This window comes from Suncus etruscus, chromosome 17 (genome assembly GCF_024139225.1).
Source record: "Suncus etruscus isolate mSunEtr1 chromosome 17, mSunEtr1.pri.cur, whole genome shotgun sequence".
NCBI lineage: Eukaryota > Metazoa > Chordata > Mammalia > Eulipotyphla > Soricidae > Suncus > Suncus etruscus.
Genome location: NC_064864.1, coordinates 62634085 through 62778263, shown reverse-complemented (window position 1 = coordinate 62778263; position 144179 = coordinate 62634085). Strand labels below are relative to the sequence as shown.

The following is a 144179-nucleotide window of genomic DNA, read 5'->3' as shown; positions in this document are numbered from 1 at the left end:
TGCCCACACCTGTCTGAGCAGGTGATCTCATTGTTTTCATTACAGGACTCTTCTCTCTTTAAAAAAATTCATTTTGCCATTAAACTCAAATCACCCTTCAATAAAATAACTTCTGTTTCACAATCTTCTGAAATTCTTTTCTCTGATAAAAGACAAGAATCTGGACTCCAAGTGAAGGCTGAGACTGTTTTCTATTTTCTGAGAAGAAAATAAACTCTTCTCACTTTGTATAACCACAGCTCTCTGTAAGTTCCCAGGTTAAGGAGATCAGGTGGGTCTCTGGAGCAGCTTAATGGATACTTGTCAGGGACAATAGTGAGCAAGACATGCAGTAACTAGTAACTAGTAACTTTAAATCAGTTCTGACCTTCTCAGGCATTCATCCCATTGACAACAAATATATCAAAGAATATATAATAAAATGTGAAAGAAAAATACTATTAGAAAAATGTCAGCCAAAAATTAAAATGTCGTGTTCCTATATTACATAATGCTATTTGTATTTTCAAACATTTTGAACCACGATTTTCCTGAGTTCTTTCATTTTTCCAAATATTCACTTTAACATGAGTATCTTTTTTTCATATTTGAAGTTCTATAATCTTCTTAAACAATTCCCACAGCATAGAAACTACACCAGTATTACCCTTTCTTATGGTATGTTGATGATATTGTAATTATCAGCTAATGAAGTACATCATTCATCACTGGTACATCTTAAACTCCTTGTCTATATTGCTGAACTGAACTGATAGTCTCTACCCACGTTCAGAGCTTAACTGACACCACCCAAAATACAGCCAAGGATTCTCTTCAAACCATTTTCTTCAGATAAAATATCTTGATTAAGTAGCTTAAGATTTGCAATGTCAGAGAAAGGGAAGTCAAATGTAAAAGGCAAAGCTAGTAAAGATGCCAAGTAAGCACCGACTTCTTCCATTTCCATTTATTTAGGCTCAAGATTCTCCTCCTCCAGCTACCTCTCCTTGCATATCCTCTTCCACAGCTCCTGCTTCTCTTAGATAATTTTAATTTTCATTGTCAATGTGTCACATGTTTATGATGAATGCATTTTTAAAATATGGAAACAAAAAAATCAATTTTTAGCATTTTTATCACTTTAATTATTTTTGGGTTTTCTTGGTCCACACCTGACAGTTTTTAGGTCTGACTCCTAGCTCTGAGCTCAGGGAACACTTCTGATGATTCTCAGGGGATCAGGATTAAACTCAGGTCAGCCACATGCAAGGGAAATATCCTACACACTGTACCATTACTCTGGCTTATAGCATGTGTAATTAAGTTGTAGTGAAAATTGTACTGATCTTTTCTGATCTTCTGCTCAAGACATTTAATCTCAGTCTACCCAAGAGAAAAATATCAGACATTTCCAAATTGAAGAACATTAAAAAACATCTAATCCAAGCTCCTCAAAACTACTAACTGAAAAAAATAGTACAGTGAATAAAATATTTGCCTTTGTGTGGCTAATCCAGGTTCAATTCTCAGTACCACATGTGTACACTGTTAAGAGCAACCCCAGGGCACAGAACCAAGAGTAAACCATAAACATTGTCAATAAAAAACAAAACATTCCTCACAAAAACTATTAAGGCCAGGGAGCTAGAGATATATTACATCAGGAAGGGCACTTACCTTACATCTGGCCAACCCATGTTCAATCATTATCACCAACATAGTCCCTCAGGCACCTCCAAGAGAGATCTTGAGCAAAGAGCTAGACATAAAGACGGAGCACAACTATATATATATATACACACTAGGCATATACACTGAGCTCAGAAACAAACAAACAAAATTAACTAATAAGAGCATCAAAAACTAGAAAAGTCTAAGAAATTGTCCCTGTTCTGAGTAGCCAAAGGAAGATATGGTTAAATGCAATGTGTAACCTTGCATCCTAGAACAGGATAAATATATAGGAACCACAAATACACAAATTGTTAGAGTCACTGTCAAAGATAAGACCACACAACTGGAATAAGGCTTAATACTTTTAATCTGTCTATCAAAAAGCTCCCACATTGGCCAGCCATTACCATCTCCAGAAGGAGATGAACCCCACTCAAGATCATCAAGAGGATTATCTAGGGAAGAAATATAGGAAGTTCCTAACTTTTTGATGATCTTTAAAATGCTTGGCTATTCTCTAGGGGTACCTTCCTACTGCTCCCTTGTGCCTTCCCTGACAGGCTACGTGCTTGGCCAGGTAGTTTGGGGCAGTGTTAATGAAAATAGGTTTGTAGAGACCTAGCATGCGGCTTTCACCATGCGGTCCTTACAAAATGTCCTCTCTCCTTGCTCAGGACCTGAGAAGCCTGCCATGTGGCCTTTACAAAATGGTGTCCCTCCTTGTTCAGAACCCAGGTCCCAATAGATCTGCACTCCTATGTCTACTGCAGCACTATTCACAATAGCCAGAATCTGGAAACAACCCAAGTACCCAAGAACAGATGAATGGGCAAAAAACAACTATGGTTTAGCTACAGAATGGATTACTATGTAGCTGTTAGGAATAATGAAGTCATGAAATTTGCTTTTACATGGATGGATATGGAGAGTATATATTATGCTGAGTAAAATGAATCAGAGGGAGAGGGATAGACACTGAATGATTGCACTCATTTTTGGGGTATATAAAAAGATATAGTACAGTAATAATATCCAAAGAGAATAAAGATGAAGGCCAGGAGGACTAGTCCATGGTAAGAATCTTGTCACAAAAGGAGGAAGTGCAGTTACGGAAGAGAAGGGAGAAGGGACCACTATGACACTATGACAATGATAGCTGAAAATGATCAATCTGGACAAGACATGGCTAATGAAAAGAGGTAAAGTGATATTTATCATACCCCTTCAGTAACAATACTGCATGATATAGTACCTAAAAGAAAAAAAGGGGAGAGAGAGAGAGAAAGAGAGAGAGAGAGAGAGAGAGAGAGAGAGAGAGAGAGAGAGAAGAAACATGTCTGCCATAAAGGCAGAAATTCAGGGAGGGAAACGACATTGGAGATGAGAAATGTGCACTGGTGTAGGGATGCATTGGACATTGTCTGACTGAAATTAAATTACTAAAAACTTTATATTTGTTATCTCATGGTGATTAAATTAAATTTTTGTTAAGTAAAAATAAAAACAAAAAAGGTATTAGGAAAAATTTATTATGGATAACTGGTAGTTTGGTTTATAATAACATATCAATATAGATTAATTTGCTGTGACAAATGCAACATAGTTGTAAGATGTTAACATCAAGAAACTGGTCTAGGTGTGTACTGGTATAGAGCATTCAGGGACTTTCTCTACTTCCTTTGCAAATCTTCTGCAAAACCCTAATTCATATAAAGTAGAAATTGGCTTTTAAAAAAACTACAAATATCTACACATGTATCCCATTTGGAAAACTAGATTCATTCTTCAGAGTGCTCCTTGTCAAAAGATGGGTGAAATAAATACATTGCATATACCCATTGCATATACCCAAAGGATCTATATTTTTCTTTTAAAACTAAAACACCTATATCAAAGAAAATATTTATATGGAATTCTGAAAGAACTGCAATATGGAAAATCTCTGTACTTTTTTGTTTTGTTTTACTCAAAACTCCAGAAGTAGGAATTAGGGTAAATTAACTAATTAGGAATTAGTCATCTTAATCCCAATATTTTTTCAAAATAATTATCTATGTGTAATTTTACAACTAAATTAATACCTTATATGACTTGATATTGCTTTAAATCAGTAAACGATGACATATATTTTTCATAGACATTTTAGTGGCTATATAATAGTTGCCTAATCTTTTCTTTATTGTCAGATACTTAGAATATTTCCTTCTCTTTTTTTTTCTTTCTGTATTATAAATAACCTGGCAGAGAATATCTTTTTATATAAAGCTGTTATGGATATTAAAGTTATTTCCTTCTGATTGATTCCCATAAGTGAAATTACTGGGTCAAGAACTTTTAATGCTCTTGATGAATTCACTGCTTGAAGTTTTATTGCAAAATTGGCAGAAGTCAGCATCCTGAAACAACTCTTTTCCCCCTGCTTTCAAGCCAGTTGGTGAGCTCCCAACACCAAAGGCACTCAGACTAGATTGTACTCATTTTCTCATTTCTTGTCATGCTGTGAGAAATGAATAACCAAAAGGCAGAGCATTGTTTTACATTTGAAAGGGAGCAGTTAATAGAATGACTGACAACGTGAGTTCATTCTGAGAACCACTGAATTAAACTACTGACTTAAGCAGAGTAGGTGATTGAAAATAAGACAGAACACAATAGAATTGTAGTATCTAACATGCACCAAACTCTTTCCATGTATCTCTCCTGAATTGAAAGATTAATGAAAATTATCTTTTTTTTTTCACTTCATACTAACCCCAGGAGAAAGTGTGGCAGAGGATGCTAATTGCCTTCCAGTGTCAATTCCCCTGATCCCTGATGGCAATACAAACCTGGTTTTAATTTTTCATGTTTCCTTAAGGAATAAAGATTCATTTACTAGGTTCCTTTGCAGCTACATGCAGTCATGGGACTAAGTGTTGGCTAATAAACGACAGGGGACATATTATATAAAAGTCTTTTGGAAAGATACTTATAAAGGACAGGGCCTTTTTTGTCTTTTACTTTCATTCTGTTGCATGAAACATGGATAAGGTAGCTGGATCTCATCTTAAAATATGGAAATGAGAAGGCCTAGAATGAATTTATTTTTCCCTTTATTTCCTTTTACCTCAATCCTTACCACTATAAAAAATGCTTGCCAACAGAAAATATAAGTCTCTTAGGAGCTACGCAGGAACTGATGCTATTATGGATAAACAATTTCTCATTCCATCTGATATACATGTATATGTATATATATTTACATAGAATATGCAGCATTGTTGAAAGAGCCTAGGCTTTAGTCTGGCCACATGACTTCATTATATCTTTAGACATTAATCTTCTTCACTTCCAAATAAGTGGGCTGAGCTAAATAATTGGTATTTAATGTTCCCCTAAACCCTGAACTAGATGTAGGGTTGCGAGGAATATATATTAGCTAAGGAGAAAAAATTAGCAGTTGGAGGTCAATTAGCACAAGCTTTCATTTACAAGGTAAATAATATCGGGAACCTGGGAGTTGATAAAGAGCTAGAGGTTTTGTCTATGTCAAGCTCTGGGTTCCATCCCAGGAACTGAAAGTCCTCTGCCTATCTCCCTACACTGGGCATGGCCCTAGAACATCACTGGTCCCAAGCAGAAAACCATCAAGTTTGCTCAAGGGTCAAAGTATAGCTGGGAGTAACTCAATTCCTCTCTTCTATGCTGCTCCTCCTAGCACTCACAGATCAGGAGTGGACTCTACAGGTTCTAATGTATAATACAGAGACTATACATAAAATACAGAAACATAGAGGAGTAGATCTTAAACTACACATCACAAGGGCTGTGTGAGATAATTAAATTGAGTAGGTTATCATTTCTTACTGTATAGGTACATGAAACCATTAGGTTGTACACATTAAATTATGTATGTTTGAAGCCATTCTAAGAAGTGGCTCCAGCCCCTCCCTTGCCACCTCTCATGTATATGATCTTAAGGTCAGATTCCTCCTATCCTATAGGTACCAAACATGACCCAGATGCTTACCTATTATCCCTGTGGCCACAAAAACAAACAAAACACACACAGTTTTGTCAACTATATGTTACCAAAGCTTAAAACAAAAAGAAATGAATCACTGGATAAGGGGGTAAAGTAAAATCTAATATTCAAATTAAAATTATTGCAAGTGAGATAATGGAACTCATTTCTTAATCAGTATGCAGAGGGATTGCTGGAACATCAAATCACATTTGATTGCCAGAGTCACCCAGGTAATCAGGTCTTGCCTAAGCCATGACTTGTGTGATGAGGCAATATGAATGATGGAACTGTGGGTCAACAGTAGAATGAAGGAGGAAAGGACACTGATGTTTCCCAACCGCCTTTTCTTTCCTGTGCTAGCTGTTACAGATACATGAGCTCATTCTGTTCTTGAAGTTGCTCCCCAAGGTCTTTATTTTATTTCCATTTTCATTTACATCCAGGAGGTGGCTCTTCGGAGATTAAAGATATAAAAGAACTAGGACTTGAACTCTGTAGAAACATGAACACAGAAATGTCACACAATGTTTGACACCTTCTCTTGTCTCTGTGTCTCCCTCCCCACAAATACTTGGGGTCTACCAGTGAACCACAAGCAACCCTGATTCATTCTCGTGTTTCTGGAATGAAATTATTCCAAGATTCTCTTTTCTCTGAACTTTGGAGAACCCTGGTTAATTCCTCCAGTAGCAAGATTGATCTTCTGTGTTTTCATCCTCTCTCCACACAGGAAATTTCCGAGGCCTACAGTGCAATGGTCTTGAGGTCTTTTGATTTTGGTGGAATCATAAAAAAATTATATTCTCGCTTGTGAGTTTTTATTAAGAGCTGTGCTCTTCAATCTTAGCAAAACATCCGCACTGTCTTTAATGATCTCTGAGAGGGAAATAAGGAAGGTGGAGGGAAGCAGGAAGCCAGAAAAGAAGAGGGCCTGAATGTTAATGAATTCATTCTGATTTGGCTACACATAACAAAGAGTTAAATTTTGTGTTTATGGCCCAAAATTCAATTATGACAATCTCCAGCAACTTATGGGAGAAGAATCAAAGTTACAAGTTTATCCATTAAATTCTAAGTTCTTTCTAGTATATCTAGGCATTTGGGGAAAACAATTCCAAGTCTGATTTTCTCTTTGAAATCAATGAATCACTATTATATATAGTTTTATTTAATATACTCAAATTAGCATATGTAACAAATGTATATATAACTTATGTTTATAGGCATATTAGGAAATATACATACATTTATACTTTTTATATCTAGAATATATATAAAATATATATATTTTCCCACAATAAAATTGCTAGGAATTTATCTTAGAAATGAATGATTACTCACTTCTTCTAATCAGGGTAGACACAGTAAAAATTTTAATTTTTTTTAACTAGGGGACACACTTGACTTCGCTTAGGATTCACTTCTGGTTTGATGTGTAACAATCACTCGGGACCAAATAGGATATCAGAGACTGAATCTGGTTAGCCAGCCATATGCAAGGCTAGTGCTTAACCTCTCTACTATCTCTCTGACTTCAACACAGGCATCTTTTATTATTTAGTTCAATATTATTTATTTGTGCTCTATATTTCTTTTTTTTTTTTTTTGGTTTTTCAGGCCACACCCATTTGATGCTCAGGGTTACTCCTGGCTAAGCGCTCAGAAATTGCCCCTGGCTTGGGGGGACCATATGGGATGCAGGGGGATTGAACCGCAGCCCTTCCTTGGTTAGCGCTTGCAAGGCAGACACCTCACCTCTCACGCCACCTCGCCGGCCCCAGTGCTCTATATTTCTAAGATGTCTGGCTGTCATATTAAGTTAATAAATGTACATTTTCTGAGACAATGATAACTTGAAGATAACTTGATTTTTTATTTTAACAAAAGTGACAGTATCTGGGTTGACAATGGCACTTTACTATTTGAAGTTGAATGGATATATATTCTTTTTTAAATTATTATTATTATAATAATTTTTATTTTGACCAAAGTAGATTACATATCTTTCACAGTAATATTTTAGGTACATATTAACATTGAATTCGGAGAATTCCCATAACCAAAGTCGTCCTCCCTCCACCCCAGTTTCCATCTTGCATCCATATCTCTCTCTCTCTTATCCCCGGGGCTGCTAGTATAAGTGGTTCCCCTCTGTGTCTAGCTTGTTGTAGATTGGGTATCAATTCTTTTGTCGTTTTGGCTTTGGATTTGGTGTTTAAATCCAATCATTTTTGTTACTATTTAGTGCTCATACAACTGTTTGGTCTCGGTACCCTCCATTATTTCCCCCTCAATTTGAGAGGAGGAACAAGTTATGTGGTTCTATTTGAAGAAAAGAAGAGCAATAAATGGGGTAAAAATCAAACAAGCAGAAAATGGGCGGAGTCCTTAGAGGCTCTCAACATCAGTTTGAGAGAAGAAAGGGAAAAAGGAAGAGAAACACAACAGTACAAAAAGAAAAATTAGAAAATCCAATGAGCACTACAGCAATAAAGACTAGCACCACACATAGCACCACAGTCCTGAAATAAAAACAAAACAGAGCACAAAAAAATGAAAACAAAAACAATAATAACAAACCCAAAAATAAATAAATAAAGATTATTTTGTGTTTCTTCTTTTTTTTTTCTGCATAGGCACAGTAAATATTGGGGGAAATTAGAAAGGGAATTCCCTTGGCCTAAGAAATACAGAGTTTCTCCATCCTTGAAGTATACTGTCATGGGAAAACCCTGAATACATATTCTTAAGCTTACTATATTATAAATCTCAGTAATGTAGTTCCCTCTGGAGAGTTTCATATTTAAATTTCATACAACATACATAATGACGCAATGCAGAAAATACAGTTTGATCTTCTGTGTGAAGAGAGTAGTGTGAGAAATGTTAATGCAAAACCAACTACAAACAACTTTGTAATTATATGTACCTTGATTCAATATAAATTTGATTATTTAAAAATAATAGAACGAAACAGTCTCAATCTCTACTCTGCCACAAGTCCAGTCAGGTCAGTCCTGACTAGCAACAATCTCCTTTATGAGTCTCCTCTTGCATAATAAAGAATTTACTCTTTGTGATTCAAGGTCCTTTGTGGATCTCAAGTAGTCTTGCTTTGAATCAAAGATCCTATCTAACTGAGTAAATGCTTCTGAGAAAGAAAAGAATCACATCAACTTCTTTTACCACAAGAAGCCACCTTGAAGTGCCATATGATTTCTTATCCTCTAGGCTGACTCAGTGTTCCTCACAGTTGGGTGGGACTTCAATCTCCATCCAGGAAAGAGGTCCTTTCCTGGGGAAGGATTTCAGTTCAGTAAATTTAAGCTTGGCAAGTTACCTGACTGCAAATGAAATAGCCAAAAGAAAGATAGTTTCTTGAGTCAAGGGACTGACTTAAGTTCACTTCAATGGGAAATGCTACAGGGACAAGAGTGAAATAAACACTAGGGGTATTTTTTTTTTTATAGAACAGGCACCAGTGTCCAATAACCAGGAAGTAGAAACAAAGAGCAAACCACCTTTTCTTTCCACCTCAGAGAAGAAAATTCAGAAAGACTCCTAAAGAAGGTAACAGGACCCTCTGCCCCAAGATGAAAGGCTTCTTGAAAGGCAACATCAAGCAGAAGGTCCCAAAACAAAGAGTTTATTCCAGAATTACTGGAATCAACTATGTAATCTTGTTAGTATAACACGTGTTAGTATAACCGTGTAACAAATAAGGTGCTAGGAATTTAAATATTCCAGCTGCCCTCAAAGAGAGTACATTCTAGCAAATGCCATGACACATGCATAAAGTACTTTAAAACTTGAGAGAAGTAAAATTTATGATCTGAGGAGAATGGTAGTAAATTCAATGGCACAGGCACTATGACTCAAGGAGAGATGGCATGACTATTTGGGGTGACGTAAGAGAGATTTATATATCTGATAGGAAGTTAAACTACATGACCTTCAGGGTCCTTTCCAATACAGGCTTTGTAGTTTTACAAAGACTCTCTCTACAAGAATATTTTTAAAAAGCAGGATGGTCTTGTTTTCTATTCTACTCCCAGTTCAGATGTTGTCTCTTGCAGAAATTAATTTGTATTTTTATTATCACTTCCCAATTGTAGTTCTTAGAATACTTTTAATTAATTAAAGTGCATATAAAATTTTGTTCATAAAAAGCCAATCAGCATATTTCAAACCATTTCTAAAGGCAGATGCCAACATATTTCTAATATAAGCAAGCGGGATTTTTTAAAGTGAAAACAATTATTTCATATACTACAAAATGGGGGGTATGTGTCTAATACAACTAATTTACAGCAATCTATAATCTCCATTTACTCTACTACTTAGTTTTAAGATTAATTGTTCAGAATCTTATTTCACAGCCACTCAACTTTTATTGACTTTGATATTGACAGACTTGGTCCAAGTTATAAAAACTTATGTGGCATGAGATATAATTAAAATACAGTTCCTCATAACTTACAATAATGGGTGCATGTCAGAGAATGTCTGTACACCTGAGTATAATGCGGACTCAAATTAAGTAATTTATTGTGGAAATGCCTTTCAGTGCCATTAGCCACTACTCCTTTGCTTGACATAGGCCATGTCCGGGAGCATACTCCTATCTTAGTGGGACTTTAGCCTACCCATTCTTTCATGGGACTTCTATTCATCACAGAAACATATTCAACTAGTCTGCTGGGGAAGTGGAAGATATAAGGTCCTTGGATTAGATTAAAATCATTGAAAACTAGCAGACCTAGTTTTTCCTTATAATTATCCATCAAGCACCCTCTAATTAACAATTTAATAATTGCACCATTTTTTTTTCTGGAAGCCAGAATCATTTCACGTGGTCTTTTCAAGAATAATTTTTATGTTTGTTTTGGGGCCACACCCAGAGGTGCTCAGGGCTCACTTCTGGCCCTAAGCTCAGGAATCATTCTTGCAGCACTCAGAAGATTATATGGTTGCCTGGAATTGAACTCAGGTTGACCATGTGCAAGGCAAATGCTCCAGCAGTTATACTATCGCTCCAGCCCCTCCAAGACTGACTTTATGGTAGCAAGGATGCCTCTCACTCTTGTTCCATCACACTCTCCTACACCAGCTCAGCTCAATAACTATTAATTGTATGGTCCCACCATTCTTGGAACACTGAGCTATAAATATTGAGATTTCACTGTATGCTGATTGGGCAAGATACTTGGTCTTTTTTCCACCAAAGGGTGATAAGGCTTCAGCCACTGTTATAACTACCCAAATTTCACTGTAAAGTGGAGAACAATTTTTTTATTATGTAAAGGAAACATTTCACTTCTGAAGAGAAAAGATATTCTGGCACCGGGTGATTGTGGGCTCTCCCCCAGACCATATCAATAACACTCCTGTTACTCGCTAGCAGCACATCTGATCAAGTGGAACGAGATGAATGATATGAGTGGCCACTGCTATCCATCGAGGTAAAGACCATACATCCATCTCCCCAGCAACAATATCCTTGAGGCCATTGGTTAGGTACATTTCTTCTTCTTGACAGAGCTGGAGACACACTGATAAATTCTTGCTCTGCAGAATCTCTAAAGAGAACCTCCAAACAACTTGTTCTTCTTAATGCACTCTTTGACCAAAGGAGCAGCATGCAGAGATGTGGAGCAAGACAGAGGCCCCTCAATCTGTCCTGAGCATTCAACTCAAACATGAAGTTAGTGAAGCAGAGGAAATGTGAAGAAACAAAGTGTCTAACAAATAACCAAATTTACTTTATGCTTCCTGAGCATAGTACCAAAGGGGATGCCTGATATTTTAGAGATATTGGAAATTTGAAATTAAAAACAACATTGGAAGCATAGAAACTAGTCTAAAGGGTGTTTTCTTCCACTGTTTGTTATTTTTGAATTGTCAAGGCACCTGTGAACCTTCATGAAGATCACATCAGCTCAGAAACATGGACCTAATCTATACAGCCTTTACCTGGTACAGGAAATTGATTTACTTGCCACCAGACACAAAATGGGTGTGGCTACCAACCACAGACTCTTGAGCCAGCACTCATTACCAGGGATTTACTCAGTTCTGGTAGCCCAACATCATTGCATTTATTTTTCTATTACTTATTGCCCAATCTTCAGCTCTTTTATTTTCTTATCATTATCAAGCAATCCAGGCTGTGACTTCCATTTCAGTTAAATGATCACCAGGTAGGATAAGAGCCAGATCTTCCTTGCCAAATTAGTCTTTTAAAGACACAACTTCATTTCAACTGAGCAAACTGAATTGCCTATTTGGGTTGCTTGTGAATCTTCTGCAGAAAATTACTCCAAGTTGACAGGTTCTAACTTTAATCCTCAAGGCCAAGCCTTTGCTTAACTTTATATTGTTAGAGATTAAGAGATTTATCTACAATGACATAAAAGTGTCCAAATGTATTTCTCAATAGTTATCCATGTAAGCCCGTGCATTACAACAGACCACCATAGTGTACATTAATTCATAAAATGAAGTCCCAGGTGACCTGGATTTAATGCTCTGAGATTCTACCTATTTTAGAATTAATTATTGCATGTTTTCAGTATACAACATATCTACTTCTTTGGCACAAAGCCATTCTTGGCAGATGATGTAATCAGGAAACCTGGAAAATGTTCTCTTCTTGAATTAATATTTTTCCTTTTGAGTCATGCAGCCTGTGCTCAAAGCTTATTCCTGCCGACCGTGAGAAATTGTGAGTGCTTCCTGTGTGCATCTGTCTCCTGTCCTGTCGCCTGAAACTCTTGGGAGTGGGCCAAAAAGAGGCTCCAGAAAACTCCCTTTCCCAAAGGCTCATTCAAGGGCGGGAACACTGCTTCATAACATGAAAACCGGCTATAAGCAGTACTTTGCAGAAGTCAGGTCCCCTGTTTGTGATGTCAGGCTGGAAAAGTCTATGAAACTACACCTGCCCAGTGGGGCCTGGCCATGAGAAATTGTGAGTGCTGCCTGTGTGTGTCTGTCTCCTGTCCTGTCACCTGAACCTTTTGTGACTGGGCTGAAAAGAGGCTCCAGCAGAGCACGACCGAGTAGCACTCTTTCTAAGGAAAGAACACCATTGAAACAAGGAGAAAAAATCACACTAAGAGCTGTGCTGGATTACTGAAGCCCAGCATTTCTCCCCAGACTATCTTATCTGCTGTATGCTCAGGCCTAAGATTTGATCCTGTGTGAGGCTTCATCCACGGAGGACACCCCTTCCTTGGAGGCAAGTCAACCCACCCATAAAGGGCGGAGCCAGAGAAGTGTGTCCGCGTATATCATTTAGCCAATGAATACCACCACAACACGTAGAAAAACCCACAATACAAGTGTGACAATGGGGAAACAACACAGGCCAGCATCAGACATAGAGAATGAAGATGACAGTTTTGATGACCAGAAAACGACCAACCAACTAACTAATCAATCTCTCAGATAAGAAGTTTAGACAAGCAATATGGAAGATGCTCAAAGAACTCAAAGAAACCATGGATTGAATTGAACAGAACACTAATAAGAATCAAGAAAATATGAAGACAGCAATCACAAAACTCCAAATGGAAATAACAGTTCAAATAACAGGCCTGAAAAAATCAGTAAACGAATTGAATGACAAAATGGATAAGCTCTACACCAGAAACTGAGAATAGAATTGGTGCTGTGGAAGATAAGATAAATAACAACTCCATACAGTGGGAGAGATTGCAAAAAAAATTAAAGCAAATGAACAGACAATGGAAAAATTAGTCAAAGAATGGGAACAGATGAAAATAGAAGTTTATGATAACAACAGAAACAACTTAAGAATCATTGGAGTTCCAGAAACCCAGGAAGAAAATTTCCAGGAAGAATCAACAGTCAAGAACATCATTAAAGAGAAACTTCCAGAGCTATATATGCAATCAAATCCTGCATGCCCGAAGAGTATCAACCAAAAGAGATCCCAGAAAAAATACCCCAAGACACATCCTAGTCACAATGACGAAACCAACAGATAGAGATAGAATTCTGAAAACAGCAAGATCAAAAAGGGAAATTACATTCAAGGGAGCATCCTTGAGATTTACAGCAGACCTGTCACCAGAAACACTCAAGGCCAGAAAGCAGTGGTGGGACATAGTGACAAAACTCAATGAAATAAATGCTTCACCTAGAATACTGTACCCAGCAAAACTCACTTTCCGGTTTGATAGAAAATACATGGTTTCACAGACAAAACAAAAGGTCAGAAACTTTACAGACTCAAAACCAATCTTAAGAGAAAAACTGAAAGACCTAATTTAAGACAAGACTGACCAAAAGACACACCAAATTTTGCTATAAAGATGGCATTAAATCCCAGGACAATTCTTTCAATGTCAATGGACTAAATGCACCAGTTAAAAGACACAGAGTGGCTAAATGGATCAAAAACTCAATCCAACTTTCTGCTGCCTACAAGAAACACACCGGAATAGTCAGAACAAACAAAGACTCAAAATAAAAGGCTGGAGAAAAATTATCCAACCAAACAACACCCATAAAAAAGCTGGAATGGCCATACTAGTATCAGATAATGCAAACTTTATACACAAGAAGGTTGTAAGGGACAAAGATGGGCATGATTAATCCCTTCAAGGTGTGCCTCGGCTGAGGCGTGTCCTTTCTGCTGGAGTTGTGGACAAGAGACTTTTGCTGGTTTCCTTAGCTTGTCAGACATTTGGGGGCTTCCCTGGGCACCCCCTGACGGCTTGCCTCGGCTGAGGTGAGTGTTTGGGGGCCGGAGCCACCACAACACGTAGAAAAACCCACAGTGTAAGTGTGACAATGGGGAGACTACGCAGACCAACTTTAACCATAGAGAATGAAGATGGAAACTCTGATGACCCAACAATGGCCAACTACCTAAGCAGTCTTTCAGAAATGGAGTTTAGAGAAGAAATATGGAGGTTGCTAACAGAAATCAAAGAAAGTATAAATCAGAACACTAATAAAAATCAAGAGAATATGAAGATAGAAATCAGAAAACTCCAAACTGAAATATCAGATCAGATAACAGGTCTGAAAAACTCAGTAGACGAATTGAAGAACATAATGGATGAGCTTTCCAACAGGTTAAAAGCAGCTGAGGATAGAATTAGTGCTTTAGAAGACGAGATGCATAACAACTTTACACAGCAGAAGAGATTGGAAAAAAGCCTTAAATCAAAGGATCAGACTATGGAAAATTTACTCAAAGAATATGAGCAGATGAAAATAGAAGTCTTTGATAAGCTCAACAGAAACAACTTTAGAATCATTGGAGTCCCAGAGAACCAAGAAGAAAATCTTCAGGAAGAATCCAATGGTCAAGAACATCATCACAGAGAAACTACCAGAGCTAAAGAAAACATGTGACCAAATCCTGCATGCCCGAAGATTACCAGCTAAAAAAGACCCCAGGAGAAACACCCGAAGACACATCCTAGTCACCATGGTGAAACCCACAGATAGAAATAAAATACTGCAAGCAGCAAGATCGAAAAGGGAAATTACATTCCATGGAGCATCCTTGAAATTTACAGCAGACCTGTCACCAGAAACACTCAAGGCCAGAAGGCAGTGGTGGGATATAGTGACAAAACTCAATGAAATAAGTGCTTCGCCAAGAGTACTGCACCCAGCAAAACTCACTTTCAGGTTTGAAGGATGTATACACGACTTCACAGATAAACAACAGCTCAAAAACTTTGCAGACTCAAAACCAGCCTTAAAAGAAAAACTGAAAGATCTACTCTAAAAACAAGACAGAACAAAAAACACACCAAACTTCTACACAAAGATGGCAATAAATCCTATGACAATTATTTCTCTCAATGTCAATGGACTAAATGCACCAGTTAAGAGGCACAGAGTGGCTAAATGGATCAAAAAACTGAAGCCAACCTTCTGCTGTCTACAAGAAACACACCTGAAGAGTCAGAATAAACATAGACTCAAAATCAAAGGCTGGAGGAAAATCATTCAAGCAAACAACACCCTTAAAAAAGCGGGGGTGGCCATACTAATATCAGATGACACAAACTTTATACTCAGAAAAGTTGTAAGGGACAAAGATGGATAATATGTACTAATCAAGGGATTTGTACAGCAAGAAGAAATCACTCTCCTAAACATATACGCACCGAATGAGGGTCCAGCAAAGTATTTAATACAATTGTTGACAAATCTGAAGAAGGATATCAATAATAACACAATAATTGTGGGAGACCTCAACACAGGCTTATCAACACTTGATAGGTCAAGCAAATGGAAACCAAACAAAAATATACTAGACCTGAAAAGAGAAATGGAAGAAAGAGGCCTAGTAGATATATATAGGGCACTCTATCCACAGAAACCTGGATACACATTCTTTTCCAATGTACATGGATCATTCTCCAGGATAGATCACATGCTGGCACATAAAACATACCTCCATAAAATAAAAAAGATAGACATTTTGCAGGCTGCTTTTGCTGACCACAAGGCTCTGAAGTTATATGTGAACTGCAAAGGGACACAGAAGAAAAAATTTAACACCTGGAAGTTAAACAGCCTCATACTCAATAGCCAGTGGGTCCGAGATGAAATCAAGGAGGAAATCAAAAGGTTCCTGGAAACAAATGACAATAAAGATACAAACTATCACAACTTATGGGACACAGCAAAAGCAGTACTGAGAGGAAAATTTATAGCTTTGCAAGCACACATCAGGAAGGAAGAAGGAGCTTACCTGAGTAGCTTAATGACACAGCTAATAGAACTAGAAAGTGCTCAACAAAAGGACCCAAAAATAGGGAGACAGAAGGAAATAACAAAGCTGAGAGCAGAAATCAATGAAGTGGAAACCCAAAAAACAATCCGAAAGATCAATGAAGCAGAAGTTGGTTCTTTGAAAAAATAAACAAGATTGATAGACCATTGGCAAAACTCACAAAGCAAAAGAGAGAGAGAAACTTGATAACACGTATTAGAAATGAAAAGGGGGAGATCACTACAGATACTGCAGAGATTCAAAGGGTATTCAGAGAATACTTTGAGAAACTCTATGCCACTAAATATGAGAACCTGGAAGAAATGGATAAATTTCTGAACTCATATAACCTTCCACGGTTGAATAAAGAAGAGGTAGCATATCTAAACACCCCCATCACTATTGAGGAAATTAAAACTGTAATCAAAAATTTACCCAAAAACAAAAGCCCAGGCCCTGATGGATTCACGAATGAATTCTTTCACACCTTTCAAGAGGAACTACTACCAATCCTGGCCAGGCTCTTTTATGAAATCGAAAAAACAGGAACACTTCCAAATAGCTTTTATGAAGCCAACATCACCTTAATACCAAAACCTGATAGAGATGCTGTCAAAAAAGAAAATTACAGACCAATATCCCTGATGAACACAGATGCAAAGATCCTCAACAAAGGCTGGTTTAACATCCGTAAATCTATCAATATAATACACAACATAAACAACAAAAAAAATAAAAATCACATGGTCATATCAATAGACGCAGAAAAAGCATTTGATAAGGTTCAACACCCATTCTTGATGAAAACTCTCAGCAAGATAGGAATAAAAAGAACTTTTCTCAATATAGTCAAAGCCATCTACCAGAAGCCAGTGACAAATATTATCCTCAATGGAGAAAAACTAAAATCCTTTCCTCTAAATTCTGGTACAAGATAAGGCTGTCCTCTCTCACCACTCCTATTCAACATAGTACTGGAAGTACTTGCTATAGCGATTAGGCAAGAAAAAGATATCAAGGGAATCCAGATAGAAAAGGAAGAAGTCAAGCTCTCACTGTTTGCAGATGGCATGATACTCTACTTAGAAAACCCTAAAGACTCTACCAAAAAGCTTCTAGAAATAATAGATTCATATAGCAAAGTGGCAGGCTACAAAATTAACACACAAAAATCAATGGCCTTTTTATACACTAATAATGATAGGGAAGAAATGGACATTAAGAGAACAATCCCATTCACATTAGTTCCACACAAACTCAAATATCTTGGAGTCAACCTAACTAAAGATGTGAAGGATCTATACAAAGAAAACTACAAAACACTGCTCCAAGAAATAAGAGAGGACATGCGGAAATGGAAACACAGACAATGCTCATGGATTGGCAGGATCAACATCATTAAAATGGCAATACTTCCAAAAGCATTGTACAGATTTAACGCGATTCCACTGAAGATACCCATGACATTCTTCAAAGAAGTGGATCAAATACTTCTGAAATTCATCTGGAACAACAAACAACCTCGAATAGCTAAAGCACTCCTTGGGAAAAGGAATATGGGAGGCATTACTTTCCCCAATTTTAAGTTGTATTACAAAGCAACAGTTATAAAAACAGCATGGTATTGGAATAAAGACAGACCCTCAGATCAGTGGAATAGGCTTGAGTACTCAGAGAAGGTTCCTCAGACATATAACCACCTTGTTTTTGATAAAGGAGCAAGAAATCCTAAATGGAGCAGGGAAAGCCTATTCAACAAGTGGTGTTGGCACAACTGGTTAGCCACTTGCAAAAAAGCGAACTCAGACCCACAGCTAACACCATGTACAAAGGTAAAATCCAAATGGATTAAAGACCTTGATATCAGAACTGAAACTATAAGGTATATAGAACAACATGTAGGTGAAACACTCCAGGACATTGAGACTAAAGGCATCTTTAAGGAGGAGACAGCACTTTCCAAGCAAGTGGAAGCAGAGATAAACAGATGGGACTATATTAAGCTGAGAATCAAAGGAAATAGTGCCCAGAATACAAAGGCCACCCACTGAGTGGGAGAAATTATTCACCCAATACTCATGAGATAAAGGGCTAATATCCAAAATGTACAAGGTACTGACAGAACCATACAAGAAAGAAACAATTAACCCCATCAAAAAATGGGGAGAAGAAATGAACAGACACTTTGAAAAAGAAGAAAGGCAAATGGCCAAAAGGCACATGAAAAGATGTTCAACATCACTAATCGTCAGGGAGATGCAAATCAAAACTACTATGAGGTACCACCTCACGCCACTGAGATTGGCACACATCACAAAAAAGGAAAACAAGCAGTGCTGGCGGGGATGTGGAGAGAAAGGAACTCTTTTTCACTGCTGGTGGGAATGCCGTCTAGTACAACCTTTATGGAAAGCGATATGAAGATTCCTTCACAAACTGGAAATTGAGCTTCCATACGATCCAGCTATACCACTCCTAGGAATATACCCAAGGAACACAAAAATACAATACAAAAATCCCTTCCTTACTCCTATATTCATTGCAGCGCTATTTACAATAGCCAGACTCTGGAAACAACCAAGATACCCTTCAACAGATGAGTGTCTGAAGAAACTGTGGTACATATACACAATGGAATACTATGCAGCCATCAGGAGAGATGAAGTCATGAAATTTTCCTATACATGGATGTACATGGAATCTATTATGCTGAGTGAAGTCAGAGGGAGAGAGAAAGATGCAGACTGGTTTCACTCATCTATGAGCTTTAAGAAAAATGAAGGACATTTTAACAGTATCTCAGAGACAAGAGAGATGAGGGCTGGTAGGTGCAGCTCAGGACATGCAGCTCATCACATAGGGTGATGAGTGCAGTTGCAGAGATGACTACACTGAAAACTATCATAACAATGTGAATGAATGAGGGAAGTAGAAAGCCTGTCTCGAGTACAGGTGTAGGGGGGTGGGGAGGAGGGAGATCTGGGAAATTGGTGGTGGGAATGTTGCACCGGTGAAGGGGGGTGTTCTTTACATGACTGTAATCATACAACTATAATCATGTTTGTAATCACGGTGTTTAAAGATAAAAAAATTTTAAAGATAAAAAAAAGATGGGCATTTTATATTAATCAAGGCATATGTAGAGTAGGAAGAAATCACTCTCCTAAACATATATGCACCAAATGAGGGTCTAGAAAAATATTTAATACAATTGTTGACAAATCTGAAAAATAATATTAATAAAAACAAAATAATTGTGGGGGATCTTAACATGGCTTTGTCAACACTGGATAGGTCAACTAGACTGAAATCCAACAAGAATATACTAAACCTGAGAAGAGAAATGGAAGAAAGAGGCCTAGTGGATATATATATAGGACACTCCATCCCCAAAAACCTGGATACACATTCTTCTCCAAAGTACATGGGACATTCTCCAGGATAGACTACATGCTGACACATAAAACATAGCTCCATAATATCAAGAGGATAGAAATCTTGCAGACTACCTTTGCTGACCACAAGGCTCTGAAATTATATGTGAATTCTAAAGGGACACAGAAGAAAAACTTTAACACCTGGAAGTTAAACAGCCTCATCAAAGAGGAAATCAATACTTTCCTGGAAACAAATGATTATAAAGACACAAACTATCAGAACTTATGGGACACAGCAAAAGCAGTACTGAGAGGAAAATTTATAGCTTTGCAAGCACACATAGGAAGGAAGAAGGGGCTTACGTGAGTAGCTTAATGACACAGTTCATAGAACTAGAAAGTGCTCAACAAAAGGACCCAAAAATAGGGAGACAAGGAAATAACAAGACTGAGAGCAGAAATCAACGAGGTAGAAACCCAAAATACAATCCGAAAGATCAAATAAAGCAGAGTTGGTTCTTTGAAAAAATAAACAAGAGTGATAGACCACTGGCAAAACAAAGAAAGAGAGACAGAAACTTGATAACTCGTATTAGGAATGAAAAAGGAGAGATCACTACTGATATGGCAGAGATCCAAAGGATAATCAGAAACTACTTTGAGAAACTCTATGCCACTAAAAATGAGAACCTGGAAGAAATGGATAAATTCTTGCACTCTTATAATCTTCCATGGTTGAATGAAGAGGATGTAACATATCTAAACACCCCCTTCACTATTGAGGAAATTAAAACGGTAATCAAATGTCTGCCCAAAAACAAAAGCCGAGGCCCAGATGGATTCACTAATGAATTCTTTCAAACTTTCCAAGAGGAACTACTACCAATCTTGGCAAGACTCTTTCATGAAACTGAACAAACGGAAACACTTCCAAATAGCTTTTATGAAGTCAACATCATCTTGATACCTAAACCAGACAGAGATGCTACGAAAAAAGAAAATTACAGACCAATATCGCTGATGAATGCAGATGCAAAGATCCTCAATAAAATCCTTGCAAATAGGATTCAATGCCTCATTAAGAAGATGCATCCCAGGAATGCAAGGATGGTTTAACATCCGTAAATCTATCAACATAATACACAACATCAACAACAAGAAAAATAAAAACCACATGATCATATCAATAGATGCAGAGAAAGCATTTGATAAGGTCCAACACCCATTCTTGATCAAAACTCTCAGCAATATGGGAATGAAAGGAACCTTTCTCAATATAGTTAGGGCCATCTACTTCAAGCCAGTGGCAAATATTATCCTCAATGGAGAAAAACTAAAAGCCTTTCCTCTAAATTCTGGCACAAGACAAGGCTGTCCTCTCTCAGCACTTCTATTCAACATAGCACTGGAATTACTCACTATAGCAATTAGGCAAGAAAAAGATATCAAGGGAATCCAGATAGGAAAGAAAGAAATCAAGCTCTTGCTGTTTGCAGATGACATGATACTCTACTTAGAAAACCCTAAAGACTCTACCAAAAAGCTTCTAGAAACAATAAACTCATATAGCAAGGTGGCAGGCTACAAAGTTAACACACAAAATTAATAACCTTTCTATATACCAATAGTAATAAGGAAGAAATGGACATTAAAAAATAACCCCATTCACAAGAGTGCCACACAAACTCAAATATCTTGGAATCAACTTGACTAAAAACGTGAAGGACCTATACAAAGAAAACTATAAAACTTTGCTCCAAGAAATAAGAGAGGACACACGAAAATGGAAACACATACCCTGCTTATGGATTGGCAGGATTAACATCATCAAAATGGCAATACTCCCCAAGGCATTGTACACATTTAATGTGATCCCTCTAAAGATACCTGTGACATTCTTCAAAGAAGTGGATCGGGCACTTTTGAAATTCACTTGAAACAATAAACACCCTAGAATAGCTAAAGCAATCATTCGGAAAAAGAATATGGGAGGAATTACTTTCCCCAACTTTAAACTTTACTACAAAGCAATAGTTATCAAAACAGCATGCTTTCATGTTATGAAAACATGGCCTCAGATCAGTGAAATAGGCTTGAATACTCAGAGAATGTTCCCCAGACATACAGTCACTTAATTTTTGATAAAGGAGGAAGAAATCCTAAATGGAGCAAAGAAATCCTCTTCAACAAGTGGTGTTGGCACAACTGGCTAGCCACTTGCAAAAAATTGAACTTAGACCCCCAGCTAACATCATGTACAAAAGTAAAATCCAAATGGATTAAAGACCTCGATATCAGACCCGAAACCATAAACTATATAGAACAACATGTAGGTAAAACACTCCAGGACATTGAGACTACAGGCATATTCAAGGAGGAAACTGCACTCTACAAGCAAGTGAAAGCAGAGATTAACAGATGGGAATATATTAAGCTGAGAAGCTTCTGCACCTCAAAGGAATTAGTGCCCAGGATACAAGAGCCACCCACTGAGTGGGAGAAACTATTCACTCAATACCCATCAGATAAGGGGCTAATCTCCAAAATATACAAGGCACTGACAGAACTTTACAAGAAAAAAAAAACATATAATCCCATCAAAAACTGGGGAGAAGAAATGAACAGACACTTTGACAAAGAAGAAATACAAATGGCCAAAAGACACATGAAAAAATGCTCCACATCACTAATCATCAGGGAGATGCAAATCAAAAGAACTATGAGGTACCAACTCACACCACAGAGATTGGCACACATCACAAAGAATGAGAACAAACAGTGTTGGTGGGGATGTGGAGAGTAAGGAACTCTTATCTACTGCTGGTGGGAATGCTGCCTAGTTCAACCATTATGGAAAGCGATATGAAGATTCCTTCAAAAACTGGAAATCGAGCTCCCATACAATCCAGCCATACCACTCCTAGGAATATACCCTAGGAACACAAAAATACAATACAAAAAATCCCTTCCTTACACCTATATTCATCGCAGCACTGTTTACCATAGCAAGACTCTGGAAACAACCAAGATGCCTTTCAACAGTCGAATGGCTAAAGAAACTGTGGTACATATACACAATGGAATATTATGCAACTGTCAGGAGAGATGAAGTCATGAAATTTTCCTATACATGGATGTATATGGAATCTATTATGCTGAGTGAAATAAGTCAGAGAGAGAAAGACGCAGAATGGTCTCACTCATCTACGGATTTTAAGAAAAATAAAAGACATTCTTGCAATAATAATTTTCAGACACCAAAGAGAAAAGAGCTGGACGTTCCAGCTCACCTCATGAAGCTTACCACAAAGAGTGTTGAGTTTAGTTAGAGAAATAACTACATTCTGAACTGTCCTAATAATGAGTATGTATGAGGGAAATGGAAAGCCTGTCTAGAGTACAGGCGTGGGGTGGTTGGGAGGAGGGAGATTTGGGACATGGTGATGGGAATGTTGCATTGGTGATGGGTGGTATTCTTTACATGACTGAAACCCAAACACAATCATATATGTAATCATGGTGTTTAAAGAAAATAACATATATTTTAAAAAAGCTTATTCCTGGTTCTGTGCTCAGGGTTCATTCCTGGTGAGCTTGGGAAGGAATCATGTGAGGTGCTAGGAATCAAACCTGGATTGGTCACATACAAGGCAATTGTCTTACTATACTATATCTCCAGCTAAATGCATGAGTTTTCAAAGAAAAAACAGATCTGAGCAATAGTATAGCAAGTAAGGGGCTTGCCTTGAATGTGACTGACTCATGTTCAATCTCAGCATCCAGTGTGGTCCCTAGAGCCCACCAGGAGTGATTTCTATGATCACATTGAACAAGAGCTGGATGTTTAAAGGAAGTAAAGTGATATACATGTTATCACTTCAGTAGCAATATTGTAAACCAGTGTTTAAGAAGTAAAAAAGGAAAAGAGAGAGAAAGAGAGAGAAGAAAAATGTCTGCCATAAATATAGGCAGGGGAGATGGCGGAGGTGGGGAGGGAACTGGGGATATTGGTGATGGGAAATGTGTGCTGGTGAGGGGATGGGGTGTATAAAATCAAAAATAAACAACTTTGTAACTGTAGATCACAGTGATTCAATTGAAAATATTATTTAACAATAAAAGAAAACATTGATTCCTAAGTGCAAGCCAGAAATTATCCCCTTAGCACTGCTTGGGTGTGCCCCCACGCAACAAACTAAACAAAACCCAAAAAATATCTAAAGGAGAAACTGAACATTTTGTTTAATTTTTTGATTCAATGAAACTCTTTAATTCAATAAATCAGGCAGAATTGGTCAGCAAGCTAGATTATGCCTTCCCCTCTCTGGCCAGCAGCATTAAAGCAATTTCTATGTTATAATATTAGGTATTTTCATAGGTCTGTACTTTCTGTGGTCATCGTAACCACATTGATTGGAATTCTTCTAATATCCCCTAGCACCAGCAAAGTAGCTCAAGACTGTAGTGAAAACTTATTTTTATTAGTCCTGCGATTTCTCCCTACTGATTGGATTCCAGCCCCAGGACCCACCTACCACTACCCTGCAGGAAGGTGCTAAGATCTGGGCCCAGTAACAATGTTGAGATTTGAGGGCGGGCACAGAGGCCAAAGTTGGTCATTCTAATTCCACCCTTCGTTTTGTTTTAAAAAGTTGGGTACTGTCTTTTTCGGGGGGTTCTCTGCCTCATAGACTTATGAACTTTGGTCATTTTTTCACCGTTTATAGAATCTTACTCGAACTAATATCAACTTGTAAAAAGATGTCAGAAGCAACTTTGCATAACTTCTTGCACATCTTGGGTGAAATAGTATTTAGGGTATATAATCTTTTTAAATTCTGAAAGAAATTTTAAACACAATGAATCAAGATTTCAGCAGTTTTCACAATGATCATGTAATTCTCTCTATTCAACAAGACAGACCAAGTTTACTTTGAAAGAGCAAACAGGGGAATAAAATTTCTCTTTCTCTTTCATTTTTATTGAGATTAGGATTACACTCAGCTGTGCTTGGGGCTTATTCCTGGCACATAGATCACTGGAGGCAGTGCTGAGGGATCATATATGGTACAGGGAATTGAGTCCAAATTGGTTGCATGCAAGGTATGTTTCCTCACCTATGCACTGTATTATCTCTCTGGCCCCCCAAATGTATAATTTTGAAGTAAAAATAAACTATCTTAAAGGCTTTCTTAGGAGTAAAATAATAACCAGGATACTTTTCATACTATATATTCTAAATTGATCATTTAAAATTGATAATTGATGGGCTAGAGCAATAGAACAGCAGTTAGGGTATTTGCCTTGCATGCAGCTACCTGATTTCAATCCCTGGCAATACATATGGTCCCCTGAATCTTCCAGGTGCAATTTCTGAACATAGGGCCAGAAGTAACCTCTAAGCACCACCTGTTGTAGAAAAATTAACAAATAAATAAATGATACCAACCTGGAGGAAGATATCAGAAGCAACTTTGGATAACTTCTTGCATATCTCACATAAAATAGTTTTAGGGTATATTAATAGAACTAAAGGTATAAATAAATACATAAAATAGATAAATTGGTAATGTATTTAATTTTAAATTATAAATGCCAAAAATAAAATAGAATGTCCTGTATATTTTAATTGTGTAAAAATAAATAAAAGATGTGGTATACATGAAACATTTGAAAGTACTTACCTTGAGAATACAGACCAGTGTTTATCAATCTTTTCCAACCTAGGCCTCCATTTAACCTAGTTTCTTTCCTGTGCCCACCTTTCCTATTGGTTGGTCCTTTAGTTTCATGACACGGCTTCTCATTTACATGATTTTCACCTGGAGACCCTTGAAATATCCTAGGATCCCAAGAAGGACAATATAGCCTCTAGTTGAGAAACAATGCTCTTGAGAAGTATGGATATTTTAGATTATTTCTTCTGTCTTTGTTCATTAAGTACTTAACATTTTCTTCCAATGCTTTACCTCTTATTTCCTTATTGGCTTCTTTGTCATTTTTGGTTTGTAGTTTTTCTTCAAGTTCTTCTATGCAATTCTCTAATTGTGGGATTCTGCTATTATGGCTTGCTAAGACATTTTTTTATTTCCCTTAATTCCATTTGTATGGATTCTCTCATCTTCTATAAAAGTTCTTCTTTGAGTTGGTTGGATTGTTCATCTATGTATTTCTTGATTTCTATTGCTATGGCATTCATTGCTACTTTTAGGTCCTCATCTATTAGGCTTGTGCATTTTGGTAGACTTGGAAACTTGCTAGAATTTCTCTTTATGTCCCCGACTGCTAGTGTCTTTCTTAGTTTCTCCATATTTCTTTGCATTTTGTGTTTGAACATTAGTTTATGCCCTCGGGTCTCAGCCCTCCTTTTTCACCTGTGATGTGGGGCTGGGTCCCTTCCTTGGAATGCAGCCCTAAGCGGGTATGATGGCAGCAGTCTCCTCCCTCTCGATACCTGTGAGAAGGTAAAGGGTGGCCCTCTGTGCTATGGTCCCCAAGCGCCAACCTAGTATGAATATTTTAAATGCAAATTATTCTAGCAAAATTTTTTCCCTTTTTATTAAGTAGGAAGATAACTTTAGAAAGTTAAAGTGCCAAATGAGAGAAAGAGAAATATATAATTAATAAATAGTCTTAAATAATGGTATTCTAAAATTTTAAGTCTTTATTCATGTAACAGAGAGCAGATTTCCTCAAAACCTATGTGTTCTTAAATGTGTTGCTTAGTTACTATTAATAAGTTTTTCTATTTTATTTTTCTCAGAGAAAATCTCATGTTATATGAGTAATTTTTTTTGCCTGCTTTAACTTTTGTTATATGCACCCAAAAGCCCCCCCCATGTAGATAGGTATATTTTTGCCTTACATAATTACATATAGATAAAAGGAATTTGAATTTATATTACTTTAAGCATTTGCATTACATTTCACACTACAATTCTTACAAATAAAAGGTTTGGCTTTATGTTCTACACCATTTAGGCCATGGATAGAGTTAAAATTAAAGTAACTAGGGACTAAACAAATATTTTGCTCATTGAGGACAATTTTGATTAATGGTTGAAATTTTTTATTTTGAATTCTTATGCTGGCAATATTTTAGAACAAGGTGACATTTAAAACAATCTTTTACTTATTAAAAAACCCAAATGTATAAACTGGTATACAAGAAAGAAAAAGAAATAAAACAACAAAACCCAGCTTATCTTTGTTAGTTTTTTAGAGATAAATGTGGGGTTCTACTGAAAAGAAAAGTGAATTTACAAGGTTATAAATAATGGTTCTCAATGTTGTTGATCTCCACCCTGATACTTGTGAACATTATTTTAAAATGAGAACTTTGAGACATAACTGATGTGTATGGTGTGGAAAGGAGTCCCAGGAGTTCCTTACTAACTTTGCTTTGCACCAAATAGACATCTTCTGAAATCTGCTCATGTATTTTAACAAGCTTTTATTATTACTGCTTCACTTAGAGAAATACTACTGATAATTAGAGTCATCCCAGAAACTGACCCTTCAAGAAATGGAACCAAGAATTAATGTTGGTTATGTAAATGCTGTTTCAATATTCTTTTCCACAGTTTTTAATTATACAGAACAAACAATAACGTGGTTACTAATAAAATCTTCCCAAGATACTTTCTTCATAAATAGTCTGAGTAAACTCTACGCCCAAGTCATCTCAGCTGTCTGCAAGGCCCTTCAAGAAGGTTGCAACTCAAAGATTTCAAGTAAATATATCACATTCAAGCAGAAAGGGCCAGGACTGAGCCCTATGTATTCCAATAGTTACTACAGTTCCAGGGTGTCAGTCCACAAAGGATACTTCCTCCCAGGGTCTGTTGTGTACCTAGGCACCATCTCTGACACCAGTAGGTACAATTCAAAGAAATGCAACTGGAACTCAGGAGGGGGAAGTTTAGAAAAATGTTCTGTCAAAGCAGGTATTTTCACCATTACAAATCCAGTCCCGATACACTATTACAATGGCCTCAATCATCATTGCTGAAGAAGTTTCTAAAACACGATCTTAGGAAGTAGGAACTTATAAATAGAAGCCCATCTAATTCCATATGGATTGCAGCATTACACCAATTTTCTTGAAAGTCAATATGTGTATGTTTTGTTCTAAGGGGGGAGAAAACTGGAAATCAATTTAGTCTTCAACACAAAAATAGTAAGAGGACTTCAGACCAGTGGGACAATTTCAGCTGGACTGCAAGTCCCTCCTGGAAGGTTCCAACACTAAAACTTCAGGAGCATTTTGGGAAACCACCAATGATCCACCTGGCAGATTAGAACCTAAGTTCTACAAGATGTTCAGCTTTTACCATGATTTTGTTCAATAAATGTGAACTACTGCCAAATTATTTTATGGCCCACTAGAAAAATTTTTCCCTAGCAGAATTTCTTTCTGGAATGTCAAACAGGTACTGACTCCTGACTTTGTGCCAGAACATTACAAATAAAACCACAATTTCTTCTTCCCATTAAGAAGTCCGATAGTGCTAAGGGAGAAAATGTTCTTTCGTTGTGCAATATGCAAAATGAAGCAGATAAAGAAAGCCCTGTGATTCCATCTGAGTCAAAATGTTCTAGAATAATACCTATGATGATATCTAATTCACCTGAATGACAAGAGACTCTCTGGGTTACTAGAAGGATCATCTGCTTTCCCCTTTCCCAGCAGAAAGGGGCTTCTGTGACTAGTCAGACTCCAAGGTTTCATGTGGGTCCTGTGAGCCTGCAGTGATGAAAAAACCTATGCGTCTTGGTGGTCACCTTCAATAACCTAGTCCTCTTGGCTCTCTCCATCAGCCTTTCCTCCTGCCACTTGCTAGAGGGAATCATGAGTTCACACCACCCCTTATATCACAGGCTACCTGATATCATTCATTCATTCATTCCCACACAGCATCACAAATTACCTCTCTAGTCAGTGTCAAGTACATGCAATACAGCTCTGGATGTTTTGGCTGTACTGTTAGGCTATAGTTTTGCTGGTGGCCAGGTGCCAAAGATAATTATTTTCTTTAGTCACACCCATAAGTTGCACTCTGCCTGCTCTTGTGGAAATCATGGAGGTTGGGCTTATGCTGATATATCTTGATTAGCTGGGACTTGTTTTCTTGGCATAAGTCTCTAGAGCTAGAGTCTCTCTTCTATTTGGGAAAAAAAAAACCCACAAATCTCTATATCTACCAGCTGTACATATTTTTAGATTAGGCTGCTGTGAAGGTCTTTAGATTCAAATTTGGGGGTGAGTGGGGTTGTATTATACCCAATAATGCTCAGGGTTTACTCCTGGCTAGTTGCTCAGGGGTCACTCTTGGCAGGGCTCAGGGAGCCATGTATAGAGCCTGGTTCCTACATGCAAAGCAAGCACCTTGCCTACCATACTAGCTCTCTGGTCCCTGCCCACATTTTTTTAATTGCTTCATTTAAGCACCATGATTATAAAATTGTTCATTGTTGGGTTTCAGTCATATAACATTCACCATCCTTCACCAGTGCACCCTTTCCATTCCCAATTCCCTTCTACCCACCTACCACCATCCCCAACACCTACCTTGCTTTAGGGCAAGAAATTTGTTTTTCTCTCTTCTTCTTTAGGCTATAATGCTATGATAATGCTAATGCTTTGATGCTATGGTTTACATTATTGTTGGAGGGGTGCCTTGCCTGTTAATTTCTTCCTTCACTACCTAGTTCTTGTCCAGAGTGATCAATGCCAACTATCGTTGTCCTAGTAGACACTTCTCTACTCTAGCTACACTCACCACTCTTTGTAATGAGCTTTCTACCGTGGGCTGGACCTCCTGCCCTTTGTCTCTATTTCTCTGGGTATTACACCATATTATCTCTTGTTCTCCTTATATTCCACAAAGGAGCGAGATTACTTATCTTTTCCCCTCTAGTCCAAGTTTTAATGGTTTCCTTGTTCTTAATTTTTGTCTTAATTTCTTATCTGAATTATATGTTTTCTAATTCTTATTTAATAGGTTTTCTTATTCAGTTCTAACTCCCTTTTTATTACCACTTCAGTTATATTGTAATAGTGGAAAAGTTTATTTTTATATAAAACTACTATGCCCTATCATCACCCAGTGACAAAGACTCCCCAACATCTCTGTCCCTCAGTCACCTCTAGTCTACCTCTTTCTAGTCTACCACTTCATCCCCCACTGCTTGCTCATCTGAGTTTTGAAATCTAAGACCAAGGATTTTTTTGTTCAAATTCCATTTATTCCCTTATTATGTTTCTATGCCACAGATAAACAAAATGACCCAGTATTTGCCCTTTTCTTTGACTTTACGTAACACGATGCCCTTCAATTCATGATTTCATCTTACAGATATACTATCCCACAATATATATATATGTATGTGTATACATACATATATACACATATTTACTATAGCTTTTTTAGGTGATAAAACTTTAATAGATGTTTCTCCTTTTTTCCTTTTCCTTTTTTTCTTTACATGGTGCTCAAGGGCAACTCCTGGTACCAAAGCTCAAAGCAAGGTTTTCTATGTGCAAAGCCTGCACTCCAGTTCTGAGTATTTCTCTCTGACCCAACCTGTCTTTGCATGTATTTTATCATGAATCTATGAATATGCTTACCAGTTTGTAGCAGGTTTTTTATTTTTAAATAACAACTTTTGATGGACAGAATTTTTATAATTCTTATATAGATACATTTGTTAATGTTTATTTTTAATGGTTTACTTTTTGTGTAATTTCTAAATAACTCTGAATTCCTTAAGATGTCTTCTTTTCCTCCTAAAATTTTTAGGTTACACTTAAGTGTGTAACATATCTCAAATTAAATTGTGTGTATAGAAAGAGAGGGGTTTAAGTGGACTTAGGTTTAGAGGGCTTTTTTATTTTTTCCAGAAATAGTTTCTAAAATGATTTCATTTTTTTTTCTGGGTTGCCTTAGTACTTAGGCCAAAAAAAAAGAGATTATGGTACATAAGACTATTTCTGAACTCCATTCTATACCATTTGATCTACATGTTTATCTTTAGCTAACTTAAGAATGTCTTGATTAATGTTCTACAAGCCAGTTTTGAAATCACATAGTGCAATTTTTTGTTTCTTTAGTAAATATTTGATTATACATCCATTTTCTTTTAATAGGGAACTAGATGTTCTATAATTTATTGCGCGCCTTTCAATCATTTACCTTTTAAAGAAATTGGGGTATTTTATTTGCTGCTAAATTACCATAAAATTGTTTGCAGTATTCATATTATCTTCATTATGTGTGCAGAACTTGCAGTATTACCCTTTTCATTTTAAATAGTGATCATTTGTGGTTTTTACTTGATCAGATGTTATCAATTTTATTAATCTTTCAGGGAACATCTTCAGACATTGATTTTTGTTTTGCTTTGTTTTCATTTTGGTACCACACCTGGTGGTGCTTGGGGCCCAAACCCAAGTTGTTGCTTGGAGATTGTTCCCCAGTGTGCTCATGAATTATGTGGTACAAACCACTTTGTTGATATTTGCCTACTTCATTGATTTCTACTTCGACTTTATTTTCTTTCTTCTTGAATTCATTTTATTCTTTAATATTTAGCTTTAGTTAAAGCTTAGAGTTATCTTTTTTTCCTAGCATAGGCATCTAAAGCTGTCATGTTCCTTCTCAACGCTGCTTCAATTGTGTGCTACCAATGTTCATATATTGTACTTTCCTTAGCATTCAAGCTTATTTCCATTTTGATTTTTTTGTGACCTGTGGCTCATTTATAAGTGCACTGTATAAATGTCTGATGGATTCTCTATTTTAAGGTTGATCATTTTTAAGCACCACTCCCTCCATTCTCTTTGTTATTGTTTCTGTAACAACTGATCCTCTTGTTTTTGGTGCTCACTGACTATAGGCTTGCACACACTTGTTTGTTAGGTCTGGTGATCACACTCCAATGTAATAATGATGTAGAGGACTGAATCCATGGTCTCAGCAACCTCATGTCTGCAAAGTACATGCTCTAATACTGAACTTTATCTCTGGGTATTATGCCTTATTTTTAATTTAACATCATTGTGATCAGAGGATAACATTCTACTGTGTAGGGGCTAGAGCAGTGGCACAGGCCATAGGGCTTCTGCCTTGCATGCACTAGCCTAGAACAGACCAAGGTAGGGTCCTCTGGTGTCCCATATGGTTCCCCAAGACAAAAGCGATTTCTGAGTGCATAGCCAGGAGTAACCCCTGAGTGTCACTGGGTGTGGCCCAAAAACGAAAAAAAAATTCTACTGTGTAGAATTTGACATTTATTAAGTTCTATTTATTTCTCATAGTAATGCCATTGGTGAATGATTTGTGCATATTTGAAAGTGTGTGCTGTGATGTGGAGTTGTCTCCAGTTTCAATAGGTCGTGGTGATTACAAGTGTTATACTAGTCATGTTTCCTCAATGATTTTTATCATATTTTTCTATTAGTTACTAAATGAAATGAAACTATTATTACAGAATTACCTGTAATTCTCTTCAGGGATACAGAGAATATAGGGATATACTTTTATATTTTTGGTTTTTAGGCCACACCAAGCAGTGCTCAGGGTTACACCAGTACTCAGATTTCTGCACTCAAGAATTACTCCTGGTGGTGTTTGGGGTGCTTGGGGACCATATGAGTTGCTGAGAATTGAACCTGGGTCAACCATGTGCAAGGCAATGCTCTATCTATTGTACTAGTACTCTAGCCCCCATACTCATTTTTAAATCTTTGGGAAGAACTCTTCAGTGGATTTGCTGCTGTCAAGGTTAGTTTTTTTATCATGGAATATTAACTTCACACTGAATATTAGAATTGATATTTTAAATATTGCATTTAACATTAAGGTAAAAGCAAATAAAATCTTTGGGAGTAAAGTACTATTTAGTGTCTGTAAGCTTTCTAGGGAGAATATTACTACAAATTTAGGCATTTGTCTGTGTGTGATGGATAATATTATGCCCCACTCTCAGACTGTCACATCCTAATCCTCAAAACCTATAAACAGGGGCCCGAGTGGTGGCGCTAGAGGTAAGGTTCTGCTTTGCAAGCGTTAGCCTAGAAAGGACTGTGGTTCGATCCCTCCATGTCCCATATGGTCCCCACAAGCCAGGAGTAACCGCTGAGTGTCAACGGGTGTGGCCCAAAATCAAAAACAAACAAACAAACAAAAACCAACTATAAATATACTGTGTTAGGTGGCAAGGAGATGTAGTGGCCTTAAAGTTGCTCAACACCTCATCTTTTGATGGGGAGATTATCCTATATACCATGAAGCCTAAGAGAATCACACGGGTCCTTTCTAAGTGGGAGAGAGAAGCTAAGAGGAAGAACCAGCCATCTACAGGCATGAGAAGAGTCCCACTGCCTTTGACAATAGAGAAATGGACAATGAAAAAATGGAACTGGAAGCCCCAAAACTGCAAATGGTGTCTTTCTTTGTACCTTTTGAAAATATACAGACCATCTAAGTACCATAAGGTACCTTGATTGTAGCTTAGCATGATTTGTTTCTGACCTCAACAGCTGTAAGATAAATGTATGCTGCTTCAGCCACTCTGCCTGTAATCACTTGTAACAGCAGCTATAGTAAATGAGTAAAATATATCATTTTCTATCTGTATATAATATCTACTAGCACAACTATAAACTCCAAATTGCATTAAAAGTTACTGTAAATTGCTTTTTATTCTGACTTACTATATCATGAACATTTAAAAATTTATCATATATATTTCTCATTGTCTAGTTACATATTTATATCCTTAAATGAATCTTTAGGTCATGAACAAAAATTTTAACTATCAGTGACATTGTATTATTACCTGGGAGTGCACAGGAATTACTCCTGGCTCTGTGCTCAGAAATCATTCCTGGCAGGCATGGAGACCATATGGGATGCCGGGATTTGTCCACTGTCCATCCTGGATCAGCTGTCTGCCTATCACTGTACTATGTCTCTGGCCCTGTATTATTTTTCTAATCACTCATATGAAGCAGGCTGTTATGGAATAGTACCACTCAGTTATAATTCATAGAAATTAAATGTTGATGGATTTTCCATAATATGACCATTAAAAATAGTTCCTTTTCCTCCCTCCTTTTGGCATGACTGGACATAATCTTTTGTGTTTAATTTTTGCCAGTTTACAAGAAAACTTGCATCTTGCTTTTATTTTCATTTCTTTAATTATAAATGAGTTTGAACATCTCTTCCAATATTACCCTTTGAGTCTTTCTGTTAATTATTGATATCCTTTGCACATTTTTATATCATTTCCTTTTATACTCCTGCAGTTCGCTATTCATGTTAACCCTTCATTTCTTACTTGCTACATTTTCCTTGTGTGTCTGTATGTTGGATGTCTTCAGTATAAGCATTAGATGTAGATGTACATGGAATCTATTATGCTGAGTGAAATAAGTCAGAGGGAGAAATAGACACAGATAGTTTCATTAATCTATGGACTTAAAAAATTAAGGATATTATTATAATAATGCTCAGAGACGATAAAAAGGGCCAGAAGGACTGGCTTACAAAATAAAGCTCACCACAAAGAGTGGTGAGTGCAGTTAGGGAAATAACTACACTAACAACTATCATGATTATCTTAATGAGTGAGAGAAATAAAATGCCTGCCTCGAATACAGGCAGGGGTTGGGAAGGAGAGAGGGGTCATTGGTGGTGGGAATGTTGCACTTCTGAAGGAGGGTGTTCTGTTTATGACTGAAACCCAACTAGAATCATGTTTGTAATTATGGTGCTTAAATAAAAATTTTATATAAAAAAGTGGCAATAATACACAATGGAATATTATTCAGCTCTGAGTGATGATGAAATCTTGACTTTGCTATATTCAATGGAAATAGAAAGTACATCTCAAGTAAAATAGGCCAGAGGGTATGAGGATAAATGACAGATTATCTCACATATATGTGGTTTATAAATAAAGCAATAAAATATGAGGTTGGGCTAAAACAAAACCTGAGTTTCTGACAATAGAGCTGAGGTTTACAAAAGTAGAAAGGAGAATGGGAAAGAAAGATAGAGAAAAATAGGGCAGGTAAAATTAACTTACTGTTAAAAAATATACTACATTTGTAAAATTTTTAAAGTAATATTAATTTTGATGTATTACATTTAACCTAATGGAGCCAAATATTTGTATCATATCAACATGCAATTAATGCAAAACAATAATAAAATATTTTACCCATATTCAAAATAAAAGAATTAGATGAATGTTTACAAAGTATTTGGCATAATGTCCACAGTATAGCCAGTATTGTTTCATAGAGCTATTACTATTAATACTGCACTGAAGCTGGGCCATACAATGAGTTAGTCTCACCTCCCGGTGAGACTCTTATAAGTCCTGGGAAATTTAAATGATGCATTTTCTATTTACTTCTGACTTATTTGAAACTTTAACTCTACAAACACCTTAACATGTTGTGAATAATTAGATTACTATTTTGTTATTTTCAATGCCAGGGATCAAACCCACGACCTATATGCAAGGCATGTGTTCTACCACTATACAACATCTCTGGCCCCTGAAATACTGGTGTCTTAATATCACATGCTATAAAAACCTCACTAAATTAAAATAATCTTTAGGGAATTATTTAATTTAGCCCACTCACATTAAAACCATTTATCCGGAAAAGTGTGATAAAATAATATAAAGGGCTGGAGAGCTAGTACAGCAAGTAGGCATTTGCTTTGCAGACAAGTGGGAACCCCATATGGGTTCTTAAGTTCTGCCAGAAGTGATCTTGGAGTGCAGAGCCAGGAGTAAACCCTGAGTACAGCCAGGTGTGTCCCAAAAACAAAAAGAAAAAGGAAGGAAGGAATAAAGGAAGGAAGGAAGGAGGGAGGGAGGGAGGGAGGGAGGAAGGGAGGGAGGGAGGGAGGGAGGGAGGGAAGAAGGGAGGAAAGAAGGGAGGAAGAAATGAAGGAAACGAGGGAGAGAGGGAAGAAAGGAGGGAGGGAGGGAAAAGGAAGGGAGGAAAGAAGGAAGGAAGGAAGGAAGGAAAAAAGGAAGGGAGAGAGGGAGAAAGAAAAGATGGGAAGAAGGAAGGGAAGAAAAGAGAAAAGGAAGGGAGGGAGAAAGGGAGAAAAAAGAAAGGAAGGGAGGGAGAGAGGGAGAAAGGAAGGAGGAAGGAAGGCAGAGAGGTAGAAAGGAAGGGAGGAAGGGAGGGAGAAAAAAGAAAAAAGGGATTGGATGGAGGAAGAAAGGAAGGAAGAGAGGAAGGGAGGGAGGGAGGAGTAAGGGTGGAAGGATGGGACGAAGGAAGGGAGGGAGAAAGGGAGGGAGGAAGGAAGTAAGGAAAGGAGGAGAAAGAAAGGAAGGAAGGAAGGATGGGAGGGAGGGAGAGAGGGAAGAAGGAAGGGAGGGAGGGAGAGAGGAAGAAAGGAAGGGAGGAAGGGAGGGAGGGAGGGAAGGAGGGAAGAGGAAGGAAGGAAGGGAGAAAAAAGGAAGGAGGGGAGGGAGGGAAAAAAGGAGGGAGGGAGAAAGAGAGAGAAAGAGGAAGGGAGGGAGGGAGAGAGGGAGGAAGAGAACAAGTAGGAAGGGATGGAGGGAGAGAGGAAGAAAGGAAGGAAGGAAGAGAGGAAGGGAGGAAGGAAGGAAGAGAGGAGGAAAGGGAGGGAAGGAGGGAAGAGGAAGGAAGGAAGGGAGAAAAAAGAAAGGAAGGAGGGGTGGGAGGGAAGAAGGGAGGAGGGAGGAAGGGAGAAAGAGAGGGAGAGAGGGAGGAAGGGAGGAAGGGAGGCAGGGAGAGCGGGAGGAAGAGAGGGATGGAAGAAGGGAGGGAGGAAGAGAGGGAGAGAGAAAGGAAGGGAGGGAGGGAGAGAGGGAGGAAGAGAAGAAGTAGGAAGAGAGGGAGGGTTGAAGGGAGGGGGGATGGGAGGAAGGAAGGAAGGAGGAAGGAAGGAAAGAAGAAAGGAAGGAAGGAAGGAAGGAAGGAAGGAAGGAAGGAAGGAAGGAAGGAAGGAAGGAAGGAAGGAAGGAAGGAAGGAAGGAAGGAAGAAAGGAAGGGAAAGGAAATAATTTAGGTGTTTTTGACTCATTATTGGGAACTGAGTATTCTCAGTAAATGTAGTAGGTATCAGGAAGCCTTGCAGTCGTTGTCTCAGTCTTCCCAGATGAAAAATAATGTTCCATGGATAAGGCATGAATTGTGATGTAATTTGTTGTACTTCTTGTACAGCTTCCTAGATTTCTTATACTCTTCCACAAAGAAAAGATTTGAGTGAACTTTCTTGTTCACTTTGATCCAATAGATGTCAGTGGTATAAGCAATTCTGCAGGTATTAGATATGAGCTTCCTGGGAACCTTTGTAAAAAAATAAGTGACATAACTCCCATGAGGAGTCCAGAGAGTCCACTTGCAATATGTCTCTAGAGTAAGACACTTATACACGAAGACGTCCTTTACCGATGACACCCCTGTTGGCCCAGATTAAACTTAAGCAATTTTCTGTCCCTGATATTGTGTCACCAGTGTGATAAGTAGAAAGATGAATGGAATTTAGCATTATCTTAACATCTATCCTTATATAGATTTAAATCCCATCTTCAAGCAACATCATCTATATTTTCAACAAAAATCTTCTATTTCCAAATTAATTTGTTCAACAACCACACACTAAGCTCTGACTATAAGTTTTGACCCACTTCTTCCATGTGGGAGGGTAGGTTACTAGGGAACAAGCAAGCAAGCCCCTGAGCATGGCCCAGTGACCCAAATGCCTCCAGGTACAGCCCCCAAAGACAAACAACAAAGGAATAATACAAACTGTAAATGTGCCCATGCCTATGTATCTATACAAGATTAACTAGGGGAATTTTTTGCCTTGCATGTGTGAGACCTGGGTTTGACCCCTGGCACTGAAAAAAATATGTTTCCATTGAGGAAAATCTTAGCACTCAGCACTGAATGAATAGAGACAATCAGGTGCTGATAGGAACGTATTCCAACTGTCTTAGCAGCCTTGCTCCCTTCTAAAAAGCTCTATTTACAGACCTCCTTCATGTCACACTCAACTGGCTTACTCGCTTTCTTCTTAGTCACAGGTCTTTGTTGGACACTCATGGAACTGACACTTACATTTTGGAAATACCTGCAGGGTCCATTAGAGGCTCCTTTGAAGTCTACTCATTCTCCCCAGGCCATTTCATCTAAGTCTTCAATTACTGTCAAGAAATTGATTATGAAGCTATGTTTTCTAATTTAGGTCTCCTAAGTGGCAAAGATCACAAATCTCACTATCTTTGGACTTCTCCACTTAGATATCATGCATTTATCTTATGGTCATGATAATCAAACTGGAATTCATCTTTCCCCTCCTCACCACTTTTCAATGAACCACAACCCCACAACAACTCTCTTCCCAAAGGGCACCCACTCTATGCAACCTACTGCTGAAGTTCAAACAGGAAACCATAGGGAGGCTTCAGTTTTCTTCAGTTGTTTGCTCCAATTTTTAAAATCCCTCCAATCATGAATCCTTTTATTTGCCCAAATCTGACTCCTTCTCCCAATACTTTCCACCATGACTTTGGTCCAAGGCTGAATTTTCACATTTCCTACAATAGTCTTTGCTCTCTCCTCATTCCTCTCTTAATTCCTTTCTCACTCTATAGTACGTTAATTTTTTGTTTGTTTTTTGTTTTTGACTCTTTGGGCCATACCCAGTGGTTATCAGGTTTACTCCTCAGAAATTATTACTCAGGAATCACTCCTGGTGGAGCTTTGGAGCCCATTGAGATGCCAGATACCAAAAATGGGTTGATCACATACAAGGCAAGTGCCTTAGCTACTCTTAGCTCTCTCCAGCTCCCAATCTGCAATCTGAATGAGATAATCCCCCCCAGCCCCAATTGAAACACTTTGACTACTGTCCCTCAGGAAAAATGAGAAAAACTGGAAGAAGGTGTCTGGGGATCATCCTGACCCCTGAAAGATTAAATTGTTCAAATAATGTCAATAGAAAATATTCCTATCCTACATCTATTTTACATATTTCTTTATTCACCCAGAAAATGGTCCATGTGGCAGAGAGCTAACTGGCAACTTTGGTTTACCCAGCCCTATGGAAAGCAAGCATTTTTCTATAGTCACACCAGCAAGTCTCTGCTCTGATTCTCCTTGATTTCCAGTGAACTGGATTCTGGGAACCTAAATTAAAATCAATGGTTCTGACTAGCTAGTAAAAGTACTACAAGGAATCAGATCAGCATCTTGAACTTCTCACAACTGAAAAGGAGAAGCATATTTCTCCAAGAAAAATGGAAGTGCTGTTACCAAAGGAATCACAATGGAAACCCTCTTTCAAGTATGCCAAATGTTTGGTTATTCATCAAGGTGTTGTTCCATTATTATTTTTTTTTATAAAATCCTTTTAGTGCCTTTCTCAATATAAACAAGATGATTCCATCCCAGTCTTAGAGACTTGGCACAGTATATGGTCCCTGTGTGTGCCAGTGTCACTCCCAGAATACAGTTAAGACTAGCTCGTGAGCTCTACCTGGTGAGACCCCAAAAACTCACTCCCCACAAAAAATCATATATCTAGAGCTGGAGCAATGGTGCAGCCATAGAGCATGTCTTGCACCAGCTGACGCAGGATGGACCGTGATTCAACCTCCCCGTGACCCATATGGTCCTCCAAGACAGGAGTTATTTCTGATTGCATAGTCAGGAGTAAACCCTTTGCATCACCAGGTGTGGCCCACTCCAAAAACACATATATCTACATTAAGAGTTGGCTATTTGCTCTTTTTTAAGTAAAGGATCTCAGATTACCCAGTGATTAATAACTATATATTAAGATATACATAAAGATAATAGAAAGTATCAAATATGATTCCAGTCAAACAGTAGAAATGAATGAGGAAATTTGGTTTTAAACAGTTTTATTTTCCAATCTTAAAAGTGGCATACTATTATTTTTAGATATAATATTCATTTGGTATGTACAGAGAACTCCAGTTCTTTGCAGATGAAAGATTTCTGAGGACAGGCACCGATCATGCCTTCATCTCTCAAGTATCTAATAATCATGAAACACTATAAAAATTATTTGCCCAGATTTGTCCAAGGGTATATATTTTGTTCATGATCTGAACAAAAATATTCAAGTCAAAACTAAAGAACTCATATATCTATATTAAGCTATTAAAGTCAATTCTTAAAGCAACCATTGGGATGTCATTCTTCATGACAAGCATCAGGAAACAATTCCTATTCTTAATTTATGACGCAGAAGATTTGCATAACCTGAGCTATATTCAAACAGCCGAAATGATGACTAGAACACTGCCAACTCATGATGACATGATTTCACTCTCTTCAGCACTATCAAATTACACATCTCTTGAATTAGTCTTCCCAACTTGGCTTGTGAAACTTTGATGTCTCAATTTTTCTATACACAAAACCTCATTTGTTTCTGAAGACAATCCAAATATAGCTGGCCTTTGTTTTATTCCCAGCACACCTTTTTATTGGCTATTCAAAGTTTATGTACTAAAGAATTTTTATAGCAAAAATATAAAAGAAACCAGATTTTTTTTGTAACTTTACAACCAAGGGTCTAAACAGCATTTGCTAAAATGCACTCGTTGACAAGGTTTACAGACTTAATTAATACTAAAGATTGAATTTTATTTGTACCTGATGATCCTGCTAAATTTATGTCTCCTATAATTTTATGATGATTATAAAATAAAAAGAAAAATGAGTATGCCTCACTTTAACAGTAGCTTTGCCTAAATTTCACGTATCACTGTACCCATTTCCCAAAAATATCTCATATTAGGTATAGGATGTTCTTAAAATAATGAATAATAAATGAAAGCTGCAGTAATATTTTGGCACTTATAAGTTGGCATGATAAAGAAGAACTCAAAAATTTCCAGTCAAAAAATTAATATGGCTTAAAACAAGATCTTCAGCAGCTGGGGAGATAGTACAATGGTTAGGGTGCTTGTCTTGTAAGCAGTTGATCTGGGTTCTACCTATGGCACCACATATGGTCCCCAAGCGTCCATCAGGAGTAATGTCTGAACCAGGAGTAGGCCCTGAGCACTGCTGGATGTGGTCCTCCCCCCACCCAAAGGCTGGGCTTTCAAGGATAAAAAGTTATTATGATCAAGTAATATTAATAAAGGATTGATCATACCATTTAATAGCCACATTTTGCCTGATCTTAAATCTGGAACAAAAACAAAGTGTATTTCATAGTATATTACTGCAATAATAATCTTGGAGGCCCATCCATTAAAGCCTCCTCTCTAACATCAAATGTCACTGAAACTACTGACTCTCTGTAGTCAATGATGACAAATACTTTTCTCTTCCAATTTGGTGAGCATGCTGTTTTTGGTGCCTATATTACTAGCCTCTCCGTTGCAGTTTGGTTCACTTACAACGGCTAGCCAGGTCATGAACTAGCTAGTCAATGCACCATCTTTCTAAGTTAGACCCTAACTAATTGCATCCACCTTACTCCAGTAGCACAGGTAGGAGATGACCTTCATGAGATCTTTCTTCAGAGGCATTCCTTTGATATAGTCAACTTACTTTAGTAGAAATCTTTTTAAAACTACTTTTTGGTTACTACAGAGGTCAAATTCTGGCCCAAATTGCAGAGCCACAGCTGGTTACTGCTGGGGCAACGAACACTTAGTTTATTTAATTCTCTCCTGCTGTAAGAAACACAATTAAGTTTTCATTCTGGTTTCTACCATATAGTGATCCTTATTAGTGATCTCATTAGTTACATTCTCATTTACTCCAGCTAAAATTAGGCACCTTTCTTTATTCAGCCTGTGGAGAGGAGATCAAAGAAATAATATTTCATGCTCAAACATTTTTCAAAGACTAAATGCAAGAAGAATTGGTCCCAAGCAAAGAAGTGTGAGAGAGGAGGTCTTACTGAACTAAAAAAGAAACCCAAATTCCAACTTACAATGTAGCTGTTTATGCAATAATTCATTCATTTATCACCTCACTCACATAATTTTTCATGGACAGTTAATCAGTGTTGGGTCTGTGACTAGTTCCTAGAAATCAAAGTGAATGAGGCTCCAAAACCCCTTTGAAGGTCTCAGTCCTCATAAGGCTCTTTCCCAAAGAAGAAAGAAAAAGAAATGCACTGATCGTTTCTTTAGTTTTTACTTTCATCCAAGCTATTACTTAAAGAATCAAATCATCTACATGCTTCAGCTTTGGATGTGCTCTGGACTTGCTTCACCCAGTGAAAACAAGAGTATGGCACAGTTATCTGAGACAACTTTTCAGGCACTAAGGGCAGATCAGGGGCAGGATCTGAGTTGGAAACCAGTGTAGCCGAGTCTGTTGTAATTTTGCCCAAACATAAAACAGGAAGTATCCAGTAAAGATAGGTAAGTTAAAAGGCCTCCCTGTATGTGCACAGATGCACATTCCAGAAGCAAAGGCCACTATCTCCAGCAGGCACCAGAGAAAAGGCTACTATCCAAACAGGTGGTCAGATGAGAATGAAGAACTTATAAGGACTTGATTTGGAGACAAGGATGAGTTTGACCTTCAGAAAAGCTACACCAAGGCTGGAGCAGTGGCGCAAGCAGTAAGGCATCTGCCCGGCCCACGCTAGCCTAGGACTGACAGGGGTTTGATTCCCCCAGTGTCCCATATGGTACCCCAAGCCAGAAGTGATTTCTGAGTGGATAGCCAGGAGTAATCCTGGGTGCAACCCAAAACCCAAAATCAAAACCAAAAGAAAAAGAAAGAAAAAGAAAGGCTATACCATTGCCCCAGAATAAAAACAGAACAACTCTAACAAAGAATAATACTAATAGAATCAAAATATTTCACAGTAATTAGTATGCCTGTCAGGCAAAATAAAATGCTCTTTAAAGAAGTTACAATGCAAACTTGTCCCAGTGTCCCACTCACAATATCAGCAAATGAAACACTTTACACATGGAATGTGTGAGTGCCTAGGAGATAAGAGCCTATGGGTGATTCTATGATGTCTATTGTAAAGTTCATTTGAAAACAAATTGTTTAAGTGTGGGCAAAGCTGAACAACTCTGAAATAGACTCTAGATAGTATTTATCTGAGATACCATAGTGGTGGAAGGTAAGGTAGATGTCAAGGAGAAACTTTCTGCGGGTGATGGGCTGTTCTCTCCCTTGGTAACTTGTATTACTGATCCTACCCTAATCAATAATTGTGCCCCACCCTAGGGTGTGATCTGGTGATAGTATATTGGATTATTCCTTACTTGATATTTGGCTCTCACCCTAGGGTGTTATCTTGTCTATAAAAGCAAGGGTCTGGGGAAGGCTGAGGCTTTTACTTCAGTTTTATCCACAGAATAATGATGATATCTCCTGAAGCCTGACTGCCGGTGAGTTTTCTACCCACCCCTATCCTGGACCTTCAGACCTGCTGGCTGAACAAGGTGGCAGACGTGTGGTTCAAGCTGGAGGAGAAAGACCTCATCCTCCATTCTACCATCATCCAGCCCCTTCTAGGACTGACTTGCAACAGTAACTTACCTGTCCAAAACTCATTAACCTGCCCACTTCAAATATCTGCATATTACTGCATATGAATGACCTGTCAACAAAACTAATTTAAATTAGAAACAAGACTAAGGGGAAGTACAGAACTGTGTTCACAACAAACACTGAACTTTTCTGGAAAATCAGAGAGAATTATTAAAAATAATTTGATTGATTTTTTCCTGATTTATACTGCCAAACAATTTTCTTGGTAAGTCAGCTCTTAAAATGTTAGTGTGAAGTTGGCCATGGTTGGAAGGTTTTGCACCCCATTACAAACCCAGACTCCCTACTGCCTTTCCCTTCCTTACCCACTCCCAGAGACAGGGTTCCTAGCACAACACTGGACAGACTGTTTAGATTCGAGTAAAAACTGCTGTGATACCCTGTGTAGAATCTGGGTTCACAAGAAAGGCAAACTTTCCAAAATAGAGTTCTACAAAAATTTTATGTATCCATGGAGACTACCAACATTTCTTTTCTGCTCTCCCCTCTACTACTCATAACTCCAGGTAATATTTTTCACTCTTTGGGTGCTTATTTTATTTTGGATTTTGGGCAACACCTGGTGATGTTCAGGGGTTACTCCTGGCGATAAGCTCAGAAATCTACTCCTGGCTTGGGAAACCATATGGGGCACCAGCGTCTGTTTGTCCTAGGCTAGCACACGCAAGACAGATGCTTTACCACTTGCGCCATTGCTCTGGCCCCGTGGCTGTTTATTTTTGAATATTTGCTTCCCTGTCACTAAATGACATGCGCAGACAATCACTTAGTTTTGGGGGGTTGGCACAATCCTCACCTTGCTCTGGATGACAGGAATTTAGCTTCCTTCCCAGAGAAGACCTGCCATGAAACCAGACAAGGCCCACCTGTCCTGTCCTTTCAATGTAGCCCAACATATTTAGTTAGATCAATATTTATGTTTGCCTTCTTCTGACTAGGAAAATACCACAGCTGAGCTGTCTGGAATGTAAGAAAGACACTTTTGTCCTTACACAACTTTTTGTTTTCTCTGGAGTTGGCGCTATTTTTTTGTCTGTCTTATTTAGTTTCTCTATGTATCTACCATGGGATAAATGGCACCAATTTTATCTAATTCTGTTAAATAGTCCAAGACAACAGGTATTCTGGCAACTTGGACTTCTTGGAAAATCTTTACTGGAGACTACTCTGATTCTAATGATGGGCTGCTCCAGAGACCTGGCAGAATTCTGATCTGGAGGACAATCTGCCTCATCACTAAGTGTTTCCTAAGCCAGTGGTCGGCAACCTTTTTTTTCAATGGAGCCAAATCTCGCCAAACCACGATTGAAATTTATTTTGAGAGCCACATTTTTTTTTTTTGGTTTTTGGAGTTTTTTGTTTGTTTTTGTTTTTGGTTTTTTTTGGCAGCACTCAGGGGTTACTCCTGGCTCTATGCTCAGAAATCACTCCTGGCAGGCTCAGGGGAACATATGGGATGCCGGGATTCGAACCACTGACCTTCTGCATGAGAGACTAACTCCAGGCTCAGGGGACCATATGGGATGCCGGGATTCGAACCACTGACCTTCTGCATGAGAGACTAACTCCAGGCTCAGGGGACCATATGGGATGTTGGGATTCGAACCACTGACCTTCTGCATGAGAGACTAACTCCTTACCTCCATGCTATCTCTCCGGCCCCGAGAGCCACATTTTTAAAACCAAAAATACATAGGATAGTACACTGTTTTTGAGTTTCAATAAGTTTTTATTGAGTATATTCTGCATGCAAGTATTCACATAGGTCAGGAGGATACAAATAACACAACTAATAAAACAAAAACTTTAGAACGATATTATTTATCAATAACATTAAATTCAATAAAATTTGCCTATAATGTAGAGAAAATTACATCCTGACAATGACAAATCACAAACACTAATGTGAACATTGGCCTTACATTTCCTTGGATAGTTTGAGTAAGTCAGGTTTGTATGTTCTTGTTTTTAATTTTAGGCACTATTCCAGGTTCTCATTGACGAGACGATTTCTCAATTTACTCTTGATAGGATTCATGCTTGAAAATGATTGTTCACATAAATATGTCAACCCAAAGAAGGAAAGGACAGCAAATGCTAGCTTTTTTAGTTGATTATATGAGTCAGGAATACTATTCCAAGTGTTAAAAATCAACATATCTTCCTTCTCCAGGTCTTTCAAAGCAGACCACTTGTGCTGTGAACTAAGTTCACATTTGTGTTTCTCCAATCTTTCTAAAGATGTTCAAATTTCGAGCTCCACAGTTCTTTGTTTTTTTACATCCATAAATTGCATTTCAAAGTTGCCAATGTCTATATTAAAGGGAGAAAAATTTAATTCCATTACAGTGGCATCCAGAGGTTTTTTAACAAAGGCCAACATTGCTTTGCTGTTTCTGAAATCCTGAAACCTCTTAGGAAAAACTTCTGTCATATTTAAAAGTGCTGTGTTAAAATAGGTAATGTCAATATCAGAATTATTTTCTTGGCTATGTTTCAACAGGCTTGGGAGGTGAATCAAAGTTTCTCTGTCAAAATCTTGAACAAAAACAGATAATTTGTTTTCAAAAGAAATAACTTCTTCTAACATCAAAAAAATGTGTTTCCTTTCCCCTGTATTTTATGATTAAGCTGATTTAGATGTGAAGTAACATCACCATGAAATACAGTTTTTGAATCCACTTATCATTTGTTACTTCTGGATATTGAACACCCTTCTCGAGGAAAAATGCTTTGATTTCTGATAATAAGTAAGCAAAACGTTTCAAAACCAAAATGTGCTGAAAATTTGAAACCCTACAATATGGGGATGAAACAGGTAAAAAAGAAAAAACCTTTTAACAATCTTTAAAAACAAGGACAGTGTTCAGAGAAAAGTAGTGATTTCACTGAAAGGAAAAAAATCTATTGACACTTCAGTGTGTGCTGCAAGAAACCAAACTAAAATACAAACAAAATAAAAAATGGCACTTTGTTAAAGGCATATGATATATCATAAAGGAATTATGATAGAGTACATGAAACATTTTAAATAAATAATTTTTTATTTAAGTATATTTGTTACAAAATGATTCATACTTGAGTTTCAATCATAGAATGTACACCGCCCTTTACCAGTGTACTTTCCCCACCACCAATGTCCCTTGTTTCCTTCCCCTTCACCCTCCTCTACCTATGTCAGAGGCAGGCATTTTTCTTTTTTCTCTCTATCTCTCTTTTCCTTTATGAAACTGAGGTTTGCAATATTTCCTTTATGACACCGTGGTTTACAATATTGTTAATTAAAGGGTACCACACATGTCACTTATCCATTTTCAGCATCCAGTTCTTGTCCAGAGTGATAAGTTCCAACTATCAATGTCATAATGTACGTTTATTCTAACTTAACTCACCACTTTTTATGGCAAGCTTCCTATCATGGACTAGTCCTCCTGTCCCTCATCCCTATTTTCTCTAGACATTATTACCATATTGCCATTTATTTTTCTTATATGCTACACATGATTATTCTGTGTCTACACCTCTCCTTCTGACTCATTTTACTCAGAATAATAATCTGATGTATTGATGATGTACAGATGATGCACTGTGCATGGCTCAGTGTTTTTGTGTAGTCGCAAGAAACAAAAGTTGCACACCCATACATTGTATCCACTCATTGTATAATAGACTGGATTCAAAAAATTCTCTGCTGAACTAAACTCTGTGACAGATGACACAGTAAAGATAATTTGTGAAATTCACAATTGTGATCAAATCCAGGCTATTCACCACCCTGGGTGAGAGTATGGATGCCCACTACTAGGATCTTGTCCATGAAGAAGTGAAGTGGCTGTTCAGGGGAAGGGTGCTCTCTCGCTTAGTTGGCAAGAGGGAAGAAGCAGTGCAGCTCCTGTGAGAGCAGAACTCTGACTTTGTACAGCCCCAGTTGGACAAGGAATGGGACAAGCTTGTGTATTTGGCAGACATTGTTCATTTTCTCTATGAATTTAATATTTCTCTGCAGGGGAGTTTTACAAGTAGTTTTTACAGTAAGGCATAAGATGGATGTGTTCAAAAAAGAATCTGATTCTGGAATAAATGTGTCTGAGAAGGTGATAATGAAATGTTTCCACTCTTGCAAAAATTTTCTGATTGGCACTTATATTATGCAGAAAGTCATAATCAATTTGAAAAACAGCATTTAAGGACATTGATTCACAATTTTAATCATGAGTACTCTGAACATGAGAATCCACGGAAAAGAAAACTCTGGGTTGAGAATCCCTTCATGAAAGATGCTCACTCTTGTGCAAAATAAAACATGTGTTTTAAGATCACTACAGGCACTGTATTTCTAAACCCCACCCAATCTGGTCTGAAGAAGCAGGGTAGCAGGAAAGAAACAATAAACCAAGCTTGCCAGGAAAGGATGATCATGGAGTCCATGGCCTTTTACCTTGTACTCTCTGCCTCCAGCCCAAAAAGCTAGAACACCTCTTTCTTTATTAAAACCAATTCCCAATACTAGGAGGTTTTAGGTGGAGAGAGAGAGAGAGAGAGAGAGAGAGAGAGAGAGAGAGAGAGAGAGAGAGAGAGAGAGAGAGAGAGAGAGAGAGAGAGAGAGAGAGAGAGAGAGAGAGAGAGAGAGAGAGAGAGAGAGAGAGACAAAAGTACATTCAGTGGGCTTTTACATATCAAAGGAAGAGGTTTAAGAAAGGGTGAAGTTGGGGGAACACCTTTGTTTAGGGTTGATACTGGGTATCATCTTACACTCTTGGAGCCAGCCGCTGGGGCTGCACACAAGGCTTGCACTGACAGAAGCTAGGAGCAGAGTCCTGACGCCTGGAGCGGCTGTCCAGCACACAGAAGAGCCAAATTAAAAGTGTAAAGAGCCACATGTGGCTCGCGAGCCGCAGGTTGCCGACCACTGTTCTAAGCTGTCAGATCAATTGATGAATATAGGGTGAACCCATTGCTGAGTAGGCCAACTTGAAAGGTCTGGGGTTACTCTAGCTTGGTATCTTTTAGCAGTGATCCCATTCTTCATCACAGAAACTTAGAGCACCTCTGTTCTTGGTACACTGCAATTTTATAATAATATCCTCTGGGCAGTAGATTAATACCACTGGACCATTAATGAGGCTTTAGAATCTAAAATTTCCTGTTCTTTAATTCCTGAGCATTTTCTTTATGCTTTTCTCCACTTTCTTTCTAAACTTTTATTTGAAACTTAAGCAAAGTAAACAAAATATCTTATTATTTTTGTTTTGTTTTGAGACCAGGCCCACACCAACTCTGTTGTTCTAGAACTGCTCCTGGCACAGTACTCAGGAAATCATGCAGTGCCAGAGATCAAATCTCTTACTACCCTCTTTGTGTGCATTTCCCAGCTTCTGAAACTCTGATCTTCAATTTTTCCTTTTTTGTTCATCTTCCTTCAGCTTTAATCCATCATAAAGTTTCTTCTGCCATATTTTTAATTTGTTTGTATCTTATAATGACAAATATCTTCTCTCATCTCTAGGAAGATATCAAGAACTTTTAAGTGATTTGAAAGAAGTGGGTGGGAAATTAAACCCAATGCACTAGAGATCTGATCTTATTCCTGCTTATTCCCTGGTTCAAGGGAACATGGATTCTGTGTATCAAAATGAGCTCATCCACATGCAAAGAAAGTGTTCCATCTCTATACTATCTCTTCATTCCCCTTAAAAACTTTTTATAAAATTTTCATGTCCCTGAACAATCTCTTTCCTTTAGGTTTGCTTTACTTTTGTCCATCCAGGTGGCTTTTCTCTCCGCTGAGAACTGTCTTGTGCATACTGCTTCTAGGGCTTCACAAGGGAAATTGAAAATTCTGGACACAAGGGTGAGACTTGTCAACTCTTTGCTTCACTCTGAAGTCATCTGGCTAGATTGTTCCATTAAAACATCTGAAGTCTCATCTTGATTTTGTGAAAAACAACTCAGAGAAGAATATTCTTGTCTTTTGCATGGAGCAATCAATGTGTTTCAATCAAGCAAGCATCAGACTGACTAAAAACAAAGACTACAAGCAGAAAAGGAGTGGAGGGGTTAAGGCACTAGCATTGCATACAGTGAACCCTGGTTTGATCCCCAGAATTGATATAGTTTCCTGAGCATTGCCAGGAGTTATCTTGAACATAAAGCCAGGAGGAAGCCCTGGGCTCTGTGGAATATGTCCCACCTACCCCCAAATAAAATAAAAAGATGAAATTGTATTTATAATTTCTAGTTAGTCCCCACTGATACTGTTTCTAATTCTGCATAATTAGGATTAGGCCCTAAAACTTATATTTCCAACAAGTTCCAAGATGACAGTGATTCTGCTATCCTAGGCTCTGGATTCTCCAGGACTGAAAGACACTGACCTAGATGATGTGCACTGGATTGTCCAAAGGAACATATGTTACTAAGGGGTCAGGTGTTGGGGCATTCAGAAAACAGGCTTCTCTGAGCCCCTTTGTAGTGATATACTTATCCTCAGCAGTGCTCAAGTGGCTCCTGAAGCCCTCAATTCCATATTCTCCAGAAAATACATGGACCCTTTGCCCAGAGTAGGAGGGCTTGTTATGAGCAAGAGACAGGACTAGGGTAGAGACTATAACTGATAACCAGCCCCACAACCTCCATCAAAACCTCTTAGCTGTGGAGGTGGCACACAGGCTCTCCTGGGGGATTCACTCTTCTTTAGCTCTCCAGGATTGCTGTGGCACTCACACTCCTGCTCACTGGGACCATACTCCTACTGGTCCTAAGTCACACTACTACTGGTGCTGCTAAGTCACACAGTTAGCTATAGGGCTCAAGTTTCACAAATAGTGGCCCAACAGAAATCACACACTCTGTCATAACCTGGGTCCTACACCAAAGCACTGCCTTGATTTCGGAGGTGCTGAGCAGACTCATGCTTACAAAGCTACCGAGTTGTCCCTTCTGTTACTGAGTCATTCCTGGTTCCCTCTCGGTGCTTCTGAAATGCATGTTCACCCAATCCCTTTGCATCGGGCCCACCTCAACCTCAGAAGCCCCCACGCCTCTGGTTTTAGAGTGTTGTGAATTCTGAAAGGGCAAATCATGATAGTTTTCATCTCTCTCTCTCTCTCTGCTGCACTGGAAAATTTTCTTAGGCTTGCTCAGTCATTTCCCACTCCCCCATCTCCTTCCCAGCTTCCTGAAAGCACATTACTAGCAACTCCTCTACATATTCTCTTTGCCCCTTAGATTGTAAGAGAAAATCATTTTACTCTTAGTAGGGATTCAGGGGAAAAGCTAAGGTAAAGGTCTGTGCTCAATCTGTAGCCTTCAAATAGAAGCAATTTCCTACCTTAAACCAATTTCCCCGACGCTGTCTATATCTCAAAATGAAAAACAAACATGATTTTCTTGAAAGCAAATCAAACCCTCTCCAAAGTTACACTCGGTGGTCAGGTCAGCTGGCAAAGATGTCAATGGAACACACTTTAAAAAAGTGGTTTCTCAGCTGCAAAATCCCCTCGTCTGTCCTGCAGCTAAGTGAGTCACAGTTCTGGGTGACAAACTGCACAGGGAATTCTGAGACTTAAAGCAAGAAATGAATTTCTGTACTAGCAAGGTTAGGTGTGTGTGTGAAGAACAATGCTGAAACATTACATCTGGTTATGGCAGCCACCTGTTCATGCTCTCTTCTGCCCAATTATCAAAAGGACAATTCCCTGAACATAAACAGAATGTAAGGCTTATGCTGATTACTTTATATGCTCTGTCTTAGACAATTTTCACAAAAACCTCCCACAATGACTTTTCTTTTATTCTCAACTAGGAAACTGAAACCCTGAAAACCCTAGTTAAGCAACTAGCCCAAGGCCACACAGGAAGGGCAGAACAGGACAGCAGGTCAACCACATGTTAAAATTGCCTGCCACAAGCCACTTTGAAATTAGCCAAGAAAAAAAAGTGTGTTTTTTGAGGTCACACTTCCAGTGTTTAGGGGCTACCACTAGCCTTGTGCTCCAGGATTTCTCTCTGTGGTGCTTGTAGGGCCTTGGGGTATGGTGGGATCAAACTGGACCTCTAGTATGCTAAAGTGTTCAGTCTATTGAGCTATGCATCTGGCTTAACATATATTTGTAGGGAATACTAAACAAGCCAATGTAATAATGTGCCATTATGTGCTTAGTTGTAAGGTTTGTAGAGATCAGGATAACTCAGTGTGTGTGTGTGTGTGTGTGTGTGTGTGTGAGAGAGAGAGAGAGAGAGAGAGAGAGAAACTTAATAAAACCTAGTCAGCATGAAGAAAATCATACTCTTAGAATCCTTAAATTGGAGGCATTTCTAAAACACTTAATTGCTCTCTAAATAACTGCACAAGAATAAATTCACTTAAGAATATAATGAATTTTACACCACCACCACAACACCACCACCAAAAAAGAAAAGAAAAAAAGAATATAATGAATTTATATATTTATTGTAAATAATTATATAAATTTCTATCAAAAGGAATAGAAAGCCCTTCAGATAAATGGCCAGACATGGCTACTTATCTTCTTTTTAATATATTCTTTTTAACAATATCTTCTCTTTAAAAATAAAAAACAGATTTTGAACATTTGAACCAACAAGGTAGTTCTCCCAATAGCTACTTTGAGGGTGAAAATTTTTGCTTTAGTTTATATATAGGTCACGACACTTTTACATTCCTTAGGGAGTTTTCCCAATGAAGACTTTCACCATAAAAAGGAGACTTATTCAGGGAGCAAATATCAAGTTTTCATATCTAAAATTGGGAAAGAAACATATTTTTAGTATCAAGGAGTAGAATTGTTTCAGCAAAATAGATTAAAAAAAAAAAGAAGTGTGAGTAACAACAGCAAAGGAGACCTTTACAGTGAGAAATCATCTTAAAAGTACGTTTGGGAAAAGTCAGAAAGAAAATTTTGAGAAGTTACCAATTAAGGAGAAAAAGTTTTCATTTAAAGCTACTTGTGGGATGTATTTGTTATGGGACTACAGGCCAGCAGAATTACTGAGTGGGAGATTATTCCAGAAGCTGAGGCTTATATTTCATTGCAGACCAGGAGAACCAGAGAAAGTAAAATGTCCTTTCCCAAGCCTAAATAAATCACCTAACTTAAATGAATTTGCTGGGGAAAAAAAGGAGAGGAAACAAATGGTGAATTTACACTGTTATAAAGAACACAAATATTTCATGCTCAGGGTAGATAGAACAATGGTCTCCTCCAAAGAAATGTACATCCCTGTCTCAAAAGCCTATCAACAAGGTCTATCAACCAGCAAAGAGGAATACCACTGCAGATGGAATGAGGTTAGCTTCACAGCTGACCCTGAGCTGAGAAAAGGCTCTGGATTCTCCAGAGAATCAACAAATACAGAGGCCCTGACAAAGTGAGGAGGAAGGAGGAGGAGGGAACTCTGGGGAGAAGTATCAAGAGCCAGCAGTGGGCAGGAGGAAAATGGAGGAAGGAGCCATGACTGAAGAGGCAAGCAGCTTCTCCGCACTGGGAAAGGCTCTGAGCCTACAGATTCCAGGAGTTTCTAGAAACTCAGATGCTCAGACACCACTTTGCCTTGTATCCAGGTAGATTCCTATCAGACTTCTGACCCCCAGAACTTACTTAGCAAACTGTGTGGTTTTGTTGTTACTGGTTGGTTATTCTTTTTATTTGAGGATATTAAGTTTGTTGTAGTTTGTCATAGTAGCAATGACTAACAAATACAAACTGACTTTAGTCAACACATGGAAACTTATGGTGAGTTTTCCTTCCTCTACAACAAGCCAACACACTCCTATACAAGAAAGGAGGAATGAATTCTTTCTAGAAGCTTCTTCCATTCCTTTTGAAATGTTCTTACAAGGGCTAGGAATGTGCTTAGCAGCAGAATACACATACCCTAGGACCTTGTGTTACTTCCCTTAGCACTTGTCCCAAAAAGGCCAATATTATGAGCCTAGAATGTGTCACAATGGAAATGCATCTTGCATACATGAGCCCAAGAGTTGGATCTCTAGAAACATATTACATCTCAGAGTGAGATTTCTGGCTTTCTGTTGTGAATCCTGGCACTACAACCAAGTAGTGCCAACTACAATGATCCACAGTGCTACTGTGAGTGGCAATTGGTGGTACTGAAGTATAAATCTGAGTCGCTTGGGGGATAAGAATCACCAAAACAAGTATTTGAGACAAAAATAAAAGTAAGACAATGGTCAGGTTACGTAAGTCTCAGGATGTTGGGGACTGAGTGAAGATGTTCACGGTCATGGACAACAAGATCCATGGGCTCCCGAGAGTGCCACCATTAGCCATTGACACCACAGAACTCATGCTCAATTTACCTATGACACTAAAGACACTCAGCAAAGGAAGGGCTGCTAAAAGCAAGTCTGAGAGGAAAATGCGGTCTAACTACTTCCAAATTTAATGGAGACCTCTTGGGGAACAAGCAGTTTCAACCTTCCATGTACCCAGATGCTCTCTGTATCAAGGGCAGAATTGCCTCTTCCCCCCTTTTTTTCTGCACCTCTAATTCCAGGCAGTAAAACACAAAAGAGAGTTTTGAGTTCAGGCAGCTACCATTCAAATCTGCACAGAACATGAGATTGAATGATGGGTTATTTGCCTGTCCACGCAACTCCTATTTCCTTGCTTTGAACCATCATTAATAATGGCATCTTTGTGGGGCCGGAGAGATAGCACAGTGGCATTTGCTTTTGCTAGCAGCCAACCCAGGACCTAAGGTGGTTGGTTTGAATCCCGGTGTCCCATATGGTCCCGGTGCCTGCCAGGAGCTATTTCTGAGCAGATAGCCAGGAGTAACCCCTGAGCACTGCCACGTGTGGCCCAAAAACCTAAATAAATAAATAAATAAATGGCATCTTTGAGGATATTGATGAAGACCACCAATGGTTTATATAAAGCACAAAGCATGAAAGATCAGAGAAAAAAATCTAATTGTGGGTTCTATAAAATACCTACATGAGTAATCACAGATCAGGAAATACACAGATCCCCTCAAGAATCATTGCCAAATAATGCCCTTCAGAAACACAAGTCCAATGCATAGAAGCTTATCTCTCTCGCTGAAGAATGAAACTCGCAGATATGGGTGTGGATTTTTTGATAATTTCACATAATCTCTTAATCATCTCTAGGAAAATTTCTATAAGCACAATAACATACTAGTTGTCTTGGTTCCACACGACAAGAACAAAGATGCCCAAAATAGTGGCTGCTTGTTGGAGCAACCAGTTATCCCTATTCAGGATAATTCTTCTTTACTTGTATTTGCAGAGACCTTCTGGTAGAAGTTATCTGAACCTGTTTTATTTCCTTAATCTTTTGTGGACTATTTCCTGTGTTGGCTTTGCTTCCAGACCTGCATTCCCCAATCCCTCAGGATTGGGGCATGAAGCATTCAATACATGTGCTCATCTGTCACCTCAGAATGTAGTGAGATATTGAAGCCAAAATAATATTACATTGGGTAGGGCAACTGCCTTACATGCTGCCTACCTGGATTCAGTCCCCAGTATCCCAGATGGCCTCCTGAGCACCACCAGGAGCAATTCCTGAGCAAAGAGTCAGGAGTAACCCCTGAGCAATACCTGTGTGGCCTCCAAACCAAAACTAAACCAAACAAACAACTAGGTTTCAATCACAAGGTTATAAGACTTTTATTTTTTTTTGGCCACACCCGGTGACCTTCAGAGGTTACTCCCAGCTACACATTCAGAAATTGCTCCTGGCTTGGGGGTACCATATGGGATGCCGGGTGATCGAACCAAGGTCCGTCCTAAGCTAGCTCGGGAAAGGCAGACACCTTACCTGTGCTATCACTCCAGCTCCTAACACTTATTAATGAAATTGGCTCTTTTAGGTTTAGTGAAAGTAGGTTAATAAAATTAAAAATATTTCAATACCATAATATTATTAAAAATGTACTTTTAGCATCCATCATGAGTTTATTTCTCTTGAAGGTACATGTAACACTATTTAAAAAAACTAGTATCACATGTACTGTAATATTACTAAAATGTACTTTTAGCGTTCATTATGAATTTATTTCTCTTGAATGTCACACCATTTAAAAAACTAGTATCACTTATATTAAAAACACATAAATATTTTAAATAATATAAAAAATTAAAATTTAGACATACATCAATGAGGAAGGAAGGAAGAAGGGAGGGAGGGAGGAGAAGGGAGGGAAGGAGGGAGAAAGAAGGGAGGGAGGGAGGAAGGATGGAGGGAGGGAGGAAGGGAAGAGAAGGGAGGGAAGGAGGGAGAAAGAAGGGAGGTAGGAAGGATGGAGGAAGGGAGAGAAGAAGGAAAGAATGAAGGAGGGAGGAAGGGAAGAAAAAAGGAAGGAATGAAGTAGAGAGGGAGAAAAGAAGGAAGGAAGAAAGGAGGGAGGGAGGGAGGAAAGAAGGCTGGAGGGAAGGAGGGAAGAAGGAATGAAGGAGGGAGGAAGGGAAAAAAGGAAGAAAGGATGGCGGAAGGGAGGGAGGGAGGGAGGGAGGGAGGGAGGGAGGGAGGAAGGAAGGAAGGAAGGAAGGAAGGAAGGAAGGAAGGAAGGAAGGAAGGAAGGAAGGAAGGAAGGAAGGAAGGAAGGAAGGAAGGAAGGCAAAAATTCTAAAGGATTTGTCATTTTCAAACTTCGTTGAGTGCTCACAAATTGTTCCTGTAGAACTCAAGAAGTCCAGCAGATGGCACTCATATATTTTTTCTAAATATATATAGTACAGAAAAAAGAGGATTGCTTTGTATTTTAAACCAAAAATACCAAATAAATCATAGAAACGAATGCATTTCAAAATTTTCTATTACCATGAAGGAATGATGCTTTTAAGTTACTCTAGTGCACATTCATAGTTTATAAGTACCTTAACATTTTCACTTCCTTCTCTAGCTGCTGGGGTAAATATGCATTCATAACCATTACCTGCCAATCACCAGCTTGACAATGAAAAGCTTCAATGACCATTGAGAGACTTAAGACTCTGTCCATGATGGGAATAGTATTTCTATTTTCTTCTTGTTTCTAATCACTGCTTTTATTGGTTATTCTACAGAGATAGTTTCTGACAATTCATAAGCATATTACTACCATTTTTCAGCTAAGTAAACACAAAGGAGTAAGAAGTAGACAAGGTAAGTCAACCAAGAAGGAAATTAATGGTAAGTAGATTCATTTTCTTTAAGAATCAAATAATATGTGATACCTTAGTTAATAAGTATCCGCCAAAATAACAAGTCTTTTTTTACAACACATACTTTGAACTCATCCTCTCTGCTAACAAGGTTGCAGTTTTAATAAGAGTTATACATAAGATGAACAGCACATGTCTCTCATGGGGAACTTACAGTTTCGTGGCAATATGTAGAAAGATAAGTAGAAAAGTCATGTGTAGAGAACTAAACCAGAGTGTGTGTTGGTACAAATGTGTTCAACTGACGATGAAAACCAAAGGCTCAGAAAAGTTTCAGCTCACATCTAAGAGTCAGAAGCAATAATTAACAATCAATGGAGGAGCTTCCTCTGAAGAGGGAGAATAGATACTAAGGGCCAGGTGGTGGAAGAGCCAATGGCTAGAGTAGAAGCTGCCAGAATGGGATGATGAGTTCTTAGAGGCAGCCAGGCGCCAGAAAGGATAAATAGAGGAAAAGATGAAAGAGGAAAGGGAAAAAGATGAAACAGGAAAGGGACAAAAATGAGTCGGATTGCTAATTTCAGGTTAATTACAATATTTTTAAGCTGTGGTTCTTTCTGCAAGTTTTTTATTAGTCCACAATCTTGACTGAGCAATGAAGGTTGAATATAATTCTTACTATTTTATATACTAAAAAGATGCTATTCTTCAGGTTATACTTTAAATATCAATGATCACAGAGAGCACTGAAAAAAAAATACACCTGTAGAACTTGTTAACAAATGAGAAAATAGGTATTTACTTAAGAGCTACTCAGAAGGTAAATTTTCCCATAAAATTTCATTTGAATCTATTGTGTACCCTTTCTCCATAAGTAGAAGTAGAAAAAGATATTCCTGTTTTATTAAATATTCGTATGCACTGATTGATCAGTGTTTTCTGAACCATAAAGGTGCTTTAAATGATTCTCAAATTTCTCCCATTTTCTAATATTTACCTATTATATACATTTCATGATAAGCAAAATTTCAAAATATATATATACATAGATATGAGATTGATAGAGCCAAAGGCCAAGCAATTAAGCTATAAACACAGATGCCCAAGGCCCTCTATGTCTGTAAATGAAGCTGCCCAGGGTGCTTTGCCTCACACTAATCAGATCACCAATCAAATCTCAGTTCCTCATGCAAAAAACGGGGGTGGGGTGGAGTGGAGGAGACATACAGATAAGTGTGAGTGCAGAACAACACATTTGGCTATCATTACAATTTTTTTGTTTGTTTGTCTTTGGGCTACACCAGTTGACGCTCAGGGGTTACTCCTGGCTTTGTGCTCAGAAATCATTGCTCCTGGCTTGGGGAGACCATATGGGACACGGGAGGATCAAACCGTGGTCCGTCCGTCCTAGGCTAGCGCTTGCTAGGCTGACGCCTTACCTCAAGCACCACCACCACTCCAGCCCCAATCATCATTACAATTCTTTTCTGCAATTAAGGGCTTTGACTTTATTGAATAAAACTCTTTTCAGAAAGACATCGGTAGTGTCTGACAAAAATTTAATTGCTATCCGAGTTGAGAACTTACCCCAGCCTGTGCCTCTTCCACCTGGAGTTTCCACCCCACCCAGAGTCCACATGCACCGTCAACAGACACGCTGTTGCCGCTGCCACAGTGGTTTGCATTTGCAAATACTTTCAGCAATCACAAAGCCATATCTAGAAATATTCATTAGTAATTGTATTTGCATCCATTAAATGTAGATTAAGAAGATTTTATTTTAACAAGATTTTATTTACCAACTAATTAGAATGGCAATTTATTACAAGTATGAAAATAATTAACTTAGAATAATAGAGCAGTGTAAGCTCTTCTGGTTCTAAGAAAAAAATTAAATCATTTTCGCCTACTCAGTGGGCTCCATTTTGCACAGCTACTTATATTAGTCATTGTTATTTTCACATTTTTACTTGGTCCTTATTTTTCCAGACATCTGAATTCTGGTGTTGTCGATTTCATAAAAGCCTTTTAAAGATTAAATTCTACGTATCAAAAGTTGTTGTTTAAATAAGCCTTCTATTCTGACAGCTTGTTCTTGATATTTTCAACAGGCAGCTAGGAGAGCATTTACCATCAGTCATGGCTTGCTTTGTTACTTTTGGTTTTTTTTTTTCTTCCTGTAATCAAAGTAAATATGTTCTTATAAGGAGCAATAACCTGCAAAAATTTTCCCCACATTTGATAAATGTGACCTCAGTACAATGAACAACAAATAGGCAATATTGCTTCTCCCTTATCGAACAAGGGGAGGTATTAGATTATCTCTTTCTTGGGCTAGTCCATGCTGTCTCAATATTACTCTTTGTCAAATGTCAGTAATGTAAATAAGAAAAGAAAAATTCTTTGCTGGTACAGTAATTTGATCGTGAGCAGGCTGAACAAAAACTTACTGAACTTGGGAACAAAATCCAAAGCACAAACACACCTTAGCACATATCCCACCTTCGTATTTTTCAAGATAACCTCACCCCTCCCCTTCTCCCATTGGGAAGATAAAAGGGTCACAAAATCTAAGACTTAATTCCTCCTTCAGGCTAATGACAAAAATGTTTTTCATTTTTAGTTCACTTTCCAAAAAAAAAAAAAATCCCCTTGATAGAAAATGTTCTGAACTAGACTCTGAAAGGCAAATGCACTTGTTTCACTTTTTCAGAATGGTATGTGAGGAGTCACAAAGAAATATAAAAGTTGACCTAAATTACTTTGACTTTAAATTGAAGAGTATTAGGATGCATTAGTGTATAGTGGAGGGCTTCTAAATGCTTAAATACCTTTCAGTATACTGAACAACTAAAAAAAAAATTTAAAGTACTATAAATACTTATGAAGAATTTTATAAATCACAATTTCTATAAAATCCTTGAACAATACCTTACCCTTCTACCTAGGGTTAAAAGTCAGATTATTTATATTTCTAATCATATCACTGATTTTCTACTGTTTCCTGAACTTCAAATAAATGCTTTATTTATAATGCAGCAGCACAGTTATGTATGATTGGTTGACATAAAATAGAAAGGAATTTTATCCTCTGCTAAGGCTGAGAACAAGGCCTGTCCAGTTCATACTGTCCATCCATCTGTAGCAAGTCAGCTGAGTTTAATAATGGCATTCTCAAAGATTTAATAGATTTTTCACTACATAATTTCCACTCTACAATATTTACAATATATTGTGTTACAATATATTAGAGCCCAGCTGAGCCCACTTTATAATATTTCTGGATTTCAATTCAATACAATGCAATGACTTTATCCTTATCTTGATTTTTAAAAAATCTGGCCCTGGGGACTAGGGAGAAAGATCACATGTTTTGCATACTGAAAGTCCACAGTGCAATCTCTGGCCCTGCAGGGCCTCCCTTTTCCTTGCACTCCCCTTCCCCAGCAATACTTGGTGGGCAACCTAGCCCAGTATTGCTCAGAGAAGTCCTGTTCTGCTTCTTTCACTGCTAGAAAACTTTCCCCTATGCGTCCCACCTTACAGCTGGCACCAATTGTTTTACATGTCAAATGGAAAGAAGACAGAACAAGTAATTCCAAAAATTTAATTTCTTTTACCAAAAAATAGCTCTACTATTGGCAAAAATATGAGTAATGTAGAACTCTTCACGACTTTGCGCACTTTATGGTCACAATAGCCAACATCTGGAACATGTGTTTTTAACTCCATTCAATAATTAGGCCAGGAGAGGAAGTAATTTGTCAGTTTTAAAACAGATCAAAAACTCCTGAAAAATAATTTTTTTTTGTTTTTGGGCCACAACCAGCATTTCTCAGGGGTTACTCCTGGCTGTCTGCTCAGAAATAGCTCCTGGTAGGCACAAGGACCATATGGGACACCGGTATTCAAACCAACCACCTTTGGTCCTGGATCGGCTGCTTGCAAGGCAAACACCGCTGTGCTATCTCTCCGGGCCCTAATTCCTGAAATTTTTATGCTACAATTTCCCCCTGCCACTGAATAGTAAAAGCATTTTCTGGGGGAAAGTTAGGAGGCATCATTTTTTCCCAATTTCAAAATGTACTACAAAGAAACAGTAATGAAACCAGCATGGTACTGAAATAAAGCTAGACCCTCAGAACTATAAAATAGAATTGAAAATCTCAATCTAGATCAGCTAATCTTTGATAAAGGAACAAAAAATATGAAGTAAAACAAGGAAAATCTTTTCAACAATTGGTGCTGGGAAAACTGGTCAGCTACATCAAAAAGGAAAAAAAAAAAAAAGAACCTTAATTTTAAAGTCAAATTTAAAAAATGGATTGAAGACCTGAATCTATAAGGTATGTAAAAAGAAATGTAGGCAGAACTCTCCATTATACTGAAACTAAAGGCATCTTTAAGGATGAAATATCACTGGCCAACCAAGTGGAAATAAAGAAGAAACAAATTAAATTACATTAAATTAAGAAGCTATTATACCTCAAAGGAAACAAAGACCATAATACAAAGACAACCCATATTCTGGGAGAAATTACTTGTCCACTATTCATATGATAAGGGACTAAGATATAATGGGACTAATGTCAAAGATATATAAATAAGGGGTACTGATAGAACTTTACAAGAAAAACATTCAATCCCATAAAAATTGGGAAGATGAGGTAAATAGAAACTTCCTTAAAAAAGAAAAAAATGGCCAAAATATACCTTGAGGTCCAAAAACAAAATGGAGAAAAATCATTTGCATCCCTATGTTCCTTGCAGCATTTGCCACAATAGCCAATATCTGGGAACAACCAAGCGTCAAAGAATAGATGACTGGATAAAGAAAAATGTGGTTAATATACACAATGAAATATTACTCGACTAAAAGATAAGATAAAATTAGGAACTGGAGCTATAGCATGGCTGGTAGGGCATTTGTCTTGCACATGGCCAACCCAAGTTTGACCTCTGGCAACTCATATAGTCTCTTGAGTCAATCATGGATTACACCCTGAGCACAGAGGAAAGAGTAAGCTTGGAACACAGCCAGGTGTGACTCAAAACCAAATATAAATAAATAAAATAAAAAGAAGAGAAAATGAAAGATAAAAAACAATTTTCTGCTACATGGATGGATCTGAGGAGTACCATGCTCAGTCATATTAGTCAGAGGAAAAAAGACCAACACAGAATTATCTCTCAGATGTGGGGCATATAAAAAACAGAATAGTGTAATAACAAATGCCCAAATACAAGGAAAACAAAAAACACGAGAACTGTCTTCAGTGGGAGACATGCCACTTGGAGGGATAAGATAAGGAGGGGGAAAACAACTATGGTGTAGGGAAGTGTTTAACCAGGAGGAGTAAGTGGTAAAGTGGTAAATCACTAAACCTTATCCTCTCAGTACTATAGTATAGTATAACTATATAACTATAGTATAGTTAAAACTTATATACCTATAGTTATAGTACTATAACCCACAAATCAAAATCTGAAGCACCACTTGTAGAAGCAGACTGGTGGTGGGCATGGGTGGAAGGATTGGTTTTTGATATACTGTATGCCCGAAATCCAGTTAGGAATAACTGTAATTTCATGGTAATTAAGTAAAATAGAAAATGATTTTTTAAAAAAACCCTAAAAAACTCTACTGATGATATTTTATCCTGATGACACAGTTCCGTTTTATACACTATGATTCCTACTGAGAGTTATATTTCCTTTGTTCCATGAACTTATTCCTTTGATTATGCTGATTTGAACAGGCCCATTATTGTGACATGCATCACATGGGCAGGGCTCAGTATTAGTGTGCACGAAGAGCTAAACTAATGATTCACTTGATTGTTTGAAAAGAAGCTTAGATCTTTAAAAATGCATTTTGAGATAATGGAAATACTGAGTCTTTTTCATTCAAATTTAACTCCTATGAATCCTAATCCATGACTGAATCTTTAATCTAGACATTCTGTATGATGTTCACATGAAAGGACAGTTTGGAGCAGTGAGTTCAACCTGTGTATGAACTTTTGTGGTTAGTTATGCAAAGAAGTGGCAACCTGCTAGTTCCATTAATATTTTAGTTACAAAACCAATAATGAACTGAAATTATGGGTAAGTAAAAAACGCTTTATCCATTAACTCAATCTACATTTTAATAGTAATGCTACGCAGGCTGGAGAGATAGTGCAGAGGGCACAGTACTTGCCTTGAATAAGGCCAACGTAGGTTTGATCCCTGAAATCCATTATGGTCCCCAGCCCCATCAAAAGTAATCCTTGAGCATAGAGCTAGAAGTAAGCCCTGAGCACTGTAAGGTGTATCCCCCACAAAAAACAAACAAACAAACAAAAAAAACAAACTAAAAATATACTACAAATTTAACAATAATTACATGAATTCAAATTTAGGATGTGGGTACACAAAATGTATTAAGACAAGAGAACTGATTCATGACTAAAAAATATTTCTCTTTAGATATTTGAGTTAGAAATAGAGTTACAATTCCCTGGTACTACTAAATTTTTTTCTTTTAAGAAAAAAAAATTTACTATTAAAATTTAAACAAAACTAATTTCTGACCATGCAAATTAAGTAGATTGAATTGTCACAAACTTCAAAGGAGAATTTAAACTTTGCTAATTGAAAATGTAAGGCTATAAAACAAGATAGACTTCAACATCATCAGATATCTGATAACAGCTCATATTTCATATCAAATTAAATCAAGTACAACCACAAACATAAACATGATCCTAAAATTTTGCACATGATACTTTGTTTTGGGAGCACTTCCAGAGATGCTCTGTGTTTACTCTTGCCTGGTCCTGCACTCTGGGATCACTACTGACAGGACTCAAGAAGTAAAATCGAGGGCCGGGCGGTGGCGCTCGAGGTAAGGTGCCTGCCTTACCTGCGCTAGCCTAGGAGACGGACCGCGGTTCGATCCCCCGGCGTCCCATATGGTCCCCCAAGCCAGGAGCGACTTCTGAGCGCATAGCCAGGAGTAACCCCTGAGCGTCACCGGGTGTGGCCCAAAAAACCAAAAAAAAAAAAAAAAAAAAAAAAAAAAAAAAAAAAAAAAAAAAAAGAAGTAAAATCGAGGTGGGCCGCATACAAGTCAAGCATCCTACTATATATATTGCCTCCCAGGCTCTTAGCCCTTGAATACAGGACTTTGAAATAGATCTCCAAGTAGGTTTTGTTCCTCTACCTACCTACTTAAAATCAAGAACTTTCCTGAATAAGTTCAACACATTTTTTTAGAAACTAGTGAAAATACATACACCTTTCTTTTTTAGTCGGGAGTCTTAATAGCAGATATAGGATATTCAGTATTTGGTGGCAATACCAAGTTTGTTATAAGCTGTTTTCAGTTGCAATATTTCAGGCCATCAATGAAAATGATTCCTGGTGTTTGTAAAGAGAATATGTATCTTTTAGAAGGAACGACTTTCATTCAAGCTAAGCACAATTGGCATTAGAAAGAAAATTGGAGTGAGCACAGCAGTAGGGTGTTTTCCTTGCACACAGCCAACCCAGAGTAGACCACAATTCAATTCCCGCCATACCATATGGTTCCCAAGCCTGCCAGGAGTGATTTCTGAGTGCTGCCAGGTTGAAAAAAGACGAAGGAAGGAAGGAAGGAAGAAAGGAAGGAAGGAAGGAAGGAAGGAAGGAAGGAAGGAAGGAAGGAAGGAAGGAAGGAAGGAAGGAAGGAAGGAAGGAAGGAAGGAAGGAAGGAAGGAAGGAAGGAAGGAAGGAAGGAAGAAAGGAAGGAAAAGGAAGAGAGAGAAAAAAGAAAAAAGAGAAAGAAAGGAAGAAAGAGAAGAGAAAGAAAGAGGGAAAGAAAGAAAGAAAAAGGAAGAAAGAGAAAGAGAGAAGAGAAAGAAAGAAAGAAAGAAAGAAAGAAAGAAAGAAGAAAGAAGAAAGAAGAAGAAAGAAAGAAAGAAAGAGAAAAAAGAAAGAAAGAAAGAAAGAAAGAAAGAAAGAAAGAAAGAAAGAAAGAAGAAAGAAAGAAAAGAAAGAAAGAAAGAAAGAAAGAAGAAAGAAAGAAGAAAAAAGAAAGAAGAAAGAAAGAAAGAAAGAAAGAAAGAAAGAAAGAAAGAAAGAAAGAAAGAAAGAAAGAAAGAAAGAAAGAAAAAGAAAGAAAGAAAGAGGAAGGAAGGAAGGAAGGAAGGAAGGAAGGAAGGAAGGAAGGAAGGAAGAAAGAAAGAAAGAAAGAAAGAAAGAAAGAAAGAAAGAAAGAAAGAAAGAAAGAAGAAAGAAAGAAAGAAGAAAAAGAAGAAAGAAAGAAAAAGAAAGAAAGAAAGAAAGAAGAAAGAAGAAAGAAAAAGAAAACCAACGGGCATCAACTACTAGGAAAAAGACCAGAATTAATTTTTTGGGGGGGTCACACAGGGGTTACTCCTGGCTGTCTGCTCAGAAATAGCTCCTGGCAGGCACGGGAGACCATATGGGACACCGGGATTCGAACCAACCACCTTTGGTCCTGGATAGGCTGCTTGCAAAGCAAACGCCACTGTACTATCTCTCCGGGCCCCTCAGAATTAAATTTTTTTAAAGGGAAATGTGGCTTTTGCAGAGGCAATAACCTAAAGATATTTGTCAACAGACATGATTAAAGATTCAATGAAAGTCACATCTTTTCTGGTGGAAAGCCTCATCATTGGGTCAATAATCTGAATATTTCTTTCTACATGTGGTTGACTGGAACCAAGGTAAGGTGTAACCAAGAGGACATGTCAGAATGCAGAGACCAGTATAAGAGTCAGGGATTAGAAGCTCAAACTCACAGGGTCTACTACTCCTTTCTTTATTTTAAAAGAAAAATCAAACAACGCAGGGACCCTCAGTAAGAAGACAAAATACTATTTTTAAGTGTTAACAAACCAGTTCTAAATATTAACAACTTCGAACATTCTAGACCTCATATTGACAACAAGGATCTATTCTAATGCATATCCTTCAAGTATCTCTTACCAAGAATTGATTTTAAGATGCTTTGATCAAATCTTGGAAAGCAGATCAATTCTTAGTGGTTTTCTGAAGCTCTTTCTGTGCCAATGTCTGAAGAGAAACATTAATAAATATTCATGAGAAAATGTATTCTTAACAAAGAAATTATATAAAATTTATGTAAATTTGGTAAATTGGCATTTCTAAATTTTACTTTTAAATGTTTTGTAAAAAATGTAAACCCTGGGGCCGGAGAGATAGCATGGAGGTAGGGTGTTTGCCTTGCATGCAGAAAGATGGTGATTCGAATCCCTGCATTCCATATGGTCCCCCAAGCCTGCCAGGAGCGATTTCTAAGCGTAGAGCCAGGAGTAAACCCTGAGCGATGCTGGATGTGACCCAAAATCCCAAAAATAAAAACATGTAAACCCTAATACAACCTATTATAATATTTTCAAACTAGAAAATATTTACAAAATATAAATATATAACAGTGTAATATATTAAATCAAAACACATTTTAGCATACTTTAAGACTTGTTATATATGCCTCCTATTAAAACAGAGCAAAGGCTAATGCTGTGTTCATTTACAAACAACTAAAGAGGATAAAAGCAATTTAAAGTGCTACCATCGCTTCTTGGCCTTTTGGCTAACATCAAGTGTAAAGTGCTACCACAAGCCCCAAAAAATAAGTTCATAATAACTGAATTCAAAGTTCTTGAGATCATAAGAATCTATAATAAGAAAGTTTAAAAATAATATATAATAATATATAATATAATATATATATTATATATAATATATAATAAAGCATAATTTATATCAAAAACAAAAATGCTTTAATGCATTCTGATAGTTAAACTCTAGTGCATTAATCCAGTGATAACAGCATCAGTCAAATGTTGGAAGGTCAGGCTCTGATTTTTTAAAACATTCTAAAATCATAAAATTTCTTTGACTATGACTTGCTATTTTAACACATAACTCTTCAGAAATTCAAACATTTCTAGATTTATATATATATTTTTTGTTTGTTTGTTTGTTTGTATCTAGCAGAAATCTATGTGAAGGGCAAAATACTAGTCCAATGACAAGCAGTAGAGTTAAACAATCCTTATCTATATGTGAAGAACGCTGAGTAGAAATGAAGGAATGAATGATGGCTTACCAACTCCAAAAATTCTATTTCTGTTTGGAGAGATTCATATATGCTCTGCATGTCCTCATCCTTATAAAAGTCTAATTCTCTTTTGAGTCTGTTTTAAAGGAAATATTCATCCTATTAGTTTAGCAATAACATGTCGTATTAATTTTTTTATTATATGAAATAGAGGCAAAATTGGAGCTTGATCATCAGAATTTCAAATTAACACTAAAGAATTTGAAAGAAACTCTAACTTATTATAAGTTCTGTAAGAAATATATACTTTTAAAATATTATCACAAAGTAAATGATAGACTAAATAAATAACAGACAATAATTTTAGGGTAATTACAGGGCAACACTATTTATGGGCGAAATACCTGAAGGCATGTTTTTTCTAGTCTCTACTAGTAAACAGCTGAATAACCTTGTTTAAATCATTCAGCTTCTCTGAAACTTATCTGAAACATTTGAGTTACAAGACCTCTGAGATATATTTCCTGTTTTACATTAAAATTAGCTTTACAATATATATGGCATTTAATACATTTTAATCTGAGAGCTACAAAGTAGCATCAATCTTTTTATATCCAATTAGATGTCTAATCCTTTAAGTATTCTGAAATTTTTGCAAAAATTATTTTATTCTTGTACTTAATATTGAAAATAGTAAAGAAACATTCCTCATTTCTGCCACATAACATTCCTTCCCACCTAAAACTATATGCAAAAACCCTGAGGTATGGCCTGAAGGTGAGTCTTACTCTCAGGGTATATGCCAAGAGCAACAAACTATCATGAACCTAAGTTGGCCAATCAGAGTGCAAAGAACAATTCAACCTGAACCTTTCTGAATCGTGTAAAAGAAAACTGAATAGGGTCTGTAGCCAGTGAGATTCCCTGCACCTGAGATAGCAAGGTTGGCATATTTGCACTCAGGTTTCCTACAGATGTACAAGGTGTACAATCAAAGATCACTAAGCACGAAAGAAGGCAAACCCTACATCTAAAAACCACAGGCAATAAACAACAGATGATATCCATAAAACACTATACAGTAAGAGAAATTTAAGACAACAAAAAACAGATACATGTTTACTACCAAATTTTTCACAAAACAAAATACTCAAAAATAATAAAAGTATGAGACAAGGCAGTCCACTTCATTAATCATCCAGAGAATTCTAAAAAAAAAAACACAATTTAATGCCGCCCATCAAGTAAGCTAAAATGAAAAAGACAATACAAATATATCTTTGTGGACAAGGACATAAAGACTTTTTAGAGGTTTGAATAATATAAGTATAAATCCTTAAGACATACTCCATGGAGTTATCTGAACTTCTTTTTAATTTTGCTTTAAAATATTGCACTTTTTTGCAAAACTCCCTGCCATTGTCTTGAACATATGGAATAATATGGCTAAGTCTCAAAAACATATGGTGATGAAAATAGTCAGACAAAAGAGGCTATAGAGCATATTCTTTCACTTATATACTGGGAAAAGCAAAACTAGGAAAAGATGGGATTAGAATGATGGTAGAGGGGTTAAAGCACATGTCTTGCATCTCTAGTTCAGTTCACAGCACCACCTGGTCTCCTGAGAATCACTGAGATGAAACTCTGGGACCACCCTCCCAGCATGCTGGGCATGTTCCAGAAAGGCTCCAGACTGATGGGTGGCCTGGGTATTCCCCAGCACCACAGTGTCCCCAATAGCACCATGTCCTTGGTATCACACATTAAACTGCCAGCCTGACTGGCTGAGAATTTCCAGGAAAAGCCCCTGACTAGCTGAGCAACAAATTGGAAACCCCTACGCCAAAATAATGACAAATAGATTTGAGTTTCAGGGTGAACTCTTGGTATTGTACATTATTGTAATTATTGCAGGCACTGGTTATAAATGTACAGGGGGAACATTTGGGAGTAACACATGTATTCTATATTATAGTCGTGCTGTTTGTAATTATGAAGTAACTAACATATTTGCTAAAACAAACAGAACTGCAGTGTTTTAATGAGTGCAGGTTTTAGTTCCGTAAGTTTATTTTCCAAAATAGGGTGACAAAATTTTAGGTTCATAGAAGATAATGATACTCACCTAAATTTTAAAAAGTCTCAAATAGAAGGCTAAAAAAAGTCACCTAAAAACCATGCATATGAGCTAAGAAATAGAAACTACAAAGAATTTAAGAAATTACAAAAATGAAGTCACATTAGGAGCTAAAGAGTTACTTAAATCCAGCAGAACAAACTCCAAAGTCGTCACCAGTAAGGAGAATGGAAAAGAGGAGGAGCTATGTGATGACAAAACAGGTGTGTAACCCCAAAAAGAGAAATCCTAAGTGCAAGAAATTGCTGAGGCAGATATGTTTTCTGGTTGAAAAAAGAGGCACTTATCAATTAAAGTGATAAAAATAAATAATGCTCTTATTTTCTAGAGTTGTTGTGTTTTTAAAATGGTATAACTTCTTTTTATTCCTCCTGAGTCCTTTTTATCCATATTCACTTTTGTATTTTGAAAAGTTGTAGCCCCTTCCGACTTCTTTTTTTACCCAATAACCAGAACTGAAAAATCTTTGAAATTTTCAAAGAATTTTACATATGCTATTAACAAAAAGTAAAATTACCTTTACACACCAGAAAATTTCGATACTATCAAAATTGGTCCACAGTATTAAAAATAAGGCAATTATTTTCTTAAGCAAGAAATAATAATTACCAAACCTAAGCAAAATACTAAGCACATATATCCACCAATGAAAAGAGTGTAAATACTGACAAAAAGAATAAATATTACATTAAGTAAATCATATATTTAAGACAAACTAGGATTTATTCTAAAAATTAGTGTGTTGAGCTGAATATAAAAAATTTATTTTTTAATTAATATTTTTACTTAAACACATTAATTACAAACATGATTGTGCTTGGGATTCAGTCATGTAAAAAACACCCCCCCCCCTTCACCAGTGCAACATTCCCATCACCAATGTCCCAAATCTCCCTCTTCCCCACCCCCCACCCCCACCTGTACTCGACAGGCTTTCTACTTCCCTCATTCATTCACATTGTTAAGATGGTTCTCAATGTAGTTATTTCTCTAACTGCACTCATCACTCTTCCTGATGAGCTTCATGTAGTGAGCTGGAACTTCCAGCTCTCCTCTCTTTTGTCTCTGAAAATTATTACAAGAATATCATTTATTTTTCTTAAAACCCATAGATGAATGAGACTATTCTGCATCTCTCTCTCTCTCTGACTTATTTCATGCAGCATAATAGATTCCATGTACATCCATGTATAGGAAAATTTCATAACTTCATCTCCCCCAACTACTGTATAATATTCCATTCTGTATATGTACCACAGTTTCTTTAGCCATTAATCTGTTGAAGGGCATCTTGGTTGTTTCCAGAGTCTGGTTATTGTAAATAGTGCTGTAATGAATACAGTGTGAGAAAGAGATTTTTGTATTGTATTTTTGAGTTGCTAGGGTTCCTAGGAGTGGTACAGGTGGGTCATATGGGAGCTCAATTTCCAGTTTTTGGAGGAGTCTACACATCATTTTCCATAAAGGTTGGACTAGATGGCATTCCCACCAGTAGTGGATAAGAGTTCCATTCTCTTCACATCCCCACCAGCACTGTTTGTTCCCATTATTTGTGATGTGTGCCAATCTCTGTGGCGTGAGATGATACCTCATAGTTGTTTTGATTTGCATCTTCCTGATGACTTAGTGATGTGGAGCATTTTTTCATGTGCCCTTTGGCCATTTGTATTTCTTTTTTGTCAAAGTGTCTGTTCATTTCTTCTCCCCATTTTTGATGATATTAGATTTTTTTTCTTGTAAAGTTCTGTCAGTGCCTTGTATATTTTGAATATTAGCCCCTTATCTGATGGGTATTGGGTGAATAATTTCTCACACTCAGTGGGTATCTATTGTATCCTGGGCACTATTTCCTTTGAGGTGCAAAAGCTTCTCAGCTTAATATATTCCCATTTGTTTATCTCTGCTTCCACTTGTTTGGAGAGTGCAGTTTCCTCCTTGAAGATGCCTTTAGTCTCAATTCATGGAGTGTTTTACCTATGTGTTGTTCTATATACCTTTTGGTATTAGGTCTGATATCAAGGTCTTTAATCCATTTGGATTTTATCTTCGTACATGATGTTAGCTGAAGGTCTAAGTTCGCTTTTTTGCAAGTAGCTAACCAGTTGTGCCAACACCACTTGTTGAAGAGACTTTCCCTGCTCCATTTAGAATTTCTTGCTCCTTTATCAAAAATTAGATGATTGTATGTCTGGGGAAAATTCTCTGAGTACTCAATCCTACTCCACTGATCTGAAGGTCTGTCTTTATTCCAATACCATGCTGTTTTGATAGCTATTGCTTTGTAACACAGTTTAAACTTGGGGAAAGTAATGCCTTCCATATTTCTTTTCCCATGGATTGCTTTAGCTTTCGAGGGTGTTTATTGTTCCAAATGAATTTCAGAAGTGTTTGATCCACTTCTTTGAAGAATGCCATCGGTATCTTTAGAGGGATGGCATTAAATTTGTATAATGTTTTGGGGAGTATTGCCATTTTAATGATGTTAACCCTGCCAATCCATGAGCAGGGTATGCGTTTCCAATTCCTGTGTCCTCTCTTATTTCTTGGAGCAGGGTTTTTTATAGTTTTCTTTGTATAGGTCCTTCACGTCTTTGATCAAGTAGACTCCAATATATTTGAGTTTGTGTGGCACTAATGTGAATGGGGTTGTTTTCTTTCCTTTTTTTTTTTTTTAAATATGGAACGCTTCACGAATTTGAGTGTCATCCGTGCTCAGGGGCCATGCTAAATTCCCTGTATCATTTCAATTTTAGTATATGTGCTGCCGAAGCGAGCACGGGGTTGTTATCTTAATGTCCATTTCTTTCCTATAATCATTGGTGTATAAAACGGCCATTGATTTCTCTGTGTTAATTTTGTCGCCTGCCACATTGCTGTATGAATTTATTGTTTCTAGAAGCTTTTTGGTAGTCTTTAGGGTTTTCTAAGTAGAGTATCATGTCATCTGCAAACAGTGAGAACTTGACTTCTTCCTTTCCTATCTGGATGTCCATGATATCTTTTCCTTGCCTACTCGCTATAGCAAGTACTTCCAGTACCATGTTGAATAGGAGTGGTGAGAGTGGACAGCCTTGTCTTGAACCAGAATTTAGAGGGAAGGTTTAGTTTTTTCCACTGAGAATAATATTTGCCATTGGCTTGTGGTAGATGGCCTTAACTATATTGAGAAAGGTTCCTTTCATTCTCATCTTGCTGAGAGTTTTGATCAAGAATGGCTGTTGGACCTTATCAAATGCTTTCTCTACGTATATTGATATGATCATGTGATTTTTATTTTCCTTGTTGTTGATGTTGTGTATTATGTTGATAGTTTTATGGATGTTAAACCCATCCTTGCATTCCTGGGATGAAACCTACTTGATCGTAGTGAATGGTTTTCTTGATGAGGCATTGGATACTATTTACCAGGATTTTGTTGAGGATCTTTACAGCTGTGTTCATCGGGGATATTGGTCTGTAATTTTCTTTTTTCGTAGCATCTCTGTCTGGTTTTGGTATCAAGGTGATATTGGCTTCATAAAAGCATTTTGCAAGTGTTCCTGTTTTTTTCAATTTCATGAAAGATCCTGGCTAGGATTGGTAGTAGTTCCTCTTGAAAGCTTTGAAAGAATTCACTAGCAAATCCATCTGGGCCTGAGTTTTTCTTTTTGGGCAGACATTTGATTACCATTTTAATTTCCTCAATAGTGATTGGGGGTGTTTAGATATGCTACATCTTCCTTACTCAACCGTTGAAGGTTATAAGAGTCCAAGAATTTATCCATTTCTTCGAAGTTCTCATGTTTAGTGGCATAGAGTTTCTCAAAGTAGTCTCTAATTACCCTTTGGATCTCTGCAATATCTGTAGTGATCTCCCCCTTTTCATTTATAATACAGGTTATCAAGTTTCTCTCTCCTTCTTTGTGAGTTTTGCCAATGGCCTATCAATCTTGTTTTTTTCTTTTTTCAAAAACCCAACTTCTACTTTCGTTGATTTTTTTTTCAGATTGTTTTTTTTTGTGTTTCCACTTCACTGATTTCTGCTCTCAACTTAGTTATTTCCTTCTGTCTCCTTATTTTTGGTTAATTTTGCTGGTCATTTTCTAATTTTAAAAGCTGTATTATTAATCTGTTTAGGTATGCCTCTTCTTCCTTCCTGTTGTATGCTTGTAAAGCTATAAATTTTCCTCTCAATACTGCTTTTGCTGTGTCCCATAGATTCTGATAGTTTGTGTCTTCATTGGCATTTTTTTCCAGGAAAGTTTTGATTTCCTCTTTGATTTCATCTTGGACCGACTCGTTGTTCAGTATCAGGCTGTTTAATTTCCAGTTGTTAAAGTATTTCTTCTGTGTCCCTTTGTAGTTCACATCTAATTTCAGAGCCTTGTGGTCAGCATAGGTAGCCTGAAAAATTTCTATCCTCTTGTTTTATGGAGGTATGTTTTATGTGTCAACATGTGATCTATCCTGAAGAATGACCTATGTACACTGAAGAAGAATGTGTTTCCAGGTTTTTGGAGATGGAGTGTTCAATATATATCTACTAGTCCTCTTTCTCCCATTTCTCTTTTCAGAGCTAGTATATTTTTGTTGGTATATTAGTATATTGTTGTTTCAGTTTGGTTGACCTATTAAGTATTGACAAGACCACATTGAGGTCTCCCACAATTATTGTGTTACTATTGTTGTCTTCTTTCAAAATGTCAATAATTGTATTAGATAAATTTCTGGTCTCTCATTGGGTGCGTACATATTTAGTAGTGTGATTTCTTATTGTTGCACATATCCCTTGATTAGTACAAAGTGTCCATCTTTGTCCCTTACAACTTTTCTGAGTCTAAAGTTTGTGTTGTCTTATATTAATATGGCCACCCCAGCTTTTTTTAAGTATGTTGTTTGCTTGGATGATTTTCCTTCAGCCTTTGATTTTGAGTCTATGTTTGTTCTGACTATTCAGGTGTGTTTCTTGTAGGCAGCAGAAGATTGGATTCATCTTTTTGATCCATTTAGCCACTCTGTCTCTTAACTGGTGCATTTAGTCCAGTGGCATTGAGGGAGATGATTGTCATGGGATTTAATGTCATCTTTGTGTATAAGTTTGGTGTGTTTGTTGGTCTGTCTTGTCTTAAAGTAGACCTTTTAGTTTTTCTTTTAAGGATGGTTTTGCACCTGTGAGGTTTCTGAGCTGTTGTTTATCTGTGAATATCTGTATCCTTCCTTCAAACCTTTACATGAGTTCGGCTGGGTACAGTATTCTAGATGAGGCATCCATTTCATTCAGTCTTGTCACAATATCCCACCACTGTCTTCTGGCCTTGAGAGTTTCTTGTGACATGTATGCTATAAGTTTTAAGGATGCTCCTTTGAATGTAATTTCCCTTTTTGATCTTGCTGCTTTCAGTTTTCTATCTCTATCTGTGTGATTCATCGTTGTAAGGAGGATGTGTCTTGGGGTGTTTTTTTTCAGGTCTCTTTTAGCTGGTACTCTTTGGTCATGCAGGATTTAATTGCATGCAGTCTTTAGCTCTGGGAGTATCTCTGTGATGATGTCTTTGATTGTTGATTTTTCCTGGGGATCTCCTTCCTGGGGCTCTGGGACTCCAATAATTCTAATGTTGTTTCTGTTGAGTTTATCAAAGACTTCTATTTTCATCTGTTCACATTCCTTGAATACTTTTTCCATAGTCTGATCATTTGTCTTAAGGTTCTTTTCCAATCTCTTTTGCCGTATGGAGTTGTTCTTCATTTAATCTTCCAATTCACTGATTATGTCCTCAGCTGATGTTACCCTGTTGTAGAGGCTGTCCATTGAGTTTTTCAGTTGAGCTACCATGTTTTTCAGATCTGTTATTTCAGTTTGGAGTTTTCTGATTTCTGTCTTTGTGTTCTGTTCATCTAGAGCAATGTTTTCTTTGCTTTCCATGAGGATTTTCCATATTTCTATTCTAAACTCCTTATCTGAGAAGTTAACCAGATGGTAAGTATTTTTTGGGTCATCAGAGCTATCATCTTCATTCTCTGTTCATAGTGTGTGCCTGCGAGGTTTCCTCATTGTCATGCTCATATTATGACTTTTTCTGCGTGTTGCAGTGGGTTTCATTAGTTAGAAAGAATGTGTGGCCACAAAGCTAACAGGTCCCTTCAGCTTCCTCCCAGTCGGCAATCTCACAGCAGGACAAATTCCTTTCAGAAAGTTCTTTATATAACTGACCACATTAGTATTTCTAAGCAGAATTATATAATTATGTTAAGGTACTAAAAAGGCTTTAAAATATTCAAAATGCATTATTAATACATACAAATAAAACAAGCTATTATATTATCTACCTGATTAAAAATACATATATAAACATCTTATTTATTGGGTGACCCATGTGTCAATCCTTTTACCATGAAGAATGAAGATGCTTAATGTAGCTAATTCTTTTTAATTATTTTGATAGAAGAACCAATCATCAAAATTAGTTTAGAAACCAATTTAGAGAAAATAATTAGAGGGCTAAAAATTTGAAATAGTAAGGCTACTAAATTTTTCAAATAATTTGACAATACATTAAAAATATCAGAATTAGATTAATCTCTTCAAGGCGTGTCTCGCTGGGGCTGTGAGTTTTCTGTTGGAGTTGTGGATTGTGCTGGTTTCTTTGCTTGGCAGACACTTGGGGGCCTCCCCAGGCATCCCCTGACGGCTTGCCTCGGCTGAGGCGTGTCTCGCTGGGGCTGTGAGTTTTCTGTTGGAGTTGTGGATTGTGCTGGTTTCTTTGCTTGGCAGACACTTGGGGGCCTCCCCAGGCATCCCCTGACGGCTTGCCTCGGCTGAGGCGTGTCTCGCTGGGGCTGTGAGTTTTCTGTTGGAGTTGTGGATTGTGCTGGTTTCTTTGCTTGGCAGACACTTGGGGGCCTCCCCAGGCATCCCCTGACGGCTTGCCTCGGCTGAGGCGTGTCTCGCTGGGGCTGTGAGTTTTCTGTTGGAGTTGTGGATTGTGCTGGTTTCTTTGCTTGGCAGACACTTGGGGGCCTCCCCAGGCATCCCCTGACGGCTTGCCTCGGCTGAGGCGTGTCTCGCTGGGGCTGTGAGTTTTCTGTTGGAGTTGTGGATTGTGCTGGTTTCTTTGCTTGGCAGACACTTGGGGGCCTCCCCAGGCATCCCCTGACGGCTTGCCTCGGCTGAGGCGTGTCTCGCTGGGGCTGTGAGTTTTCTGTTGGAGTTGTGGATTGTGCTGGTTTCTTTGCTTGGCAGACACTTGGGGGCCTCCCCAGGCATCCCCTGACGGCTTGCCTCGGCTGAGGCGTGTCTCGCTGGGGCTGTGAGTTTTCTGTTGGAGTTGTGGATTGTGCTGGTTTCTTTGCTTGGCAGACACTTGGGGGCCTCCCCAGGCATCCCCTGACGGCTTGCCTCGGCTGAGGCGTGTCTCGCTGGGGCTGTGAGTTTTCTGTTGGAGTTGTGGATTGTGCTGGTTTCTTTGCTTGGCAGACACTTGGGGGCCTCCCCAGGCATCCCCTGACGGCTTGCCTCGGCTGAGGCGTGTCTCGCTGGGGCTGTGAGTTTTCTGTTGGAGTTGTGGATTGTGCTGGTTTCTTTGCTTGGCAGACACTTGGGGGCCTCCCCAGGCATCCCCTGACGGCTTGCCTCGGCTGAGGCGTGTCTCGCTGGGGCTGTGAGTTTTCTGTTGGAGTTGTGGATTGTGCTGGTTTCTTTGCTTGGCAGACACTTGGGGGCCTCCCCAGGCATCCCCTGACGGCTTGCCTCGGCTGAGGTGAGTGTTTGGGGGCCGGAGTTGCAGATCAGGCTGACTGCTGGACCCCTAGGCCCGGCAGACATTTTGGGACCTCCCCCAGCCTGCATCAACCTGGGAACTTTGACCTGATTCAGCATTAATCTCTTCAAGGCGTGTCTCGCTGGGGCTGTGAGTTTTCTGTTGGAGTTGTGGATTGTGCTGGTTTCTTTGCTTGGCAGACACTTGGGGGCCTCCCCAGGCATCCCCTGACGGCTTGCCTCGGCTGAGGTGAGTGTTTGGGGGCCGGAGCGCGGCCGCTCCGCTGCGCTTCGCGGCCGCGCACTCCACCTCGCCAATGAGTACCACCACAACACGTAGAAAAACCCACAGCGTAAGCGAGACAATGGGGAGACTACGCAGACCAACTTCAACCATAGAGAATGAAGATGGAAACTCTGATGACCCAACAACGACCAACTACCTAAGCAGTCTTTCAGAAATGGAGTTTAGAGACGAAATATGGAGGTTGCTATCAGATATCAAAGAAAGTATAAATCAGAGCACTAATAAAAATCAAGAGAATATGAAGACAGAAATCAGAAAACTCCAAACTGAAATATCAGATCAGATAACAGGTCTGAAAAACTCAATAGACGAATTGAAGAACATAATGGATGAGTTTTCCAACAGGTTAACAGCAGCTGAGGATAGAATTAGTGCTTTAGAAGATGAGATGCATAACAACTTTACACAGCAGAAGAGATTAGAAAAAAACCTCAAATCAAATGATCAGACAATGGAAAATTTACTCAAAGAATATGAGAAGATGAAAATAGAAGTCTTTGATAAGCTCAACAGAAACAACTTCAGAATCATTGGAGTTCCAGAGACCCAAGAAGAAAATCTTCAGGAAGAATCAATGGTTAAGAACATCATCACAGAGAAACTACCAGAGCTAAAGAAAACATGTGACCAAATCCTGCATGCCCGAAGAGTACCAGCTAAAAAAGACCCCAGTAGAAACACCCCAAGACACATCCTAGTCACCATGATGAAACCCACCGATAGAGATAGAATACTGCAAGCAGCAAGATCGAAAAGGGAAATTACATTCCACGGAGCATCCTTGAAATTTACAGCAGACCTGTCACCAGAAACACTCAAGGCCAGAAGGCAGTGGTGGGACGTAGTGGCAAAACTCAATGAAATAAATGCTTCGCCAAGAATATTGCACCCAGCAAAACTAAGTTTCAGGTTTGACGGATGTATACACGGCTTCACAGATAAACAACAGCTCAAAATCTTTGCAGACTCAAAACCAGCCTTAAAAGAAAAACTGAAAGATCTACTCTAAAAACAAGACAGAACAAAAAACACACCAAACTTCTACACAAAGATGGCAATAAATCCCATGACAATTATTTCTCTCAATGTCAATGGACTAAATGCACCAGTTAAGAGGCACAGAGTGGCGAAATGGATCAAAAAACTGAAGCCAACCTTCTGCTGTCTACAAGAAACACACCTGAATAGTCAGAATAAACATAGACTCAAAATCAAAGGCTGGAGGAAAATCATTCAAGCAAACAACACCCTTAAAAAAGCGGGGGTGGCCATACTAATATCAGATGACACAAACTTTATACTCAGAAAAATTGTAAGGGACAAAGATGGATATTATGTACTAATCAAGGGATTTGTACAGCAAGAAGAAATCACTCTCCTAAACATATACGCACCGAATGAGGGTCCAGCAAAGTATTTAATACAATTGTTGACAAATCTGAAGAAGGATATCAATAATAACACAATAATTGTGGGAGACCTCAACACAGGCTTGTCAACACTTGATAGGTCAACCAAATGGAAACCCAACAAAAATATACTAGACCTGCAAAAAGAAATGGATGAAAGAGGCCTAGTAGATATATATAGGGCACTCTATCCTCAGAAACCTGGATACACATTCTTTTCCAATGTACATGGATCATTCTCCAGGATAGATCATGTGCTGGCACATAAAACATACCTCCATAAAATAAAAAAGATAGACATTTTGCAGGCTGCCTTTGCTGACCACAAGGCTCTGAAGTTAGATGTGAACTGCAAAGGGACACAGAAGAAAAAATTTAACACCTGGAAGTTAAACAGCCTCATACTCAATAACCAGTGGGTCCGAGATGAAATCAAGGAGGAAATCAAAAGGTTCCTGGAAACAAATGACAATAAAGACACAAACTATCAGAACTTATGGGACACAGCAAAAGCAGTACTGAGAGGAAAATTTATAGCTTTGCAAGCACACATCAGGAAGGAAGAAGGAGCTTACCTGAGTAGCTTAATGACACAGCTAATAGAACTAGAAAGTGCTCAACAAAAGGACCCAAAAATAGGGAGACAGAAGGAAATAACAAAGCTGAGAGCAGAAATCAACGAAGTGGAAACCCAAAAAACAATCCGAAAGATCAACGAAAGCAGAAGTTGGTTCTTTGAAAAAATAAACAAGATTGATAGACCATTGGCAAAACTCACAAAGCAAAAGAAAGAGAGAAACTTGATAACGCGTATTAGAAATGAGAAGGGGGAGATCACTACAGATACTGCAGAGATTCAAAGGGTATTCAGAGAATACTTTGAGAAACTCTATGCCACTAAATATGAGAACCTGGAAGAAATGGATAAATTTCTGAACTCATATAACCTTCCACGGTTGAATAAAGAAGAGGTAGCATATCTAAACACCCCCATCACTATTGAGGAAATTAAAACTGTAATCAAAAATTTACCCAAAAACAAAAGCCCAGGCCCTGATGGATTCACGAATGAATTCTTTCAAACCTTTCAAGAGGAACTACTACCAATTCTGGCCAGGCTCTTTTATGAAATCGAAAAAAACAGGAATACTTCCAAATAGCTTTTATGAAGCCAACATCACCTTAATACCAAAACCTGATAGAGATGCTGCCAAAAAAGAAAATTACAGACCAATATCCCTGATGAACACAGATGCAAAGATCCTCAACAAAATCCTGGCGAACAGGATCCAGTGCCTCACCAAGAAGATCATTCACTTTGATCAAGTAGGTTTCATCCCAGGAATGCAAGGATGGTTTAACATCCGTAAATCTATTAATATAATACACAACATAAACAACAACAAAAATAAAAATCACATGGTCATATCAATAGATGCAGAAAAAGCATTTGATAAGGTTCAACACCCATTCTTGATTAAAACTCTCAGCAAGATAGGAATAAAAGGAACCTTTCTCAATATAGTCAAAGCCATCTACCAGAAGCCAGTGGCAAATATTATCCTCAATGGAGAAAAACTAAAATCCTTTCCTCTAAATTCTGGTACAAGACAAGGCTGTCCTCTCTCACCACTCCTATTCAACATAGCACTGGAAGTACTTGCTATAGCGATTAGGCAAGAAAAAGATATCAAGGGAATTCAGATAGGAAAGGAAGAAGTCAAGCTCTCACTGTTTGCAGATGACATGATACTCTACTTAGAAAACCCTAAAGACTCTACCAAAAAGCTTCTAGAAATAATAGATTTGTATAGCAAAGTGGCAGGATACAAAATTAACACACAAAAATCAATGGCCTTTTTATACACGAATAATGATAGGGAAGAAATGGACATTAAGAGAACAATCCCATTCACATTAGTTCCACACAAACTCAAATATCTTGGAGTCAACCTGACTAAAGATGTGAAGGATCTATACAAAGAAAACTACAAAACACTGCTCCAAGAAATAAGAGAGGACACGCGGAAATGGAAACACATACCATGCTCATGGATTGGCAGGATCAACATCATTAAAATGGCAATACTTCCAAAAGCATTGTACAGATTTAACGCGATTCCTCTAAAGATACCCATGACATTTTTCAAAGAAGTGGATCAAATACTTCTGAAATTCATCTGGAACAACAAACAACCTCGAATAGCTAAAGCACTCCTTGGGAAAAGGAATATGGGAGGCATTACTTTCCCCAATTTTAAGTTGTATTACAAAGCAACAGTTATAAAAACAGCATGGTATTGGAATAAAAACAGACCCTCAGATCAGTGGAATAGGCTTGAGTACTCAGAGAAGGTTCCTCAGACATATAACCACCTTGTTTTTGATAAAGGAGCAAAAAATCCTAAATGGAGCAGGGAAAGCCTATTCAACAAGTGGTGTTGGCACAACTGGTTAACCACTTGCAAAAAAGCGAACTCAGACCCCCAGCTAACACCATATACAAAGGTAAAATCCAAATGGATTAAAGACCTTGATATCAGAACTGAAACTATAAGGTATATAGAACAACATGTAGGTGAAACACTCCAGGACATTGAGACTAAAGGCATCTTTAAGGAGGAGACAGCACTTTCCAAGCAAGTGGAAGCAGAGATAAACAGATGGGACTATATTAAGCTGAAAAGCTTCTGCATCTCAAAGGAAATAGCGCCCAGAATACAAAGGCCACCCACTGAGTGGGAGAAATTATTCACCCAATACACATCAGATAAAGGGCTAATATCCAAAATTTACAAGGTACTGACAGAACTATACAAGAAAAAAACAACTAACCCCATCAAAAAATGGGGAGAAGAAATGAACAGACACTTTGAAAAAGAAGAAAGGCAAATGGCCAAAAGGCACATGAAAAGATGTTCAACATCACTAATCGTCAGGGAGATGCAAATCAAAACTACTATGAGGTACCACCTCACGCCACTGAGATTGGCACACATCACAAGAAAGGAAAACAAGCAGTGCTGGCGGGGATGTGGAGAGAAAGGAACTCTTTTTCACTGCTGGTGGGAATGCCGTCTAGTACAACCTTTATGGAAAGCGATATGGAGATTCCTTCACAAACTGGAAATTGAGCTTCCATACGATCCAGCTATACCACTCCTAGGAATATACCCAAGAAACACAAAAATACAATACAAAAAACCCTTCCTTACTCCTATATTCATTGCAGCGCTATTTACAATAGCCAGACTCTGGAAACAACCAAGATGCCCTTCAACAGATGAGTGGCTGAAGAAACTGTGGTACATATACACAATGGAATACTATGCAGCCATCAGGAGAGATGAAGTCATGAAATTTTCCAATACATGGATGTACATGGAATCTATTATGCTGAGTGAAGTAAGTCAGAGGGAGAGAGAAAGACGCAGAATGGTTTCACTCATCTATGGGCTTTAAGAAAAATGAAGGACATTTTTAACAATATCTCAGAGACAAGAGAGATGAGGGCTGGTAGGTGCAGCTCAGGACATGCAGCTCATCACATAGAGTGATGAGTGCAGTTGCAGAGATGACTACACTGAAAACTATCATAAAATGTGAATGAATGTGGGAAGTAGAAAGCCTGTCTCGAGTACAGGTGTAGGGGGGTGGGGAGGAGGGAGATCTGGGAAATTGGTGGTGGGAATGTTACACCGGTGAAGGGGGGGTGCTCTTTACATGACTGTAATCATACAACTATAATCATGTTTGTAATCACGGTGTTTAAATAAAGATAAAAAAAAAAAAAAAAAAAAAAAAAAAAAAAAAAAATATCAGAATTATAATAAAGCCATCTCAAAATAATTTAATTAAATGGAAAAATATATAATTAGAAAACAATTAAAAATATTAATTGTCAATAGCTAATGTGAGTTTTTTGTTGCATAGAAGGTGATAAAAATGTGAATTACTGTGCTGAGGAAAGACTCTGAGAGCTAAAGATTGCAGGCTTTGTATGCAGAAGCCCTAGGTTCCATTCCTGGCACCACATGATCACTCACCACAGTATAGTGCTCCAGCATATTAAATCATTCTATTAATTCTTCATAATAAAAACAGTGCTGTACTGACAAATAAATAGATCAGTGGGACAGAGAAGACAAGAATAAACCATATAATACATGCTAATGGTGGCACTCCAAATCACTGAGGAGAAAAAAAGAGAAACTTTTAATAAACCATATTTGGAACACTATATGGTGATTCTATTTTTGTTTTGTTTTTTGCTTTTTGGGGGGCCACACCCAGTGATGCTCAGGGGTTACTCCTAGCTATGTACTCAGAAATCACTCTTGGCTTGGGGGCCCATATGGGACACCAGGGGATCAAACTGTGGTCTGTCCTAGGTCAGCACATGCTACCCTACTGTTGAGCCACCATGCCTGCCCCAATATATGGTGATTTTCTATGTGACTATAAATTGGATGGTTAACATTAAATTTGAGTCTATATTTATAGTATTTACAAAAATACACCCTAATATTTCAAAGACTAAACTATAAAAATAAATCCTTCTAACAGCAGGAAATAAGAAAAGACTAAAAATTTGTCACAGATTTGGAGATGATTAAAGTAACAAAAAGGGTCCATTGTAATATGCTTTTCTGGATTAGACCTTGGTCAGGTAAAGGTTTAGTTGAAAAACTTGTGAAATCTGAATAAAGTCAATCTTCTAAAAAAATAAAAATAAATAAATCCTTCAAGGTAAGATGAATGCAGGTAAATGCCTTTCTAAGTCAGCTGTGAGAGAAGATTTCTAAATATGGCTCAAATAAAAGTGTTACAGGAGAATATTAAAGTCAATTACACTTTTGAAGAAATGCAGAATGAAAGTGTAAGTCAAAAGATGAATGAAAATATGATATAAAAATAAATGCCATGTGTATTAAGATAAAAGATATAATACTCCAAATATCTAAAGAAATTAATAATCAAGGGAAAATAAAAACAAATATCCTGTTTTTTAATATGGAAAATGTCATGTCCAGGCAGAGTATATAAATTATCCTCAAACATATAAAAATTCTGTTACACTCATAATAAAAATATTACATATTTACTATACAGGGATATAATTTTCCATCTATCAGATTGATAAGACTTCAAAATTGTATTCACACACTCTTTGGATGAGGCTGTGGGAAACAGGTGTACTCAAATTTTGCTGGTAGGAATCCAAAATAGATAAGCCTCAGTGGAGTAGAATTTGGCAATATCTAACAAAACTACATCTATATTCTCCTTTTGATCCTGGTGTCCCAAATCAGTAATTTATCTTGCAAAGAGAAAACAACATATGCACAAAATTATTTATTAAAGCAATATTGTAATCACAAAATGTCCATACTTATATTGTTGAATAAATTGTAGTCTAGCCATACAGTGTAATATCATATAGTCTAAAAGAAGAACATATCTCTTTACTAACAAAATATATTGCTAAATGAGACAGGTAGATACAAAAGACAATAGTATTTACATTTGTGAAAAGGATATGTAACAAGATACATGTATACTTTTTTAAAAAGCACATACATGATGGGGCTGGAGAGGTGGCGCTAGAGGTAAGGTGTCTGCCTTGCAAGCGCTAGCCAAGGAAGAACCGCGGTTCTATCCCCTGGCATCCCATATGGTCCACCCAAGCCAGGGGCAATTTCTGAGCACTTAGCCAGGAGTAACCCTTGAGCATCAAATGTGTGTGGCCCCCCCAAAAAAACCCAAAATACTGCACCTAAAAAACACATACATGAAAGGTAAACCACAAACTAGTGAAAATGGTATTAAGAAGTAGATGAATAAATTTGGAATAAATTTGGAGTGGAATGAAATTCATCTGGGTGTTTATATATTTACATATATATATATATATATAAGAGATTTCTGAATTCTACTGGCACTTTGCATATTCGATGAAGAAAGCTGACAAATTTGAGAAGGAAACCATAATTTTTTAAAATTTTTTTTATTTTTAATTATGAGAACAAAGATGCAAAGAAAGAGGACAAGGTAAAGTTACAGTGGAAGGACAATCACCCATAACATAATTCTCAGAAGTCCCCTTGCTGATATCTTAACTTTGAAATTTCAGCCAAAGAACATTAAGATAAATAAGACAGAATCCATGTACAATTACTTTGTCCCTCAAGTCCCCAGATTGTAACACATTATATTTCTTAACAGCACACAAGGCAATCTAAAGCCATAAAACTTACGTAACTCCTTAAACATTACAGGCATAGTATTTTTCTACATTTCCATGTACATGCATATTAGCTTAAGTTGACCTCAAATTTTAAGTGGGTTCTTTTTAAGGATTAGAGTCAAAAGAGCACAGTAAAAATGGTGTTAGAATGGCAATTGTTGTTTGCATAGGCCCACCAAAATATGAGGGACATAGAAAGGAATAACCTTGGCCTAAATACAAAGAGACCCGACCCCTGAAGTTTCCTGGCACAAGACCAACTCTAGGCTCCAGGCAAGCTAGATCGTCCAATCCAAGACATTGTGGTGCCAACATACTTTTATTTTTCTCACAGTCTCTGTTGTTGGAATCATGGGAAACCATAAATTTTAAAACCAGAAACACCAGAATTAAATGTAAACTGAATATAGTAAGCAAAGTGCATTTCCAATTATTAATCATAGAGGAAATTAAAAAATTCTAGTATTTTCACTCTAGTTTGAACACACTCCGTGGGATATGCTGAAAGGCATTATGAACTACAAAGGTGTCTTACATTTTAATCTAGTGTCTGTTATTATTTGGAATACACAATAATTCTAAAATTATATTTTGCTAAATTGTAGAACTCAGAAAATGGATAACTTCCCTGATGCTAAGAATAAGAGTTTTCAGAAAAATAATAAGTTTTCAAAGAAAAAAAATACTGTAATGAATGGGGCAGTGGGAAGTCCTTTTGCTATCTGTGTTAAAGGGAATAATATAAACTGCTGATTTTTACAAAATGTGATTGTATAAGAACATCCCTCAAAAAATTGTAAATTGAGAGCTAGAGTGATAGTGCAGAGGATAGAGCATTTGCCTTACACATGGCCAACCCGGGTTCATTCTCTGGCATCCCATATGGTCCCCCAAGCTTCTGAGGACAGAGCCAGGAGTAACCCCTGAGTGCCATGGGGTGTAGCCCAAAAACAAACAAGCAAAAGCAACCTGGAATTTGAGCTTCCTTATGACCCAGCAATACCACTCCTAGGGATATATCCTAAAAACACAAAAACAATACAAAAGTGCCCTCTGTACTCCTATGTTCACTGGAGCACTATCTACAATATCCAGAATCTAGAAGCAACCCAGATGTCCAACAACAGATGAATGACTAAAAACTGTGATATAGCTACACAATAGAATATTATGCAGCAATAAGGAAAAATGAAGTCATGAAAATTGCCTATACATGGAAGGTCACGGAGATTATTATGCTTAGTGAAATGAGTCAGAGGGAGAGGGATAAACAGAATAATCTCATCTATCTGTGGGATATAACAACAATAAAGAAAGATAGTATGATAATATTATCCAGAGACAACAGAGATGAGGATCAAGAGGAGAGGTCCATGAAAGGAAGCTTGCCAAAAAGAACAGAAAATACAGTTAGAGTAGAGAAAGTTCTACTATGACAATGATAGTTGGAACTGGTCACTCTAGACAAGAACTGGGTGCTAAAAAGGAATAAAATGACATGCATGGCACCACTTCAATAATAGTTCAAACCACAGTGTCAAAAAAGAAGAGAGAGAGAGAGAGAGAGAAAGAGAGAGAGAGAGAGAGAGAGAGAGAGAGAGAGAGAGAGAGAGAGAGAGAGAGAGAGAAGTAAAATTAGTAAAATCCTAACCCAGAAGTGAGAGGGGAGTGGCAGGAAGAAGGGGTGGAGGGAAGGGGAAGGTTGGGGAGGGAGACAGAAACTGGAAACATTGGTGGCAGGAAATGTGCACTGTATTGCAAATCAAAGTGTCTATAAGGGGGAAAAAGGGAAGAAAAAGAGAGGGGCTGGAGAGATAGCACAGCGGTAGGGCATTTGCCTTGCATGCAGAAAGACGGTGGTGCGAATCCTGACACACCATATGGTTCCCCGAGCCTGCTGGGGGAGATTTCTGAGTGTAGAGCCAGGAGTAGCCCCTGAGCGTTGCCGGGTGTGACCCAGAAACAAAACAAAACAAAACAACAAAAAAAGAGCGAGATAGAGAGAGAGAGAAGGAAAATGCAGGAAACTGGAGACATTGATGGCAGGAAATATGCATTGGTGAAGGTTGCTTGCTGTACATTGTAAGACTGTAACTCAATCATGAACAACTTTATCTGTAGAAAAAAGAACTGTATTTTAAACAACCTTGTAACCATGTTGTTTAAATTAAAAAATAAAAATAACTAATCTTAAAACATTTAATAGGGTAATAAACACAGCATAAAATGTACTACAAAAAAAAAACAAAAAATATTGCAAATGTTATTTATGTTCATGTGAAATTCTCAGAAGCAAAGGCACCAGTAGCAAAGAATATTTCTAGTATGATAGATGAAGCATCAAAGTACCGTTTCCAATGAAAAAATACCAAGACTCTTTTAAAATCCTAGTTCCAGAACTGAGGGAAGAAAAATTTAAGGCAAACCTAAAACATCTTTTCCACTAGAAAATAATTACCAAAACCCAGACTAATGTGAACATGTAGAAAGGCAGAGAGATTGATCCTAAAGGTTATTATACCTTTGACCATATTTAGATAATTTGACTATCAAAATAATAAAGGATAATATCACACAAAACTTCAAAGAAATCCATTAATCATAAATAGTCTTAAGGCAGTAGTACAAAGAGTTGGGGAGGGGAGGAGAGTACTTCTGAAACAGAATTTATAAACTAGGAAATTCCATTATGAAAAAATTACCATTCTGAAACACATCAGAGAAGAAGCATTAATGGATCCTGAAATTAAATGATTGGATGAAAACTCATAAGGGGGAAAAAACTAAAAGAATCATCTCCTGGATCACATATTAATCATCAATAATCAGGAGTATTTTCCTACTGGAGAAATCTAGCAACATAATCTTAATTAGGTGATTACTCCTAATATTTTCAAAATCAAAGTGATATTTTATAGCTCCTGACATAAAACTTTATGGACAAGTGTTCTTGCAGAACCATGTGTAACTGGAATATAGTCTCAAAGGATCCAATAAATGCAACTTGAGAGACAACTTACAAAACAACTGGCCTTGACTCTTCAAATAATGAAGGAGGGAGAGGGGGCATTGGTGGTAGGAAGGTTGCACTGATGAAGGGGGGGTGTACTTTTTTATTACTGAAGCCCAACTACTACCATGTTTGTAATTATGGTGTTTAAATAAATATTTTAACTTAAAAATATAAGAGAATTCTAAATATATACTATGAATACAATGATAGGGCTCTGTTGTATTATAGATTATAATTGTCTATAGTATGTTAGACTGTGATGATGCAGAACAATATCGTGTTTTCAGAAATTGTCATGGTATTTAAGGATGAAATTTTGTCATCTACAACTTAACCTAAAATGATGCAGATTAAAAGATGGGAAGACAAATGAATAAATGAATAAGGACTTCACAGGTGAATTCTAAACTTTTCGTAAATTTTTTTTCAAAATAAACCTTGACAATTCTGTAAACTGTGGTATAAATTTGAAAACAGATTAAATGGGCACATTGCTAAACAACCAAATTAATTGTTTCTAAATTAATTCCACGAGAACTTAAGAGCTAACATTTCCAGATACATTACAGCATAGGTACCACTTCCATCCACTGGAAGGTCAATATTCAGAATGCCTGTTCAGGTACAGTTCTAAGAGTGCTGCTCCAGGAAGAACTGGGGAAATCATACCCTTTCCGGGTAACAATCATTGTGTGATGAGCGTTTAGGAATGAAATCATAAAGGAACTCTGAAAGAATTTTAAATTAGGAAACAGAGACTAGTTATTAAATCTGAGCATCAGATGTTTTCACAAGCATAAAATCCTTCAAGTAAATATTTTAATAAATGGAAGGTAAACTGAAGAGTTAGAATGTACTATGAATCCCATGGCTTTAATGGAATAAAGACTTCACTCTAATTAATTTATCTTTTCACATAAAATGGTAGAGTTCTTTCTTCCTACTCTGTCAATACTTTCTCCTCCCTCTTTTCTGTTCTAATATACTAAGGTTATGTAAAACCTGTCATGCCAATAAGAATGGGGAGGAAGTGGCCACTTTCCCTTTCAGTTAGCTCACAATGAAAAATGACAGACTACTGAAATGAAGGAGGGCACTGAGAACAAATTATAAGGAGCATTTCCCTACTCAGCATATAATCAAGCAGCAGAATTTAGATCTGCACTTAAAAGAAAAGATTGCTGTTGCCAGCTTTAAGAGAGGCTGCATGATAATGGTATGAATATTAATATATCTGCATCCAGCCCAAGCTACAGGGCGATGCTTCAGTGCTTCTGCTGATTGCCTCGCCCGGTCAAGAAGGACTTCTTTGACAGACTGTACCATAACTACGGGCAGGGCAGTTTACACTGCCTACTGTCACCTTTTTTGGAATCATCAAGTGCCAGCATGAGCCCACTGCAAGTTATTAGTAGAACTTATCTTCTGAGGGTTTTTGTGGCTTCTCTAGATTCTGACACTGCTTCTTAGTGCCACAGCCAAGCCCTAAGTAAAAATTATAAGTACACTCAGCCTTAGCTGTAGAACTATACTCTCAAGTAGAGAAATCATAAAGCCCCTTTTCTTTCTTAAAATTACACCAAATCCAAAGACAACAACAATATAATCAATACCCAATCTTCAACAAGCTATACACAGAGGGAACCAGTTATACTAGCAGTCTGGGGAGCAAAGGAGGGGAATGCTGAAAACAGGATTGGAGGGAGGACTACAACTGGTGGTGGGTATACCCCTGATTCAATGTCATTATGTACCTTAAATATTACTGTGAAAGACTTATAATTCAAGTTGGTCACAAAAAATATTTTAAAAATTTATATTCACCCCTTTTAAATAAACTTTCATCCACTTAAAGTGAGGTTTTCCAATTTTTTTATCTTTTGATTACTATTTTAACTGTGGCAACACTGAGTTACTATATTTTATAGGAATAAAATAGCAGTGTTTGCACCATGCACACATCAAAGTTACTAGATTTTCCGAGCACTCTGGGAGAGTAGATACCTCTCCCCAGCCATTTCCCTACCCGCTATTGTCTCAGCTCTGCAGACAGAATCCCAGGGTTTTGTTTTCATTTGGTCCTGTCTGTTTCTTTACTTTGATATTTTTTATATGTCACATATGAGATCATCTGCTATTTGTCTCTCTCCTAATTTATTTCACCAAGTGTAACACCTGCAATTCCATTCACATTATTGCAAAAGGAAAATTTTCCTTTTTCTTTCTTAAACTTTTCACATTATTTGTTTACCTATTTTTGATTTTTAAACCATACCCAGCAATATTTAGGGGTTATTCCTGACTCAGCATTCAGGAATTATTCCTGGTGGTGCTCAAAGAAACTTATAGGGTGCCACATGCAATCAAGTACTTTATCTGCTGTATTATCACTATGGCTCTGCAAAAGGAAAAATTTTCTTTTAAAAAATAGCCAATTAAATATATGAGGGAAATGGAAAGCCTGTCTAGAGTACAGGCGGGGGTCGGGTGGGGAGGAGGGAGATTTGGGACATTGGTGATGGGAATGTTGCACTGGTGATGGGTGGTGTTCTTTACATGACTGAAACCCAAACACAATCGTGTATGTAATCAAGGTGCTTAAATAAAATATTAAAAAAATAGCCAAGTAGTAGTCTACTTAAAATATATACTACAACTTCTTTTTCTAGTCATTTGTCGTTGGGTATTAGGGTTGCTTCTCTATTTTAGACAGCAAAATGCACAGCAATGAACAGAGGAGTGCATATGTATACTCAAATAGGAGTTCTGCTGTGTGGATGTATGTGCTCTTTGGAGAGACACCTAAGAGTGGACTTTCTGGATTAAAATGGCATTTATTTTTAATAGGAGCCACAGGAGCCATGGCCCATTGTTCCCAGAGGCCTGGGGCCCGATGAAACAAGCATTTCTTTTTATTGCTGCTCTCAGCAGCCAGTGTCTTTCCCACCCCTGGTCTTTTTAAATATAGACCATTCTCAAAGGTCTAAGGTGATAGCTCATTTTTATTTTGATTTACATTTCCCTGATAATAAATGATAACAAGCATTTTTCATAGACTACTAGACTACTTAAATTTCATTGGTAAAATGCCTATTCAGCTTTTTTGTCAACTTTTATGGGGTTGTTTGTTCTTATGCTGGCAAGTTCAGTAAGTTCTTTATGGATACTGAGTATCAGACTTTTATTAGTCCTATAATGCAAAACTGCTTTTTTCATTCAACAGGGTATATATTCGTTTGAATAATAGTGGATTTTGTAATGAGACATCTTTTCGGTTTGATGTAATCTTATTTGTTTATTTTTACTTTTGTTTCTCTTGCTAGAAAAACCCAAGGACATCTATGGAGCCAATAGTATAGTGTACTTCTCTATATTCTAAGGTTTCAGATGAAGTATCTAAACCTTTCATCTGTGTGGTGCGTGGTATGACACGTAATATTATTTGCCCAAAGAATTCCTTACACATTCCTTTCTCCACCACCTGATCTTAACTCCTCTATTGTAAATTAGCTGTCAATTTATGTGATGATGTATTTCTGAATACCTAAGTCTATTCCACTAATCTATGCATCTATTTTTATTTTAATACAAAGGCTTGTAGTTGGGTTGAAGTCAAAGAACAAGATACCACCATTCTTTTTGCTTGACTGCTTTGGAAATTTAGGTTTTCTCTGGTTTCATTCCAATTTCATTGAAGAATGCCATCGGACTTTTGTAAATTCTATAAATTTGGAATTCTGTAAATTGCTTTTGGAAGGATGCTGATTATAAGCATGTTAAGTCTTCTAATCCTTGAGCAGGAGATATCAGAAAGAAAGCATTTTTTCATGTGCCTTTTGGCGATTTGTATTTCTTTTTTTTATCCGTGTCTGTTTATTTCTTCTCCCCATTTTTTGATGCAATTAGATGTTTTTTTCTTGTAAAGTTCTGTCAGTGCCCTGTATATTTTGGATATTAGCCCTTTATCTGATGGGTATTGGGTGAACAGTTTCTCCCACTCAGTGGGTGGCTCTTGTATCCTGGGCACTATTTTTTTTTGAGGTGCAGAAGCCTCTCAGCTTAATGTATTCTCATCTGTTGATCTCTGCTTCCACTTGTTTGGAAAGTGCAGTTTCCTCCTTGAACATGCCTTTAGTCTCAATGTCATAGAGTGTTTTGCCTACGTGTTGTTCTATATACTTTATGGTATCAAGTCTGATATCAAGGTCTTTAATCCATTTGGATTTTACCTTCGTACATGATGCTAACAGGGGGTCTATGTTCGCTTTTTTGCAAGCGGCTAACCAGTTCTGCCAGCACCACTTGTTGAAGAGGTTTTCCCTGCTCCACTTAGGATTTCTTGCTCCCTTGTCAAAAATTAGGTGATTGTATGTCTGGGGAACATTTTCTGAGAACTCAAGCCTATTCCACTGAGGGTCTGTCTTTATTCCAATACTATGCTGTTTTGATAACTACTGCTTTGCAGTACAGTTTAAAGTTGGGGAAAGTAATGCCATGAAAAATACTCCTCATCACTGATCATCAGGGAGATGCAAATCAAAACGATGAGATACCATCTCACACCACAGAGATTGGCACACATCACAAAGAATGAGAACAATTGGTGCTGGCAGAGATGTGGAGAGGAAGGAAGTCTTATCCACTGCTGGTGGGAATGCTGTCTAGTCCAACCTCTATGGAAAGCGATATGGAGATTCCTCCAAAAACTGAAAATTGAGCTCCCATTTGACCCAGCTATTCCACTCCTAGGGATATACCCTAGGAACACAAGAATACAATACAAAAACCTCTTCCTCACACCTATATTTATTGCAGCACTATTCACAATAGCCAGGCTCTGGAAACGACCAAGATGCCCTTCAACAGACGAATGGCTAAAGAAACTGTGGTACATATACACAATGGAATATTATGCAGCCATCAGGAGAGATTAAATCATGAAATTTTCCTATACATGAATGTACATAAAGTCTATCATGCTGAGTGAAATAAGTCAGAGGGAGAGAGAGAGAGACGCAGAATAGTCTCATTCATCTATGGGTTTTAAGAAAAATAAAAGTCATCTTTGCAACAATCCTCAGAGACAATGAGAGGAGGGCTGGAACTTCCAGATCACTTCATGAAGCTCACCACAAAGAATGGTGAGTGCAGTTATAGAAATAACTACACAGAGAACTACCATAATCATGTGAATGAATGAGGGAACTGGAAAGCGTGTCTAGAGACAGGTGGGGGGGGGTGGGATGGAGGGATATTTGGGACATTGGTGGTGGGAATGTTTCCCTGGTGAAGGGGGGTGTTCTTTACATGACTGAAACCTAATCACAATCATATTTGTAATCAAGATGTTTAAATAAAAAATGCAAACAAAAGAAGAAAGAAAGAAAGGAAGGAAGGAAGGAAGGAAGGAAGGAAGGAAGGAAGGAAGGAAGGAAGGAAGGAAGGAAGGAAGGAAGGAAGGAAGGAAGGAAGGAAGGAAGGAAGGAAGGAAGGAAGGAAGGAAGGAAGGAAGGAAGGAAGGAAGGAAGAAATTCACCCAAATACCCAGAACACAAACTCATAAGCTTTAGAATTCAGGTATTTGGGGGAGAATGAGGATCCCATAATTAAAGAGCTTGCCTGAAAGTGTGAGACTGTGCATTCACTCCTGGGTGTAACCACAAGGGCCTCGCATGGCAGCTTTGCTGCCTGATGTCCGGAGCCCAAGTGATTCCCAACTGGACAGCAGCCTGGTGTGTGTGAGCACTAAAACCAAAGGTGAGCTTTCTTCCCAGTGAGAACAATGTCACAAAGATTAGATGTGTAAAGACTGTATTCAGGGTGTGACCCTGGGCAAGCACACGTGTAAGCGCCAAAGGTAGAAGGTGATTAAACGTGGTAGTATCATGCCTAAACATGGGAGCAACATGACCTCAACATGGGAGCAGCACAACCTAAACATGGGAGCAGCACAATCTAAACATGGAAGCAGCACAACCTAAACATGAGAACAGCACAACTTTAAACATGGTAGCATCATACCTAAACATGAGAGTGGCACAACCTAAACATGAGAGTGGCATCTCTATACATAGGTGTGGCATGAACTAAACATGGGAGCAGCACAACCTAAAGATGGGAGTGGCACATCCTTAAATATGAGAGCATCATTCCTAAACATGGGTGCCTAAACATGAGAGTGGCATCTCTATACATAGGTGTGGCACGATCTAAACATGGGGGCAGCATGACCTAAATATGGGAGTGGCATCACCTAAACATGAAAGCAGCACGACTGAGCCTGTGTGTTGACTCCGACTCACTGCATCATCAATAGAGCAAAGGAATAGGGAAAAGAAATTCAACATTGGATATATTTCATTGGAATCTTTACTTTCATAGAAAAGATAAAATGCAGTGTTACCTCCTAATTTTATCCCCAAATATACCAAACACAGTTCATCAGCAGAATCTGCACATTAATTAAAACCACTTAGCATAAACATGCAGTAATTGAAGAGGTTACACCAAATTTAACTTATGGCACCCTTGTAAGTAGTTTCTTTACGTGGTAAGGGCCACACCCAGTGGTGCTCAGGGGTTACGACTGGCTCTGTTCTCAGAAATCAGTCCTGGCAACATCAGAGTACCATATGGGATCGAACTGGGTTGGCCATGTGCAAGGCAAAAGCCCTACTCACTCGTACGGACCTGGTTTCTTTATTTTTTCTACCACAAATAACATGATTGATACTTTTGTGCATGATTCTTTACTTTTGAAATAAAAATATTTTCTTTGATATAAAGAAAATAAGTTCAACTATTGAGTCAAATGGCATAAATATTTTAAGATGTTTATAATAAAATTATGTATACTAAATTGCAATACAAGCAAATATGATGCAGAGTTACATCAGCAATATATAAAGAGTCCTTCCTTAACCACATACTTGCCAATTTTGATGGTCACTTAAGAATTTATTTTAAATTTTGATAAAAAAATAATATTCAGTAATGTTGATTTGCATTTAATTGATAAGCAGTATGACCATCTGTTTTTGCATCTTGTTCTACTTTGCCCAGCATAGTATATTGTAAAATATGAAGGTTACTAAATGTCTATTAGACAAATACACTAAATTAATTTCACTTAAATTTTTATCAGTTAATTTAATAAATTCTAATTCTTGATCATAATACTATAAGTTCTGGTTCATCATTTCATACTGCTGCCTCTTTTTGGTACATGGGATTTTAAATATTCTAAGTAAACCCATTAACAGCATCCTTTTATTTTCTTAGTCATTAAAGGCTTTATTTCTTCATCATCTTCTTCTTCTTCTTCTTCTTCTTCTTCTTCTTCTTCTTCTTCTTCTTCTTCTTCTTCTTTTCTCTTCTCTTCTCCTCTTCTCTTCTTCTCCTCCTCCTCTTCTTCTCCTTCTCCTCCTTCTTCTCCTTCTCCTTCTCCTCCTTCTCCTTCTCCTTCTCCTCCTCCTTCTTCTTCTTCTTCTTTTGGTTTTTGGGTCACACCTGGTGATGCTCAGGGGTTAATCCTGTCTATGCACTCAGAAATTGCTCCTGGCTTGGGGGATCATATGGGATGCTGGGGGTCCTTCTTAGGCTAGCGCAGGCAAGGCAGACACCTTACCTCTTGAACCACCACTCTGGCCCTATTTCTATTTTTTAAATGAAAATCTCAGGCCTTTTTGGGGGGTCATATTTGGCAGTGCTCAGAGGTTACTCCTGGCAAGCTCTGGGGACCATTATGGGATGGCAGGAATTGAACTCTCATCCATTTCAGGTCAGCCACATGCACAGCAAATGCCCTACCACTGTGCTATCTCTCCAGCCCCAAGCCCCCTTTATTTTTATTTTTGAAATTTTAGGTGCATGCAAACAACACTGTTACTGATAAGGTTTCGTCTACACATCCCAATACCCCAACTTCCACCAGCCTGTCTCCCCCTCAACCTCCCTGTCTCCCACTCCCTGTTCTCCACTATAATAAACTCAGTTCTGTACACAAGTTTTTAGGCTGTTTCTGCTAGCTTTTTGTTATTCGTTTGGGGTCTGAGAAAAAGTGTAAGTATTAGAGTAATTACCTTGCATGTAGCCAAACAAAATACATCCCCAGAACAACATGGTCCTCCAAGGATACATTGGGAGTAGCCTATGAGATCTGCTAAGTATGTCCCCCAGTCTCCCAAATAAAAAAGTAGTCATTTCTAGTTGCCAGTTTTTTACATGGTTTTACTTTCCTAAATTTTTCCTAGACTCATATGAATGTTATTTCCTTAGTATTTAAAACTAAAATATACTATTTAAAATGTTTAATAACCCTCTTCACATACAGTTTACTTCTGGAAATAAATTATTAATTTGAATTGTGAAGGTAGAATGATAAATTTTCTTTCTTTCCTTTATATTTTTTGCAAATCAGTTTTATTAAGATAAGTATAGAGAGATATGAAAGAGAGAAAGAAAAAGATACATGCTCAAGAGAGAACACAGGCTTTTTCTGTGTGAAAGAAGCTGCAATTACACATTTTTCTGACTATTTTACTACTGGGCTTCCAGCAGAAAGGTAAGCAACTTACAGATATATACAAATGAACCATAAAAGATCTGCTGATATTGGGGGAGGTAGGGGTGTGGCCAGCATTTGTCACTCCAAACAAATGTGGGGTTGATTCTGGCTAACTACCTCCCTTTAACATATAGTTGGATGGATTTTTTCTATCTCTTTCCCTGCCTCCATGCCAATGGGCAATTTATAAAGATAAGCAGATAAAAACTGGAGAAAAAGTCTCTATTTGACATAAAAAATCTAATAAATTCTTAAAATGATTATTTACAAATTACATATGGTATGTGCAATAAGCAAAACCATATCAAAGTTGAGGGGACAAATATTCAATTTTCATTAGAACTGAACTGTAAGAACTATCAATTGATTCTACATCGAAATTTTCCTGCATTTACTTAGAAGTTTTAGTAACTATAGTACATGCCAAGAATTCACAAGATAAAGAATATCTATTAGCTTGAAGGCTACATAATCAATGCTGTAGAGACACGTCTGTTGGTAAGTAAATGATGGAGATTTGCCCCCCAAAATGCAGAGTCAACAGAAATACTCAACAAAATATGTAACTAAGAACAGTCCTGGAATTCAATGAGGATTCTCATATTTTATAAATGTTAAAAGAACAATAATTATTTTACTTATAGGTTCCAGAAAATCTGGAACTGTGATCTTGTTACACTAGTCTACTTTGATGCCATCTTTATTGATAACACAAAGTACTGCAAACATATCAGGTAATTAAGAACAAATTTCTAAGAATATTTTTAATTATGAATACTTAGAAATTCTTGTACATCTATCACTAAGTTTACCTAAAGATAGATATACTAGCTTTAAATATATTTATTTTTCTGCATAACTCAAAGCACATACACAAAAAATAATATAAAATACACAAATTCTGGAAAGATCTATGTCAAACATTTAACAAAGATTACACAAATGATTTCTGGGGAAACATGATAGCAGGGAGACTGTTATTTTATTTTCATTATTTTATTTTATTTCGGGGGGTTTTGTTTGTTTGTTTGTTTTTGGACTACACCTGGTCACACTCGGGTTACTCCTGGCTATGTGCTCAGAAAATGCTCCTGGTTTGGGGGAACAAATGGGACATGGGGATTGAACCAAGGTCCATTCTGGGTCAGCCACGTGCAAGGCAAATGCCCTATCGCTGCCTTATTGCTTTATTTTGTTTTGGAGCCACACCTAGTTTTGCTCAAGGATTACTCCTGGTAGTGCTTGAGAGACTATATGGACCACCAAGAATCAAAGCCAGGTAAGCCTTATGCAAGGCAAGCTCCCTCAACTACTGCTCTGGCTCCAAAGTGCCTGAATTTGAAATTGACACAGTATACTATTATAATTTTAAAATTTCGTGCATAATTAGTAAAATGAAAATATAAGCATGTGATGAAAATATAAGTATGTAAATGTTTGTATATAGAACTTATCTATGTTTATGAAATTAAAAGTACTTTAAGAGCTGGAGTGATTTTATAGCAGGCAGGGCACTTGCCTTGACATGGTGACTTGGGTTTAATCCCTAACAACCATGAGAACCTGAGAATGACTAGAAATGATTCCTGAGTACAGAACCAGGAGTAAGCTCTAGGCCCTGTTGTCTGTAACCTAAAAACAAATAAACAAACAACACAAATTAAAAGTACTTTAATACTATCATGTGCTTATGCCTGCATATATACCTAAAAACTATCAAGTGACCTTCTCTGGCTAACTTAACTGGGTGACATTTTCACTAAAGAGACACCAGCCCTGATTTACAACTTCCTTCAGCTGACTTTAGTATCTCTCAATAGCAGGTGTATATTATTAACTTTTCTGCAGTTTCCATTGCAAATAAGCTTTTCACAAAACCCCACTCTTGAGATGTACAGAAGAAAAAGACCACACTGTGGACTCTGTAACCTCAGTTCTGAAAAAATTCTCTTCTTCTAGTAAACAATGCATATATTGAATATAAAAAGCAAGTTAAAGCATTCTAGAAAGATGCTTTGCAGGTTACAAAAATGCTTTAAATGTTTCAAGTTGTCCATTACTATTCTGAATACATAAGAAATCACAACCAAGAACTGCATTTTGGTGACCCTGGTGCTGGGTAATAATAAAAACTAAAATGTGTTGGGAGCCAGAAGCGGTGTGATTTATTGCTTTTCCTTCATGCCTGAATTCTGTTCATTTGAGAAATAAAGGAGGAAGAAGCTGAACAACTCCCCTTCCCAACCGACAAGGGAGCCACAGCTACTTTGGAAGAAATGATGGCTATACTAATACTGGGGCATAGCAATCCTCCAAGGAAGGGGCGAGGTCATCAGAAGAGGGTAGGGATGAAACCCGCTCTGCTAGGAAAATAGCTAAAATCCTGGGAGCCAAGATCTGGAGGGAAGGCAGAAAACAATAGTCTATGCCCACCTTTCTTCCTCCCCTAAGGGATATTAAGGCTGACCACATACCCGATGTCCCTATAGAAAAAAAGGGGTACCAGAGAGGGGAAAACATGCTTTCAGGTATGGAAAAAAAAGGTATTTTCCTTTGGAGAATAATAGGATCTCAGGGAGTAGCATTTGGAGAAATGGTGGCATAGAACTAGCTGAAAGTCTCACATTCTTGATGACACTAAAAGGAGCGCCTGGTGTGAGCTGGCCTCATGTGGCAGGGCAGAAACCATGCCAAGGGTTGTCAGATAAGGGTGCAACAAAGGCACTCCAGCTAGCCTCTCTACCACTGCCACCATATCTGCCAGGCCACGGGGGTCCACAGTAACTCCTTAGCAGGGCTGGACAGTGCTTCTAGACCCACTTCAGGCCTGGACTCAGGTATTTTTTGGCCAAGGTCGGGGATCCTTTCCTCACTTCCTTGGCCACAGACACACTTGGCCATAGTACCTCTGAAGAAAACCTGTGGCTCTAGTCATGTGCTCATGGGAAGCAATTCAGCTGCTAGTCCCCTCTTGTGTGGGGTGGGGTGAACTATGTTGTTCTAACCATGATTGCCTGTGGAGGCTCCAGGAAGCACCTGCTATGTGAGCTTCCCTAGAGCAGTGGAACAGCAACTTTAGAATACTCCAGAGTTCAAGCCTGAAGAGATGGTGTCTGTTGTCCCCACTAAATTCTCTACATTTTATTGGAATAAAAAAAAATGGGGGAGAATTTGAGTGAGAGAGAGCTCTGTGGTGTGAGTTTGGTAAGTAAGTGCTTACTCCTCACCCCACTGTGCTCCACAGGCTCCTGGGTAGACTCTCACATTCTGGGTCTATAACCTTCTGTGAGGCCAGTCTCCCCTACACCACCATACTGCCAGAATTTTGCATAGTTGGGGACAGACCACAGGGGGGTTGTAGGGATTTCAACAGGTGGAAGCTGTTTTAAGTGGACAGTGAAGCCTAACCTCCTTTCCAGCTAGAGCATTTAGGCAGGTCTGGGCCTTGGTACTTAATATTAGATTCTCCTCATTTCTCAGTACCTCAGCCTCCATACTCTAGGGCTGAGCTCTGAAGCTTCCTACCTTCAGTGATTCTGGAGACAAGAGGCTGGCGCAGGCTCAGATTATGTCCTGAGAAGGAAGGGCATCAAGCAACATCCTCAGTAAGAAACACTTTGGACTTCATCATGTTCCTGATAAAGTCTCTGAAAGATTTTAATGCATGGAGAAGTAATGATTCAAAATATAGTGGTTTAAAAGGTGCATGACTGGATGATGACCATGAAGGAAACAACTTATTACTGCGATCCAAGTGGGAGAAGAGAGGAACAAGAAGGAGGGTGTTTAGCAACAGTGACTAAAAATAGAAGGATAAAAGAAATATGTTGGAGGTAAATGGAAGAAAACATAGTGTTATATCTGAGATGAGAATAAGATTTAGGAATATGCCAAATATATCTGCTACACTTAGGGTTTGAATACTAGCCAGGTAAAATGACATGCTAAGAGTCAGGGAGAGAACTCAGATGGCTGGAGTGAAGGCCTTGCATGCGTGAGGCTCCAAATTTGATTTACAGCATGGTATTCCTCCCAAACATCTCCAAGGGTGGCCCTGAAGGCCCTGAGCCCTAGGGGGTGACCCTCGTGGTCCCACAACTGCTGGGTCTTAGCAATATCACATTGCCAGGGCCAAGACCTGAACTAAGTATCTTTGGGAGTGTCTCCAAGGCTCCTAAATACTGCTTGGAAGACTATGCCACTAAAAAAACAAAACAAAACAAAAAAAAACATAGTTAATGACATGTGTACTGTGTCTTGAGGATTAAACTGAAATTCTGCCAGTAAAGATGGAGGCAGGAGAAGGAAACTGAGGAGTGAAGGTCTATGGCATGCTACAACTGTCCTCAGAGGCACCACCAGATTATTTCTGAGAAAAAGGAATGCACATAGAAAGAAGGTCTTTGAGAAGCTCGATGGTTACAATAGGGTTAACATTTATGGTCATAAAGTAGTTACTGCCCCTCACCATCACTAAAATTCTCAAGACCCCCACCAACATCCTTAAGGTAGTTGAAGTTCATCTCATCATTAACACCTTCACCCTCCAATTTAATCCCTTGTTTAGTTGTCTCAGTTCTGTAATTCAGGTTGTTATTATTTAATACTGTCCCCTGCTTGTTTCCTCTACCACAGATGAATGAGATCTTCAGTATTTTGTGAGGAGGCTTTTGAACTATTTTTTAATATTTATTTTATTTAAAGGACATTGATTTACAATGATGTTGATATTTGTTTTAGATATATAATATTTCTACACCAGACCACCACCAGTGTCTTTTAATAAAATTTCTGGTTTTATTTTATCTAAGGAAAAATCATTTTAGATCTCTTTGTATATTTTCACTCTGGAGTTTAGGACTAAAGGGTTAAGCACAAAGATTTGGAAATTACTTGTAGAAAGTAAATAAACCTGAGAACAGATGAAAGAAGCCACGGAGAATTCTAAGCAAGAAGACACTCAGTGAGTAATCCTTAGAGAGCCTCTGTTTTAAAGATAGACAAAAGCCAAACAAGGAAAAAACCTGAAGTGTTTCAATAGTCACTCCTTTCTAACAATGCAAAAGAGAAGCAAAATCAGAAGTAGTGCTACAACACCCATAATATCTAACAGAATATCACACTGTCTAATATAAGGGAAACATATTTACTTATTTTCTTTCTTCAAGCTTGTGAGGTAGGTGCTATTATCAGCTTCATTTTGTAGAATTGAAGACTGATACATCAGCAGGTTAAATTGCTTGTTCTAGGTCACAATTCTACTAAATTCCAGAGCTGGAACTAAGAGGGGTTATAATCTTAACCTCTATGCCCCAAGCTCTCAAGGCACTGAGCTTATCACTGTTCTTCTTCCCAGACTCTAGGGAATGACTAGTCCAGTCATAGCTCTACAGTCCTTTGGGAGGCTTCTTACAAATTAATCCCCCAATCAGCATATGTATTACTCAGAGCAATATTCTACAAGCTAGCTTAATATGTGTTAATTAATAATCCCACACTCTTCAAATGAGAATTTCTTAAATAAACCTCTTAGTCTTTATAAAAAGGAAAAAAGTAGTCATCACAGAGAATATTAAAGTGCTAGGAGGGAGGGAGGGAGGGAGGGAGGGAGGGAGGGAGGGAGGGAGGGAGGAAATAGGAAGGAAGGAAGGAAGGAAGGAAGGAAGGAAGGAAGGAAGGAAGGAAGGAAGGAAGGAAGGAAGGAAGGAAGGAAGGAAAGGAAGGAAAGGAAGGAAGGAAGGAAGGAGGAAGGAAGGAAGGAGGAAGGAAGGAAGGAAGGAAGGAAGGAAGGAAGGAAGGAAGGAAGGAAGGAAGGAAGGAAGGAAGGAAGGAAGGAAGGAAGGAAAAAAGAAAAAAGAAAGGAAGGAAGGAAGGAAGAAAGGAAGGAAAGAAAGAAGAAAGAAAGAAAGAAAGAAAGAAAGAGAAAGAAAGAAAGAAAGAAAGAAAAGAAAGAAAGAGAGGAAGAAAGAAAGAAAGAAAAAAAGAAAGAAGAAAGAAAGGAAGGAAGGAAGGGAGGGAGGAAGAAAGAGAGAAAGAATGAAGAAAGAGAGAAAGAAAGAAAAAGAAAGAAGAGAAAGAAAGAAAGAGTAAGAAAGAAAGAAAGAGTAAGAAAGAAAGAAGAAAGAAAAAAGAAAGAAAGAAAGAAAAAAGAAAGAAAGAAAAAAAGAAAGAAAAAAAAAAAAAAAAAAGAAAAAGAAAAAAAAAAAGAAAGAAAAGAAAAAGAAAAAAAGAAGAGAAAGAGAAAGAAAGAAAGAAAAAAAGAAAGAGAAGAAAAAAGAAAGAAAAAAAAAGAAAAAAAAAGAAAGAAAGAAAGAAAGAGAGAAAGAAAGAAAGAGAGAAAGAAAGAATGAATGTAGAGGCAATACCAATTTTGGCTTTCATGATGAAGTAGAATAAATGCCCAATTTTTCTTGTCATAATTATCTTCTTACTGTTGCACTCACTCTAAGATAGATGGTCCTCCATCCTATTGTGTTCATATGCAGTATTATGCCCTATTATGCACAGCTGAGATAATTTTAATGAAATACAGCAGTCAGTACACATAGATGGCAAAATAGATATTTTATAGGAAAATTGATAAATAATTGGTAATTGCTAACATGCAAAGAAAGGACCACATTCACAGACTGGTGTTTCTTTCTATCCAAATTTCCTGTCACCATCTGTGAAGGGAAAGCACTCTGTAACAGACTTTGTGTGTTTAATTTTAACCCAGGGCAAATTTTTATGACTGAGTGATAAACTCACAAACTGGAGTTCATGGAAGCCCCTGTGCTACTAACTCTAATGATACAAGTGGGCATTGCCATTTTTAACAGTGAAAAAAAAATCAATGAGCAGATTGTCATTACAGAAACTCATTCTGCATCACACATATCACCCAAGAGATTGATATTTCATGCTTATAAAACTTAACATAAAATTAAATTGCAAATATTTTCTCACAATCTACTAAAATTATAGCCCAAGGCAATGCACTGCTAATATGAAGCATTTGTTCAGCTCTAGTGGACATATTTTCTATATGATTTATGTGAAAGAAGGCTTCATTTGCTTCTTCATAGATTCAGTAATGAGATTTCCTCTCTTATATTAAGCCTAGAAAGTATAGAAACTTCTTTAAAATTAAGCCTGAAAATATAACACTGAATTATTAATAAAAATCATCAATTTAATAAAGTGGGGGCTCTTCTTATGTTATTTCAAACATCAGCCATTCTTTTATTACACAAATGCATACAAAGCATCTAAATAGTTCGAGCAGAAAATATATTTTCATTTCTAATGTACAAAATCAAAGCAACAAATTTCAAGTAGATTGTGATTTTTTTACTCCTGAAATCTACAAAGAAAAAAATAATTTAATCATTTTCTTTAAAAACAAAGGAATAAAAGATTTGTAGAATCAACACTTTAAGCTTATGTATTACAAAAGATAAAATTGGCTTCTGTATTACCAATCCTATGTATTGTGAAATGCATATGTAGCATTTTCAGCCAGTGAAATGTCTGCATATTAGCATTTGGATACACATAAAGGAAATAATGACTTCGTTGAGAACATTAAATAAATTCTATGCATTTATTTTTATGTCAAAAAACTATTTGACAACTTGAAAAAATGACCAGACTTAGTACTAAAGTATGATAAGGAACGCTTACCTTAAACATTCAGCATCATTTTGAGGCTTTTTACTGATTTCTATTTTTTCTGCTTCTAAATGTTTCGTAGTACAAATGGCTTCATTTTCTTTATCTTCAAAAACTAAGAAATTTAGAATTTGTGAATATGAATGGAGTAAGGTCTTACCAGGTAAAAAAATATAGTATCAACAATAGCGAAAGCTTGTAATTACGTAATTATTACTATATAATATCACTTTTAAATATGCTGAAATGCTTGAAATCTTTTTATTTATTAGATATAAATGTTCATCATTCATAAGAACAGTATTCTAAATTTTGCACTTTGTAAAATAAGTATATGCTAAATTATTTTATTTTTATGTATAAAATAATGGCATATAGATTTAATAATACATTGGTTTATTTTACCTCTTTCATTTTTATACCATTAGTACCATATCCCAATAGGTGATTATATTTTGAAGCAGTAATATGACCCAAGCATGTGTTTATGACTATAATCACTGTCAAGATAAAGTGACTCCTAAAGATAATACCTTTAAGTTTTTCTTGGAGTGCAAATAACTCTTGTAATAATTCATTCTTTTGTCTTTGAAGTTGAGCTAACTGGTCACTATCATGTTCCATTAATTTCATTTCTAGAAAAAATCAAACAAAACCCTATATTTTAATGTTTAATTTTGTCTAAACAATAATTAACTTTTTTGGGGGGTCACACCCGGCAGTGCTCAGGGGTTTCTCCTGACTCTATGCTCAGAAATCACTCCTGGCAGGCTCGGGGGACCATATGCAATGCCAGGCTTCGAACCAACATCCTTCTGCATGCCAGGCAAATGCCTTACTTCCATGCTATCTCTCCATCCCCCTTAATTAATTTTTCAATATAGCTTTACATAGTAAAACAAATTTTAAGTTATCAATTGGCTTTCCTTAGCTATCTAGGAACATTTGTGAGAGGGGCTGGGAGTTTCTGTTAATTCAAAGATTGATCCATACCTCACACCCTACACAAAAGTCAACTCAAAATGGATTAAAGACCTTGAAATCAGACCTGAATGTATAAAGTTCATTGAGGAAAAAATAGGCAGAACACTTCAAAACTTATGCCTCAAAAAAAGTCTTTGATAATAGAATGCCAATGGCAAGTGTTAAAGCATCAAACCTAAATAAATGGGACTACATCAAACTAAAAGGTTTCTGCTTGGTGAAAGAAACACTGGTTAGAACTAGAAGCTAACAGAATGGGGAAAATGTTTTGCATTCAACACATCAGATAAAGGGTTGATATCAAGGATATACAAATCATTCAGAAAGTTTAGCTCCACAAAATCTAATAAAGCCATAGAAAAAAGTGGGGAGAAGAAATGAATAGACACTTCTCTGAGGAAGACCAACAAATGGCCAATTGACACATGAAAACATGTTCAGCATTACTCATCATTAGGGAGAACCAAATCAAGACAACAATGATGTATCACATTACACCAGTGAAGATAGCAGACATCAAAAATAACGGGACCAATCTCTGTTAGCAGTGATGTGGTAAAAAAGGAACTGTCATCCTTTGCTGGTGAGAATGCTGCCTGGTCCAAACCCTATGGAAAACAGTATGGAGAGTGCTCAGTAAACTCAGAATTGAACTGCCATATGACCCAGCAATCACACTCCTGGATATCTATACCCAAGACAGAAAAATACATCCCAAAATATGTATGCATTCCACTATTTATTGCAGCACTCAGCACAATCGTCAAAATTTGGAATCAAACTCAATGTCCAACAACAGATGAGTGGATCATGAAGATGTGATACTTATACACAATGGAATACTACTTAGCAGTTAGAAACAATACAATCATGTATTTTGCAGCAACATGGATGGAACTCGGAAATATTATGTTAAATGAAGCCAGAAGAAAAAGGATAAATACAGAATGATAGCTCATATCTGAGGTTTTTAGAATATTTACCATATATACATATAATACTCCATGAAGAAACACAACAGTCTAAATGGTAGAAACTCCTAACACCATGGGTGTCAGAGTATAGGAAGAAGTGATCAAAGCAAGCAGAAGGGAAACACAAAGCCTCGACTATCTTTTATACCATAAAGAAACCAGCAGCAAGGAAAACAGTGGTTTAGAGTGAACAGGTGCTCATTCAGCCTCTCACTACAAAGGCCTATAATAATGTTCTAATGTATTGACCCACAGAACGAGGTACAGAGTATAATAGGAAACCAGTGACTCCCACTGTACTGATTACTAACAATATGTTTTAATGCCTTAATTTTATTAGGTATAAAATAACCCTTTAGCTTCTTTGTTCACAGTGGTTCCTGGAAAAATAGGGTGGACACCCTAATTTTGCAAGTTGGTGCTCAATCATACTATATACCAGATACAGTATGCATTATAACAATGATTTGATAAAAATACTCCCATTTTCTCATTTCCTTTTGTGTATATCTTCTATTTGAACCCAAAGCATATGACATTGAGACCATGGAAACAGACAACTGCGCACCGCAGACTTATGTTACAGATCCCATTCATCAAATACGTTTTTGCCCATGCAGTCAGTTTCTTTTTAGGAAAGGAACCTTGATACACAAGACATGGCGGATGATAATACATAAGGAAGACACCTCTTATAGTCCTCACCACCACATTGGCTAGCACTACAGATGTGAAAATTATGCCTATTCTAAAATGCTTCAGTCACTAACCCTGAAAGCTTCATTTAGCAAAGTTCACCCCTGTCATTGATGAAGTGCTTAGAATTGGGAAAAACTCCCAACCCCGAGACACCAGCAAATTTTTTCTTTTTTTTTTTTGCTATTTTTTCTTTTTCTTTAACTTAGTTTTCTTTATTTTTTACCTCTTATCGTTTTTCCTTTCTTTTTCTCCTAATCTATATTTTAGCTATTTCACTTTTCTTAATTCAATTATTTCTTAAGAGCTAAGACCCATCCTATGAGGGTCAGGCCTCCAAAAACAACTTATGAAGAGATTTCTAATGTCTGTCTATATGTGGGCATGAGTTCATATACAATGTACTCCTCTTTGTCAGCCAAATCTATATGCCTCGAGTATATATAGCCCCTCTTATATATTATCCCTTCAGAGCTTCTTCTATCCTCTCACCCTCCCCCAATCATTATTTGTTATTTCTTCCTATTTAACCCTCTTTACCCTCAGCTCTTAACTCAGTAGGTACTGAGTCTAACTTCCTGCTCCAATAAGCTACTACCCAGCTCCCAAGCAGAAAAACACCCTCTTGGCCCCAAATCTCTTGCCCTGAAAAGAAGCTACAACCACTACTCCTGCTGACTCATGTTATGTGCCCCTTCTTCTCACCTCCCCCATAAATGTGTACTGATGCATAGTACCTGATTCAGGTCTAGAATGATCCCCAGTCCAAGGGCACTACCTGATCTCTTACTGCTGAAAATCACTTTTCAAATTCAACAAGTCTACAGTGTTGGATAAAAATGTGCCCTGGACCTCCCCACCATCACCCTGCAAGAGTATCTCAAAAGACTTAATGGGTATATCTATATTTTCCTTGTATGTTTAATAACTTAATTGTTAAACTTCTTAGTGTGTTTATTTTCAAAGGAGTAGGTAGCCTCCTCCATCCTTTTTAATTTTTAATCTTTTTTCATATATATATATATATTTTTTTTTGTTAATTTTACTTGTTTTGGTTCTGCTTGGGATAAAAGTTTAGGTCAAAAACAGGGTACAGATACTGTATAGCTGTCATTCTTACCCCCAATTGCACCAACTATGTAATATGGCACTGTTCCATTTTGCATAGGCATACTTAAAAAAGGGGGAAATCTTATGTATAAAAACAAACACTTATCTACTAAGGATAAGAGCCCTTATATTTTATAATGCAGGGGCACCTCTCACCCTGAATAATTGTCATGAGGACCCGACTCCATATGATTGGACAGAGACCATCCAACCCCGAACCCAACATCCCAAACAAATATCTGACACAGCTCCCTGCAACAGCATCAGGAACCAAACTCCTCCTGGGGAATCCCTAATACTGCTCTGGCACCAACTTGTGACAGGTTGTTACAACAACCTGAGAATGAGAAAATAGCAAAAAGTTGATCCAAGAGCAGATTACCCTATCTCATCACTTAACTGTAAGATGAAATCAGAAGACACACCAATCTTTGACATGCACACAAACCAAGATCACAAATTACAAAAGATGGACTTTGACAAGTGTGACTGGGCAGAACTTTTCCTAGGACCAATAAGAAAGATCCTCGCCGAGGCTTCAGCCTGAAATTTGTACAAAACCCAAGATCACTAATTCCAGAGGTCTTTACGTTGACAACCGTGACTGAGCAGAACTTCTGGAGCCATAGGAAAGAGCTAAGACCTTAAAGAAAGGTCTATCCTAGGCCTCGACCTACTATCTGTGCAAAAAACAAGATCACTAATTACAGAAGACTGATTATAACAAACGTGACAGAACAGATCTAGAACCATAACAAAAGACTATTCTAGACTCTGTCCTATGACCTGTTGAAATATCAAAATGTCTAGCTACAGAGGACTGATTTTGTCATTCATAACTGAGCAGAAAGTTTCCTGGCACCATAAAAAAAGCCCTTTGGGTTTAATAATGAGCATGTATGGAGCCTGTAGTTGCTCCCATGACAATATACTTCAAGGGTGCAGAAGCTCTGTATCTCACCAAGGGAATTCCCCAATACTTATTGTGCTTGTGCAAAAACAAAGCAAAATAAAACAAAAACAAAACAAAACAAAACATAAAACAAACTAAACAAAACACAAAGCCTTCCAGCCCTTCATTTTTTTTTCCTTTTTTTTCTTTTTCTTTCTTGTGGTTGTTGTTTTGGTGATAATTTTTTTGTTGCTGCTGTTGGGTTTTTTTTTTTTTTTTGATTGCTTGTTTTTCTTTTTTCCTTTTCTTTTTTTGCTTTTCCTTTTCTTTTTTTTCCTTCCTTCTTTTGAATTGATATTTATAGCCTCTAGACAGATTCCTTCCAGGTATTTTTCTTCTTTTTTTTTTCTTTTTTCAACAGAACCACAGAACTTGAATCATCTTGTTCTCCCTCATAAATTGAGGGGAAAAAAATGGATGGTACCAGGAGCAACCAGTCATCTGAACAAAATTACTGTGAAAGTCTTGTAATTCACTTTGATCACAATAAAAATTTTTTTTAATTTTTTTAAAATTTTTATTTTGACCAAAGTGAATTACAAATCTTTCACAGTAATTGTTTAGGTATATAGTACCAATTTGTCCTCCCTCCACCCCTGTTCCCAGCATGCATCCTATATTCCCCTCCTTTACCCCCTCAGGTTGCTAGTATAAGTGGTCCCCTCTGTGTCTAGCATGTTATAGACTGATTGTCAATTCTTTTGTTGTTGGCTCTGAATTTGGTGTAAAAAATATTTTAAAAAAAAGATGTCACATGGAAGGTTTATTGTCATTCTTAAGTTGAACCTTGTATTTAAAGGCTTTGTTTTCTCTTGCTGCCTTAAGAAGTCTTTGACTTTTGATTTTACCATTTGATTACTATTTGTCTTGGTACTGTTTGCTTGATTCTATTCTGTTTGGTACTCTTTGGGCCTCTTTAATCTATACTGTGCCTCTCTGTAGAGATCTAGAAAGTTTTCAGTATTTCTTCCACCAGCCATTCTTTCCCTTTCCTTTCCCATTCTCTCTCTCTTTCTAGCATTCCTATGATTTGAAGAGTATTAATATTGCTTTTAGGTGTCATGAACCTTGAGTTCTGTTTCCACATATTTACTTCTCTTTAGTCACTTCATGATTGGTAATGATAGTATTTTGTCTTCAATATCACTGATAGTAGGGATCTTGGTAGGTTTTGTTTTTTACTTTAAACAGGGGCTTGACTATACTCTAATTCTTAGGAGATATTCCTCATTTTGTGCTCAGAAGCATGTCCTACGGTGTCCACAGGACCATTTGATGTGCCAGGGTTTCAAGTCAGATTCAGGGCTGCCACAGCTGTATGCAAGGCAAGCAAACATCTTACCTCCAGTACTATCTCTCCCATCCAGGATAGAAAAGTCCTACTAAGAAACCAGAGAATTTTTTGTTTTCTTTCTATGTTTTCTTTCACTCTGTTATGTTAGTATAATAATAAAATATGGCCAGAGGGTACAAACAAGCAGGTAGACAAGATGCAGGATCTATAAGCACTTTGACCTTGACATTCATAGCCTCCAAAACTGTAAGAAATATATGTTTTTAAACTACTCAGTCTAGAAAAATTTGTTATAACAGCCCAATCTTACAAATTCACACAAATTAGAATACCTCTCACAGTCCCTAAGGTATCTGAAGAATTTTAAGATATCTGAAGATTTTTGTTTATTTTTTAAGATATCTGAAGTTTTATCTCTCCTTTAGTGTTTTGGTTATTACTAAAATTTTTTCAAGCTTACTGATGTATTTTAATGCAAAATTTAATTTCTATTAATCCTTTTCAGAAAATATTTCTTATTCAATAGCACATTAAAAAAAACTAGCCCCTTCTCTTACCATGATATTGTACTTTTTAGCCTCTAGAAAATTTATTGTTCTTTTTGTAAAACACTTTAAAACTTAATATATAATTCATACTCTGTAAAAGTCACTCTTTTACAATATACAATTTGATATATTTATTATATTCAAACATGCAAAAACCTATCACAGCTATATACTTTTATAATATTTTATTATTCCAAGGAGAGACTCCATATTCATTTGCATCTTTATCAAAAATAAACTGACCATATAGATAAGACTTTATTTCTTGATTCCCAGCCATTGACCATGAACAGTGTGCCCATTCTTATCTTAGTTCCAACTATATTGATTACTTTAGTTTTGCATTGAGTGAAACAAGAAAGTATGAATATTCAAAATTCTATTTTTCATGATTATTTTGTGACTTATATTTTCAAATTGAGTACTCAGGTTAAAATGCTGATTTCTGCAAAATGTCATCTGAGATTTTAATAGTGCTACATTAAATGTATTGATAATATATTTCATTTATCTTTCTTGTTCGATTTTCTCAGTAAAACTGTAATAGAATGTTGACTAAGTAGTAACAGCAGATTTCTTTGTCCTGTTTCTATCTATAGGTAGAAAACTTTAAGGACCATCATCCATAGGGTTATTTCATTTGCAATAACTTATATCTGAAGTGCTCTTCCTCTAGATTTTCATCTGGTTTATTCCATTACCTTTACAGGTATTTTATTTAAACCAAACATTCAAGTGCAGTGCTCTGAAGAAGAAAAAATACAAAGATTCAAACCTGGGAACTATACCAACATGGAACTGGAGTTGTGAGTGAAAGTCAGAGAAAGATTTCATGAGAAGTGATATTTGAGCTGAGATAAAAAGCATGATTAAGTTAATAAAGGATTGCAAATGGGGCATGTGGAAAGTTCCTGGAATAGCAGTAAGTATAGCACAGCCCAGGGAACAAATGAGGTCAATGTAATCTGAGGTGGAGAACCAAAGCCGTGGAATCCTAATCAGAGATAACATGGCCATAGGCAGCAGAACCTGAGGCTTTGGGACCCAGAATCCACATCGGTGGCGAAGGAACACCAACTCAGAAAACATCACACTACAACTGTGCTAATGAGGAAACAACATGGGCCCTCACCATGCTTTGAGAATGAAGATGGTAGCTCTGATAACCTGAAAAGTACCAACCATCTATTTACCCTCTCAGATAAGGCCTTTAAAGAAGAAATATGGAGGATGTTCACAGAACTCAAAGAAAGCATGGAATAAACTGAATATGCTGCAAATGGCATATTCTACTCTCAAGTGGATCTGAGAGTAGAAATACGAAAACTTCGGGGCCGGGCGGTGGCGCTGGAGGTAAGGTGCCTGCCTTGCCTGCGCTAGCCTAGGACGGACCGCGGTTCGATCCCCCGGCGTCCCATATGGTCCCCCAAGAAGCCAGGAGCAACTTCTGAGCGCATAGCCAGGAGTAACCCCTGAGCGTCACAGGGTGTGGCCCAAAAAAAAAAAAAAAAAAGAAATACGAAAACTTCAAACTGAAATAACAGGGCTGAATAACTTGGTAGACAAAATGAAAACATCACTGGAAAGCCTCTCCAACAGTAACAGCAGCTGGAGACAGAATCATTGAACTGGAGGGAGTCAGAGAGATAACACAGCGGTAGGGCATTTGCCTTGCACTCAGCCGATCCAGGATGGACGGTGGTTCGAATCCCGGCATCCCATATGATCTCCCGAGCCTGCCAGGAGCGATTTCTGGGTATAGAGTCAGAGTAACCCCTGAATGCTTCGAGGCATGACCCAAAAACAAAAACAAACAAAAATCAATGAGCTGGTATATGAGATTAAAAACAATTCCATACAACAGAAGAGATTGGAAAAGAGCCTCAAACTAACAATCAGATAAAGGGAAAAAGTCCTCAAAGAATGGCAACATACAAAAATACAAGACTTTGATAAGCTCAACAGAAACAGCATAAGAATCGTTGGAATCTCAGGGATGCCAGAAGAAAACCCATATAAAGTATCAAAAAATAATTATTTTTAAAATATAATGAGAGGACTAGAGGAATATTACAGTCATTAAGGTGCTTGCCTTGCATGTGCTCAATCCAGGTTTGAGCCTGGTATCCAAGATGGTCTCCTGAGCACCACCACGAGTAATTCCTGAGTGCATAGCAAAGAGGAACCCAAGAGCATCACTGGGCATGACTCCAAATCTAAATATATATTTTCATATATGTATATATAATCTGACTTTTGGGGTTAAAAACTAATAAAATATAAGAGATTTCTGTTATTAAAAGTTACTCAGAAGTAGAAAATAAAAATAGCTATATAGAAATAAAGATGAAAACACTATAACCCTTCTGGCTTGCTAACATCTCATTAAATAGATTAGAAGGAGGGAAATAAGGGAAAGCAGAGAGAAGAAAAATCAAGAGCTAGAAAATAGCTGATGTTAAGGTATGAAAAGAAGAGTTAATGGAGAAATACCCATGGAAGGGAAAGATGACCAATAAGAACTCAAACTGCCTAAGAATAATACTAATTAGATAAACTGAATAACTTCTTTCTCCATCACCAGACAGAAGAGGTGCCAGCAACAGATTTATAGGTACATTCTTTCAAACTCTGAAGGAACAAATAATTTTTGCATTAATATACTTATGTAATTATATTTACATGTTGTTATGATATTGATATATTGTAAGCCTTGGCTGTGCTCAGGGCTTACTCCTTACTTTGTAGTTACAATCATCATGGTTGTATTACTGGGAATATGTACAATACCAGGTTTCAAATTGGGGTTGGCTGTGTACAACACACATGCTTTATGCCATGTAAATCATCTCTTCAGCCAACAAGTAATTATATTTTTCTTTTTTATTAAACTCTATTTATTTATTTATTAGTTGATTGGTTTTTGGGAGCATATCTAGTGGCGCTCAAGGGTTATTCCTGGCTCTGCACTCAGAAATAGCCCCTGGCAGGCTGGGGGACCATATAGGATGCCAGGAATCAAGCTAGGTCCCTCCTAGGTTGGCCACATGCAGAGCAACTGCTCTATCAATGTGCTATCTCTCAGCCCAGTAATTATATTTTTTCAACTGGAGAAGGAAAAGATGTTTGACATCCTTTCTTCAAAGGCAATAGAACACATAAAAAGATTAATATGATATATAAATATTGAGACAAACATCTTTAAAATATATCAAATGATGGGGCCAGAGCAGTGGAGCAGCAGTAGGGCATTTGCCTTCCAAGTGGTGGCTGAACCTAGGATGAACCGCGGTTCGATCCCCCAGCTTCCCATATGGTCCCCCAAGCCAGGAGTGATTTCTGAGCATATAGCCAGGAATAACCCCTGAGTATCACCAAATGTGGCCCACAATCAATATATATATATATAAAATATAGGGGCCGGGTGGTGGCGCTAGAGGTAAGGTGCCTGCACTATCCTTGGACGGACTGTGGTTCGATCCCCCGGCGTCCCATTATGTCCCCCAAGCCAGGAGCGACTTCTAAGCGCATAGCCAGGAGTAACCCCTAAGCGTCACTGGGTGTGGCCCAAAAACCAAAAAAAAAATATATATATATATATATGTATATATATATTTAGTCGTTACATGAATATATATAATATATAATTAAATTCAATAATAGAAAATAAATGAGGTTAGTAAGAGGATGTTTAATAAAATTATCTATGTTAATAGATTAAATGGAAAAATATCTATATTCTTAAAGGGGATCATGCGCACATGGAGAGAAAAGAAATTTTCAACATGGCATCAAGATTAATTATAAAACTTTAGAAGTATTTCCATGAAAAGTTAATAATAAGGGAAGTATCCAACATCATCATCTTCAAAAATTAAATACTTGGGTCCTCCCAGCATTCACATCTTGAAGTACAGACCCTTATGCGGAATTCTATGATGGTATTGGGCAGTTAAGCCTTTGGTAGATTAATCTTTTCCCATCTATAAAAACCCTTAAGTACTACGTTTTCCCCTATGCTCTTGAGAACAGTAAGTCTAATGAATCAAAAATCAGGATCTCCCTAGACACTGCTCTGCTAGCCAACTCATCGTGTGTAGCGACCCACAACTTGGTCCAATCAGTCGGAGAGGCTGAGGGGGGTGGGAAAGGAGTAGCAGAAACATCATTGCCTTTATTTCTACACACCTCCTGAAGTCTGCAGGCGGTGGGGGGTTAGAGAGAGAACGAGATCACAGGCTAGAGAGCATAGAGGAGGAGGCCTGTAGCTCTTGGGCCAATCTGCAAAGGCCTGTAGCTCTGGGTTTGAAAGAAAGAATGAGAGAGGAAGAGGATAGAGCAGCATCTTCCAATGCTTTATCTCAGGCCCAGGCCTGGCCTGGTGGGGGGCCTGAACCTCCATCCCCTACCCACCCTAACCCCCTACCCCACCTCTCGGGGGCCAGCAGGCTCTACTCCAGTCTCTATTCTGGGCTTTTTTTTACCTTTTCAGAGTTAGAGCAATTGTCAGTTACAGGGGAAGCGAGTCAGTCCAGGGGTGTGTGTCACAGTCCAAAAGCCCTTGGGGAGCACCATCACCCTGTAAAGGTATATCGACTAATTCCCTTAAATACATTAACAAACGTGGACTTCACAACCTCCGGATGTGAACAGTGCACTTCTTTAGTTATAAACTGCCCACAAACCTGTCTACAGTATTCTGTTAGGAGTACTTTTTTTCTTCTAGTGACATGTACATGGTCATTTGTTTCTTTGTTCTGTATTTTTCAAGATTTTATCTTTATCTCTCAACATCCTGCTTGTTAATATGTGCCTCACCATAAATTTTTCAACTCCAGTGTATGTGGAATTGCTGAGCATCTTGGATTTGCAATGCTGGATGTGATCCTCAAACCAAAACAAATAATAATTAAAATAATAGGAAATAACGTTATTTTCTTAAGACAAAGTTAAATTTCTGGAAAATCCACTCTTTGAAACAGTAATTTTCACTAATAATACCAAATAATGAGGTGTTTGTACGTATTCATACCCATTTTCAAAAGGTTTGCTTGGTTTTCTAGGTCAGACATTTCAATCTTGACATTTTCTTTCATCAAAAGCTCTCTTTTTCTGGTTATTTCATATTCATTGTTGAAGTCTTTAATTTCCTTCATAAATTTTTCCTCCTCTTCTGTTATATTTTTTGTTATATTCTCCTTAAGACAAAACAAACAAAACAATCACATTTAAGTGTTAATTGCAATTAGATTTTCTTTAGTGAATTAAAATGCAATCATTTGGAACTATTAACAACAAAAGAATAAAATTATGTTTTCACAAAACCACTTTATTTCTCCAGTAATATTACTAAAAGTCTGAAATTTATTATATACTACTAACAAATATTTTTATATTAGCGATCTATCTTTAATATTTGGGAGAAATTATTGATGTGGAAATTCTATCACTCATCATTACCTCTGTGAATTAAAATTACAACATATATTCCATTTTATGATTTCAATCTATAACTGAGTGGTAGGGGCCAGAAAGATAGTACAATGGGTACGTTGTGTACCTGGCAAGTCGACCCAGGTTCAATGCCTGAAGCCCCATACAGTCCCCTGAACAATGCCAGGAACAATCTGTGAATGCAGATCAATGAGTAAACCTTGAGAACTTCTGGGTGTGGTCACACCAATTTTTTAAATCAAGAAGTAAATAAAAATGGCCAGTATAATTAATGACCAAAGTTAAATGTTGATATCTACACGCCAAAGGAATTCTTGTTATATAAACATTTAAAAATAATTTAAGGATACATTTTATTGTACGAACATGGAGGTGGGGATTTGGGCCACATAGCAATACTCGGGAGCTACCTGGCTCTGTGTTAAGGAGTGCTCTCCAGACTTGTTCAGGGACCATATGGACTGCTAGGCACAAAAATGGGGTCGTCTATATACAAGGCCTTAACCTCTGCATTATCTCTCTAGCATGATGGAGGCATTCTAGAATATAAACGAGACACACTTACGTATCCATTCTAAGTATAGTTCTAAATAATACTTTTTTTCTAAATAATACTTTATAAAGTAAAATATCGATCAACATAGAGTACAAATAAAAATTTTCAAAAACCTCGGACAATTCCAGAATCTAAATTTTTTATAAAGGAAAATGCTAAATATTATTGTTTTTCTCTTTTTATCTAATAAATATCAATTAATATGAGCCCCACTTAGAAATTGATAATGTGATTCAAAACTAGTATGTTAATTATTTAAATGGGGTAGAGGGTTTGGGCCATACCTGAAGTATTCAGGGCTTACTCTGGGCTCTGTGCTCATTGATCTCTTCTGATGTTGTTATATATGGTGCTAGGCATTGAATTCAGGTTGGTCACACAAAGGTAAGAGCCTTAAGCTCTGTAGTATTCTATACTCTAGATAAAGTTTTAATACCTTAAAATGTATTTTCTTTAAGATATATCTATTAAAATTAAAATTAAAATATATCTATTCTGGAGAGGTGGCGCTAGAGGTAAGGTGTCAGCCTTGCAAGTGCTAGCCAAGGAAGAACCGTGGTTCGATGCCCAGTGTCCCATATGGTCCCCCCCAAGCCAGGGGCAATTTCTGAGCACTTAGCCAGGAGTAACCCCTGAGCATCAAACGGGTGTGGCCCCCAAAACCAAAAAATATATACGGTTCGATGCCCAGTGTCCCATATGGTCCCCCCCAAGCCAGGGGCAATTTCTGAGCACTTAGCCAGGAGTAACCCCTGAGCATTAAATGGGTGTGGCCCCAAAAACCAAAAAATATATATTAAAATATATCTATTAAAATTAAAATATTAAAAATATAAATTAAAATCTATTAAAATATCTATTATAACTATTGAGTTTGCTTGTTTTTAGTTATTTTTGTTTGTGGTTGTTGTTTTAACTACACCCAGTGGTCCTTAGGGGTTTACTCTTGGCTCTTTACTAATGAAGAGCTGGGGTGAGGGGACCATATGGGATGCCAGAGATCAAACCTGGGTTGGCCACATGGAAGCCTCAGTTAGTATACTACTGCTCTGGCCCCTACTGCTTTGACTTATGATTAAAACTAAACAAAAATATTGTTTCATCCACATCCATAAAATAGCCCAAAGTATAAGATTGTTTTTCAAATGCATAAAACTAAGGTCTCAAAGTCTGAGCTATTAAAGTCATTTTCACTGTTATTTATTCTTACTCAATTACAAATAATTTTTATATTATATCCTTGCTAGTAAAAAGCTTTCAAGCTATATTAATATACCAACAGGTTTTAAATAGCACCTAATAGAGTTTAATACTTTTCTGTATCTGAAAAGACTATCTGCCCGTATGTATATGAATAATTTCTGAAATACAACTAAGTATATTTAAGTACCTTTCCACATTAATAAAATAAATTTTTTCTAAGTGACTGAAAACTTACAAATGTTTGGAGAAGCATATTCCTCTGGCTTGTAATTTCACTGCATTGTCTTTCTAAAGCATTTTCTTGAGCTTTCAAAATCTGTAGGATGAAGGATTTTTCAGAAAACTGCTGAACCTTTAAAGTAGAAAAGCAGAAACCAGAATGAAACAATTAGACATGTTAGGATGACCATTACTCAAAAGAGAACAGATCTGTATAATAATATATAAAACATTTTCTGCAATTTTTAAAATGCAAAATAAAATTCACATTAAATATCTTATTTTAGTGAATGCTTTTAATTACAATAAAAAAATTTTTCTTTCCATTACTAGCATATTGCTTAGTTTAGTGTTAAACATATAGGACAACAAATTTTCTTCAAGACTACTTTTTGAGTCTGAATTATCGATCTACCCAACAAAGTGAATAAATATTAGATTTATGAACACTTTCATTCCCTTTAATTACATTACATTTTATGTTATTTAAAGTATTTGAAAGATAATTTACAAAGATATCATAAATCATTTATTTGTACAAAAATATTTTACTTACCCATATTGCGTTGTCAAACAACTAAAGTTTTTAAAATATTAATTGGAAATGTGTTGTATATATTTTGGTCCATAGTTTTGAATGTCTCCTCAGTTTTTCTATCTAAAAGAGGTTGTGTTTTTAAGGTTTTTAATATGTATTATAAAAATATTTTTTAACCTAGCTTAACAAACTCTGCACCTATTATCTATCAAAATATTAGGAACATCATTTCAGAAACAAATATTATTTAACAGAAACAACAGCGATTTAAATGGCTAAATATAGTGCTGTAGGGACCAGAGAAAGTACAGCAGGTCGGGCATTGTCTTGCACACAGAAGAGCCAGGTTGGATCTCCTGTTAAATGGATCCATAGGTTTCTTTAGTTCTGCCAGGAGTGATTCCTGAATAAAGAGATAGGAATAAAGTGCTGAGCACTGTGGGTATGGCCCTGAAACAAACATAAAAATTGCTTTTTAAAAACAAGATTTGGGGCCAGAGCAATAACACAGTGGTAGGGCATTTGCCTTGCACACAGCCAACCAGGACAGACCTGGGTTCGATTCCCCACATCCCATATGGTCCTTGAGTCTGCCAGGAGCAATTTCTGAGTGTAGAGCCAGGAGTCACCCCTCAGCATCACCAGGTGTGGCCCAAAAACAAAAACAAAAGCAAACAAAAAAAAATACCCACCAAAATAAATAAATAAAAAAACGAGATTATACTCTATCACTTATAAGAAAGATTTGGACTAAACCAGTCATCTATACAATATGACATCAAAACTAAAAATCTACAGGCCATAGGCAAAAATCCAGTCCCAGAAAGAACTATAGTCCTACCAAATACAACATTAACCTGCTAAGTCCTCAGTGGGCTTTGAAAATTTTGATTTTAGTACCTGATTTGATTCTAACTGGCAAAAGCTAAACATTAATATTAGACATGTAGCTTTTATTTAATCTGGGTTGTAAAGAATGACATCTCCTGAGAGCATGAATATTAAAATGGAAGTTAGGGAAACTTTAGAAAAACTCAAAAGCTCAAAATGATGCTGAGCTAAAGACCATCTTTGTACCCTTTTCAGTACTGGCCTTCACAAGAGCGCATCACTTTTAGTTTGGGACTGTTCCAATCTTCACCAAAAAAAAGAAAAAGGGAAATAAATTCAACTTAAGTTGCAGAAAGCAAGATTTATGTTAGCTATAAGAACTTCTTCAAGGTGAGAGACAGACTGTGAAATCTCTGTCCCAGCAGATATTGAATAGTAAAGAGCTTAAGAACAGTCTAGTCCAGAGGCAAGGGATTGGTCTAAATGACATTTTGAGATATTATAGCTAAGAACCCCTAGAAATACTGACATTAAAAAATTCACCAAAATAAAATAGAAAGTATGATCTTACATTTATATAATATAGCACATCTGCCCACACCTTCAATAGCAGTTGGTGCTGTTTTCATCAACTCTATGTTAAGGAAGTGCTCAGCAGAGAAAGATTAGAGAGACAGGTAATTTACATGGCTAATCAAATTCAGAAAATAAATATCGGGGGGAAATAGGACCATAATTTAACTTTCTTGGGAGAAAAAAGTTAGAAAAAAGTCATTAGATCTATAAAGTCACACAGTAACTTATAACAATGTAATGGCAGAGAAGGGTAGGATTAAGAATTCTATCACATTTAAAATAAGAAGTACTTGACAGATGTTTAGTATTTATTATCCAAATTAGAATAAAATTAACTCCCTAAGAAATTAAATAATTTACAAGGGTTATATTAATTAAGAACAACCAAATGAGGACTAAATATCCAAGTATTCATTTTTGTTTGTTTTTGTTTGGGTCAACACCCAGCTGTTCTCAGGGCTTATTCCTGGCTCTGAGGTCAGGGATCACTCCTGGTGGGGCTTAGGGGACCATGTGTTTTGCAGATCAAAGCCAGGCGTTGATGCAAACAAGACAAGTGACTTACTCACTGTACCACCTCTCTGGCTGCTAAAAATCTAGGTATTCTGACAACTTCTCTTAAATAACTGATATTTATTTAAAAAATGTAAAACTACTTCAAAATAATGAATATTTCTGGAAATATCACTTCACCCTCTCAAAAATAGCACAAATTGTCAATATGCAAGCCTAAGAAAAAATGGTATTAAATACATCAGAGCTTACTGAAAGAGTATTGAGTAAAGTGTATATCTCACTTAGAGTTGCTTTGTGGATATAAATGGCCACAAAATACCTTGGTAAATTTACAAAATACTATGTAAATTTTGCTTTAATACAATAAATTATTTTGTGTATCTGGTTTTTCAGAAAAAATTCCTAAATTTGATTATTTCTACCATCAATCAATTGTAAAAATTTTATCTTAAGAGACCAGAGCTGTAGCACAACGGTAGGGCACTTGCCTTGCACACGCTGACCCATATGACCCATATGGCGTCCCATATAGTCCTCCAAGCCAGAAGCGATTTCTGAGCTCATAACCAAGAATAACCCCTGAGTGTCACTGGGTGTGGCCACCCAAAAATATTTATCTTAAAACCCCAAATGTAGAAAACACTATACAACGAAAGAAATTTAAATAAGATGAGCAAATATGTTATTCAAGCTCAAAAAATGCCATATGTAAATGTCTCAGACATTAATTGTTCTGTTACAACGATTGCCAACTAAGACCTAAAATTATCTAAAAGCAGTAATGTTCTCTTTCTTGAAAGGGGACATAATTGATATTAAAGCTATCAGACTTTAATTAATTTTAATAATTTTAATAAATAAAATTATTTTATCTTAACTTGAATAAATAAAACTCATGCTCCCAAACTAAAAAGTAGACAGTTGCTCAAAGATTTATAAGGACATAGTTCAAATTTTCCACTTTCACTACAATTCTACATGAATCATCCATTTTCAAGGTCTTTTTGCTTCTGTTTTTAATACTAGTCTGTTTCTCCTCTTCATTTCCACTGTGGATCTTACTTTTTCCTTCTTTTTTTTTCATCAAATTGAAGAATCCCAGAAAGTCAATAACTATACATTATAGCAATATTAATTTTAAATTTACTTGGGCTCTGTCATCAAAATATTTCATGCAAAAAGGGAATTGGCACTAGGGGACACAGTATAAGAGAGAAAAGGGCATTTTGGGAAAGCTCCAATCAGGAAGGTCAAGAACGAAGAGTTGCTTCCAATATGCTGATTCACCTGGTGAGGACAGCAATAAATTGAGTTGCAGAAGATACAATAGTCTTCCTTTTTAAATGGAACTATAGGAACAGAAGCTTCTGATTTTGCCCAATTCCTTCCAACCAAGTATGAGTTATTAACTCTTTAGAACCAGGAAAGCTTTCCGTGGACACCTATTTACAGAAAGCATTTCTCATTGTTCCTTTTGATCTTTCTGTGATGGCAAATAATTTCTTAAAATAGTGTTACTATTTCACACACTCTGTGTTTCAAACCACACCTGCTGATGTACAATATTTAAGTAAATATACCAAATATAGCCCTGAAGATATTGATTAAATCACAGGATGAGGTTGCTTCACAGAAGGAGTTATCAGCAGAAACCTTTTTTGTTGCTAAAGTGATGGGTAGAGATCAGAATTTTGAAAATACTAGGAGAGAGAGATGTAAACTGGTGAAAAAGATACTTTTGAAAGATGGGCTAGTGTCTTCTGCAAGAGAATGGGAGAACTTAAAGTGATTAGACTAAGTGAAGTAAGTCTGGAGGAAAAAAGGTACTGCTGAACAAAGGAAGCAGATAAACAGGCATAAACAAACCAAACCAAAGCGGAACAAAAACTAACTCCTACTTAACAATGGTGGTAACCCAAGGGCAAAGAGGGTGGGAGGAGAAGGGGCTGTCTTTTTGGTGGTGGGATGGCTCTGGAATTTTGATAGTTGATGTGGCGAATCTTAAACGTACAAAGAGATAGAAGGGTTTCTAGTCACTGAAATACAAATTTCTTTCTTATGTCTCTCTTTTCTCAAACTGCAAAAGAGAAAATGCTTGCATGCAGTATTCAAGTTATGTTCTAGAATCAAGTAACTAGGCTTTGGTAGAAAATATTGCTAGTTTAGAACATTTCAATTCAAAAGCAGTGCCAATATTCATTAATTATACTACTCTTAGCAATAAAGTCTATTTTCTCCCTTTCCCTATAATTCCTCTTAGGATGTGTGGTTTTTCAACAGTGCCTATAGTTTTTTTCAGTTTGACTTATCTGGCCAGCTAGGTTGGTCTTGTAGTCATGATTTGTGACTATTTACTATTCTGCTGCCTGGTGCCTTTAAAAACTTGAAAACTGAAATGACGGAAGATTTGAAATTAAAGCTTCAATCCAATTCAGCGAGTTCATAGCTAGTTTTAGTTGTGGTGCTTAATTTATTTAGTTTTTGTTTTTGTTTTTGGGTCACACCTGGCAGCACTCAAGGGTTATTCCTGGCTCTACGCTCAGAAATCACTCCTGGCAGGCTCGGGGGACCATATGGGATGCCGGGATTCAAACCACCGTCCTTCTGCTTCTAAAGCAAAAGTCCTACCGCTGTGCTCTCTCTGCGGCCAGAATTTCAGCCCTTAAGAATCAAACATCTGCTGACTAAATGTTCTACAAATTGTTGTTGTGGGCAATTTTACAAAAGAAAACTTAGAAGTAGATAGTTTCTTTTTAGGGGCCTGTGGGGAGAGTTTAGATCACACCCAGTGATGCTCAGGGGTTAGTCCTGGCTCTGCTCTCAGAAATCACTCCTGGCAGGCATGGGGGACCATGTGGGATGCTGGGATTCGAACCACTGTCCGTCCTGAATCAGCTGCATGCAAGGAAAACATCCTACCGCTGTGCTATCTCTCTGACCCAAAAGTAGATAATTTCAAATTTTTTTTAAGATACAGCAATTGAGGAAAGAATGTATTTGTTATGGGTATGATAGAGGATTTCTTTAAGCATTAAGAATATTGCAGAGTAGAAAATTTTAAGATATTTTTAATTTTTACAAATATATTTCTCAACCATAAATGCTGTGCTTTAAGAAAAACTCACTTTGATGCAATTATCCTAGGCTATCAGGCAAATAAGAGTCATGATCTGGAAACTGGTCCTTTCAATGCATCACAGCACTACATGATCTGTATTCCTCTCTTCTCTCTTTCTCAGGATTTCCATGACAGTATCAGAACACACCTTCCTCAGGCCTTTGCACAGATTGGACTCTCCCTGGAAATGTCTTTTCAAATATTTCTGAGCATTTACTCCTTCAACAGTCAAGTCTTAACTTCTCTCACACCTGTCCATTGAGTTTATCACAGTAACTAAAGAACCTTAGCTAAGTTTGTTCTTAGACATCTTTGTTAATATGAAAAGAAAAAGAAACAAGAGAGCCAAATTATCAAAATAGTTGAGACATAATTTTCTTTTTCTCTTTAGTTTGAGCAAATGTCACTATTTTATACCTAGTAAATACAAGAATATCTGCCAAGAAATTGTTTGAAAAAAGTAATTCCACAAAGTTTACCATAAAGTATCTTTTCTAGTTACCAATAATAAACAGGGAAAGAAAAAACAAGAAAAAGATTTCATTTACAACATAATTAAATAAACAGAATACAAATGATACTAATAAGAAATATGACCATATAAGCAATATTTTGTTTGTTTGGGGGCCACACCTGGCAGTGCTTGAGGCTTACTTCTGGCCTCAATTCAAGAATTCAAGAATTACTTCTGGCAATCTTTGGGGACCATATGGGATGCTGAGAATCAAACCCAGGTCACGTATTTGCAAAGCAAGTTTTACCCACTGTACTATATCTCCATCCTCATGTAAAAACATTGTTTAAAAGTTACATAAGATAAAAATTAAGTGATTTTTTTATTATAAACCATGGATCTGGAGTTATAAATATATCAATTCTTCTCAAATTACCACATAAATTTAGTTAATTAAATCCCCCAACTTTGTTTTATTGGAATATGGCAAAATGATTCTCACGTTTATCCAGAAAAAAAAATAACTGAAACAACCATAAAATTTCTAGAAACAAATCTTTCTAGAAATAATCTTTAAATTAACAATATAATAAAGAGGGTACTTCTAAAAAGTAGATAATGTAGATTTACCCAGGTGAAAATAGAGAGGCATTTTAATTAAAATACAAATGAGAATAAAAACCTGAGAAAATATATTCTTTAAAACCATGAAATGGTACAGGTTCTCCCACACCAAGTAATGCCATTTCATGAACAAATAAAAAGAGTTAAAATTCTAGCAACACATTCTAAATTTTGACTAAAATTTTGGCTTGGTTTGGTTTGGTTTTAAGGTTACACCTAGCGGTGCTCAGGGCTTATTCCTGGCTCTGAACTCAGGGATGACTCTTAGTGGTACTCAAAAACCATATGAGGTGCTGAGAACTGAACCCAGATGGTTCATGTGCCAGATAAGCAAGGCCCTACCCTCTGGTACTATCTCTCCAGGAGCCTTGTCTTAATTTTTTAAATAAAGGCCAAGCTATATTTATAACATGCATAAAGTTTGAAGTGAATTTAAAAAAATAGAATTTAAAAGAAATAGGAAGCTTAATCTCAAAGTAAATATGGATAATCTAGGAACAAGATAATCTAGGAAAAGCCAACTAACAAAAAAAGTAATGCAAATTTACTAATTTTTTTGTTTTGTTTTGGTTTTGGTTTTCAGTTTTTGGGCCACACCTGGTGATGCTCAGGGGTTACTCCTGGCTATGCGCTCAGAAATTGCTCTTACTTTGGGGGAACCATATGGGACGCCGGGGATCCAAGTGAGGTCCATCCTGGATCAGACACGTGCAAGGCAAACGCCCCCTACCGCTGTGCTATCGCTCCAGCTCCTCAACTTTTACTGTATTTTTAAAAACTAAATTTCCATTGTGTTAGCGAAATTGTGGGAAAATAAACCAGAATAAGTTTTCCACAGTACTATCTGGAAATTATTGATGGTCTCAAAATTATATATACATTTATAAAGTGATTTAAGCTCTAGGATTTTGGGTCTCTTACTGCCAGACTAAAAATCGCAGGAGTGACTTGGACTACTGAATGCTAAAGAAGGGGCGTTCCAATATGTGCATACAGATTATATACATATTGACATCATAGTGATGCTATTGCTAATAGTTTTTACTAGTTTGGTACTTAAAAAAGAATTTAAAAACCTAAAATATGGAATTTCTGGAATACTATACAATCATTAAAAATTGCTTATTTACACACTTTTACTAAAATATTCAGTATGTAATAAACAGTACAAAAATAAAATCACTTTTGAATAAATACATATATTTTTTAACAAATGCACAAAAACATTTCTGAAAGAAAACCTGTGAAAACTATGCAGTAAAACAATGGGTAGCTTTACTATTTACTGTTTCAGGAATAATTTGAGTTAAAGGTGCATTGCTTTTATGCAAAATTAAAACAACAAAGCATGTTCAATTATAAAAATAAAATTCTATCACACATAACTAAATATAATATAACTTTACATAATATTCTGGACTTATAACCATAACAATGATAAAGCAAGCAGGAGCTCATAATGAAAAGAAAATTACCATTTTAGAGTAACAATCTGATCTATTTTCCTCCTGTGATGGTCACATTATCTCCTATTCCTTCTTCTCCTGTCTTCTTTACAGAGTAATTGATTAAAATTTTAACCAAGAGAGACTAGACTATATTTAAAGTTATAGAATGAGTCTAAATCAAAGAAGCTGAGGTAGGCAGCCTTTCAACTTAGCTTGAAATATTAATTCAGACAATAGAAACTCATGAGACACAAAGCAATAAGGGCTACAATTTCTTTCCAATAGCACTGAGGTGATAGGTACAACTCTTACATTTTGCTCACCTTTTCTGGACTTTCCTGCTAGCCCAAAGTTCATAGTCAATCTAAAACCACCAGTGTTCAAGTAACCCCTATACTCCAAAAGAATTCTTCCCTCTCTCCTCAAACAAAATCTCCCCTCTTTAGAGAAGTACTGTCAGCTGGATATTAATCTCATTAGGAAAAGAGCAGTAAAGCACAAAATACTGATAGGCCCACAACACTTTGTAATGATACTTCTTAATCTGACTCTCAGTAGGGAAATGTATTGAAATAAGGTGACTTTTGTACTACCTGACAAGTCAGGGAAAAGTCCCTTATAGTACATCTTCCTATTCTGTCAGCATATAAAAGTGTAATGCTGAGGGTAGTGGTTTTTACCCTGTTTAATAGAAGAACTATAAAATGTCACAGGTGCTTTAAAATGTACATTTCCCCTGATAATCAGAATTCTTGGCACATGAGCAAGAAAAGATCATATTGGGATATTCACATCAATTTGTCAACCATGAACTTTCACTTTAGAAGACAGTTTCTTAAGAACTCAAGAAAACAAGAATGGGACAAATGATTTATATATTGTATTTACTGAAAAATTAAGTATGAATAAACATCATAAAGTAACACTATCTCCAAAATACTCTAATAGGTTAGATTGTTTTATGTTGTGTGATTTTTGTAGTGCAAAGTACTGAATTCAGGTTTTGTTTTGTTGGGTTTTTTTTTTTTTGGTTTTTTTTTTTTTTGTAGTGCAAAGTACTGAATTCAGGTCTCTTGGTTCCTCAAGAACATACAATGCAAAAATATAGAATGTGGAGAAAGAGCAAGTAGGGAAGAAATATGAAGAAAAAAAGATTGAAATATGGCTGAGATAAAAAGGGAGACAAAAGTACTTTTTAATTTCTCTTTTTTGGTTCTGGGGAACAAACCCAGGTCCTCAAACATGCAAACCACATACCATACCACTGTGATATTTCCCCAAACCCAAGATGATGCTATTTTAAATGGTGAAGTCAGTAGCTATTTTCAAATATTTTATGATATAATTTTTAATTTTTAAGACTTTGGTCTATTTTTTTCTTATAGTACCAGTGGCTGAATACAGAGCTTCGGGCACTAATCTACATGTCTCAAGACCTTAAAGACCTTAAAGTTTTTTTGGTTTTGGTTTTGGTTTTTGGGCCACACCCTGTGACACGCAGGGGTTGCTCCTGGCGATACACTCAGAAATCGCTCCTGGCTTGGAGGACCATATGGGACGCCAGGGTATCAAACCGTGGTCTGTCCTAGGCTAGCAAGGACAAGGCAGATGCCTTACCGCTTGTGCCACTGCTCCAGCCCCAAGATCTTAAAGTTTTTAAAAAATATTGTGAACTCTTGATTTTGTGTGATATTTATCAGTATCTTCTATATCAAAGATGAACACTGAGGAGGCTGGAGAGATAGAACAGTGGGAGGGATTTGATCTCTGACATCACATATGGCCCTCTGAAGTTCTTCCTTATTGGTCCCGAAACAAAAGGATATAATTAGACATAATCCCTGAATACTGCCAGCTGTAACCCCCAAGGCCTCCAAAAAAGAGATTAAAACAGAAGAATTCAATTCCTTTCTGAACAATTAGCCTGATGTGTGTAAAATATACTTTGAAAAATAGTGTTTTCATAACACAAATAGTAGAAGTGTTGCCTCTCATTGTTTTGCTGTCTGCCTTACTAGAAAGCCAGTTTTTTAAAATATGTCTTTATGCAATTTCTATGCAATGCAAAATGTCCTTTTAATTTAAATACATGGAAAAAAATCAGACTTTACAGAGAAATCTAGCTAAAATTGAGAGGGTATTTAAATACCATCCCTTTTCAAATTATTGTACAAATTTTCTTTGATACTGCAAGGTAAATTATTTCCTTAAAGGTTAGCTGCAGTGTGGAATCTGTAACCATTTCAATGAACTTTTTATTCTCTTTCTACAATAACATCCAACTGATCTATTTTGTGCTTTGAGTAGCCTTTGTCTGTGCCTAGATTTACCACAATATGATCATTTGGAAAATATCACTCCACTGAACAACTCTAACTTTCTAAATATTGATAAACTTCATAATATAATATTAAAAAGATATTTTTGTATCACTGACAAACTCATCAGAAAAGATATTTTAAGTATTGTAAAGCAATCGAGTTTTCAGTGACAGATATGAGTCTTCCTGAATTCTAAATTTGTTTTAAAGGTTGAATATCATCACTGGCAAAATAACAATAACAACAACATCAGTTGTTTTCTTTGAAATGTCAAGCTCCTATGGAAAATTTGCCAAGTAAATACTCAAGTCTAAATAAATACAGTTTGCCTGTCAATGATTCATGTAAAATTTTGTGTCAGAAAAAGAACAGCTAATTCATACTGCAGCTCAAACAATCACACAAGTTGTCTGCCTTGAAACCATCAATGTACTTTGGAACACAGCAATTCTCTATATGCATTTCCCATCATCACACACAATATAAAAAAAAAAAACATACACAATGGCCAGCCTCAAAACAACCTATGCTTTTTTTAGACTTTAATCAAGAGCAAAAGGGAAACTGGAAGGGTTTTTTTTCTTACTGTGAGTACATAGCAAAACCTCTAATATAGTTTGGTGTCAACTACCTTGCTTTGTGCTAAGGCACCAACAATTTTACCCACCATTTTTGTGAAACCTCAATATGCATGTTAGCATAGTGAAATGGCAAATAATACTTTTATATTAAGAACACAGGTTTACCTTCCACATCTCCACTAGTGTCTTGGTCACTCCTTCAGATCTGCAGATTAGCCTCTGAGAACTAGTTCTCTGAAGTGGTTAATGAACAAAGGCCTACCTAACAAAGGTAACCAATCATAAAAATTTATCCTAAGGTAAAAAGTTTAAATGAACACTGGAAAAATTCTCTAATGGGACAGACTGCAATGAACTGAAAGTATATAAAATGCAAATAGCCAAAGATAGAAGCATTTCAGACAAAGGAGACTTCAAGTGCAAAGGCCCTGAGATCAAAGAGTGATTGGTATATTCCAGATCACAAGAACCCACTACAAAGGTACACACTGCTAGAAAATCACATTATCCCCAGGCAGGTGGGTAGTGCTGCACTTATCCTATGACCTCTTTTTTTCTCATGTTTTATCTAATGATTCATAAAATATAATACAGCTGTCTTCACAGAGTCATAAAGGAAGTTTAAAGTAACTGTAAACGTATTTCTAAAATGAGGACATCAAAAATTTTGAGTATCTAAGTTGAGTTTATGTAGCTGGAGTTGCTTGATATTAAGAAAATTGCATGCAATTTTGTCAATTTTCATGGTGTGATTTAGACAATGCTCAATGAATGTTTGTTAAATGAATAATTATTGAGTATATGAGTGAGATATTTAGAAGTGAAGAAACAACACTAATTTTCCAGTAACTCTAAAGGTAAATTTTTTAGAAAGCATTCTTCTGTACTGTACAGTAGGAGGAGGCTAGAAAATAAAATTTTAATTTTGGCTCTCTGCGTACAAACTTACTGACTTAATGTTCTTTAATTAGAGGAACATTCTCCAGTTCCTGGAGAATTTTATTCTGTTCAAACATTACTAACATTTCGGGCAAAACAATTATTCAAACTAGCTGTTTGTTTTTTAATTGGGTAAAATCAGTAGAGTTTACCATTAGAAACAATATAGTTTATATCTGAGGCTCAAGAGCAGCAAGTATGTGGCTTTTGTGTTTTATAAGTACTTGAAAACAGAAAGCTGTATGACCCACTGTTTTCAAGTGTGATCTAAACTGCTATTACTATGGAATATTCTTTAGGATATTTTAAAGTTGAGGAAAATTAAGTTGAGAAACATTGGTCCAATCATGTGTTACACGTAATATGGTCTTATTTCACTTAAAGAATCAATGAAGTTCTAGTACATGAAGAGAGATCACTAGTTCACCGAGGACAACGCCCCCCCATAAAAGAATTGTAGCCTTGTACATAAACATTAATCAAGCGGTTCATAATGGATATGTCAAATAATGGATATGTAAAATGGTTATTAAGCACCTGAGAAGACAATAAACAATACTGTCATCAGAGAATGAGAAATATAAACCACAATAGATATCACTTCAAAGATGGTTACTATAAGAAACAACAACAAAATAAAAACAATACAAGTGTAACTGAAGATACAGAAAAACTGAAACCTTCATATATTGTTGCTGATAGAAACATTAAAATGGTGCTGCTACAATAAAAACTGTATAGCATGTTCTCAAAAGTTAAACTTGAAAATTCTACTCCTAAATGGAATTACAAGATAACTGAAAAACATTTATTTATATGAAAACATACAAAAAAGTCATAGTTAAATCATTCTAGCTAACAGCTAAACATAGGCACATCTCCGAGGCTAGAGATATAGCAGATGAGTTAAGTCTCTTTTCTTGCCTTGCACACAGCCAACCCCATTTTGACCCTATTTACCATGTATGGTTCCCTGAGCACCACCAGAAGTATACTTGAGTCAGAAAAAAGCATTGAACACCTCCAGGTGTGTCCCTCCTAAAAAAAGAAATATCCACATGCAGAAAATAGACAAGTGGTGACTCGAATGGGGCTAGATGGAGTGATCAAGGTGGATGGATTCAGTGGTAGTAGTACAATGTTCCAAATAAGTTAGAAACCATTGCTAAATAATTTTAAAACACATCTTAAGTTTATAAAGCGTGTTGACATGTCTTGACATGTCCACACCCCAAGTATAAGAAATGAAACATCACATAGCCAGCTTACGCGCCCTATATATATCCCCCTGATTGCATCTATCTTCTAGTCCCATCACACATAATCACTATTTTGATGTGCCATTTACCATTCCATGCATGTCATTATACTTTCTCTGTATATTTTTTAAATCTCTCGTAAGATATACCATTCTTTGGCAGATCTTAAGTGGTAGTATATTACATAGATTTTACTAGTTGTTTTTTTGGGGGGCACACCCGGTGATGCTCAGGGGTTACTCCTGACTATGTGTTCAGAAATCGCTCCTGGCTTGGGGGACCATATGGGACACCAGGGGATCAACACAGTCCATTCTGGGTCAGCTGCATGCAAGGCAAACACCCTATTGCTGAGCCATCACTCTGGCCCAAATTGCTTTTTAAATTTTCAATACTATGTTTTAGATTTGTAAATTGTATTATAAGTATTATTATATACTATATTTTTTTGGGTTTATTTGGGGGGTCACACCCAGTGGTGCTCAGCGGTTACTTCTGACTCTATGCTCAGAAATCACTCCTTGCAGGCTAGGGCAACCATATGAGATGCTGAGGTTCAGACCCGGTTCATCCCAGGTGTTCTGCATGCAAGGCAAATGCTCTCCTACTGTACTATCAATCCAGCCCATATTTTTTAATATAATTTTTATTTTGATCATAGTGGCTTACATATTGTTGACAATAATATTTTAGGTAAATATTTACATAAAATCAGGGGGGATTTCCGTCACCAAATTGTCCTTCCTACACCTCTGTTTTTGTCCTACCTCCCATATCCTCTTCCCTCACCCCCAGGGCTGCTAGAATATGTGGTCCCCTATGTACCTATCCTACTACATAGTAGTCTTGCACCTGTTTTGTCTTGGTGCCTCCCTTATTTCCCCCTCTAATTGGGAGGCAGGACTAGCTAGTTCAAGTTGCGTGGTTTTGTTTGAAGAAAAGTAATAAAATGGGGTAAAAGTCTAATACTCGGAAAATGGGCGGAATCCTTCTAGAGGCTCTCATCATCGATTTGAGAGACAAAGGAGAAAAAGAAGATGAAACACTCCACCAGTACAAAAAGAAGTGTCAAATATCCAGTGAGGACTCCAACAATAACGATAAGCACCACAAAACCAAAAACAGAAACAAAAACAAAAAAATGCCATGGTCTTGAGATAAGAAACATGGCATAGCACATAAAGAAAGAAAAGAAAAGAAGAGAAAAAAATAGGTATAACTGGGGACAACAGCTTCAATAACCACACCCAAACAGAGAAATCGACCAAAAATAGATAGGTAAATAAAAATAACAATAATAATAAATGAAGATAAAAAACAATATATAAAAAAATAAACAATGCTTTGTGCTGTTTGTTTTTTTGTTTTTTTCCCTCCTGCCCTGGCACATTAAATATTGGAGTCATTTGAAAAGGAATTCACTTGGCCTAAGAGATATGGGGTTTCTCCGTCCTTGGAGTATATTGTCATGGGATTAACTATAGACTCTGTTCAGGATCATTTACTCTCCTGGTGGTGCTTTTGTGGTGTTTGGAGGACTTCTGTTCTGTCCTGGGTGATACAATCAGACCTCTGTGTCTAGAGATCTCAGTATCTGCACAGATCCAGGGGTGGGACTTATGATGAAGTCAGTCTTTGTGGTTCTAGAAGTTCTGTTCCCTTAGTGTCATTTTAATCCATCTTCTGTGGTTTGTGGTCTTGGTCTTTGCACTGTACCTAGGATGGCACCTAGGATAGCATCTTTATTTGTGCTTCCAGAAGCCCCATTCCGTTACAATTGTCTCTGCAAGACCTTTGAAACTGGGGATCATGGTTATTGTGCAGGTCGTAGTTCAAACCCTAGACTAGGGCTTTTTATTGGTCCCAAGATGTATACAGTCTGGTCATGGTTCTAGCAGCCAGTCATCTGTAAATCGCGATCTTGGCTTGTGGACCTACCAAAGGGTGACAAGTCTTCTGATTTTGTCTTATTGTTAGCTGGTAAGGTAGCATAACCTGCTGTTAGGTCAAGTTGTTCCCATTTTCCTCGTTGTCAGGATATCATATTAGAGCTGTCCAGCCCATATTTTTATACTGAATCTTTTAGATGACACAATACCATATAACACTCTCAACAAAAGTAAAATTGGGGGAATATTTCTGCCTTTTTTCCAATAACTCAACCAAATGATTTTTGCAAGCATCCTAAATCAACACTGATTTTTTTTGTTCAAAATAAAAGAATTTAAAGTACATTTCATAATTTATTATGGAGTTTATGATTATAAGAATCCTCTGGACTCAAGGTAAAGAAAACTGCATTTTCCCATGAGATAAGATAACAAACCAAGATTAAGTAATGCATATAATAAATAGACTAAAACCTTTCAATCAATTATAGAGACTTACCACATAAAATCTATGGTTTTAAAATATTCACCTCAGACACTGGTTCCCCCACTAGCATGCATTCTTTTTCTTTTCTTGAAAACTAGTCAGTTATTTTTGGAAACCTGCTGCATTCCCAGTGAGCTTACTTAGTTTGGGAGAAGTTACTGTCATTTGTTCACAATTACTGATTCAAAAGTAATCACTAGGGGCCGGGCGGTGGCGCTGGAGGTAAGGTGCCTGCCTTTCCTGCGCTAGCCTAGGACGGACCGCGGTTCGATCCCCCGGCGTCCCATATGGTCCCCCAAGAAGCCAGGAGCAACTTCTGAGCGCATAGCCAGGAGTAACCCCTGAGCGTCACAGGGTGTGGCCCAAAAACCAAAAAAAAAAAAAAAAGTAATCACTAGTCACAATTCATGGAAATGAGATGGGAGAAGGTATATGAAGAGGTTTAGAAAATAAATTACCTGCTTTTCAGAGAAAGCTTCTGAAAGCATCCTGATTCTGAGTAAGCAAGAACATGACTTCAAAGTTGTTATTAACATTTGGGGCTGGCAAGGATAACCAACCACTTTACCATTCTTCTTGAATAGCTAAATACCAATTGTGTGCAGTGCAATAACATAGCCAGTCAAAAATATTAACAGAGCCAGAAAAATAGCTCAATGGGATAGAGTACTGCTATTCATGCAGGAGGCCTGGATTCCATCCCTGGAATCACAATGTCCCTCAAGTAGCACCAGGAGCAACCCCCCAAGCAGAGTCAATATCTTTTGAACACTACCAGATATTCCAATAAATAAATAAAATATTCACATCCCTAGATTTCATCTCCATTTCCAAAATTCTAACACTTGAAATTCAATCTAAGTTCTTGAGAGAACTGACTTCTCTTCCACCTAAATAAAAGCAAACCAAAAGAGAAGATCTCTGAATTTTCATCTCTTACTCTTTTTCCCATCTGGGGATTGAGTAATAATACCTGGGATTGTGAGAATGAAAATCACATGCTATGTGTAATGGAATAGACAGATCTAATGTACTGGAGTCTTTTAGGATTTCCTTTAGCAATTTAAATAAATGGGACTGGATTGCTCACTTCCAGTTGTCCTACGACACAAGAAAATCAGGTTGGATAAAGCTACACTGGCGATTGGCAACTCTATGTAATTCCAACTACTGATTAAGTGCTGAGTTTTCAAACACAGGCCAATATTTCCTGATATTAAGTTATTTTGAACTAAATTTCTGTTACTTGAACCTTAAAAGTCCCTAACACTAAAATAGCCTTCTCTTAAAGGGAAAGGTAATATTTCCTGTTCTGAATTTAAGTCCCTGAAGACAGAGGTAATATATTATTCATTCCAGAAAACTGAAGTATACCCACTGGACTATTATTTTATCTGAGGTAATAATGGTTTACAAGACTGTATGTTTTAGAAGTATAATTTTCTCTCTCTTCAAAGTATGCATTACCACATCATACCCACTACAGGTACCAGGATCACTCTCCCACTCTTCATTTATCTCTCCCATGAACACCTTCATCTTCTAACCCCCTTTGGTAATCCCAAACTAGGGTCAGAGAATAAGGGTTTGTTCTTATTTACATTGGTATGCATCTTTGTTTTGTTTTGTAATGTTCCACATATGAGTGAGGTCATCTAGTATTCATCTTCTTTCACTCTGTTCATTTAGCATGACCCCCCTCCAGATCCATTCATGTTTTACAAAAGGCAAGATTTTTTTTCCATTTTTTTCCTCTTCTTTTTCATTTATTTTCTTTTTTTTTTTGTTTTTATTTCTATTTATTTAAACAACTTTCTTACATACATGATTGTGTTTGGGTTTCAGTCATGTAAAGAACACCACCCATCACCAGTGCAATATTCCCATCACCAATGTCCCAAATCTCCCTCCTCCCCGCCCAACCCCCACCTGTACTCTAGACAGGCGTTCTATTTCCCTCATACATTCTCATTGTTAGGATAGTTCACAATGTAGTTATTTCTCTAACTAAACTCATCCCTGTTTGTGATGAGCTTCATGAGGTGAGCTGTAACTTCCAGCTCTTTTCTCTTTTGTGTCTGAAAGTTATTATTGCAAGAATGTCTTTCATTTTTCTTAAAACCCATAGATGAGTGAGACCATTCTGCTTCTTTCTCTCTCTCTGACTTACTTCACCCAGCATGATAGATTCCATGTACATCCAAGTATAGGAAAATTTCATGACTTCATCTCTCCTGACAGCTGCATAATATTCCATTGTATATATGTACCACAATTTCTTTAGCCATTCATCTGTTGAAGGGTATCTTGGCTGTTTCCAGAGTCTTGCTATGGTAAATAGTGCTGCAATGAATATAGGTGTAAGGAAGGGATTTTTTATTGTATTTTTGTGTTCCTAAGGTATATTCTTAGGAGTGGTATAGCTGGATCGTATGGGAGCTCGATTTTCCAGTTTTTGGAGGAATCTCCATATTGCTTTCCATAGAGGTTGAACTAGACGGCATTCCCACCAGCAGTGGATAAGAGTTCCTTTCTTTCCACATCCCCACCAACACTGCTTGTTCTCATTCTTTGTGATGTGTGCCAATCTCTGTGGTGTGAGGTGGTACCTCATAGTTATTTTGATTTGCATCTCCCTGATGACTAGTGATGTGGAGCATTTTTTCATGTGTCTTTTGGTCATTTGTATTTCTTCTTTGTCAAAGTGTCTGTCCATTTCTTCTCTCCATTTTTTGATGGGATTAGATGTTTTTTTCTTGTAAAGTTCTGTCAGTGCCTTGTATATTTTGGAAATTAGCCCCTTATCTGATAGGTATTGGGTGAATAGTTTCTCCCACTCAGTGGGGAGCTCTTGTATCCTGGGCGCTATTTCTTTTGAGGTGCAGAAGCTACTCAGTTTAATATATTCCCATCTGTTAATCTCTGCTTTCACTTGCTTGGAGAATGCAAGAAGTTTCCTTCTTGAAGATGCCTTTAGTCTCAATGTCCTGGAGTGTTTTACCTACGTGTAAATGGTTTGGGTCTGATATCGAGGTCTTTCATCCATTTGGATTTAACCTTCGTACATGATGTTAGCTGGGGGTCTAAGTTCACTTTTTTTTCAAGTGGCTAGCCAGTTGTGCCAACACCACTTGTTGAAGAGGCTCTCTTTGCTCCATTTAGGATTTCTTGCTCCTTTATCAAAAATTAGGTGATTGTATGTCTGGGGAACATTTTCTGAGTATTCAAGCCTATTCCACTGATCTGAGGGCCTGTCTTTATTCCAATACCATGCTGTTTTGATAACTATTGCTTTGTAGTACAGTTTAAAGTTGGGGAAAAGGCAAGATTTAATCCTGTGACAGCTGATTGGTAATCAAATCTGTGTACACATATATAAGTATCAAATTATTTACCCACTCATCTGTTATTGGTCATATTGGTGACTTCCATATTTTAGCTATTATTAATAGCATAAATATAGATCTGACTTTTTAGTGCTTTTGTGTTCTAATAGATACCTTGTGGTGGAATTACCATCAAATGGTAGCTATATTTTTAATATTCTGAGAAATATCTACATTATCCTTCATACCAGTTTTACTAGTTTCTCTTCCCACTAATGGTACATGAGGTATATCTTTTCTCCCTATCCCACTCTACCCCATCTGCATTTGTGTCTTATTTTATATAGTCCAATCACATAGTTTATGGTGATATCTAGTTATTGAAAAGGTTTATGCCTTCAGCTGACTGTCGTTAAGTCATCAAATTTCAGTTGACTATCATTGTCATCTAACTTCCCTATATCCTAATTGATTCCTCCTTCATTGCTTTTACTTCATCCTATAATGGTCAATAGTAAGGGTTGTCTAGAACTTGAAGATGCAGCTCAGTGGTAGAGCACATGCTTTGCATTTATAAGGTCCTTGGTTCAATCCCAGGCATGGACAAAGTGAAACACACAATTAGATTAAAATCTTAACTCTATTACTTATGTAAGTATCCTCATTAGACATTACTCGATTTGGGGGCCAGAGAGGTTGCACAGTGATAGGGCATTTGCCTTGTATGTGGCAAATCCAGGACAGATGGTGGTTCGAATTCCACATCCCATTTGGTCCCCCAAGCCTGCCAGGAGCGATTTCTAAATGTAGAGCCAGGAATAACCCCTGAGTGCTGCTAGGTATGTCCCCCCAAAATAAAAAAAAAACCTCAGCAAAATTGAGTAGCTTATTCTTTGATTTTTGGGGGACCACACCTGGTGGCACTCAGGGGGAAGATGTGAAGAGGAGAGACAAGAAATTACAGGTTTCTTAGATTTGAAAAAAAAAATCTACCTCCATAGAACCCAACTCAGAAACATGACTATTAATTGTACATATAAACCTTGGAATATAAAGTAAATATCTAGCTGGAGTTCTATATTAAAAACTTAGAGGTGCATTCCTAGCATGCTTGAGGCCCACAAGTACAATCAGGTGTATTCCTGGATGACACCAACGTCACCAGGCCCATACAGCCCCATATCACTAGACACAGCTATTGAACAATGAATGATTCAGTTGTTTAAATACTGTTTGCTTCTGGGCCCCTGGGCATTGGCTTCCCACACCCCAAAGTACAGCAGATTGAAGACAGGAAAAATTTGGCCTAAAGAAGTTTTACATTAAAAAAAGATAGATTGTAGGAAACTAAGTGTAATTTTTCAAGTTTACTCTATGAAAATAGAAATGAAATAACTATGATAAGAATTTTTACTTTTAAAATTAAGATTAAATAATAATTAATATTAAATAAAATTAATAAATTAAATCAATTCTATGGCTCATTATTTAATTATATGCTAGAGAGAATAAATAACAATCTCCTAAACTATATTTAAGCAATTGTAATATAATAGAATTAAATTTAAAGAAGATATAAATTTTTTGTTCAAACTTCAAAAAGAAAGAACCTCAATTATAAACCTCAGTTTCAATACTCTAAATGATAATTATTTGTGATTTTTTAAAATCGAAATAACAATATTAAAGGAGATGACTTTTCTGTCTAAGTGGGTTCCTAATTTATACCTATTAAAAAAGGGAATACACACACTTAAGTAAAAAAATAAAATAAGTTATTTTAAGTTATTTATTTCAATATTTTTAAAAATTAATGAAATAATTTAATTGGTAAGATTTTAATTAATAAGTTAAAATCACAAGAAAATAAAAGAGGCTTAGACTTTCTCCAGTTTAGTTCTTTTTGAGGGAATATAGAATGTTAGGTTCTATGAAATACATCTATAAAAATTAAATGCCTCACCAAGGAAATTTCCTTTCTAATTTCTCCAATATTTAGTGAGCCTACACAAAAATTAATAATAATAATAATAATAAATCTTGCCACACCTGTCTTTTACATAGGACCTTAGAATTTGAACCATTTTGTTCTGCCTCATATTTCTATATCTTTCTACAAATTGATAAAAAAAAAAAAGTGGATGGGACCCAGGGGCCAAGTGAGTAAAAAGAAAAAAAAGGTCAGATCTAAATACCCAAACCAAAGTGAATGAGAATACAATCAAGAAACCCAAACTATAACAAGCTAACACAAAATGGATCTATAACACTAGTAGTCCAGGAGGCTAAGGGTGGAGGTATGGGATGTATGCTAGGAACTATGGTGGAGGGAGGTCAACACTGGTGGTGGGAATGTTCCTAATTCACTGTCACTAAACACATGAAATATAAATATAAATTATATATTTCATATATAAATTTATATATGAAATATAAATGTGAAAGACACAATGGTCTCAATAAAATAAAATAAAATAAATGCCTCAAAATTGGAAATTACTATCTTTTAAGAGGAAAAAAACCCCACTTTTATTTTTTTAAGATCTGAAGTGTTTGACATTTATTAGATCATTGATTTATTCAGTCACTCAAACATGCATTTATTGAAAGTTCATGATGTATACCAGACTATGTGGAACATAGACAACCCATATGAAACACAAAAGGCATGAGCCAAATTAGAAAAAAATTGAAACAGAGCACTATTGAGTTGAGACTAAGATTTCTGCCAAACCTTTCCATTTTTTAACATTCAAATAATCTTTAATTTAACCTGATTCTGTATTTATCTGATAGTTGACAATTACTGGTAGTGGTTGAGTCCCAAAACCTCAAGATTAGAGAGCAGAATTGTGCCATGAAGATGGCATCTGCCCCATGTTCACTGCCTGCACAATATCATTCTAGGGTAGCAATAATCTTCTTTTTATATAATACTTTTATTTTGACCAAAGTGGATTACAAATATTGATCCTGTTGTCGATGGCTTTGGATTTGGTACCTAAGTCTGCTCATTTTTTATTTCTACTCAATGTTCAGACGACTGTTTGGTCTTGGTACCCTACGTTATTTCCCCCTCAGTTTGTGAGGCGGAACAAAATAGTTCAAGTTATGTGGTTCTGTTTGAAGGAAAGAAGGGAAAAAAGGGAGGAAACCCACTTATATTAAAATAAACTAAAAATTGGGGCCAGGTGGTGGCGCAGTACTAAGGCATTTGCCTTGCACGCGTCTGACGTAGAATGATGGACTGCCGTTTGATCCCTGGGCTTCCCATTTGGTCCCCCCACTTCCCATTTGGTCCCCCAACCCAGGAGTGATTTCTGAGCGCATAGCCAGGAGTAATCCCTGAGCATCACAGGGTGTGGCTCAAAAAGAAAAATAAAGAAACTAAAAATGTGATAGCACAGAGGGTAGGGCATTTGCCTTGTACACAGCCAACAGGGTTTGATCTCTGGCATCCCATATGTTCCCCTGAGCCTGCCAGCAGTGATTTTTGAGTGCAGAAATCAGAGACAAAAAAATGTATTTGAGTACTTATTTTTGATGTGCTTTCTCATTAATACCATAAAATCTTTCCTTGACTATCCAAAGCTTTAAGCATATTGGTTTATTAATGCAAATCCAGGGCATGTTCTTGTCTTTCTGTTTTCATATTACCAAACCTAACCAGGCATATGCAGCTGTCCAATTCACAAAGTATTCATATTGTATAATCTGAGATTTTTGCAACCATATAATTTTAAAGGACTCATCGAGCCCTGAAAGGCAAATGCTATCATTCAAGTTCTAATTACATGCTACCTGGGTTTCACAGAACAACACACAAAAAAAGATAAATGTGGTACTTCCTAAATACATTTTTTGACCACAAGTAACTTCCAAAATAAATGCCCAAAATATTTTCTGCATATATCGCTATAAAAATAGCCCAAGCACTGGCCTATTCAAATTATGTTCAAGCTACTTCTTATGCTGCTTCCACTTGATAAATTGGTCAATAAATGTCAAGTCAAATATCCACATCAATATATTTTCATTGTTATTGGCAGACATATAATTAACTCTGAGAATGAAAGAAACAAGAAATCAATTTATGATTACTTCTTCAGTTCATCCCATTAGTCATTTACATTATAATTGTGATTCTACTTTTAAAACCTTCCTACACGACATATACACACCATTTGACTATATTATAAATCAACTTATTTCAATTACAAATTAGTATCAGCTGTAAACCTCATGTTAGTTTTATTAGTAAGATACAGTTAGAGAATTACTCACATATATGAGCTGATTAAAAAGTAATGCACATTTATGAGGCCATATTAATTAATAATTTCAGAAAATGTTTCTAAACAATGTTAGGAATTCACTGTCAAGTATAAATATTTTAATCAACATTTTTATGTATGTTTATGTACCAACAAATTATTTTTCAATATTCAACAAATTAGGCTTCTAACAAAGAAAAGGTCACAAAGAGTAAAGATTTATTTTCAAAGATGTACTCAGAGTACTTTTTTTTTACATTTGTTATCTGTCAGATCAATATTTTCACCAATACAAACTGGTTAAAATACATTTTGATTCACACATTTTCTCAGTAACCACTGAAAAACATTGTCCCAAATTAGATGAAGTTTCAGATATGTGACTACCATGAAGAAAAATGTTTAAGAATAGCTCAAGAAAACTGCTCTAATTAAATATGTCATGTCATAATTACTTGTTACTTTCATGATGATGTATCTCAAAATTATGTATCATTGACAAGTCATCAAACCTCTCAGATTCCCTTCTGTAAGGAGGGCATAGAAAGTTCTGATAGGACGAACTTTATACAGGTGAAGTAAAAAAAAAAAAAAAAAAAAGTACCTTGCAAGTGCTAAGTGTTGCCTATGTACTACCTACTCTATATATTTCTCCCTATTAATTTCTAGCAGCTCCAATTCTAAAGATATATTTAAGTTTTTTTTTTTCAAGAAAAAGCATGCACATCACCACATTCTATTTGCCATCAACTCATCTATCATCAAATCAGCAGCTAGTTTGCCATCCATCAGTCCACAGGGAATATCAAAGCTGGGGTCTCACAGAAAATAGTTCCCCATTCTATCTTAGAAAAATTAGTACTATTACCTCTCTGGTGTTCCTAATTAATTCCAAATACTAATGTGGACTACTTGCTAAGCATTAGCTGTGATAATAAAAGATAAATAATTAAAAAAAATAGTGCTGTTGCTCACTCAATCGCAAAGAACAAACAAGCCCAAGTTCTTACTGTTGTTCACTTGTCAGGTGGTACTGAAAGTTAAAACAAAATGCAGTAACAGAACTAAAAAGTTTTCCAAGATGCCAATAGGAGGATTTCACAGTGATATGCAGAAGCTCACCAGTTGGAAAGATTTTGTCATTTTATTGGACAAGAGAACTGGAAATGCTTTGCAGTGGTAAATCAGACCTATTTTAAGTAAAGAGACTTCCACAAACAGACTTTCTGCAGCACAAGGCTGAATTACTTGATTCTGGGGAGATAAATAAATATTTTGCATAATCTTCTGCCTCCACCCACAGTGAGGTCTTCAATTGTGGTTTACTAGATAGCTGTCATCTCCCATTCCCCAAGCTCAGATTTTTCTGAAACTGCTTTTTCACTGCGCTGCCTGATCAAAGCCCTGCACTAGTGGCTTTCGCCCTCTTCCTATACCATAAGCCCTGTATAGACTCAATTTCCCTCCCCAAATGCCTTGAGCATGTCTTCCTTTCATTCATATTCTGACCCTGCCTCAGTTGTTTCTCTCTTTTCACTGATCATCTTACAAAAATTCCACCATCCACCATATTCTCTTAGGGAAATCATGCTTTGAGATGAAAGGCATGTCCAAAGAATTTGGGGTGGGGTGGAGACAAGGAGATACATTAGAAAATAATTACATTAAAATTACTGATTATTCAAAATACAAAACTGTACCAATTAACTGTCAACCAATTCTTTTCCCACTGACTGTTCTCTTTTGGCCGAATGTGGACCACCCCACAATCTGGTCAAATACCTCATGAGTTAAAGTGGTTTCTTTAGGACAAGTCCATTTTAGAAGGCAAGACATCAGAACTTCAAATTTTAGTTCTTCAAACACAGAGCTCTACTTGCTGCTGGTTAATAAATAGAATAGAATATGCTTCCTACATATTACATATAAGATGCTTCCTACTTAAAAACTAGTTACATAGCTTTTTAGTTTGTTTGGGGGTCACACCTGGCAATGCTCAGAACATAGTCCTGGCTCTGAACTCAGAAATTACTTCTTGGCAGTTCTAGGGGAATCATATAGGAATATGAGGATTGAACCAATTGCCCACATGCAAGGCAAGGATTATACCAACTGTATTATCTCTCCTGCCCTAAACATGCTTTTTGTTTTTTAACTCATATAAAAGTATGTGTGTAATGTAGTAAAGGAGGGATGCCTAGATCACCCTTGAGCCTAGAACCCAGCGAGGGGGGGGGGGGGAGAGAGAGAGAGAGAGAGAGAGAGAGAGAGAGAGAGAGAGGGAGGGAGGGAGAGAGAGAGAGAGAGAGAGAGAGAGAGAGAGAGAGAGAGAGAGAGAGAGAGAGAGAGAAACCATCAAGCTAAGAAGGAAGAAAATGAAGAGAAGTAATGGAGTACTAAGTGTCAGAGCTTTGGTTATACTGGTGATGTGGGATAGTGTGCAGCTGTTCATCCAAGTCACAGATTCAGCAACACTGAAAACACCAGATCTAAGAGGAAACCACTTAGCTTGATTGCGGCAGACAGGGGTAGGGGAGGTTGGTTGGGGGGTGAAGATGATGGGGTATGGGGAGCACTGGTGATGGGAGTTACACTGGTGGTGGACTGATGTTGAAATATTATATGTCTAACACTCAACCATCAATAAATTTGTAAACCATACTTCTTTAATTACATTTAAAATCATTTCTAAGTGTGTTTCCAGTGCTAATGAGCCCGCAGTCTGGGTAAGTACCTTTGATTCCAACCGCATCTTGTCCTGCTGGAGCAACTCAGCCGCTGTCCGGATTCGCTCCCGGGATTTGCTTATTTCTGCCCTCACTGGAACACAAGCCCAACCTGTGACTACCGTGTATCCAATGGCCACTTAGGCCACCTTCCAGCACCTTCCACAGGACGACTAGGGCGCCCTAACTGTCCCCTCCCCCGTGGCTTGGGGTCTACCTTCCCGCTGCAGGCGGCGGCCCTCCTCGGCCTGGTGCTCTGAGCAGAGGATGTGCTGCAATAGGGACTCCAGGCTCATGTCGCCACCCTGAGCCATTCGGAATCTGTGAACAGTATGAGGAGCCTGGAAGCAAAAGCGCAGTGGGGGTGTGAGCTGCTGCAGATGTTCCCCCCTTCCCGCGTGCCACCAACAGAGCCCCCAAGACCGGGATTGTGGCTCAAGACCCGGATTTCCAGCCAGACCCTTAGCTCTGTTTCCTTGCACCCCTCATTGAGGCCCATTGTCACCCTGGAACCCGCATTCAGGCCCAGCTGTCCCCTAGAACCCATATTCAGGCCTGGCTGACAGACCAGAACCTCTCGTTCAGGCCTGTCGTCC

General features: G+C 37.2%; 1 protein-coding gene and 1 non-coding gene across 2 annotated transcripts; both read right to left on the bottom strand.

The window, feature by feature from the left end:
• Nucleotides 1–65562: 65562 nt before the first annotated feature.
• Nucleotides 65563–143879, bottom strand: CCDC172 (coiled-coil domain containing 172). Its single transcript, XM_049790438.1, has 8 exons — nucleotides 143801–143879; nucleotides 143592–143677; nucleotides 117693–117809; nucleotides 115277–115442; nucleotides 104220–104321; nucleotides 103699–103801; nucleotides 66665–66752; nucleotides 65563–65604 (listed from the first exon to the last, which is right to left on the bottom strand). The coding sequence occupies exons 1-8, from the start codon at nucleotides 143877–143879 to the stop codon at nucleotides 65563–65565; spliced, it is 783 nt and encodes a 260-aa protein (XP_049646395.1).
• On the bottom strand, nucleotides 71428–71533 carry LOC125995434 (U6 spliceosomal RNA). Its single transcript, XR_007490965.1, has one exon. It is a non-coding gene; the product is annotated as a U6 spliceosomal RNA (small nuclear RNA).
• Nucleotides 143880–144179: the final 300 nt, after the last annotated feature.

Bases quoted from the DNA above. Each gene is read 5' to 3' on its own strand.
- CCDC172 (XM_049790438.1), bottom strand. From the start codon at position 143,879: ATGAGCCTGGAGTCCCTATTGCAGCACATCCTCTGCTCAGAGCACCAG. The intron at 143,678-143,800 runs GTAGACCCCAAG...CTTGTGTTCCAG, and splicing joins CCGCCGCCTGCAGCGGGAAG to TGAGGGCAGAAATAAGCAAA. The intron at 66,753-103,698 runs GTAAGCGTTCCT...CCTTTAAAACAG, and splicing joins AATGATGCTGAATGTTTAAG to ACTCAAAAGAGAATTAGACT.